This window comes from Hyperolius riggenbachi, chromosome 4 (assembly GCF_040937935.1).
Source record: "Hyperolius riggenbachi isolate aHypRig1 chromosome 4, aHypRig1.pri, whole genome shotgun sequence".
Taxonomy (NCBI): domain Eukaryota; kingdom Metazoa; phylum Chordata; class Amphibia; order Anura; family Hyperoliidae; genus Hyperolius; species Hyperolius riggenbachi.
The window spans coordinates 266,105,616-266,249,794 of NC_090649.1; the positions used below are offsets into that span (position 1 = coordinate 266,105,616).

Here is a 144,179-nt window from a genome sequence, read left to right on the forward strand (position 1 = left end):
CATTAATTGTAATACACTTTTTTTGAAACATACCAGGATTGTCCAGTTTTTTGTTAATGGGTGATGTAGGTAGCCAAGTGCTAGCTACACCCCCTCTGAAAATTTGGTGGCAAAAGACCCTCCAGGGGCTATGCAAACCACCGTGGTGGTAATGTATGAACTAAGCTCGTCCTTACCGCTAAGGTGGTTAACTGCTAAACTTGGCAGCCATTGAGATCCCTTTAAAAACCTTTCAAAAAGAGTTTGCGTAAATAGGTGAATATTTCACTATTGATCCTCCTCTACCATGCCACTGTCTGGGTTTTTATCGATACTTTGTACACCTTTTTTAAATATGTTTTTAAAGATTTTAAAGAAATTGTGGCTGCAGAGATGCCCTGAAGGTTTTAGATGTTTGCCTGCCATTAAAGTCATCTGAACTTGCCACAATCAATTGGCTCACAAGTTTTCTTGGTAAAAGTTGCAAATGCATTGGGAACATTATGGTCATGTTTGACTACCTGGCAGTTGTGGCTGAAAACTTGGTTGGCCTACAGGACCCATTTTTCTCGTACTGAGCATGCTCAGGATGGCAATAGGAGTGTGATTGAGGAAATGTGAGGCTAAGGTCGTGCAGATGCAGTGACCACCAACTGGCCATTTGCCAGAAACGAAACTGTCTCGCTGCGGGGGGGACCATAGGATTGGTTTGTCCTAGTGCGGGCACAGGACTTCTGCAGTGGGCCGGTAGAAGCCCCAGGTACGTTAAACTCTTTTTTTTTTACATCAGTTAAGTGTGTACTCTCTCACTCAATTTTAACTTGCATGTAAACTTCTGTGTATGTTATCAGCTCCAACACTTACGGGTAAGTAAACTTCTTCTAGTCAGCCCCATTTATTTTACTAATTTTACTTATGAACATTTAATTATGACCATACTTCCTAATGAAATGGAAGCATTCAGCATTATTTACTTATGTAAGTAGCCAATATTTCACAAATGCAGGAGAGTATGTATATGTTTACTGTAAGTATTTGTTGCACTCTTGTAATTTTTTTTGTTTTTGTTTCTTGAACAAAGGAGGTGGTATTCAAGTAGCTTTTTTGTCAGCTGTGTGGTATCCTGCCTTGTTTAGTGACCGTGGTGATATTTTAAGTCAATGCAGTTACTATTTTGAAGGTATTATTTATGTATATAGATGTAATTTACATTTCAATGTTCAATATATTTTAGTATTTCTATGAACGGATTGTATTAATTTATGTCTACATGACAACAAGCACAATCCCCTTATATTCAATAAAGTATCATCTAAAACATATTTTTTTTTTTCCAGGTGATAGTATATATCATAAGTATAAAGTGCATTGCTTAGTACTAAAATACAATCCTCTATGAGAGAGATAAGGAAAACAAAAGAGCATCCATAGTATGGTTCATGTATCCAGTAAAAACACATGTCTTGATGCTTTTTTCATGGTTTACCATCTGCACTCAGAGGCAAAGACTTGAAAATTCAATGCCTTGCCATAGCATTTTATTCCACGTTGGAAATATTTATGTGTAGCGCCAGATTTCAGGATGCCAAAATATAAGGTGGAGAAGAAGACTGTAAATGAATGCTGGATCAGGTTAAATGTATGAGATGGCTTGAACCTCCGATTTTAAGTTTGCAAACCTGGAACTCGAACTTCAGAAAATGTTTGCGAACCTGCAAACTTTTCGGACCGCAATAGACTTCAATGGGCAGGCGAACTTGAAAAACTACAAACACTGTTTCTGGCCACAAAAGTGATGGAAAATATATTTCAAGGAGTCTAACACCTAGAGAGGGAAACATGGTGGAATGGGATACATGCCAAAAGTCCTGGGAAAAATTACAGATTTGTCGCATAGCAGGGTTATAATTCCTAAAAGGCAGAAATCCCATTGCATTGCTAAATTGGAGGCCTAAAGTGCTTGAAAACATCTTGCGTGTGTAGACATGGATCAGCAGTTAGTGTAATTAGTGTACTGCTTCACATTGACAGACCAAACTCACTGTGTAATGCACCAGCTGTTTGTGTAGTGATGGCCATGCTGGACTGGTGCACACAATGGCGAGAGTGCAGGCGATGGCGGTTTTAAAGCCCATATGGTCGGGATAAGCTAGCTCAATGACAGAACAACAGTGACTGTCCAGCTGATCGAATTTAGTCTGTCTACAATGAAGCAATGACCTTAATATCTTGGGTGTGCCCCCCCAACACATTCATATAGGTCATTGCTTCATTGTGATATGCAAGACCCTTTACCGCGGCAAGCTAACAATCACAAAGGGGAATTGACACATGCACACATGCCTTTTGTTTTTTTGTTGCAGCCACAGTGCAGCCAAAAAAATTAGGCATCTACACGCACCAGAAAAATTATTATTATGTCTGGTAGCAGCAGTTGCTAGCAGCAGCGGCCATAAAAATTCAGGAATCCACCTGGAGTCCTGGACCCTGTTGGTTGTGGCGGGGAAGGCAGTCAAGTGGCCTGCAGGCAGAGATGATGTGTGGGGACTGACTTAGTCTTGAAGCAGGCAGCAGCGGCCGGCAGGCAGAGATGCTGTGTGGGGATTGACTTAGTCTTGGGGCAGGCAGTCACACAGCGTGCAGGCAGAGATGCTGTGTGCGGGGACTGACTTAGTCTTTGGGCAGGCAGTAGCCCTCCGGGATCCATGCCTCATTCATTTTGATAAAGGTGAGGTACTGAACACTTTTTTTACCTGAATGCTGGGGTATAACACAATGTGCATTTACACAGGTGCAGTGAAAAGGTATGCACTGACTGCCACTATAATACAATTGTTCAGTCACACAGGTGCAGTGAAAAGGTATGCACTGACTGCTGGTATACAATGTGCAGTCACACAGGTGCAGTGAAAAGGTATGCAGCGACTGCTGGTGGTATAATACAATGTGCAGTTACACAGGTCCAGTGAAAAGGTATGAATTGACTGCTGCTATAATACAATTGTGCAGTCACACAGGTGCAGTGAAAAGGTATGCAGTGACTGCTGCTATAATACAATTGTGCAGTCACACAGGTGCAGGGAAAAGGTATGCACTGACTGCTGCTATAATACAATTGTGCAGTCACACAGGTGCAGGGAAAAGGTATGCAGTGACTGCTGCTATAATACAATTGTGCAGTTACACAGGTGCAGGGAAAAGGTATGCACTGACTGTTCGTGGTTCACCGCAAACTCGTACCAACTAAGTTTGCGTGAACAAGTTCTCCGGCGATCCATTCAGGCCATCTCTATGTGTGTAAATAGTTCCAAAAACCTGATTTCTGGGCATCGTGATAAAGAGTGGGATAGAAGAAGGAGATGCAAGGTAGATGATTTGAAAGGCCATTTATTGAGTAAGCAAACATTAATCCATGCCATGCACTGATGAGGATCAAGCAATCCGAAACTGTCTGTATGCATGTTGGATTATTGTGGCTCTGTAAAATTAACAAGTTGACACATGTTTGCATTCCAGCAGTTCTGGAGGTGTGTTTAGCTTACAGGGTCAACAAAGGATGATTTGTATATACAGCAGGGGGAGGCATCATATGCTCACTTCAATCTGAATAAGCACAAATACTTCGTTTTTAAGAAGGCAAACTTTTGTTTTGCATAAACTTTTAGTAAGAGGGCTTTTTGGTTCTTAGTAGCCCCTTACACACTGCTTGGAGTTCTGGTTCACCATGAGCTTGCTGGGTAATCTGCACCACTTAAGTCACAAAATAGGGAATTTGCATCCTTGTCTTTTCATCCTCTTATTGCCTTGGTGTCAGCAATCAGATTGTCTGCAACCCTTTCTATACAAGTTGTAAAAGGGAAGTTTTGTACTGTTAAGAAAAAAATAATAATTTTAGTCATGTCAGCTTTGTTGTGGGGCAGCAGTTCTTTGGATTTGATTTTCTAATTGGATTGCTCAGATCTTCAGGTTATATCTGTGACCGTCTGTTCTGGGACATGTATGTTTATCATGAATAACTGCTATAATGGGGCATGGTGCCTTACAGTTTCTTTATACTGTGTGTTTTAAATGTATTATTATCATGATGACACTGAGGCATCCAGTGCCTTTTGCCTGTGGTCTGTGGTCCACCTTATTCTTACATTTACAAAGTCCATCCCCAGTGTCTTCTGCCTCTAATCTGTGGCATGCCTTAATTTTATATGATTTATTTTTAAGTGCTCAAACAAACAGGGGCCTTCATTCTCATTTCTCAGACCAGTACAAATTCTTAATAGAAATATATAAGTACATTCTACCTCTAAGCATAAGAATTTTTAAGTAAGACCACTTCAATAATATTTTGTTGCTGCTCTACCTAATTTTTGGAAAAGAGAAATCTATCAAGGGGTTTCAACCTCTGCTCTAAGGCCTCTCTCTATATATATTTTATTTAAATAGCTTTTACCTTTTTCCTTTAGATTGTAAGCCTCTGGCAGGGTCCTCCATTCCCTAGTGTAAACTACAGGATCATGTGCTCCTGTCCAATGACAGCCTGTACTTGTATTACTGGGCCTACCTAACCAGCCCATATTGCATGATCATGTATTGTGTACAATTTGCATGTATAACTTTGTTCTATGTTGTATAACCTTGTTATGTCTGTCATCCTTGTATCATTGTATATATTTATTGTCCAGCACTGAGTAATATGTTGGCGCTTTATAAATACAATAAATAATAATAATAATACCTCTGCTCTGAGTCCAAGTCAAATTTTTGTTAGAAAGTAGACAACTACAAGGACCTTAATTATTACTTGGCTATTTGTAATTACTAAAAAAATGTTTTTCTTTTTTTGGACATACAGCTACGCACTCTTAGTTCCATTTGTTGAAGTCTAATCATAAAAGAAGCGTGAAAAGTTAAAGATATTTAAAAAAGAAAGTGAGGGGAGGTTTAAAAGAGCAGAGTATGTACTACCAACAGACAGTGTTGCTACTAAGACAGTCCCATGAATGAACCACAGTGACTCCCTAACAATCTCCGCAAGAATATGGGACCTCGCTAAGCTATAATTTGAACTATTGCCATTCTAAATGAAAGACATATTAAATGCCCTTCCTAGTGGATAAAAATATTCCCCCCACTCACTTTTTATTGTACAGTACAATGTTTGTCATATATGTAGGGGTCTTCCCATGTTTTTTGTATTTAGCTGCTGTCAGGGACACTAACTGTCTAAGTTATAGTGAATTGTAATAGCCGCCATTCTATTTACTCACCCACTCCACCCATGCTATGCCATATTAGACGAAGGCCCCACCCCCATTACAGAAAAACGCCATGACATTTTTTTCTGGAGGCTGCGTTAGTGCCTCCTGAGCCTAGCCTCCAGCTCTGTAGACCTCTACCAACTCAGTGACCACAGTTTAATCACGCAAGATTTCCTCTCTCCTCAAGGGGGAACATTGTACGATTATACTTAAGCCACAGAGCTGGGGGTGAGCTGCAGAGCTGGACTGTGGTGGAGGAGGTAAGCCAGCCTCCAGAAAAACACCATGGTGTTTTTCTCTATAATGGGGTGGGATCTTCATCTTATACGGCGTAGCTTTGACAGAGCAGGTGAGTAAAGAGAAATGCGGCTATAGTAATTCATTACAACTAGGTGAGTTAGTGTCCTTGACACTAACTTTAAATTGCACTGGATTTCCACTTTAACCACTCTGTAACCACCTAACACTGATTAGCGGCTGCAGAGTGGCTCCCCCAGGACCGCCTAATGCTAATTCGGCGTCAAGACCTGGAGGAGGAGATTAACGGGGATTGCGCGCATGAATGCACGCGCATCCCCGCTTGAGTGATGGAGCTCTGCTCTGTCAACAGTCTGCCAGCTGCAATCATTGCTGGCAGTGATGTGACCTGGCAAAGCTGACAGTGATGCGACCTTGCTAAGCTATAAGTCTTCCAGCGGCGATCATTGCTGGCAAAATGTATTTAAAAAAACTGACTTTTTTTGTTTTACTTGTACAGTGCTGCAATCTAGTGCAGCGATGTACTGGGGACAGCCCTGCCACTTGGCTGTCCCCTAGATCGGCTCACCATGCGATCCCCTCTCATAGGCTCATCCTATGAGAAAGGATTGCCCTGATTTGTTCTCGGGGAGAGGGAAAAATAAAAAAAATTTGACATTTTCATTTCAAATAAAATAACAAATAAAATTAATAAAAAAAAAACCTGCAGCAGCAATCAGAGCCTACCAACAGAAAGCTCTGTTGGTGGGCAGAAAAGGGGGGCAGATTGATTTGTGTGCTAAGTTGTATGGCCTTGCAGCACACTGTTAAAGCTGCAGTGTGCTGAATTGTAAAAAAAATAGCCTGTCACTAGGGAGGTGTAAGCCTGTGGTCCTTAAATGGTTAATAATACGTTTTCCCTACGAAAGGTATCAGGCAATGTAATCACAGTTTTTCAAAGATTAAAAATGTCTATTATGATTAGTTTGTTAAATCAAGGATAGCAAGTTAGTAACTGTTTTGTTTCGCATTGTTTATTGAAGTCACTTTCTGAACAAGTTCAATGTGCATTAATTCTGCTCACCAGATGGATGGTAAAGTTTGCATTTAACCTGTTGCTATAAATATCTTCAAATAGCAAAACCCGTTTTGAACACAAGGCCATTTCAAGAAAATATGTTTGGTAAAAATTACATTTATTGGTTTCATGTTATAATAACATTTCACAGTGTTCAGATATCTTTGTCCATCTGGTCCAAAAAATTACATATGTCAGTATGACCTGATCTTTCCTTCAGCTGTGAAGTCAGCTAAAGAGAAAATCTGCTGTAATAGCTATATAGTCTAATGATGGACCAATTAAGTGGTTTCTAAAAATAAAAAGATGCCATAGTTTAGCCTTTTATTCTTAATACATATGATATGATACTAAGTTGCATGAATTTAACCATGCATAATATTGTGTGCATTGTACATGTATACTTATGCAATAAATATATTGGAAAATACCTGCCTTTTGTAGCCTTTCTTTCTGTTTTTACAGTATTGCATTTTTACTAGACAAAACATGATCAAGTTTTTACTGAAAATTAATCAAAACTATCAATTGGACCGAATGGAAAATATCTAGTGGTCGGAATCCTCCCCTTTTTGATCAGATTTAGATCAGAGGGGGATCGATTGGTTTGCCACATTGAGTGTCAATCTATGTGTGTATGTCCACCTTTAATGTTTCAACAGGAGATGGAGATGCAAGACAGTGAGAGTTATTCACGACTTATATTTCTAATTAATCATTAGCACCCCATATTCAAAATCATGTAATCATCCAGTTGTTACGTATGACTCCAGAAGCGGCTCTGCATACAAACAGGAAACCTCCATTGACCACGTAGAAACACACACTGCCAATGCACTGGCAAGACTGTTAGAAATCACAAATGTATGGATTACAAGGAAGAGCTGAGAGCTATGCCAGGTAACCTGGGGGAGAACCTGCAACCATTTGTAGACAGAGGCATGTAAATTCTCTGCCTTGAGTATCGATTTTGTCATGTGAGAGTTAGGTTGGCTGGACACACCCACTTGTACCCACACAGTGTTACACCTATGTACTCTATAGATAACCGATAAGATGCTCGTGTTTTTAACTTGATAAAAATTGTGTTGCAGAAAAAAAATGAAGTCCTTAGAGCCTTACTTTTACTATAGAAAGACTGAAAGGCACTGTAATGATCCGTTCAGCTGGCTGCACAGGCAGACAGCTGTTTGACCATTCCTCTAGTCTGTGGGCTGCAGGTCTTTGGAAGAGAAACCTGTCTTTTCTTTGCAAGTTTTAGACTTGCTCTGCTGCTGAGGAATTTGCATACATTTGTTATGCAAATCACCCAGCTGCCTCCTTTGAAGGCTGGCAGTATAAAAGCCATGTTCTCCCAGAATCCTTTGCTGGTCATCCTTCATGGTTTGTTACTGATGAACTCTCCTAGAGTATCAGCCCTGTTTGTTTGCTAAAGTTTATCTTAGAGTAAATCTTGGGACTGCACTAGGCAGCTTCTCTAGTGCAGTCAGGTTGCTTTATCTGTTTTGTCTGTGTTGCCTCTTTGCTGCGATTGTCCTGTCGCCAGCGGTGGTCGACAGGAAATCGTTCTGTCTGTCTGGGGGTGCTAACCAGAGCAGCGGTTGCTACTGGTAGCCCCTTCTGTTCACCTGTTTGGATCACACTAGCCTCTAGCCGTAGCGGCTGTGGATCTTTCTGATCTGTATTCTTGGAGGGTAAGCTGGAGCAGCGGTTGCTACTGGCTACCTCATCTGTCTGTCTTGTTTGGATCGCACTAGCCTCTAGCGGTAGCGGCTGTGGATCCTTCTGATGTGTGTTCCTGGAGTGTAAGCTGGAGCAGCGGTTGCTACTGGCTACCTCACCTGTCTGTCTTGCAGTGGATCCTGCTAAACCTATTCTGTACTTGGTTCACACTCGCTCTGGCGGAAAGAGCAGTGGATCTTTCTTGTCCTGTCCCTGAACCCGGATCGCACTTGCTCTGGTGTAAGAGCGGTGGATCTTATCTGTCCTATTCCTGTTTTCCGTTCGTCTGTCTGTCTTGTCCTGTGTTTACGCCTGCTGTTGCCTGGTGTGAGGCAACCGATTAGCAAGCGTCTACGCCACCTGTTTGTCTGTGTTGATCGCTTGCTTTCGCAAGCGTTCATTCTGTCTGTCTCAGTCTATTTGTGTTCATTTGTATTACTTGTGGTTAGTTAGGGTGGCGTGCTTGTCTCTGTTGCGCTTATCGTGCGGAGGTCGCACCGTAAACGCATTCGCTGTTGCGAATGAGTGTGGTGTTCGCGTTTAGTTAGCGTTTGTTATTTTCTTTATCTTCTTATTGTTGTTTGCTGTGCCTTTGCTACTCTCGTGCTCTGTCCTGCTCAGTCTGGTGTCACTATTTGGCAATCGCCATTCTTGCAATTGCGTTCCCACTTCGTTTCCACTGTTGTGTGTTCACCGTCGCTGGGTGGTGACTAGTTTGGTGGACACACATTGATTCTGTCTCTGTGCTCTCTCTCTCTTTAGGAGCTATCTTGCCCTGTGTTGCTTTAAATCTGTACAATTCCCATCTGGCATCTGTGGCCGTGCAGAGGCTGTGCTCATCTGCACTCCACAGCGCCATCTGCCGGTGGGAATTTCCCTCTGCTGGTGCATTGCACCTAACCTGGGTTCTCTCTATTATACGCTTGTGGAGGATTTCCGCCGTGTCAGCGCGCATCTTGTGCGCTGACCACGGAAATGACTCCGCAAACGTTACAGGCACATTACATCAATTCTGGTCTTCTTCTATCCAAATTACCTATAGCATTTCCATTTTGATTATTTAACAACTGTGTTGTTTAGTAATACCACTTGAGACTTTCATTGATGTAACATAGAAAAATGATGTTATATGCAACCGAAATCACACAACTGTAATGTATATACTTCCCACTAGCCCAGACTGATCTCATATGATCTAAATGAATGTGACCAGTCCTAAGGATTTAACAATGGACAGTTTTGTAGGATCACTTATGATATTACCATTGCATATATGTGTATAGCAAGATAAGATTTACCCCCCGAAAGATGGTTACACACCATTAAGAGTAGACGTAACCAGTTAATGAAAGGGAACCTGATCCTGTGTCTCTAATACTTTTAGTCACAGCCCCTGAACAAGCATGCAGATCAGGTGCACTGACTGAAATCAGACTGGATTAGCTGCATGCTTGTTTCAGGTATGTGATTCAGCCACTACTGCAGCCAAAGAGATCAGCAGGACTGCCAGGCAACTGGCATTTTTTAAAAGGAAGCATCCATATCCCTCTCATTTAAGGTTTCCTCTAAGCATTGAAGAGTGTGTTTCAAGGGTATTCTCCCCACTTTCTTGGGTCCCTATTAAGACAATATATTGCCAACAGTCAGCACAATAATCTCATAGGATTTTGCTCATATATTGGCATATTAGAGACCTGAGGAAGTGGGAAGAATACCCATGAAAGGCATTTCTTATAGTGCCTAATAAACTAGTTCCATTTACCCTTGGTAGTGTATGGCCTTCTATTAGAAGGTAAATCTTATCTTGCAAATCCCAGTTGTTCTGGTTCTCCAGGACAACGCTGTACCTTGCACTGGTTTAACCACCCTGGCGTTCTATTAAGATCGCCAGGGTGGCTGCGGGAAGGTTTTTTTTCAATAAAAAAAAAACAATTTCATGCAGCCAACTAGCCCACTAAAGGGGGATCCGGAGGCGTTCTTCTGATCGCCTCCGGCGGCCAAAAGTGACACGGAAGGCCGCAATGAGCGGCCTTCCGTGTTTTGTTTACTTCGTCGCCATGGCGACGAGCGGAGTGACGTCATGGACGTCAGCCGACGTCCTGACGTCAGCCGCCTCCGATCCAGCCCTTAGCGCTGGCCGGAACTATTTGTTCCGGCTGCGCAGGGCTCAGGCGGCTGGGGGGACCCTCTTTCGCCGCTGCTCGCGGCGGATCGCCGCAGAGCGGCGACGATCAGGCAGCACACGCGGCTGGCAAAGTGCCGGCTGCGTGTGCTGCTTTTTATTTGATGAAACTCGGCCCAGCAGGGCCTGAGCGGCAGCCTCCGGCGGTGATGGACGAGCTGAGCTCGTCCATACCGCCCGGCTGGTTAAAGGAAATCTGAAGTGAAAATACATTTATGAGATAATTAATTGGATGTGTAGTACAGCTAAGAAATAAAAAATGTGTACAAGATACAAGTCTCATATTGTTTCCAGTACAGGAAGAGTTAAGAAATGTCTGTAGTTATCTTTGCAAAAGATTGTCTCTGAGCTCCCTGACCAAACTTGAAGCACTTATACATCAAACAAACAGTGAGAAATAACTTCAGATACGGTTTTACTGCAGGGAAGTTGAAAAGGTCATTAGCTCTTGTAACGATCCGCTCAGCTGCCTGCGCAGGCAGGCAGCCTTTTGATCATTATTCAGGTCTGCATGCTGCAGGACTCTGGAAAGAAGACCTTCTGTCAGTTTTGCAGCTTGTGCTTGCTGAGGAATTTGCATACGTTGTCATGCAAATTGCCTGGCCACATTCATTGGAGGCGTGTACTATAAGTACTATGTGTGTCCCACAATGCTTCGCTGCTCATAGAGGTTTGTTCCTGCTGGACTCACCTGGAGTGTCAGCCACTGCTATCTTAGTATAGTTAATTCTTGGGGAGTGCTCCTTGCATTCCTAGTTAGTGCAGTCAGTTTGTGTATAATTTGTACTGCCTATTCTGTCCTGTCTTGTCTGTCGCGATTGCGCTGTCACCAGCGGCGGTTGATAGCGAATCGCTCTGTCTTGTTTGGATCGCACTAGCCTCTAGCGGTAGCGGCTGTGGATCCTTCTGATCTAGTTCCTGGAGTGTAAGCTGGAGCAGCGGTTGCTACCAGCTACCTCATCTGATCTGTCTTGTTTAGATCGCACTAGCCGCTAGCGTTAGCGGCTGTGGATCTTTCTGATCTGTGTTCCTGCTTGGATCACACTTGCTCTGGCGAAAGAGCGGTGGATCCTTTCTGCCTAGGTTCTGTCTCTCGTTTGTCTGTCTTGTCTGATACGGGCGCTTGCTGTAGGCTCGATGAGGTAACCGTTAAGCAAGTGTTCACGTTCTTTGTTTCGTGTTTGTCTGTTGATGGTTAGTTAGGCGTGCTTGTCTCTATTGTGCTTATCACGTGGAGACCGCGCATAACCGCGTGCACTGTTGCGAATGAGTGCGGTGTTCGCGGTTAGCTAGCGTTTATTATTTTCCGTATCTTCTCATTGTATGATTTGCTGTGCCTTTGCTATCCTCGTATTCTGTTCTGATCTGCCTTGTGTCACTTCTGGCAATCGCCATTCTTGGCGGTTGCGTTTCTGTTTCGCACCTGCTGTTGTGTGTGCGCGGTCGCGGGGTGGCGACTAGATTGGCGCACACACATACAACCTGTCCCTTTGCTCGTTCTCATTCGCAATCGCTTCTCTTGCGATTGCGTTCTGCGCTTCGTGCAATTCCTGTCTGGCATTTGTGGAGGTGCAGGGGATTGGTTCCTCTGCGCTCCCCAGCGCCCTCTGCCGACAGGAATTTCCCTCTACTGGTGCTTGCACCAAAAGCTGGGTTCTAGTATCTTGACACGCTTGTGGAGGACCTCCGCAGTGTCAGCGCACATCTTTGTGCGCTGAACACGGAGATATCCCACAATCGTTACAGCTCTGCTCTGTTTCATAGTTTAAAATACAGAGTGTAGTGTGTAAACTGCAAATATTAGAGAATAATGCAATGTCTTTTCTTTGCTATTAATGTTTTATCAATTATCAGTACTACACATGCAATTCATTATATCATAAGGTTTTTTTTTTTTGCTTTTGTTTCAATTTAATAAACCACTACTGTACTTTGCATTACCACCCCTAAAAATGTCTGTATCCTTTACTCCAGGGGCCAGGAACCCTTTTGGCTGAGCCACATATTTTAAAATGTAATTCTGTGAGAGCCATACAATAAGTTTCAAGCTGGGACAGTAGGGCTCACGTCCCTGTTGCCATGGTGATGTGTATACAGTTGATCCGCCGGGCAGCAGAAGTGTCAGACACATCTTCAGCTTCTCTTGGGTTTCAGCAACATCAGCAATTTCCCTGAGAGCCAGACAGGAGATATACCGACTAACAGCTTGATTCACTTTGTAGGACGAGGTCCCCACACTCAAGCGACAGGCAGCCTATTGGGCCAATCAAAGTGCAGGGATCTCGTTCTACAAAGTCACTGGACCTGACAGGGTCCAGAGTGGAACAATTGAAGCTGCCATTCGTTTTGGGGTAGCACGAGTAAGTTAGTAGTGCATGCTACAGCAGTAGCATGCCTACTTTGAAAATTTTATTTGCGCTGCCACAGTAAGCTGCACTGCTTGAGCAGTGTAGCTTAGTGAATCAACCCCTACTGATTTGTCTGTGAGCCAGATGTAGCCATCAAAAGAGCCACATCTGGCTCCCGAGCCATAGGTTCCCTACCCCTGCTTTACTCCTTGCAGATATAAATTGAACATTCTAATTTCTTAATCATTTGCTTGGCCACTTTCAGCCTCCAGTCCCTGTACTTTTCCTACAGTATTAAAGAGAATCTGTATTGTTAAAATCGCACAAAAGTAAACATACCAGTGCGTTAGGGGACATCTCCTATTCCCCTCTGTCACAATTTCGCAGCTCCTCGCCACATTAAAAGTAGTCAAAAACTGTTTTACATTTTTTTTTAACAAACAAAATGGCCACCAAAACAGGAAGTAGGTTGATGTACAGTATGTCCACACATAGAAAATACATCCATACACAAGCAGGCTGTATACAGCCTTCCTTTTGAATCTCAAGAGATCATTTGTGTGTTTACCTTCTTCCCCCTGCAGCTCTCATCCACTGAATACTAGTGACAGGCTGTTTGTTCCTGCAGACAGCTCTGCCCTGTCTGTAATTCTTCAGTATGTGTCAGCCAGCTCCTTTCACAGCCTAACAGATGAGGATTTTTATCCAGCTCTCTTCTCTCACTGATATCAGAGAGCAGAGACGCTGCTGGCTTATGTAAATAACACACACACAGGAGTGTGCATAGAGGGGGCCTGGATTGGGTGTGCATAGCAGATCAGCACGGAATAGTTGGCAGCCTTCCAGACACAGGGTGACAAGTCCGACAGGGGAAAGATACATTGATTTATTACAGACACGGTGATCGTAGAAAGTGCTGCAGTAAGCCAGAGCACATTAGAATAGGTTTAGGAACTTGTAGGATGGTAGAAAAATGTTGACATATTTGTTACAAAGTTTCTTTAAGTTCTCCCAGGATTTTTTCAATAATGTTGTTAAATGAGAAGTAGTGCTTCTTACATTTGGCATTATATTGTATCAGGGTCTGATTTTGAAATGCCAGTGCAGTACTTTACCTCAATGGAAATTAAATGTGTGAAATAAAGAGTATAATGAAAGTAAAATCAAATGCAGCCCCACTTTTTTTACATTTTTCTTTTTACAAACTCTGAGAAAAGTGATCAGTATCAAATGACAAGGGAGATTAGGAAATGTCATTAATTTTAATTAAATAAATGCAATTCCAATGCAGGAGTGAAATTACTCTTGTAAAAAAGGTACCTGATGTGTGGATAATGATTACAAATTTGAAATGTAAATTGGTATAAGTAAATTCAAGCAAAGGCAAAGCCCGGTACTTTTGCGTAAGTAACCTAAATCTGAAATGACGGGGCAGCTCATCTGTAAAACTGACAGATCAACATTAGTTTATTCTGACAGCACAAGATGCTACATATTGTGATGAATGTTAGTAGAGCTACCAACAGGATGATGCACCACAGAAACAGAATCATGTACTGTACTCATATATGAGTTCGCAGAATTAACTCACCACAATTTCATATGACAAAAGTCAGATGTATGACTGCCCCAAATATACTGCAACCAGGGACACCTACTTTAAGAAATTGTCGGAACTATTCCCAGACTTTCTTACACTAGAAGATGAGAGAAAAACATATATCCTACTGGGAGAAGAGGAATCCACAGTGACAATCGCTGCACGCTATGTCACAGCATGCCACAGACTGAGAGGAGCATAACGGAACTGTAAACCTAAAAATGTCCACAGACTGCTTAGCCATTGTCCCCCTACCCCACCCCCTCCCATGTCCCCCTTTTTCCCCTTGCTTTGGCAATACCTGTATGAATCTTGGTCATGCCAATAAAGCTATCTTTGATTTGATTTGATTTGATTTGATTTGATGTGTAGAAATTAAGGGAATGGCACACTGATTCTTAAAGAGGAACTTTAGCGAAAAGGAGGAACAAATATATCAATACATTGCAAAGTGAGAAGTTAAAAAATAGAAGTAATTTGTTCATGTTTTGATCCACAATTAGCCTGCATGTAATCATCTTTACTACTGGCAGCCATTAACTGCCATTATTTATAACCACACCCACTATCATTGCGATAAGCTAAAAGGTTGTTGTTTTTTAAATAGATATAATGCACAGAGGGAGATTCTGGTTGCTTGGCAGTTGGAAAAAGCTGTTATTTCCCACAACGCAACAAGGCTCACAGACAGGAAACAGTCAGGACCTAGGTGCTGACATCACACTGTGGGAGGGGCTTCACCACAATATAATAATAATACAAACATCCCTGATGATCTATTCGAGAAAAGGTAAAGATTTCTCATGGGAAAAGGGGTACTGATTGGGATGAAGTTCAATCTTTAGTTACAGTTCCTCTGTAAGTCATTGATGTTAGCTAAAACCAAACAACTGTTGGTCTCCCCAATTTAGTATCATATGGCTTCTGAGTACCTACCCCATAGAGGAGGCTGCTCAGAGCCCTATGATACTGCAGAATTAGCACTTTACTGACCCAAGGAAGTGGTCCAGAGCCGTGAAACATGTTGTCTGTTTTTTCATGCACTTATTGAATAGAAGTCTGAAAAACTGACCACTTGATTTTCACAAAGGAAAGCCAACACTTACCTTCTTTGTAAGCTGTTCATAATTGTTTTATACACCTTGGGTGCCCTCAGCAGTTTCTTTCTTTTTTTTTTTACTATGTTTCCACCCTTGTGGATCCATTTGACTTTTATGCTTTTACCATAGGATTCTATTTTCTGGAGCAGTAACTACCTGTACCAAGGTCAAGTGAGGACAGTATTTCCCCACATGCTATCTTGTGAGGTTGCTTGTCTTGGCAGCCTAGACTTGTGAGTATACTTTTAGTGATAAATGTACCTTCTATACCCTTCAAGAGATATACAACCCCAGATCAGGCTCCCGGTATCCCTGTGTTCTTTTTAGTATTTTATACCATATGTTAATGTTTTAGTAAACATGTATAAGGCCTGGCAGATCTCCTGCCTTCTAACCAGCCCCAATAACCCGATCTCCACTGCAGTTTCCACTTTATGGAGCATGTCAGCTGAGGCAGACTATGCATTGTTCCAGCACTGTTACATCCAGGTCTTAAGTGTGCAAGTGGAGTTGGGAGGGCAAAAGTGCCACCAGAACCCCACTAAGCTGGTTACTGGCAAGAGGGGGAGTGAAGAAGCCCAGGTTGCAATGAGAATCTAGAGATGGGCAGTACCAAATTGTTGAATCAAAATAATAAAAAAAAATGGTAATATATCAAAGGTCAGAGGTTTCTAGCATCCTATGGGCTAAAGAAGAGCAGGCCAGGGTACGAAAGCAGGTGTTGGTCCAAATAGTAATCAAACTCACACTTTAAGGTTAAAGAGACACTCAAGCGAGACTAAATCTCGCTTCAGCTCTCATATATAGCAGGGGCATGTGTGCCCCTGCTAAAACGCCGCTATCCCGCGTCTGCACGAGGGTCCCTGACCCCCCAACCCACCCCCCGCAAACCTTGGTCGTCTTCTTGGTCGCAGATTCTGCTTACTGGAGGCAAGGGCTAACGGCTGCAGCCCTGCCTCCCAGCGCGTCTATTAGACGCGCATCGCCGCCTCTCCCCCACCCCTCTCAGTGAAGGAAGACTGAGAGGGGCGGAGGAGAGGCGGAGATACGCGCTGGCAGACGCGCGTGGGGCAGGGCTGCGGCGGTTAGCCCTGCCCCAATGCGGAAGCGCTCCCCCGCATTACGGAGGGGATTTGGGGGGACAGGGACCCCCGTTAAGCCGCGGGATAGCGGCGTTTTAGCAGGGGCACATGTGCCCCTGCTATATATGAGGTCTGAAGCGAGATCTATTCTCACTTCAGACTCTCTTTAAGCAAGGCCATAATACAAAGCAGTTTCTTTTTTTTAATGATATATTTTAATGTTGTATTCAATATTTTGAGTAATGCAATGCTTCACTTCAGTCTTAATCCATACTGTATGACAAAAGAATGATAGCCAGAACTGTTACATCATCTGCATGATGCAGCTGGTACCTGCTCCCTACTGCCTGTGTGACCCTACTCAGGTACTTTGCCTCCACCTTCAGCATGCTGTTGTACAACTCCCTGTCTTCTCTTCTTCACATCATTCTGTTGGATCCTGCTTTAAAGAAGCAGTTGACAAAACATTTAAGTATACTTCAAGTTATTGCAATTCACTTTCAAACACCTTTTTACTTTGATTAAAATTCTCTTTGAAAGATAACTTAGATCTGCATTTTCTGCCCTGAAAAGTATGCGTATCTTGCCCTCACTTTAAATGACTTGTTAGAAGGTGCTTCTACCTCTTTCTATGCTAACAAACAGTAGATTCTCCAAGGGAAAGTCTGTGAAAGTTACCCTGATGTCTTTCTATCTGTCAGTCAAGATATTTGTCTGTCAAGACTAAAGCTAGCCATAAACTAATAGAATGCTGCCAGATGTGGCAAACTTGGCTGAATCTCAACAGAGAGGCTAGGTGCACATTTAACAGAGATGGAAGAGTTGTGAAAAATGCTGCGTTTGTGCCACTAGCGGAAGTCCATGTACTGTATGAAAAACCGCATATGCATGCATTTTTAAAATCGCTGGTTTTGTTGCATGATATTCAAAAATGCACATACTGAAAGTCAATGTGAATGCAATGTATTGCGTTTTTCATGCGTTTTATAAAAAAAATTGTGATGTATTTCCGCTTCCTGTTGTCTTCCTAGTGATTTGCATAAAACGCAATATAAAAACGCATTAACAAAGCATATAAAACGCACATGCGTTTTATACCTGCGAACCGCAAATGCATAAAAATGCATGCAAAACGCTAAAAAAAGCATATGTGGAAAAGCATGAACGCACTAAAAATGCACACACAAAAAACCCCGCCCATGACAGAAAACCTGACCTCTCACGCTGTGTTATGTGTGCACCCCGCCAGAGAGATCAGTTTCTTCCACGCACTGCATATAGATTTCATCAGAAAATCTACTGTAAACTGATCATCAAGTGGATGTTCGATGCAGTGCAACACTATAGGCCATTGATCAACCATGCCTCATTCCTAAATGACAGTGATTTTCGTCTTGTCCAGTGAATAGTTTTGATCAATTTTAAGTCAAAATTAATCAAAATGTTATCAATTGGATATGTTGTAGCAATAGATTTTTGGCAGAGTGATCAAATACACCAGGAATCAAACAGTGGATGGCTATTTTAAAACACTATTTTAAAGTTTTGTTGCTGATAACTTTTGAAATAATAAATTAGAATACCACATTTTTGCACTAGTGGAAAGGCAATGATCTAACTCACTAGGGAAGTTTTTTTCCACATTGGTGAAGGCTGTGATTGAAGGAATAACTTGAATTGAAGGCTTCTTCATTTAAATTTGGCATGTTTTTGTCATGTGAAGTGGGTGAAAAGGTAAGGCTCAATTTTTGCCCAGTAGTGCAAGAGGTTGCTAGATTCCTGGCCAAGACAGTGCTACATTAAGAGTTGTTGCTGAATAAAACCTGCACACAGCAGATGTTCAGTGATAACTCACAGCAGAGCTGTGCTTTATGTTATTTACAATAAATGCTCCTGCAGCTCAGATATGAATATATAGATGAAAAAAGACAACATAGCTCAATTTTCAGAGCTTCATTCCCACCACTGGTAGGCAGGCACTACTAGACTCTTCATGTAAATCCCTGTGGCCTTTTGGGTGATCAAATAAGGACTCTCACTTTGGCTAATGTATATAGAGCTCTCTTTGAAACCCTATAAATGCTGGTCAACTGTATAACAGATGGAGTAATACTGATGTCTCTAGTATATTTTTCTGGGACCATTGTATTCATTAGCAGCCATGACTGCAAGTTCCTTTCTTTCTGGTGGAAGGCTTCTCCCTTTATTGATAGCAGCCTGGCTGTGATCTGTTAAAGTGGTAACAGCCTACTGTCTACATGTAGAAACAGATCTCTATATACCATTTTAAGTCATTAAAAGTGTAATCACATGACCTGAAGCAGCCCATTATAAAAATTGTAACTAAAACTTCTCTATTGATGGGTCAGTAATTGATCATTTTTTTACATAGCTACACAAGCCATACTCCCCTGTTTCTGTTCATACCAATTTCAAAGGCATTACACTCATGGGCGTCCGCAGAAAATTTTATAGGGGGGGGGGGGCAAAAAAAGGGTAGCAAAAAGTGGGGGGCCGCAAATCCGGGGTGGTGATGGGGCTATGTCATGCGGCCGTGCCGGAAAATGGGTGTGGTCATGAACCAGAATGTGGGTGTGGTTGTGGGTGGAGACAAGTTTACATGAACTAAGCAATGGTGGGACATTAGATTAGGACAGTGGTGGTGAACCTTTTGGAGGTCGAGTGTCCAACCTGCAAAGTCACTTTACTATCACAAAGTGCCAACAGCAATTTAAACTAAATACAAACGTTTTAACTCATACATGAACATTATGGAAAATCCAAGTTGAAAATAAACTGTGAAGATAAACAATTTCATCCATCCTACTCCTGAAAAATGTATTCATTTTTTTTAGAACCTCCCAGTTTCATTTTCATTTTTAAAAAGCGGAAAAAGTAGGTTTAATGCTATTGTCTCATATGATGATGATTCAGCTTTTTCCATAGTCTCGCAGTTAGCAATCATGTGATGCCCAACAAGACAAATTCAGCAATCATGAGGCCCCCCCATCAAGACAAATTCAGCAATCATGAGGCCCACAACATGACCAACTCAGCAATCATGAGGCCCCCAACAAGACAAATTCAGCAATCATGAGGCCCCCAACAAGACAAATTCAGCTATCATGAGGCCCCCAACAAGACAAATTCAGCAATCTTGAGGCCCCCAACAAATCATGAGGCCCCCAACAAGACAAAGTCAGTAACAATGAGGCCCGCAACAAGACAAATTCAGCAGTCATGAGGCACATAAATAGACAGCATTTCACATAAATAGGCAGAATGCCCCTTAATATGTAGACACCTCTCACCTGGCAGCAGTTCCCCAAAATACACTCAATCTGACAGCAGTGGTTCCCCAAAAATAGGTAGCCCCAGGTCTAAAGGTGTCCTCCGAATAGGTGGCCAGCGGTATAGATGTCCCCAGAACTGGTAGCCAGGGGTAGAAATGTCCCCAGAACAGGTAGCCAGCGGTATATGTGCCCAGTATATGTAGTCAGGGGTATATGTGCCCAGTATATGTAGGCAGCGGTATATGTGCCCAGTATATGTAGTCAGGGGTATATGTGCTCAGTATATGTAGGCAGGGGTATATGTGCCCAGTATATATAGCCAGGGGTATATGTGCCCAGTATATATAGCCAGGGGTATATGTGCCCAATACATGTAGTCAGGGGTATATGTGCCCAGTATATGTAGGCAGCGGTATATGTGCCCAGTATATGTAGGCAGGGGTATATGTGCCCAGTATATACTGTATAGCCAGGGGTATATGTGCCCAGTATATATAGCCAGGGGTATATGTGCCCAGTATATGTAGCCAGGGGTATATGTGCCCAGTATATGTAGGCAGGGGTATATGTGCCCAGTATATGTAGGCAGCGGTATATGTGCCCAGTATATGTAGGCAGGGGTATATGTGCCCAGTATATGTAGGCAGGGGTATATGTGCCCAGTATATAAAGCCAGGGGTATATGTGCCCAGTATATATAGCCAGGGGTATATGTGCCCAGTATATGTATGCAGGTATTATATGTCCCCAGAAAAAGTAGCCAGGGGATATGTCCCAGTATATGTAGGCAGGGGTATATGTCCCAGTATATGTAGCCAGAGGTATATGTCCCAGTATATGTAGGCAGGGGTATATGTCCCAGTATATGTAGGCAGGGGTATATGTCCCAGTATATGTAGCCAGGGGGATATGTCCCAGTATATGTAGGCAGGAGTATATGTCCCAGTATATGTAGCCAGGGGTATATGTCCCAGTCTATGTAGACAGGGGTGTATGTCCCAGTAATATGTAGGCAGGGGTATATGTCCCAGTGTATGTAGCCAGGGGGATATGTCCCAGTATATGTAGGTAGGGGTATATGTGCCCAGTATATGTAGGCAGGGGTATATGTGCCCAGTATATATAGCCAGGGGTATATGTGCCCAGTATATATAGCCAGGGGTATATGTGCCCACTGCCCAGTATATGTAGGCAGGGTATATGTCCCCAGAAAAAGTGACCAGGTGTGCCCCAGCAGGAGGGGAGCAGTGCAGAGAACAGGGAGAGCTATAGGCACTTACCTTAGGGGGCTCTCCCTCCCTCGCTCTCCCCTCCAGAATGAAGTGTGCAGCGGCTGGGCAGCGGGCGGAACTTACCTCATCTCATCGCACGCGCCGGATGGATTAGCCGCTACTCTGGTGTGATCCAGACCAGAGTGCGGCACCAGAACTTCCGGCGCAGGAGCGAGATGAGGTAAGTTCCGCCCGCTGCCCAGCCGCTGCACACTTCATTCCAGAGGGGATAGCGAGGGAGAGAGAGCCCCCTAAGGTGAGGGAAGGGGGGGGGGGAGATGTCCGCCGTTCCCCACTGTGCCCATAGCTCTCTCTCTTCTCTGCGCTGCCCCCCTCATGCTGGCCGCACGGGCACGCGGCTGGGGGGGGGGCAGCGGGCGGCCAGGGTCAGGCAGATGCCCAGTTTTGCCGTATGTGCACACGCCCATGATTACACTACAATCCATCCAGCTAACCAGACTGTCCACTGTAATCCATGGGTCCTCTCCTATCCCTCTCCTTCTGTGCAGAGTCTTCTGTGCAGAGTCCATTTAGAAGGGTGCCATAACGTTCATTCAACTGCAGACCATGCAGAAGAGCAAAACAGAAGAAATGTAGTTACCTGCTTGGGCCACTTTAGAATAACTGTTATTTTTTTGCAAGGTCTCTAAAATTACATGAGAAGTGGGAATCTGAATATAAGCTGATCCAGTGTGCATTCAGCACTGGAGGAGACAGGATAGTTGAGCATGACATACAGGAAGCTGTATATACCAAGGCACTATGCAGGAAGAAATGTGGATGCTAGGGACTATACAGAAGAAAACATTTCTACAGAGTACATCACAGAAACACCAAATGAAAAGGGCTGGAGAAAGCGGACACTAAAAGTGATGGACAAACCTCTTGCAGTGTGGTTTACTGGATGAACTTGATGGGAAATCTTCTTGCATTGTGACTCACTGACCAAAAACAAATCCCAATACAAACGCAAATTCACCCACTGAACCACATCGCAAGTGTGTCCCCATTGCTTGAGTTGCCTAAGACTCCCCTTCCCTACCTGATGATGCTTGTGCACTCACTAGCCACCCTGTGGCCAACATCATGCCAGGGCTGAGGAAAAAGCATAGAGGGCTAGATGGGTGGGCCGAAAGATCAGTGTAAAGGAAAGCAACTCTGTGATTGGCTTTAGCTCAGTCAAACAAAAGGCTACTTTCTTACACATTGCCCATCCAGCTGTCCATCTATCTTTCTAGGCTTCCTCCGCCCGGCATGGTGTCAGGCCTATTTCCCTGTAAAGTGTGAATCAGCACACCAGCCAGGGGGCAGAAAGGTGTCAACAAGAAAATGTTTGAATGTTGCATGGTGTGGCGGTTAAAGAGGAGGCACTATAGAGGGATATTGCATAGAGGTCAGTATACATGATCATCACTGACACCTGGGCACCCCAGACCCTGTTGTTCTCCTTCCTTTCATCACTGTTGGTAGGTGCTAACCACTGTATAGAAGGAATGCCCTATAAGGCTTGTTGTTTTGAAGGACTTCCAATGCAGTTAAAGGGAACCTAAAAGGATATGGATTTTTCTTTTTAAAATACCAGTTGCCTGACTCTCCTGCTGATCCTGTGTCTCAAATACTTTTAGCCACAGCCCCTCAATAAGCATGCAGATCAGGTGCTCTGACTGAAGTCAGACTGGATTAGCTGCATGCTTGTTTCAGGTGTGTGATTCCGCCACTACTGCAGCCATAGAGATCAGCATGACTGACAAGCAACTGGTATTGTTTAAAAGGAAACATCCATAACTCTCTCTGTTAAGGTTCCCTTTAACTAGCGTATCACAATTCAGCCATTGTCAAATTTCTCAGATGCTTATGCCTGCACATTTTTTTCTGCTTCCAACACATCACCTTAAACAACTGGCTGTGTTCACTTGTTGTCAGGGGCGTAAAATTTCAGAGCGGGCCCCCCCCTCTCCCTGGAGCCCGCTTGGGGCCGTTTTGTGGGGGCTGGAGGGGTGGCAGCATGAGGGGAACGCCTTGGCCACAGTCGGCGGGGAGAGGGGAAGTTCCCCCCCCCCCTCTCCCCCCTCTCCCTCACCTCGGGGCTCTCCCCTCCAGCTAAAGTTATAGTGTGGGCAGCGGGCAGATACATACCTTCCTTGCGTTCCACCGCATAATCTTCGCATTGGTGTCTGACGTCACTTCCGGAAGTGACGTCACTTCCGGAAGTGATGTCAGACGCCAGAGCGAAGATTATGCGGTGGAACGCAAGGAAGGTATGTATCTGCCCGCCGCTGCCCGCTGCCCACACTATAACTTTAGCTGGAGGGGAGCGCGGAGGGGAGCGCAGAGGGGAGGGAGAGGGTGGGAACTTCCCCTCTCCCCGCCGACTGTGGCCAAGGCTTTCCCCTCATGCTGCCACCCCATCCAGCTCCCACAAAACGGCCTCAAGTGGGCCCCAGGGGGGGCCACTGGCCCCCCCACAGGCGCAGGGGCTGCAGGGCCTATTGGTACGCCAGTGCTTGTTGTCATTGTTTCCCCCATTGATAGTTGTTTTACTTCCACTGTTGTGTTACCTTCACTCTGCCCTGCTGTTTGCAAATCCAGTACCGGGCAGGACCCAGTCGTGCTTGGTGAATAAAACTGATTCTAACAGTTATTTTAATAATGAGATAACCAAAATTATTCACTTTACCTATCAGTAGCTTTAATGATATGGATCAGTGCTGTCCAACTGGCGGCCCGCGGGCTGCTGCCGCCGCCTCACGTCTCAGATCGGCGGCGGGCAGGAGATAGGAAGGAACCAGCCACACTGGCTCACGACAGCCGCATCGGGGACTTTAAATGCTGGACGTGACCGATGATGTCACTTCCTGCATTTAAATTTGCCGCGCGGCTGCCGTGCGCTGGTGTGGCTGGTTCCTTCCTATCTCCTGCCCGGTCCGATCTAAGAGGTGAGGCGGCGGCAGCAGCACGGGGAAACGAAGGGGAGCGGAGATCAAAGAGGTAAGACGGCGGCAGCAGCACGGGGGAACGAAGGGTAGCGGAGGGGGTCTGGAAATATTACATTACAGCAGCCAATCTGAAGGCGTTTTGTGGGTAAATCTGTTTCCGATCTGAGTGCATTTTGTGGAGACATCTGCAGCCGATGTGAGTGCATTTTGTGGAGACATCTGCAGCCGATCTGAGTGCATTTTGTTTAGACATCTGCAGCCAATCTGACAGCATTTTGTGGGTACATCTGCAGCCAATCTGGCAGCATTTTGTGGGTACATCTGCAGCCAATCTGACAGCATTTTGTGGGTACATCTGCAGCCAATCTGACAGCATTTTGTGGGTACATCTGTAGCCAATCTGACAGCATTTTGTGGGGACATCTGCAGCCAATCTAAGTGCATTTTGTGGGTACATCTGCAGCCAATCTGACAGCATTTTGTGGGTACATCTGCAGCCAATCTGACAGCATTTTGTGGGTACATCTGCAGCCAATCTGACAGCATTTTGTGGGTACATCTGTAGCCAATCTGACAGCATTTTGTGGGGACATCTGCAGCCAATCTAAGTGCATTTTGTGGGTACATCTGTAGCCAATCTGACAGCATTTTGTGGGTACATCTGCAGCCAATCTGACAGCATTTTGTGGGTACATCTGCAGCCAATCTGACAGCATTTTGTGGGTACATCTGTAGCCAATCTGACAGCATTTTGTGGGGACATCTGCAGCCAATCTAAGTGCATTTTGTGGGTAAATCTGCAGCCAATCTGAGAGCATTTTGTGGGTACATCTGCAGCCAATCTGACAGCATTTTGTGGGTACATCTGCAGCCAATCTGACAGCATTTTGTGGGTACATCTGTAGCCAATCTGACAACATTTTGTGGGGACATCTGCAGCCAATCTGACAGCATTTTGTGGGTACATCTGCAGCCAATCTGACAGCATTTTGTGGGTACATCTGTAGCCAATCTGACAGCATTTTGTGGGGACATCTGCAGCCAATCTAAGTGCATTTTGTGGGTACATCTGCAGCCAATCTGACAACATTTTGTGGGGACATCTGCAGCCAATCTGACAGCATTTTGTGGGGACATCTGCAGCCAATCTGACGGCGGTTTGTGGGGACATCTGCAGCCAATCTGAGTGCATTTTGTGGGGACATCTGCAGCCAATCTGACAGCATTTTGTGGGGACATCTGCAGCCAATCTGACAGCATTTTGTGGGGACATCTGCAGCCAATCTGAGTGCATTTTGTGGGGACATCTGAAGCCAATCTGACAGCAATTTGTGGGGACATCTGAAGCCAATCTGACAGCATTTTGTGGAGACATCTGCAGCCTGACAGCATTTTGTGGGGACATCTGCAGCCAATCTGACAGCATTTTGTGGGGACATCTGCAGCCAATCTGACAGCATTTTGTGGGGACATCTGCAGCCAATCTGAGTGCATTTTGTGGGGACATCTGCAGCCAATCTGACAGCATTTTGTGGGTACATCTGCAGCCAAGCTGGCGGCGGTTTGTGGGGACATCTGCAGCCAATCTGACAGCATTTTGTGGGGACATCTGCAGCCAATCTGACAGCATTTTGTGGGGACATCTGCAGCCAATCTGAGTGCATTTTGTGAGGACATCTGCAGCCAATCTGAGAGCATTTTGTGGGTTCATCTGCAGCCAATCTGGCGGCGGTTTGTGGGGACATCTGCAGCCAATCTGACAGCATTTTGTGGGGGCATCTGCAGCCAATCTGAGTGCATTTTGTGGGGACATCTGCAGCCAATCTGACGGCGGTTTTTGGGGACATCTGCAGCCAATCTGAGGGCATTTTGTGGGGACATCTGCAGCCAATCTGACAGCATTTTGTGGGGACATCTGCAGCCAATCTGACAGGATTTTGTGGAGACATCTGCAGCCAATCTGAGTGCATTTTGTGGGGACATCTGCAGCCAATCTGAGTGCATTTTGTGGGGAAATCTCCCAATGTGAGTGCATTTTGTGGGGAAATCTGTTGCCAATCTGAGTGCATTTTGTGGGGACATCTGCAGCCAATCTGAGTGCATTTTGTGGGGAAATCTCCCAATGTGAGTGCATTTTGTGGGGAAACTGCAAAACTGCTGCTAGTTTTTTTTCTTCTTCTTCTTCCTGGGGGGGCCACCATGTGGCCTGGAAAAAAATCGGCCCTCCATGCCCACGAAGTTGGACAGCACTGATATGGATGATCAGTGTGTTTGTTCAATTTATTTTCAAGTTTTGATTTGAGATTGTGATCTATTTCAAAGTGATATCTGTATTTTTTGTTTTATTATTTGCATTTTTACTTTTCAATGTCTTCAGGGATACTGAGATGTCACTAGGGACTGTCACATTCTAAACTCACATCTTTTCTAAAGCATTTACCATATACTGTATTTAACTGTATTACATCAAACATTATATTTGTAGGTTTACTGCATTTTGTGGGTACATCTGCAGCCAATCTGACAGCATTTTGTGGGTACATCTGCAGCCAATCTGACAGCATTTTGTGGGTACATCTGCAGCCAATCTGACAGCATTTTGTGGGTACATCTGTAGCCAATCTGACAGCATTTTGTGGGGACATCTGCAGCCAATCTAAGTGCATTTTGTGGGTACATCTGTAGCCAATCTGACAGCATTTTGTGGGTACATCTGCAGCCAATCTGACAGCATTTTGTGGGTACATCTGCAGCCAATCTGACAGCATTTTGTGGGTACATCTGTAGCCAATCTGACAGCATTTTGTGGGGACATCTGCAGCCAATCTAAGTGCATTTTGTGGGTACATCTGCAGCCAATCTGAGAGCATTTTGTGGGTACATCTGCAGCCAATCTGACAGCATTTTGTGGGTACATCTGCAGCCAATCTGACAGCATTTTGTGGGTACATCTGTAGCCAATCTGACAGCATTTTGTGGGGACATCTGCAGCCAATCTAAGTGCATTTTGTGGGTACATCTGCAGCCAATCTGACAACATTTTGTGGGGACATCTGCAGCCAATCTGACAGCATTTTGTGGGGACATCTGCAGCCAATCTGACGGCGGTTTGTGGGGACATCTGCAGCCAATCTGAGTGCATTTTGTGGGGACATCTGCAGCCAATCTGACAGCATTTTGTGGGGACATCTGCAGCCAATCTGACAGCATTTTGTGGGGACATCTGCAGCCAATCTGAGTGCATTTTGTGGGGACATCTGAAGCCAATCTGACAGCAATTTGTGGGGACATCTGAAGCCAATCTGACAGCATTTTGTGGAGACATCTGCAGCCTGACAGCATTTTGTGGGGACATCTGCAGCCAATCTGACAGCATTTTGTGGGGACATCTGCAGCCAATCTGACAGCATTTTGTGGGGACATCTGCAGCCAATCTGAGTGCATTTTGTGGGGACATCTGCAGCCAATCTGACAGCATTTTGTGGGTACATCTGCAGCCAAGCTGGCGGCGGTTTGTGGGGACATCTGCAGCCAATCTGACAGCATTTTGTGGGGACATCTGCAGCCAATCTGACAGCATTTTGTGGGGACATCTGCAGCCAATCTGAGTGCATTTTGTGAGGACATCTGCAGCCAATCTGAGAGCATTTTGTGGGTTCATCTGCAGCCAATCTGGCGGCGGTTTGTGGGGACATCTGCAGCCAATCTGACAGCATTTTGTGGGGGCATCTGCAGCCAATCTGAGTGCATTTTGTGGGGACATCTGCAGCCAATCTGACGGCGGTTTTTTGGGACATCTGCAGCCAATCTGAGTGCATTTTGTGGGGACATCTGCAGCCAATCTGACAGCATTTTGTGGGGACATCTGCAGCCAATCTGACAGGATTTTGTGGAGACATCTGCAGCCAATCTGAGTGCATTTTGTGGGGACATCTGCAGCCAATCTGAGTGCATTTTGTGGGGAAATCTCCCAATGTGAGTGCATTTTGTGGGGAAATCTGTTGCCAATCTGAGTGCATTTTGTGGGGACATCTGCAGCCAATCTGAGTGCATTTTGTGGGGAAATCTCCCAATGTGAGTGCATTTTGTGGGGAAACTGCAAAACTGCTGCTAGTTTTTTTTCTTCTTCTTCCTGGGGGGGCCACCATGTGGCCTGGAAAAAAATCGGCCCTCCATGCCCACGAAGTTGGACAGCACTGATATGGATGATCAGTGTGTTTGTTCAATCTATTTTCAAGTTTTGATTTGAGATTGTGATCTATTTCAAAGTGATATCTGTATTTTTTGTTTTATTATTTGCATTTTTACTTTTCAATGTCTTCAGGGATACTGAGATGTCACTAGGGACTGTCACATTCTAAACTCACATCTTTTCTAAAGCATTTACCATATACTGTATTTAACTGTATTACATCAAACATTATATTTGTAGGTTTACTGCATTTTGTGGGTACATCTGCAGCCAATCTGACAGCATTTTGTGGGTACATCTGCAGCCAATCTGACAGCATTTTGTGGGTACATCTGCAGCCAATCTGACAGCATTTTGTGGGTACATCTGTAGCCAATCTGACAGCATTTTGTGGGGACATCTGCAGCCAATCTAAGTGCATTTTGTGGGTACATCTGTAGCCAATCTGACAGCATTTTGTGGGTACATCTGCAGCCAATCTGACAGCATTTTGTGGGTACATCTGCAGCCAATCTGACAGCATTTTGTGGGTACATCTGTAGCCAATCTGACAGCATTTTGTGGGGACATCTGCAGCCAATCTAAGTGCATTTTGTGGGTACATCTGCAGCCAATCTGAGAGCATTTTGTGGGTACATCTGCAGCCAATCTGACAGCATTTTGTGGGTACATCTGCAGCCAATCTGACAGCATTTTGTGGGTACATCTGTAGCCAATCTGACAGCATTTTGTGGGGACATCTGCAGCCAATCTAAGTGCATTTTGTGGGTACATCTGCAGCCAATCTGACAACATTTTGTGGGGACATCTGCAGCCAATCTGACAGCATTTTGTGGGGACATCTGCAGCCAATCTGACGGCGGTTTGTGGGGACATCTGCAGCCAATCTGAGTGCATTTTGTGGGGACATCTGCAGCCAATCTGACAGCATTTTGTGGGGACATCTGCAGCCAATCTGACAGCATTTTGTGGGGACATCTGCAGCCAATCTGAGTGCATTTTGTGGGGACATCTGAAGCCAATCTGACAGCAATTTGTGGGGACATCTGAAGCCAATCTGACAGCATTTTGTGGAGACATCTGCAGCCTGACAGCATTTTGTGGGGACATCTGCAGCCAATCTGACAGCATTTTGTGGGGACATCTGCAGCCAATCTGACAGCATTTTGTGGGGACATCTGCAGCCAATCTGAGTGCATTTTGTGGGGACATCTGCAGCCAATCTGACAGCATTTTGTGGGTACATCTGCAGCCAAGCTGGCGGCGGTTTGTGGGGACATCTGCAGCCAATCTGACAGCATTTTGTGGGGACATCTGCAGCCAATCTGACAGCATTTTGTGGGGACATCTGCAGCCAATCTGAGTGCATTTTGTGAGGACATCTGCAGCCAATCTGAGAGCATTTTGTGGGTTCATCTGCAGCCAATCTGGCGGCGGTTTGTGGGGACATCTGCAGCCAATCTGACAGCATTTTGTGGGGGCATCTGCAGCCAATCTGAGTGCATTTTGTGGGGACATCTGCAGCCAATCTGACGGCGGTTTTTTGGGACATCTGCAGCCAATCTGAGTGCATTTTGTGGGGACATCTGCAGCCAATCTGACAGCATTTTGTGGGGACATCTGCAGCCAATCTGACAGGATTTTGTGGAGACATCTGCAGCCAATCTGAGTGCATTTTGTGGGGACATCTGCAGCCAATCTGAGTGCATTTTGTGGGGAAATCTCCCAATGTGAGTGCATTTTGTGGGGAAATCTGTTGCCAATCTGAGTGCATTTTGTGGGGACATCTGCAGCCAATCTGAGTGCATTTTGTGGGGAAATCTCCCAATGTGAGTGCATTTTGTGGGGAAACTGCAAAACTGCTGCTAGTTTTTTTTCTTCTTCTTCCTGGGGGGGCCACCATGTGGCCTGGAAAAAAATCGGCCCTCCATGCCCACGAAGTTGGACAGCACTGATATGGATGATCAGTGTGTTTGTTCAATCTATTTTCAAGTTTTGATTTGAGATTGTGATCTATTTCAAAGTGATATCTGTATTTTTTGTTTTATTATTTGCATTTTTACTTTTCAATGTCTTCAGGGATACTGAGATGTCACTAGGGACTGTCACATTCTAAACTCACATCTTTTCTAAAGCATTTACCATATACTGTATTTAACTGTATTACATCAAACATTATATTTGTAGGTTTACTGGACTTTTGTTGTAATTCTGCAGGTGTCTGAGAACACATCATACTAAATTTATAGCTATGGACCATGACCAAGTGATTTTGCACAGCCCATTAAACATTTCTTTTGCCACATAATCAGAACAAATTTCAACTCTGCCACTTTTGTTAAACAAGTTTAAAGCAATTTTCTGAAACTGCTCTTTAATAGCATCATGTCTGGCAACTGAGCAGATAAAGACAAGACAGATGTCACGAAGAAAGAAAGCCTGTCACCTAATGGTCATCTTTCTAAATGTATATACAAAAAAAAAACTTTTTCTAAAGCATGTGGGCCTTCTCTTTTTTATTAGAGCAAAGCATGAAAAGCCAGAAACTTTTCTATAATTTTTTTTAACCTACTTTAACTTGGTTTTCTTTACATTAAACATTAAACAGTATAAATTACTCTACCATAAAACATTAAAAGGTACATTTATAAAAGGTACAAACTCAAAACTTTGAATAACTTTTCTCAAGTTTTTTCAGGCTATACATTTAACCCATTAGCAGCTTCAATAGAGTTAAGAAATAAGTGCAGTTGGCAGAACTCGTGCTGTAAATTCTTGGAACTTACCTCTCTCTACTAGCAGAAAATATAGAGACTGAAGACAGAAGTCCTCTGTTATTGTTTCAAACTGCACCCTAGTGACAAGTGGCCATAAATACACATTACAACAGTACTAAGTAGAAGCAGGCAAATGTAACGAATACAAATTTTTAAAAAATTGTGTGGAGCACTTGCAAACCTCTAAATAAATTGGCTGCTAAGGGGTTACGGGTTGGTTTACAGTAAGTGTGTTGCATTACAGTGGGCCTTAATGTAAACCTGTGGAAATGAAAGCACAAACAATTGGATACTTACTGCAATAGATGGAAGCCTCTGGATCCTTCAGAGGCTCCCTCCATCCTCCCCACCAGGCTGTTCCAGCACTGGGATCCCCAAAGTTCCTGGGTGCATGGTGAAGATGGCACATGCATGTGCAATAGCACTGACCCATTCGGATTTGGCTTTTTCCACCAAAGACTGATCTATTGACAAGTGCTTTTAAACAGAGGGGACACACTGGAATGGCCTGGTGGAGAAGACAGGGGAAACCTCTGGAAAATCCCTACAATTACTTACTCTTCTGGCCAATTTCAATAAAGTGAACTGCACTGAACTGGCCAATATTCCAGGGGAATAAAAAATACACATCTTGGCCTTTATCTAATTATTTTTTTTCTCCTGAGTTTTCTCATCGGAGATAATTTTTCTTCATATCTAAAAAATAACTTTTAAGCACTTTACAATTTAAAAGTACTAAAAAAAGAAACAAAAGTCATATCAAACCTATTTTAAGTAATTCCTTGTTTGGTGGGAGCTTTATGGTACCCATTCACGGTACAATTTTTTTTTTTGCATTTTTTTTAATTAGACAATTTCTTTAGATAATTCCATTAGATTGAATATAAAGATGTTTACAACATGTCCAATCACATTTTTATTGAAAAAACAGGATAATCATTACTTTTTCTTGATAAAAAAAGATTATTTTTGACTTTCATTCGATTCAATCATTTTGGTGGAATAAATGGGAAATGTTTTTTTTGTACCGCGTATGGGCACAATTAAAGTTATTTTTGGGTAGATTTAAAAATATTTGATTAGAGAAAACTCAGGAGAAAAGCTAACAGGACATGGACATTAGTGTCACACTTTAGATAACATGCCTGAAAATACTAAACCGCAAAAAAAAAAAAATATAACTCTTTTATGGCATACTCATCTTCCTTTCAGTTTATATTTTTTCTCAAAGAATTGGGGCCAAAACACTCAACATTCTAGTATGGAACCATTTAGCCTTTGGCTTGCTGCACATCTGTAGCTGTAACCCTTCCAACAAATAATTACATGTCCTCTGCACTGAAGAAGATTTATTATAAAGCTCACATACTTACAAGTCAAATCATTTAGTCCTGGCTTTTGCAAAGGTTTGTGAATTCTTAACACCGATTTCAATATTTGAAAATTTCTTCTAAAGCCGAGAATTACAGATAAGATGGAAAATCTTATCTAGTTATTGAGCTGAAACAAATTAATAAAATGATATGTAGACTCCTAAAGCAAAGGATAATTAAGGCTGTTTAATGCATTAAATCATTTTCTCAGGCTAATATGATTTCATTTATGTGAGTAGCTAAATTATCTTCTTTTGTCATTATTGGTAATTATAGTGATAAGCAGTTATTCATTCTGTAATATTGAGATAAAACACTTCATTACTTCAGAAAATTTAAGCACATCCCACAGCCACCCACAATCTACTCATTATAATTATTGTGTTGTATATGCATGTCTATCCCACTATCAGTCTATATGTTGCAATTTGATGGTCAGAGTATTTACAAGCTAAATTTATTTCTTCTCCTTATGTGGAACGTACTTCTTAGAAAAGTGTTGGGATATGCAGCAGTTTACGAATAATGTGAAATAACTTTGTTCTCTTACTTCTGACAGTGTCTGAACGCCTGATAAATGGATGGCAGTGTAACATAAAGTTCACGTTGGACAAAACTATACTGGAATAATTATTGGCGGAGTCCAGCCACGGAACAATGGAGAGCTCTCAGATGTACGCAGCTTCTATGCAAAAGTATCTCACATTTCAATAAGTTGTGCCAAAAGATGACATTTCTACTGCAGTGGCAGGCTTAAGTTAAAGCCCATTTGCAGGTATAGCTTTATATGCAGTTTATGCAACATTATTTCAAATAAATTAATTCAGATAAAAATAGGAAAATACTGGATACACCAGTTAATGTTTTTCTCAGTATCCTCTAACTGCCTGCTTCTTTTCATTAGCATGAAATCATGCTTTCCTTCTAGAAACTAACATCCATAGTAGGGTAACAGCCAATAGAGAGGCATGGATTTAGATGATTTCATACTAATAATGTGCTGATCATTCAAACTCAGTGACTCACTCATTGTCCAGCAGGTAGCATGTCACTGAGTGGGGGTGGAGCTATGCAAATCACACTGACGACACACTTTCACACAGGGTGCTTTAAACATGAAATGGTGTGTGTGGTGCGATTGTCCTGTGGCAGGCTCTTCTGCCGCAGGATGATTGCACCGCTCCATGTGTGAAATTAGCCATATAGACTGCAATTGCATGTAAACCTCTCTTGCAGCTGCTGAAGAATACTGGGAGGTCTACTAATAGATATGTTTGACAAGTGTTCATTTCTAATAAAGCGGTTTGTGGTCGAGCCGTCATTCATCACTTTTCCCAATCAACATGTCATAGGAGTGTATGCCCAAGCTATCACTCAACATTCTTCCCATTTTGTTAACTGAAGGATGAAGATTTTTGTATGAAGAACATGGTTTTAAAGCTTATTTTTTAACTTCTAGGGAAGTAACAGGAAATTTTGTGTAAACCAATGTAGATGTGATGATACAAAGACAAAGTTAAAAAGGTTTCAAGTGGTGCATAGAAGATGGCAAAGCATTCCTTTAGAAGAGAAACTCTAGATTCCCAGCTTAGTTTAACCACTTGAGGACAACCGTGGGACATGTAGATCATAGCATTGTACAGGTAATTAGATGGCGTTTTGCTGTCTAACAGTCTCCTGAGCGGCGATCGCTCCGCTCCGCCCACCGAGCAGGAGATGCGTGTGCAGCCTGCGTGCGATCTCCTGCAAAATAGAGCCCCAGGACTTTACACCGATCGGCGTTAGGCGGTCCTGGGGCTGCTGCCGCTGCCACGCCCGTCGGTGTGACATGGTCGGCTAGAGGTTAAAAGGACATATTGTATAATTAAAAGTAGTAGGTGCTGTTTTTGAGTGGCAGAAAGAGAAAGCAAATTATTTTAAAAAATTATATTTACAGACTTGAAAATATTTATTCCCCAAAGTCTTCCTGTTTTAGCCAGGCCAAACTTTTTTTGTATTCTGGAACTATAACAAGACCAATCTGAGTGGTACATTTTTCTTACCATTTTTTGTGAAAATTGAACAGTGCCTACACTGTATATTTAGAGATGGCTCGAACCTCTGATTTTCGGTTCCGAAACCGAACTTCCGCAAAAAGTTTGGTTTACGCGAACGTTCGCGAACTGCAATAGATGTCAATGGGGATGTGAACTTTTAAAACTAGAAACATTTATGCTGGCCACAAAAGTGATGGAAAAGATGTTTCAAGGGGTCACCTGGAGGGGGGCATTGCAGAGTGGGATACATGCCAAAATTCCCGGGGGAAAATCTGGATTTGATGCACAACAGTGTTTAAGGGCAGAAATCACATTGCATGCTAAATTGGAGGCCTAAAGTGCTTTAAAACATCTTGCATGTGTATACATCAATCAGGTAGTGTAATTAGTGTACTGCTTCACACTGACAGACCAAACTCACTGTGTAACGCACCACAAACAGCTGTTTGTGTAGTGACAGTCATGCTGGACTGGTGCGCACCATGGCCAAAGTGCAGGCAACCCCATATGGTCGAGCTGAGGTAGCTGAATGACAGAACAATAGTGACTGAGTGTCCAGCTGATCGAATTTGGTCTGTCCACAATGAAGCAATGACCTTATTAACTTGGGTGTGCCCCCCGCCCTCACAAACTCATATAGCCGGCGGTCATTGCTTTATTGTGATACGCAAGCCCCTTCACCACTGCAAGGTAACGATCACGAAGGGGAATTGACACATGTACATGCTTTTTGTTTTGTTGTTGCAGCTGCAGTGCAGAGCAGCCAGAAAAATTAGGCAGGCATGCACACACACCAGAAACAAATTGTTATTGGTTTTATTAGCGGCCGCTGCTAGCAGCGGCCTTAAAAATTTAGGATCCGCTTAGAGTCCTGGACCCTATTGGTGGTGGCGGAGAAGGCAGTCAAGCGGCCTCCAGGCAAAGATGTTGTGTGGGGACCGACTTAGTCTTGGGGCAGGCAGTCACACGCACGCCGTGCAGGCAGAGATGCTGTGTGTGGGGACTGACTTAGTCTTCGGGCAGTCCTGACCGTGCTTTGCAGACCACGTGGTCAGATGGACCCTTGACCCAACGCTGTGTGCCAGAGATGAAACCACTTGCCTTTTAACAACACAGTACAGTTTGGGTATCACCTTTTCTGAGAAATAATTGCGGCCTGGTATCTTCCACTGCGGTGTGTGGCTTTGCTTTTGTGTGCTGCTTTTCCTCAGGTGGTCATCCCATTGCAGTTTGTGCTTTGTCATCATGTCCCTTTGTAAGGAAGTTGTCCCTATGCGGGTCTTGGTCTTTCCACAGCTCAATTTTTGGTGGCAGAGAGTACAGATGGCATTGCTCTCATCTGAGGCAGACACACAAAAAAATTCCACCCCGCTGAGCCCTGGGATGATGGCACTTTGGTGGTGGTGGCCGACTGGGGCTCCAGGAGGGAGTGTGGCCTGATTGGCTACCATGTGTCTGCTGACTATGATGTAGAGGGTCAAAGTTGACTCTAATGATGTAGTATAGGGGGCGGGTCGAACTTGCATATAGTTCGTGTTCAATCGTGATCGCGAACCACCGAAGTTTGCGTTCGCATGCAAACCGTTCGGGCCATCTCTAGGTATATTGTCAATTTTGTGCTCTATAGACCTAAACAATGTTCTCAGAGATTTCAATCTTTTTTTCAAATTTGGGAAAGAATTGAACATGTGTGATACATTAGGCATATTTTTTAAATGGTACAATTGATGTATCGTGATTCTGGAATTAAAAAGAAATATAAAAAAATGTATGGTTTGTGGCCACCTTAAAAATAAACCGTAACCAAGAATTGAACTTCATACCAATCAGTAGCTGATACCCCCTTTCCCATGGGAAATCTATTCTTTTTCTCAAACGGATCATCAGGGGACTCGGTATGGCTGATATTCTGGTGAAACCCCTCTCACAATGTGATGTCAGGACCATAGTCCCGACAGTTTCCTTTCTGTGAGCCTTGTTGCATTGTGGGTCAACAGCTGTTTACAGCTGTTTCCATCTGCCAAAAAAGCAAAAAGCATCTCCTTCCACCTGCCAGCAGTAAAAATGTCACCATGTGACAAATTTCAGACTGTAAATCAGGGAGAGGAAAGATTTTACAATGGGCAAACACTGACTAAATCATTTATACATAATTATTGTAAAAATGAAGCACTTTTTAACAACATTATTTTCACTGGAGTTCCTCTTTAAAGAGGAACTGTAGTGAAAATAACATAATTTATAAATGAGCTTATTTTTTACAATATTCATTTATGTATTATTTAGTTTGTGTTTGCCAAATGTAAAATCTTTCCATTTCCTGGTCTACATTCTGAAATGTATTAAAGGTAGCAACATCTTTAGGAAAACAGTAAAAGAGAAAAGAGCACTCCTTTGGTGTATTAACTTCTTTACTTTCAATGAACACACTTAAAATTTACACTTACAGTGTATTCCAGAACAAATGCGCATCTCAGGCCTGCCAGCAGTCCACTCCACCCCTGTGCTTGGCCAAAGCAACAGGAGCAATGTCTCTCGGCGTGGAGCGGGTTGCAGTGGGTGGGGCCAGGTCACACTGGAGCCGTATGATGTCACAGCGCATTTCAGCACTAACTATGCCTTTGTCAGGTCCATCCTACTGTGGGGGTAGCGCAGGATTTGTTCTACTTCTACTAGCAACATCTTTAGTCATGACATCACACTGGGGGAGGGGTTTCATCGCAATATCAGCCACACAGAGCTAGTCGAGAAAAGGGAAACATTTCCTGCGGGAAAGGGGATATTGGCTACTGATTTGGATAAAGTTCAATCTTGGGTGAAAATTCCTCTTTAAAGTTTACTTCTTTGCAGCCAGTAACCGAACATTTAACTTTCAATAGTAATCTGTCTAACAGGCAGTTAGTCAATCATACCCAGTGTTTAATACGGTAGCCCAGGCTACTACCAAACAGGGCCTTGTTTCTCAATGTTATAACATGCTACTCGACGATTTTCAGAGAAAATTTCCTCTGAGGTGTAGGGAGTGTAGGGAGATATGGGGACAAGATATTCTGAATCTCTCAGATCAGGATTGGCTGGAGGCACTACAGGCCATAACCTCTGCAATCGGTCAATGCTACTCAAAAATGTACACAGCTCCAGATAATTCACAGGACACATTACACACCCAGACATTTATATAGATTTGGACTACTTCCTTCACCTGCTTATCCCAGATGTGCTAGAGACCATGGAGACCTGCTTCACATGCTTTGGAACTGTCCCAAACTTAGAAGATATTGGGATGGTATTCTGAACCTTATAGACCAAGTATATAATATAAAGATTCCACGTACTGCTCTAGTCTGTGTATTAGGTTCTTTTGAGGAGGGTACTATATCCGATCATATTAGAATTGCAATATTAGGATCTCTTTTTGTGGCTAGAAAATTAATTCTACAAATGTGGAAAAACCCCAACCCCACATCTTTAAATATGTGGATTCTGCAGTTAAATGCCTCTCTAAAACTAGGAAAAAATATTTTTTATGCATCGTGGTTCAATTGGAAAGTTTGAAAAAATTTGGTGCAACTGGCTAGCTGTGCATGATTATGTTGATCCTGATCTTAGCCGGGGTCAGATTTTGGCAAATCTAGAAACTCTAATGTCAATATTGGATGATTGATATCTGTTTGTACCTGATACTCTGTACCATATACCTCTGTACAGAAGCCTTGATTTTTTTATTGCTGTATTTTATCTTTTGTTGATCAAAATAAAAATAGTAATCTGTCCATTCCTATGAAAAAAAAATACTATGGCTTAGTGACTACAGAATCAATAGTAATAATTATAACAAGAATCTTAAAGTATTCTAGTGAAAAATGTTAAGACTTTTATTAGCTGTCGTGTGTGTGTGTGTGTGTGTGCGTGCGTGCGTGCGTGTGTGTGTGTGTGAGTGAATTAATCTCGTAACAAAACTCAGTTCATGACAGACAAAATGAAAAATCTTTACTATTAAGGAATTAGGATTTTTAGGGAATTAAGCACTGGAGAAGCCAAATTGCTTTTGTCAAAAATTAGAAGTGCTGGATACATCAATTTCAAATGATAAAACTGACTAACAGTACCTTTTGCTGTAGTACAGACATCTAAATTCTAACGTGTTTACTCATGAGCCTAAATTAAACTACAGTTGCACCTTAGGGTAACATTATACTCCAGAAAGAAAATGCCAATATCCAGTTGAATCTGCACTCTGCAGCTGTCCACTATGCCCTTAAGTGTTAAATGAATACTGGTGTGTAAAATTGGAAGTGTAGAAAACTGTTCAGTTTAGAACAAAATTAATAGATAAAGATAGCCTTAGCAAATTCCCACATTATAGTAAAGATAGCTTTGGGCTTTCATGTAAAAACTTAAAGCTTTAAACAGCTGTACTTTGAAAAGTGCTGCATGGCATGTGAAATTAACTTTGTAGTGTACTTCCAAGCCCATAAAGCAATTCTGTTATTTTGCATAGGACAGCATTACAATAATAAAACTTTACTCAGAACAATACAAAATAAGTTTGTTCATTAAAAAGGTAAACAATTTATTTATGTATTCCATATTTCAAGAAAAAGTGATAACTCTGTTCAGATTAATCATAGCAACATTAGAAAATGTTGAGGTTTTTTCTACATTCTAAGTAAAGTTGAGATTGAATCTATAGTTACACCATTGCTTATCTCATGTAAGTACCAGTAGTTGTGGCAATCACAGGAAACTGGTAGGGATGGTCAATGACATGCTAATAATTGATGGGGGATTATGCAAAACAAATTTACAGAATAGAATTTGATTTGGTTTGTTTTTAAATAAACTGCATAAACTTGTATGCAAAATTTGCATAATTCTGCATCAACTCAAAATTAATTGCATCTCATTGACTATCCTTAGAAACTGGTGATCCCTTATAAAAGTGGTGATTATTTAAGTTGATTTCCACTTGTATCACTTTTATAAAAAAATGTTTGAAACCAGCAATAATTTATTCACAAACAACAGCACTTTTTTGTCAACCTGTGGATCATAGGCTGTCGAATCTACATCTTTAAATTCTAAATAGGTTGGGTGATTTTTTTCATCAATATGAAAATTAAAAGGGTGTGTGTGCCAAGCTCTAGTACTGATAAAAAATACTTGTTATTCAGAAAACAATGTCCAGCTCAAGTAGTACAACACAGTTTTTACCAAGGTAAAGCAAGTTCATGTAGCAACATAACAAACAATAATGTGCATGTGTTTATTTAAAATTATGAAAGGGTTTAATTTATTAAGGAAATATGATTGCATGAATAGAAGTAATAGTTTATAATAAATTGTCAACATTCGCCCCTATGTACCCTAAGGATTTGATGTTAAATATGTACCAAGAAATACCCACTCTCTCTTTTGGGATAAGAATGTTTAATATTTTTGTAATACATGTTGATAAATAAAGAATCTATAAAAAAAAATGATGACAGCAACTTAAAGAGAAACTCCAACCAAGAATTGAACTTTATCCCAATCAGTAGCTGATACCCCCTTTTACATGAGAAATCTATTCCTTTTCACAAGCAGACCATCAGGGGGCGATGTATGGCTGATATTGTGAGTATGTACTCTTGGCAGTTTCCTGTCTGTGAACCCTGTTGCATTATGGGAAATAGCTGTTAACAGCTGTTTCCAACTGCCAAAACAGCAAGCAGCAGCTGCATCACTTGACAGCAGTAAAAATGTCACCATTTATGATGATGATAAATGTCAGAATATAAATCAGGGATTTAAAATATTTTACAATGGGCAAACACTGACTAAATCCTTTATAAATAATTATTGTAAAAATGAAGCACTTTTTTATTACATTATTTTCACTGGAGTTCCTCTTTAAAAATGAGATGCCAAGGTAATAACGTACTCTTCCAGAATATTTGACTTAAGTATTTTTTTCATGTAGTGGCTCTTTAAAAGCAAAACTTCCCTCTTCTCCACTAGTAAAAGTTAAATTGTATTAAAGGATAAATATTTTTTTCTGTGAACAGAAAACTAAGAATCTGTGTTCTACTTTTTAATCTCTATACTTCTTTCTCCTTCCATAATTTTCATTTGTATAATGCTTTCTTCTTCTTTACTTTTCTCTTCTTCTATTTTCTGTTCTGATGTTCTTCTGCATTTTGCCTTTTTACTTGTCTAAACAGTTCCTGCTGCACTTCCACAGAACCAGAGTTGACACACCAGCTACTTACCACGCTGCTGCTGCCCCACCCCTGATATCTGCCACACCACTGCTGAGCACCTGCTGCAACACATGACATGATTTGTACTTTTACGGGAACAACGAGAATCCTCCCTGTTCTACAGCATTGTAGCAGAATAAGGAACTCTGATTAAAGCATTTTTTGCAGCTGGGGTTTTCTATTCACCATTATTCTGACCAATGGGATTCCTTAAAATGGAGGACCAATAGGAAACCCCAGCACTAAATTCAAAGATGATTAGAAGGGGGGTTCCGTATACTGCTGCAATACTGTAGTATAGGAAGCTAAGGCATAAAGCATGTTTTAATCAAGTGCCACAGCTCCCCATTGGTCATTTGAATAAACTAAGGGGAATCCTTCCTGAGAAAGATTCTTATTGGTCCATTCAAACAGAGGCGTATCTAGAGGGGTGCAGGCATGGCTCGTGCCATGGGCGCCACAGCACCCATGGGCACCATGCCTGCGACTGTACTGCACCACCATGCCTGCCCTTGTGCAGCGCCCCATGCCTCCCCATCACTTAGACCTCAGATCGGATTAATTCTGTTATCCGAGGAACATGGCTACTTAACTTACATATGGCACACTTGGCTTAGTGTTAGCAAAGAGAACAGCGAGGGAATAAGAGAATAAGATGACATATTTCCAGAAAAGTACCTTCATCAACATTCCAAGCCCAAAAAACACGGGCAACCATTACACATGTACGTGAGAAAGGATGCTGTTTTTAGAGAGGAAGAGGGCTCCGACCAGAGGAGGGTGCAATTTCAGTGCTTGCCATAGGCGCTATATTACCAAGATACGCCCCTGCTCAAAGGACCAACAACAGTACACCTGTATGGAAGCGTGCATGAAATAGAGGCACCATGAAAAAAGGGTGCAGGATAAAGCCAAAATCATTTTTATTCTGCAATGATAAGGAAACCATTACTATACACTTCTTAAAAGAGAAAGATAATGTGGCACTCTCCTTTTAATGCAATCATTCGGCAGGTATAAGTGTATAAGAGGCAAACATGAAACTCACCGCAGTCAAATCAGATCTCTTCACCTTATGCTGAACGTGTGCTCTGCTGAATTTCTTAGAAGAAAATATAAACACGTGTAGATGAAGAGACAAAAGCACATGCACCTTCTGTCCTTAAAGAGGAACTCCAGCCTAAACAAACATACTGTCATTAAGTAACATTAGTTATGTTAATTAAAATAGATAGGTAATATAATCTCTTACCCACCCTGTTTTAAGAGAACAGGCAAATGTTTGATTTCATGAGGACAGCCATCTTTTTGGTTGAAAGGAAGTGACAGGGACCATGAGACACAGTTCCAACTGTCCTGTGTGCTGATCACTCCTCTCAGTTTCTAGGCAATGTGAATAACAACATAGGCAATCCCATCATGCTTTGCACAGCATCAGGGAAAAACCGCCCGGCAGTTTTCGTTGATGGGTGGAGCTTAGCTAAAAATGCAGCTAAAAATGATGCTTTGGTAAGAAAAACAAAGTTCTGATGCTGTGAAACTGTTAAAGAAACACCAAGCCTTTCAGTTCTGCTGAGTAGATTTTTAGTCCGGAGGTTCACTTTAAACCAAACTGGTTTATTGCATATGTGGTAACATCCTGGTAATCACAGAAATTGTCAAAACTTATGAATTACCTCAAGAGTTGCGCTTTAGGCTGAAAGCAGAATCCGTAGCGGAAATCGTGGAAAGAGGATTTTCCACGGAAGCGGAAATTGGCATTTCTGAGTCTGACCATCACTACAACTTATGAATTACCTCAAGAGTTTCGCTGTAGGCTGCCGGTGAAGGAGGTGGGAGGTGTGGGAGAATGGTGGGTCAAGCAACGGCCATTTTGCGTCCCACTGGATGCTTGGTCCCACTGGACTGGAACGCAGAGTGACTAAGCGTCCAGTGGGATGCGAAACGACTGTCGCTTGACCCACCATTCTTCCACACCTCCCACCTCCTTCACCGGCAGCCTACAGCGAAACTCTTGAGGTAATTCATAAGTTGTAGTGATGGTCAGACTCAGAAATGTCAATTTCCGCTTCCGTGGAAAATCCTCTTTCCACGATTTCCACTACGGATTCTGCTTTCCGCTACTGATTACCGCATTCCGATGCAGATTTTCACGGAAATTTCCGCCGACTTTAACATTGATTTTCTCAAAAACTAGAAGGTCTTTTTGAAAGTTTTTTTTCCCTCTTGTTTTCACTCTAGGCAGAAAATGTGGTGTTTCTAGAATCACCCCACCTATGGGAGCTTTGCTATTAACCTCTAAAGTTGGCGGCATACAGCATATCTGTAATGCCGATTTTCTGCATTTTACATTGCAGTCAATGGCCGCCGAATTTAGTGGTTAATAGCAAAGCCCCCATAGGTGCTAGAAACATCACATTTTCAGGGTATGTTAAACAGAGGAGTGGGAACAAGAGAAAAAACAATCTTTAAAAAATACCCTGTCGTTTTTGAGAAAATTAATGTTAAAGTCAGCAGAAATTTCCGCCTAACGCACTTGCATTACCGATTTCTGAATTCCGATGCAGAAATGCAATTTCCAATTGGAAATGCGGAAATTGCATTCCCGTGGAATCCGAACGAGCATCCCTAATAAGTTTTAACAATCTCTGTGATCACCAGGATGTTACCACATATTTGGTTAAAATTTGGTTTACGGACGTAGCAATTGTTTCAAAGTCATTTTTAACGATTCTAAGTATTGCAAAGAAAAATATTTAGGTTATTTTTCTTGTTTTTTTAAATCTTTATATGAAATTAATAATAAATATAATAAATATATTAACATGAGGGTAATATAAAGTGTGCCGGGTGAAACTGATATCGCAAATGTAGTATATAACAATGAAAAAGAAAATATATTTACAGTCATAATAAGCATATTAAAACATTGGTAAATATTATCATTATTTTACTACTACTAAACCTAACCCTACTCTCATATAGAACCCTCCATCTACTTATGCCTGATCCTAAGAAACCCCTGGTGGTGCCTAACCCTTAGACCCCCCCCCCCCTGGTGGTGCCCCCAACCCTAATACTCCAATGGTGGTGCCTAACCCTAAAACCCCCCTTACTGACACCTTACCCTAAAATCCCTTTTTTGATGCCTAACCCTAAAACTCCTTTTCTCTGCTGCAAATAATGTAAATACAAAAAGTAGTACATTTGTAAGATAATAGATTTCTAGGCGATAATTTACAAAATTATAATTCTCTAAACAAATTTCAAAATGTTAAACAGGGAATGTTATAATTTACATTTCAAAACAAATTTTAAAATGTTAAAACAGTTAAAACAATAATTTACATTTTAAAATGAGTAGATCCACAGGGAGCAGGCACCAACGATGTAAATAATCATCTCTTTTATTGATCACATCGATAAAATCAGCAGTAGTATAACAACGACAGACCGCTGTTTCGAGCCATGGGGCTCTTTATCAAGTTGTCAAAACTGCAACTGTATTGCAGTTTTGACAACTTGATAAAGAGCCCCATGGCTCGAAACAGCGGTCTGTCGTTGTTATACTACTGCTGATTTTATCGATGTGATCAATAAAAGAGATGATTATTTACATCGTTGGTGCCTGCTCCCTGTGGATCTACTGAATTAACGGCTCCGGTGGTGTGGAACGCCATAAGCTTGGGCACACGCTTTTCCCTATGTTTGATGGGTGCAGATTTTTAGTCTTTCTTGTGTTTACATTTTAAAATGATAATTTACAAAATTATAAGTCTCTAAAATAATTTCAAAATGTTAAAACGATGGAAAAAAAATGATAATTGTCAAAACGAATTTGAAAATTATATTTTACAAACTACTAATTCTCAAAACAAAAAATGTACCACTATTTAACGGTCCCCCAAATTGTCCAGTTTTGCACCCGATAGCTGGTATTTAACACAGTTTAAAAGGTCTGCATGCAGTGCTTTATGTGTTATTTTACAATCTAGAGTTGTTCACCCTTCAGTACTAAGCTTTCTTTTCTGGTTGCAATGTATTAGCTTTTTGGTCGATGACAATGAACCTTTCTTGCTGATCCTAGTATTGATTGGCAGTTTATAGTATTATTCTTTGACTTTTGTCTCTTCATTTACTTAAAATTAGCAATTGTTTTTAAAGTCATTTTTAATGATTCTAAGTATTGCAAAGCAAAATATTTAGGTTATTTTTTATTGCTTTTTAAATCTTTATCTGAAATCGATAATAAATATATTAACATGAGGGTTATAAAAAGTGTGCCGGGTGAGAACGAAATTGCAAAATACAGTATATAACAATGAAAAAGAAAATATATTTACAGTCATAATAAGCATATTAAAACATTGGTAAATATTACCATTATTTTACTACTACGAAACCTAACCCTATTTTTACATAGAACCCTTCATCTACTGATGCCTGATCCTAAGAACCCCCTGGTGGTGTTTAATTCCAATACTCTCCTGGTGGTGCCTAACCCTAAGACCCCCCTGGTGGTGTCTAACCGTAAGACCTCCCCTGGTGGTGTCTAACCTCCACACCCCCCTTGATGGTGCCTAACCCTTAGACCCCCTCTGGTGGTGCCTAACCCTAAGACCCCCCTGGTGGTGCCTAACCCTTAGACCCCCCCCCCCTGGTGGTGCCCAACCCTAATACTCCAATGGTGGTGCCTAACCCTTAGACCCCCCTTACTAACACCTTACCCTAACATCCCCTTTTTGATGCCTAACCCTAAAACCCCTTTTCTCTGCTGCAAATAATGTAAATACAAAAAGTAGTACATTTGTAAGATAATAGATTTTAGGCGATAATTTACAAAATTATAATTCTCTAAACATATTTCAAAATGTCAAATAGGGAAAGTTGCAATTTACATTTCAAAACAAATTTCAAAATGTTAAAACAGTTAAAATGATGGAAAAAAATGATAATTGTCAAAACAAATTTGAAAATTATATTTTACACACTACAAATTCACAAAACAAAAAATTTACCACTATTTAACGGCCCACCAAATTGTTCAGTTTTGCACCCAATAGCCGGTATTTAACACAGTTTAAAATGTCTGCATGCAGTGCTTTATGTGATATATTACAATCTAGAGTTGTTCACCCTTCAGTACTAAGCTTTCTTTTCTGGTTGCATTGTTAGCTTTTTGGTCGATGACAATGATTATTATTATTATTATTATTTAGTATTTATATAGCGCTGACATATTACGCAGCACTGTACAGTGTATATATATATCTTGTCACTAACTGTCCCTCAAAGGAGCTCACAATCTAATCCCTACCATTGCCATATGTCTATATTATGTAGTGTAAGTACTGTAGTCTAGGGCCAATTTTTTAGGGGGAGCCAATTAACTTATCTGTATGTTTTTGGAATGTGGGAGGAAACCGGAGTGCCCGGAGGAAACCCACGCAGACACGGAGAGAACATACAAACTCTTTGCAGATAGTGCCCTGGCTGGGATTCGAACCAGGGACCCAGCGCTGCAAGGCGAGAGAGCTAACCGCTACGCCACCGTGCTGCCCAAATGATCCTTTTTTGCTGATCCTAGTATTGATTGGCAGTTTATAGTGTTATTCTTTGACTCACAAAATACAATATCAGCTGCATAGTATATCATATCATGTCTATATTCTGGATTTTTCATAAATTATGGTTCAGGATCTTAAAACAAAGTTCAGAATTAATGACAAAAATGTGGTTATTGTGTGTTAATTATACACAGTTAATTGTTGTCAATTTTTTGGGCAATTTTTAGCTTCTTGTATTACTTTGTTAAAGGAGAACTCCTTAGAGTTTCAAAAGAATGTGCACTTAGTAGAAATAACATTTGGTATGTTTTTTGGTTTTGTTTTTTTACCTTTTTATATTTGTAATTTTCAAAAAGGATTTGCTTGAAATGGTTTGATATTGCTCAAAGGAATTTCTAGTCAATTGCTTGAGAAGCTTTTAGAAGCTGATCCTTTTCTTTCTGATAGAACCTGGCCATTCTCTTTTCTGAAATTAGTAGGCAAACATGAACCTATTCATTTCATTGTCTCTAAAGCTTGTTACCAATCATCTGAAGACATCTGGTTACCTCCTGGGGAGTCAGTCAAACAACTGAGACACTTTGTAGAATATTAAAAGAAAAATTTCTACTGATCACATTTAAAGATCAAGCTTTCAAAAGGTATACATTAAAAAATATTACTTAATGACAGACTTCACACAGTTTTACTTTTCCCCCATTAAAAAATAAAACTAAAAATTGTTAAAAGCATATGATGTTCTCTTAATGGTTATGTGCATGTGCCTCATAATCAGTTTGTATGTCTTAATTAATGCTTTTGTTATAAACTGTTCTAATCACCTTGCTTCGACACCATCGTCTCCCAGACTGTGAGATCACTTGACTCTCCACACCGCAAACAGGATATAGACTTTCTCAGGCTTCTTCAATGTTTACGTTATTTATTCAGGAAACAGGAATACAGATAGATACATTCATCATATCCTAGCTATGCCAATCTTCATGTTGCGTTACAAGCTCGTGATTAGACTCCCTGCTGGAGTCTATCAGGTACCTTCTTCCTAACTACGTTACACTAAACTACCTATGTACAGCATACATTATATCAGATTACAGAAAGGAAGAACATGCTTAGAAGTCGTCCCAGTCAGCCTTGCTAGCTAGTGCAGAAGGAAGAAGCAGAAGTGAGCTCTCGTAGCTCCCTCAGCCTTTTATACCGACTAGGAAAGAGTTAAATATGACATCATCTTCGCCACCCCCTAGACCAGATTATTGGTGGACCCACTCGTGGTGTCATCATACACACCTACTTGATTAATAATCAATGAGGCATTTGACCCATATGCAGGAACGTGGATGATAAGTAAATATGGCCAATGTTTTCTGTTCCTGTGGTGTAGTGTTAAGGTCAGAGTAGTCCGATGGCCTTCTTTTAGGAACATGTTCTCAGTATCTGCGTGTATCCTCTGCTACACGCAGACCCTGAGATGCCTCTGCCTGCATCACAAAACCTCTATTTATTTTAAAGGCATACACTGCGGACAAGCCTTTTACCTAAAACTCAGGCCAAGTAACTGAGGCCTACTTAAATTATAACAGCTTTGTTGAAATTGTTTACACTACTAGAAATGTACCATAATCTCAGCGGGCCCTCCAGCAAAACTCTGCAGGCTGGGCTGCACTGCTTAATCCCCCTCCTACTAACCCCCCCCCCCGATCCCCCAAATCACAGTGCATTAGTGGATTCCCCTGTCACCACGTGGAAGGGCTGGGAGGGGCTGAGGTGGCCAAGTCCCGTGGCAAGGAGAGCAGAGCAGCAGCAGAGTCATACATTCCGTCATCCAGTGGGATGACCTGTTCTCATTCCTCTCTTTACTGTAGCCGCTATACACTCCCAGTGGCTTCTGTCTCTGCATGTGCCCAGGAACAGTGATTTATTTCAGAGACAGAAAGCGGGGAGTTGTCTTTGTATGATTATTGAAAGAGATACAAGGATTGACTGACTGTGTCCTTCAAACTTTAAAACACAGAGTTCTGTCTCTGTGAATTGGTTTGTTTTGATCTCCATTCCCAGGGCCGGTTCTTTTATGAAGCAAGCTGACACACTTGTATCAGGCACAGAGACTACAGAGGCGGCATGTTTGTACTGCGTGTTTACACGTACAGCATGCAGTCAGAGTAGGAGGAGAAGCGAGAGGAGAGAAGCCGATGTGAAGAGGTCGTCACTGGGGAAAACCAACAAACCTTGCAAATGCTGCACCAGTTTAGCCTGCTGCTTTGGTGTCCTTGCTCCTGTGGTGCCCTAGGCCATGGCCTAGGTGGCCTTGGCTTAAATCCAGCCCTGACTGTTCCCCTGTGCCCCCCTCTGCATTAATTATGCCATCACTGTGTCTTCCTATGTCACTCTTTGTGCTGAATACACCATTGTAGCCCGGGAACCACTTGTAGTCTGTTTTCCATTAAGGTTATTACCTGTCTTCTTTTTTTTTCTTTTTTTTCTCATGTAGACTGGGGATTTTGTGCCTTGGGCTAGCCTGCGCCACATGCGAAGTTAATTTCTTGACATCTAGGTGGAACATGCTGCAGTCATGCCTTTCCCTAGAACAAACCTAACCATTATGTTCCCCCAATTTAAAGTGGAGGCATTATGAACCTCCCCATAATACTAAGTTATTCTTCTTATGTGCAACTATTATAGCCATATATGTCTATGATAAATGACCCCAGTACACCTTCTCTGTCCCCCTTAGCATTTTCAAATATTATGCTCCCCACAACAAATAAAAACAATAATTTTACCATGACAGCATGTGCCTTTTTAATGCTCCTATCCTTATCTACAGAGATTCAGAAAATGGTATATTTACTTGATCTGTCTTTGTGGTTTTCTTGATGAGTAAAATAGTACAGAGGCGCCAGTAGGATAAAATGCACTAAAAAGTTTAAAAATTTCGGGAAGCGGTAGTGGACCAGCAAATCCCCAGAAACAGACAATGGTACTGTCAATTATGGTCAAAAATAATTTAATCACATACTCCTAGTACAGGTTGCAACGCGTTTCGCGGGCAAAATCCCGCTTCATCAGGCAATAAATCACTGGAGCAAACAACTAAAAACGACAGAGATACAAAGCGATAATCAGAACAACGTGTGTGGCAATAAATCATTGTCTTACACATGGGGCCTGATTCACAAAGCGGTGCTAACAGTTAGCACGCTGGTGAAAAGCCCTTTATCACGCCTAAACTCAGTTTAGGCATGATAAGTTTAGGTGTGATAAGTTTAGGTGTGATAAGTTTAGGCATGATAAGTTTAGGTGTGATAAGTTTAGGCATGATAAGTTTAAGCACCAACTGCGTTAGCACCGCAGTGCACAGCTGATCAAAAGTTTTGCGCTAGCAAAGTCTGGTGCACTTCGCATAGAGTTTAATGGCGCTGCTTTGCGTGCGGGACTTTGCACGCTATCTACACTTATCTAAACTTAGCATGCCTAAACTTATCACACCTAAACTTATCACACCTAAACTTATCACGCCTAAACTGGCTTTTCACCAGCATGGTGCAATGGTTATCATGCCTAAAGTCTCTAACTGGGTTAGCACCGTTTTGTGAATCGAGCCCATGGTATTTTCAAAATGATCTTAAACATATATATAGAAACTGTCATAGTTGTGATCCATAAGGTATAAATAAGGAATATCCTGTTTAGAATCAAATGGTGCTTCTTCTATATCTATGTTAGTTTTATGTGGTCTCGTAGTGTTAAACCAGCGTAATTGGGTCTTTTAGTGTATGGGCATTAATAAGGGATGGTGCTAATGCACTGTTCTTCCTTAACAATGAGAACAGGTGGCCTCCCAGGTGGAAATCTAAATGATTTGGAAGGAGTGGGGGAGGGGAAATGTAAGGGGAAGGAAGGGTTAAGGTAGGGGTTAATGTGGCGAGGAGATGGTGTGGGTATGCTGGATTCATTATCTCTGTGATAAGGGAGTATGAAAGGAGAGGGAGGCCAAGGGATAGGGAGGGCGGCAGAGAAAGTATCATGTATAGGTGTGCGGGATTATGTACATACTGTGGTGTAGTTTTAGGTGCAGGTACAGGTGTGCGGAGCTATGTACACATTGTAGTAAGAGCGAGCAAGACTGATGAATGGTCAATTACCAGCACGGGGTCCAAACGGAGCTTGGCACCTCTGTATTGGTCCGTGGGAAGTGACTTAATAGATATGGGGATGCCGGCGTGTGAAGCGGTGACGTGGAGGGGGCGGGGCGCAATAAGGAAGTGGAGATACGAGGTAAATGTAGTTGCCAATCGGATGTGGATAGACGGGAATGACGTAATATGGAGCTAACGGCGCATAGAGAACGTATGACCACGCTGTGAAGGGAATGGTGATGTGTCCGTGTTTATGCGCATGCGCGGTGAGGGACTCTCACGTTTCCCTCTGTAATGCTGGCGGCCATGTTTGTAGAGGGCAAAGGTGTGGTAAACCACATGAAAGTGGTGTATTGTCTTGTGACCTCCGTAACAGAAGTATCAATTCTCATTACTACTTCCACTAGCAGATATGTCTAACGAGTTTTGATTGTGTGGGGGTGGGGGGGGGAAGGGGGTAATTTTGTTTAGTTATTAGTTTAGTGTACCATTTATTAAATAAAAACATTTAGGGGGTAGAGTGATGTCGGCCCCTGCTGGTATAAAAACGGTACTGGTAGCTGAGAGTGTGGTTCCCAAGGCTGGAACCAACAATACATGTTGGTGAAAACAAAGTGGATCCATATGAATAAAAATTATTTGACATGCTAATGGAGTGTCTGATCGACTAAAGCTTGTGTATGTATGTAACAACATAAAAAACAATGAGCACAATAAAACATACAAATAAACAATCAATAAATAAGATACATAATGAGAAAAGTGTGTACATAAATAATGACATCTTCCAATTATAATACAATATGTCATTTATCAGTATGATCTCGCGTTTATTTTTTTATGTTGTTACATACATAATATGATCTGTTTCTGGTTCCCTCTGCTTTTTCTGTATTAGCAGGGGCAAATGAAAAATATATACAGACTTGACAGTGATAGGAGTGGAAAAAAACAAACAAGGTAGGTAGTGTAGAAGAGAATAAAAACATAGTACCCTACCTCCCTACTTTGTTTGCTTATGCCCATAAATGGCCCTGTGTAGTCCAATCACCTAATTTGCTGTAAAAAAAAACTGTATATTGTCTAAGTCCTGCACATGCTGTCAGTGGTTGGAGTAGACGTTTATAACACTTAATCCACATATATATGCATATGGGGCTATATGCAATTCCCTTTTTCTCTTAAGTTTTCTCCTAGTTTTCTCACAACTTGTCATAAAACTCCTTTTAAACCACTAGCAAGCAAGAAAATACTCAGAATACATTAGATAGTTATTTTTCACCAACATTTGGGTACTTTTTCAATTGTAAAATGCTGAAAAGTTAGTTTAAAGATAAGATGAAAATTATCTCCTAGGAGTAAACTCAGGTGAAAAAAAATAATTGCATATGGGCCATGGTTGCTTCCAGGACATCTCTGTCAGCAGGGCAGTTTCTAGGCTAAATTGCATCCAGGACGAGGGTGTAAAAACTGCGCCACCTTCCGCCCCAACCCCGTGGACTCGCGAACCCTTTCTCTTTAGGGACAGTCACACAGCCACAGATCATAAGTAGATCTGCCTACTTAATAGTGACCAGCCGCTCATCCAGGAGGAAGCAGGGGCAGAGAAAACACACAGGTGAAGAGAGCCCGGAAAGCTGACTACTCCATGGGCGCCACGCACTGACAGCCTGCAGTACCGCTACAGGACATCCGTTATCATCACACGGTGGTGACGTGATGATGACTTGACGTCTGACGCAGGCACCCTAAGAGTAGTCAAGGAAAGTGATTGAGCTGGTAATCTTCTTCTTCCATTTGGCTGCACCGCACGTCACCAGCTCCCTAGCGGTTATGTCCTTCTGCCTGTGCCCCCCTTCTTCTACTTGGCGGTCTGCACCTGGGGCAGTTGCCCTGCCCAAACTGCCCACAAAATGGCCCTGTCTGTCAGCTTTATATTAAGTACCTAAGAGGCATTTCTGTAATTTTCCTAATATTTAGATTAAAAAAATAACAACATTTTTTTAATTACACAAGAAAAGGATGAAAAGGTGTTAACTGCTATATAGGGGGAAAAAATTGACAGCTCATTGGCGTTTGTCTATAACTGTACAATAGCAGAATGTATTTCTTATGATCACAAGAGAAAATCATCAAAATGGAAAGAAGTAGTAATTGGCAGGCATTGGCTTGTATCTCTTGGCTTCAGTTTTGTGACATCAGAGGACAGATTTAACTATGCAATGTAATAGTGACATCTACCAACAGTAACTTACATTTCCAAGGCTCTTGATTCCTTTTTGGTCTTCATGTGTCTTTGGAGATATTGATTACAATGTTGAATGATACATATTTCTAGCAAAACTGACAGAGGCATTCACACGCATCATTTAATTCTGAGCACTGTTACTGTTACTTGTCAGACACAGGCTTTAAATGTCTGGTTTTGTGCATTTGACCACAAGGTTTCACCACCAGCAGTTATGAACTTCATGCATTTCAGAGACATCATTTTTAACATTTTTTAAATGATAAAAAAAATATATTTACATTTTGAGAAAATCTACAAAATATATAATTGAGCTTAAAGTGATATAAGGTGTGCATTTCATTAATCAGCAATTATTTGTAACATTTTTTAAATGATAAAAAGATGTATTTACGTATTTGAGAAAATCTACAAAATATACAATAAGCTGATAGTAGGTGTGTATTTTATGTTTTTTTTAGTTATTAATAAGCAATCATTTAATTACATCTACTCATTTATGTTGTGCCATACCCAGCCATCTACACAGCCACCTTCACTTAGGGGTGTACTCAATTCTGTTACCAATGTATGTATACTAAATACATACTATATATCGTTATTATGTAGTATTTAAATAGTGCCCACATCTTCCGCAGCACTTTTACAGAGTATATATAGTCCTTTCACTAATTTTCCCTCAGAGGAACGCTCAATGTAATCCCTACCATAGTTATATGTCCACCACCTAGGGCCAATTTTGAGGGTGCCAACTAACTTATCTGTATGTTTTGGGGATATATATATATATTTTTTTTTTACTTTTTTCTTTCTTTACTTTCTTTGTCCAGTCTCCTTCATAAAGGCTTAGACTATTAATTTTCAAGCTGGTCACTTAATTTTGCAATCACAGATTCTAAGTGTAATGCATGCATGACATAAAAGTCTAAAGTAAATGTATTGTTGAGAACACTGGAGGTGCTCTTTAACATTGCTTAACGTTATGTTTTTTTATTTCTTATTAGCATCTTTTGCATCAAATGACTGCATATTTTGCAGAAGATCTTTGCAATCTTTTTTTAATGACTCATTGGTACGTGATTTAACCTCCCTGGCGGTATATTAAAAACCGCCAGGGGGCAGCGCTGCCGTTTTTTTGCTATTTTTTTTTTAAATCATGTAGCGAGCCTAGGGCTCAGCGGCATCCCCACAGCCCCTCCGGTCGCCTCCGGCGATAGGCGATCAGGAAATCCCGTTCAAAGAAAATTTCCAATGCGACGGGGTGGGATGACGTCACCGACGTCATGGACGTCGTGACGTCTAAGGGAGTCCTGATCCACGCCTTAGCGCTGCCTGGCGCTGATAGGCCAGGCAGCGCAGGGGTCTGGGGGGGGGGCTCTACGACGGCGCGGATAGCGGCGATCGAGCGCGGGGTTAACGCCAAGGAGGTGAAGGAACAAAGGAAAAAAAAGATGTCAATAAGGAAAGAAGAGAATCAAAAGTTGAAAATCAGAACATAAACTTCCAAGTGTGTGGATGCATGGGCATAGCAATCACCCCTGCAACCCCTGCCATCGCAGCGGGGGCCAGAGGCTCCCCCCCCCCACACCCCAAATGCAGCCAGTTAATAAAAAATCCTCCCAGTTTGCTTGCAAAACCATGTGCAGGAGAGTGTGTATTTTTTTCCTGCTTGCAATTTGCTGTCTTCCAATCATGTGACCCGCATGGGTTTTGGGGACCAAGGGAGTCCCATTCTAACGTTTTTGCAGGGGCGCCCTATTAGGTTTAGTTACCCGTGTGTGTGTGTTTGTGTGTGTGTGTGTGTGTGCGTGCGTGTGTGTGTGTGTGTGTGTGTGTGTGTGTGTATGTGATAAAGGGATTATCTGGTGGAATTGATATTTATAGAGGAGATAAAGAGCTCTTCTCTGATGTGAACCCAACACCCTTACATTCCTGCATTGTTTTATTATTTTAAAAGGTATTTTCATTTGGTCATCTGCATTCTCCAGCAGGGGCGCCTCTGGCCATTTTGTCACTCCAGGCAAGGAAACCTGTGGCGCCCCCCCCCCCCCCCCCCCCTCCATGAAAATATTTGCAATGCGGCAGCCACTATACCACTGTGTCCAAATGTACTGCTTGATTGTATTTTTGGTACATTTTTGCGATGGATTGATGATTGATCGATGTGGTGGTTGATAATCGCCATATTCGATCATTTTGAAAGAATCTGTCTGTAAAAATGAATGCATGTATTGACAGCTATAGGCTAGGGTTACTAATTACAAGATTGGGTGATTCAATTGTGAAGGTAAGATGGGGGGGGGGGGAGTAGAGAGTAACAAGGAATATTAATAATTACTTTTCTCCTGACGAACTCAGTGCTGACTCGCTCAGTATGCAGTAGCAGTGTTAGGGAGTCTTGCCCAAGGTCTCCTACTGAATAGGTGCTGGCTTACTGAGTAGAAAGAAGCAGAGATTTGAACCCAGGTTGCCTGTGCCAGAGGCAGAGCCCTTAAAAATTACACTATCCAGAGAGAGGAAAAAAAGACAGCCAGCACTAGGGGAAGGGGGGAAACAAAGATGAATGAGGGAGAGAGGAGGAGTGGAGAGAGACTGAGAATAGCCTGACATGGAGCAGAGAACTTATCTGTATTGCAGCCACATAACACAGATGCGACTTGCCTGTAATGTAACTCCTGTCCTGCCTGTCTCTCACACAAGTCAGAAAGCAGCCCTCCTGGAGTCTAGGGACTGTCGAAAACTTTTCAACCTGTGTAATACCTTATCTAGCTGACCACATGCAGTCTTTACAATGATGAGAAAGCAGACAGAGTTTTTTTCTAAGGACACTGTAGGAGGCAAGCCTCTCTTCTGCATCATGCTGTGTACATTTACCAGCTTGCCATCAAATCCTACATTTATTTCCCTCAACCAGCCTAGTGCTTCACATTGCCTTATATATTGTACCAGCAGCCTGGGGGAAAATCTCCCTCCTTCCTCCTGGCTAGTCCTTTCTGGAATGCACACAAAGACACCATCCTCCCAGTGGCGTTGCTAAGGTTTGTGACACCTGGTGCAGTAACTCATGGTGTCACCCCCCCCCCCCATTTCCTAAATAAGACTGCATCACATAGTACCTGTGTGCTGGCATACAAATGGTTTCTGCTTCCTAAAAATGACCTTGGACTACATATGAGATATTAGATAAAGTATGGTCAATGAGTGACATGATTATGTACTCTGTAATGTGCTGCAGAAGATGTCAGTGTTATATAAATACATAATAATAATAGTAATATGGTAGGACATTAGACTATGACTATGGTAGGATTAGATTGTGAGCTCCTCTGAGGACAGTCAGTGACATGACTATGTACTCTGTAATGTGCTGCAGAATATGTTAGTGCTATATAAATACATAATAATAATAATAATAATAATAATATGGTAGGACATTAGACTATAACTATGGTAGGATTAGACTGTGAGCTCCTCTGAGGACAGTCAGTGCTATATAAATACATAATAATACTATGGTAGGACATTAGACTGACTATGGTAAGATTAGATTGTGATCTCCTCTGAGGACAGTCAGTGACATGACTATGTACTCTGTACAGTGCTGCAGAAGATGTCAGTGCTATATAAATACATAATAATATGGTAGGACATTACACTATGACTATGGTAAGATTAGATTGTGATCTCCTCTGAGGACAGTCAGTGACATGACTATGTACTCTGTACAGTGCTGCAGAAGATGTCAGTGCTATATAAATACATAATAATAATATGGTAAGACATTACACAATGACTATGGTAGGATTAGATTGTGAGCTCCTCTGATGACAGAGTGCCTGCCATTGAACTAGGGAGCAGGAAGAGCGACAGAGGACAGACAAGAGAGAAGGAGGGGGCAGGGGACAAGTAGAAAGTGAGACAAGATACAGGAAAGCATGCATTGTTGTTGTAAATGCTGTGCAGAGAATAGTCACTCCATTACAAGAGCACTTCCTCCAGCCTGTAAAAGCTTCCAGCCAGCCTGATATGGGAGAGAGGGTAGGCTGGCATATGTGCAGTGTGTGTGTGTGTGTGTGCTGAGAGAGAGGCTGTGACAGCATGGCAGGGGGACTGGATGCTTACACAGGCTTCATATCCAATCCATATATCCTGCTCTCTCTCTTCTCCATCCCCTCCAGTGGTGCATGGCTCACTCAGATCTCAGCTCCAGCTTCCCCCTCGCTCCATCAATCAGGGTTTTGACAGGAGCAGAGATAAAGCAAGCACAGGCTAGGTTCAGTTCATAGCAACGCAGACGCTCCATAGCCTCAGTCACATGCTCTGGCAGCACAGCCCAATACAGCCCAGTCTACAGGGGGGTGTGTAAACAAAGATCGGCTCCATGAGCCAGCAGCTGCAGATCCAGCTAAAGAGGGGAGGCTGTTCCTCTCCCAGCCTCAGTGAATGAATGTTTTAAGCTAAAATAACAAGTTTTTGGGTGTTAAAATTCAGCTCTGTTGAAGTGGCATCTGCTGTCACCCCCTCTAATGGCAACATGGGAACACCCTGGTTCCCATGTTGCCATCCTGGTCCTGGTCCTGGTCCACGCACCCGGTTACAATGCTAGTGCTTCCTCCTCTTCTTTTCAAGTCATAAGGAGGGGCGGGCAGGACAGGAGTCACACAGACACACTCTAGATCCCTCTAGAGATAACACTAACATTAGGGGATGCCATACAAAGTGTTGTAGACAAAAGGTTTGTAGATTCCTTATTTGGGGCTGAGCAGTAGAGGCTTTCATTAGAACTTTTTATCTCCGTTCCCTAAGTATTCAGTCTCTAAGGACAGGAAAAATAAACTTTTTTTTCCCTCAAAGCCGCCCTGCAATAAATCTGGCGCTCTAGGCAATTAGCTGGTCCGCTGGTCTCTAGAAGCGCCTCTGTTCTCCAGTATAGTAAGGAATCATTCCCACACACCACAGAAATTTGTTTTGAGTTTTTAACTCTCATTATTGTATTATTATTTATTTATAAAGTGCCAACATGTTCTGTGGTGCTGCATGAAGTAAGAAACAAACATGGAGTACAAAACAATACAAATAGGTGGGGTGATCTAGAAACACCCTGGAGGGAAACAAAAACACAGAGACAATGGGAGCCCCAATGGTACAGTACATCACAGTAGTTAGTGAGTTGATAGTGTAAAAAATGGTACTCACAAAGGAAGGTTGCAGACGGGCAACCAACCATTGTAGGAAGTGGAGATACAGAAACTCCACTCAGGAGTCCAGGTAAACTGTATGCAGTCACTCTCTTGGTACAAAAGGTTTTAGATGGTGTTCAGGGTGGTAGCACAACCCCAACCAAATAGACTACCCCTACCGTAGGAGGTGTGCGATACAGAGGGGAAAAGGGGTGCCCAGAATGTAAAATGAAAAAAAAATTAGGTGGCTTACTGCAAGTAGGATAAATTTGAGTAATAGTAACGAACTTTAATTTGTACTTGGCAACGCGCTTTGTGGGTCTCAGCCCACTTCATAAGGCTGAGGAATAGGCCCAGGCATTCCTCTGTTCCACTGTGCCTTCTTCTGTCCTTCCTTTGTGTTTCTTTGTGATCTCACCTTCCAGTCAGAGTCCAGTGATGTATCTGTAAGACCATCCTGTTCGTCTCCTGCTTCCTCTAGTGGTGGCACCTCCCTTTCCTCATCTTGGTTTGGGTGCTATAGTATAGCTAGATTTGGGTGCTTTTAGTATAGCTAGGTTTGGGTGCTTATAGTATAGTTAGGTTGGTGTGCTTGTAGTATAGCTAGGTTTGGGTGCTTGTAATATACAGGGGACAAGATACTTCCCTCTTCCCACTGTGACCCCCCTCTCCTTCTCATCCCCCCCATCCCCAGCACTTACAGGAATGTGGTTTACTCACCATCCATCTATCCAGTGACAGCCACACACCCTCCTCCACCGAGTACAGCTCCGGTCTGTTTACAGTACCGGGATGTGGCTTGATGACGTCATCAAGCCGCTTCCTAGTACAGACCGGAGCTGTACTCGGCGGAGGAGGATGTGTGACTGCTGCTGGATAGATGGATGGTGAGTAATCCACATTCCTGTTAGCGCTGGGACTGGAGGAGAAGGGGGTTGATCACTGTGGTGGGAGATCGGGGGGGTATCGTAGCAGGGAGGGTGGGAAGGGAGGGAAGGTCCCTGTGGGTGGGCAGGCAGGCAGGGGATCTCCGAGGGAGGGGGGAATAACTGCACAGAAGCCCGCAACTACTCTGCTCCGCCGGTTTCTGCTTATGGGCTTCCCAGGATGGCTGGATACGTGGTTTGCACATTGTGGGTGGCACAGATTGCCACCCACAATGTGCCGACAGGCATCCAGCCATCCTAGGGAAGCCCACAGAATTGAAAAAAGCAGAGCCGGCAGAGCAGAGAAGCTAGACATCTACCTGGTGGCATGACTCATCAATACTGCTTTCAGCATCTTTTTGCTGGACAAGCCAGGCTCTTCCATACCACTGGGGGGGGGTTAACATATACAATTTCGGTAGCAATAGCATTTATGGGGGCTTTGCTGTTCACAGCCAAAGTCATCCCGTAATTACATGTAAACTACGCATAAATTAATGTATAATTATGAATGATTATATAAAGTCAATTAGATTATGAATTTGTATCAAAGTATAGATGTAATTGCAAAAATGTAGGTGTAATTTTGCGGAATTGTAATTCGCTGATTATGATCATCATTGGGTGAGAGCTCAGCTTCAGCTGCGCTACGCTCTGAATTTACACACTGCGTAATATGTCAGCGCTGCGTAATATGTTGGTGCTTTATAAATACAATAAATGAATACATAAAGAAAATAAATACACACTGGGCTAAGGGAGTGCAGGAAGGGTGTGTACAAATGAACTTTGACAAGTTTGACAGGTTATTTGTATCTTGGGAACTACTTGTATTATGCATCCACACAGTGGCGTAGCTAAGAAGCCCCCCAACCTCTATATACATGATAATTGACATGGTGCACCCAAACCTGCCAAGGACAACCACAGTGTCAGAGGTGCAAGAAGGGGATGGGAACAGTTTATTAATGATTACTACTAATAAAATCATCTATAGAAGTGATTATTGCCAGCACAGGACCAATTAAGAGCTAATACTGCAGTTGAGGGAGGACCCCTCTGGCCCAAGGGCCCTGATGCGGTCGCAACCTTTGCACCCCCTATTGCTATGGCACTGCATCCACCTTATACGTTACATGGTTTATATTCTGAAGAGTGTGCATGACACATGACTTCTTGCCTAGGGTGACAAAAAGGATAGAAATGGTCCTGGCTCAAATTCTATGTCTACAACACTACACTACACTACTACACTCAGGACTATAGTCATAATGCCATCAAAATAAAGGTGATATACTTAATATTAGGAAATAATTGCTTCACCATTGCTGGCGAATATAATAGACAGATGTGTGGGACCTCTATGGGTGCAGGCTTTTCCACCGATGTATGCCTGTTACACCAAGGCCTCTGGGAACGACAAGTGGTATACTTAGACTCTGAGTTTCGGGCGGGGTCACACATCAATATACCTATGGAGAAGGTATATTGATGATATGCTGGTGATATGGAGGAGAGGATGAGCTGAAGCGATTTGTTGAGCAAATAAATTGTGGCAAAAGGAATATTAAATTAACCTACAATTATAGATATGATAGCATAATTTTAGGCTTCGAGGAAAATTAACATTGGTTAAAGGAATATATAACTGAAATGTATGTGGACAGAGGAGAGACTTTAGAAATTAACTTTTATGTAAGGAAAAGATGTAGCGATTTCAATTACAGCCTATGCACCCCTATGGTCTTAAAACGACTTTGACCTTAAACCCTTCTTGAGAAAAGCGGTATATAAATAAAATAGATGATATATATGGGGGATGGTCTGGATAAAAGAGTTAACAGTCAGTAGTAGGAGCCTTCATGACCATTTGCTTTGTCGCTGTGTTATGCGACTGAGTTGATGTCGATTGTATGTGTATTGAGTCAGTACAATCCTTTTTCAGACTTGGTAATTATACAAGTCTGTACATGTACCCATGCAGTTATATTAACATTACGCTAGGAGTGTGTGACCGTAGAGATGGGTAACACAGCGTGGTTAACATAAGTGACATGCAAAGAATCCTAAAAAGATTGTAAAAAGGCCAGGTAGATGTGTTATGATGATGATGTGGACTACTTTGTGTAGATTAGCCTCGGATCACAACTTACAATATGTATAATGCTACTGTGGAAATGTTGAAATGTAATCAGCAGCTACGACTTCACTGCTCCATTAGATGCCTGAATGATGCATATCGGAGGTGATCTTTCACCCCAGGAGAGGGGGAGTTAAGGAAGTTGTATGGACTTAAAAAATGGGATGTGCCAAGACTGATTGACACACTGATGATGAATCCATAGGGGGTGGGAAACATGTCAGTGGGCAGAGTATGTGTGTCTGTGTCACATGCTCACCACATGCTGTTGACAGTGGAAGCTACATCCGTGTTCCAAGCACGGCTACTGGCCTGCACCATAGTGTGTCCTGGGATTGGCTGCCAGCTCCGAGTGATGCTATCCTCGAGTGTGGTTACCCACTGAACACCTACGCTGCAGAAGATGATGAGATCTATATACGCACTTGTAGCAGGACTTATACATACTCCATTCAGGCAGGGGGATATCCATCATTGCTCTGGCATCTGATATACTTTATAACTGCTGCGCAGGGGGACTATATGCCCTTTTAGGGAAGCTTAACCCGCCGGAACCCCAGTTTAGACAAAGCTGCCACTCACAATTTGTGCTGCTCTGGGAGTGTATGGGTGCCATGTCAGCGTGCGTGTATGGAGTGTGCATGTAAGGATAAATGTGATTGTGTACACAGTATCCGATAGTGTACACTGCTTATGCTACGTGCTAAGCATGAATACAAGAGACACACAGAAACTCTGTGTTTTTAGTTGTTTTTATATTATGCTGAATTGTGCATGCAGTAAAGCTATTTGTGCAGTTGCTTAGCTCAATAATAAATAGTTGACTTATCAGTACAACAGAAATAGGCCTTCACAGCTTCCAGGAAGCCAGCAATTTTGTAGTGCATTTGTGTATTGGACAAAATATCCAGAGACCATAACATAAACCTTTTCCCCCTTTACTTCAATGTGGTTCTTCAGCTCCTAAATTAACCTAGTCTGAGTGAACTGCTGTTGAACTGAACAGAGAGAAATTCAACTAATACCTTTATCTAGTATCTGCTGAATAACTCTCCATGTGTATCTAGTGTTCTCCGAATACTTATTCATCTGTGTCTATTATCATCTCATCTCTTCACCTGCTCCTACTATCTCTTGAAGTCTTCTTCATTAGTAGCTTGCATCTTCTGAATGCTTATCTGTTTGTAGCTAGTATATACCGCAAATACAAAATATAGTTCAGTTATCTGAAATAGCTGTGGACCACTTTACTAAGCCTTACATGTTGGACAGGGCTCTCATGTTCAATTTATTTCTTTCTACCATACAAATGACTATTTCTAGCTTTAATATGCTTTATGTAACAGCAATCATTTTCTTTTAAGCTATTCAATGCTAATCTCAAAATTACCTGCTTAACTCTTGGAATGATTGGCTTTGGAAATTGGTGGAAATATGTGAGTTTCATAGTAGCAAATTACTCCCACAGTTGTGGATTACAAAATATAAAAGCATGATTAAATATCATTTTGAGAAAGATTTATGTTTCTTTGTGTTATTTTAAATGTGAAATTATGTACACTGCCCGTAAAGCTACATGGCTAATAATACATTGTGATGGCTCAAGTTAACACATCATCCTATTTCACATGGAGTTCTTCACTGTTTCAATGCCATCTTCTGAGTATTTGTGCCTGTCAATTCTTGGATTTTCATTTTTTTTTTACCTGTGCTTTTTTGCTTGGAAAAAAAAGAAAAAGAAAAAAGAAAATAAGTAATAAGCTGTCTTGCATGTTACCAATTAATATATATCTGTTGCAGTTCAGTGGTTCAAAAGAACAGTAAACTGAAAGCTTTGAAAATGCTAGCCAGGTGTTGCCATGGTATCTTATTTGAAGAAAAAAATATTTTGACAACTCATGTTTTGAAACATGAATTCTCTTTATGAAATAGATCTGCTGTATGTAAATAGCAAGAGAGCTGTCATAGAATAAAATAACAGGATTCTGAAACTGTTTTTTAAAACAAGCCACATGATTAAAATTAGGCACAGTGACAAAAGTCATCCTTTTGAGTCTTAAACTACCTTATTTCTCTACTTGTACAATTGGTTCAGCCAAATAAACCTTTTACATTTCAAACCAAAATCTTCAGCAATGCATAGGTCTGGATTTACATCTGATGACTAGTTTATAGTAATTTAAGTACCCCAGAACTGGGTTTTGAACAATATACTTCTCATACTGCTTTATGCTTTATACTCCCCCTCCAGCACCCCTTTTTCCCCATTCTGCTCAGCTGCAATTTTAGACTAACAGAACATCAATTATGGGCGAGGATGAAGTACCAGTTCGTCCTCCTCTCTGCTCACCCTTATTCCCCCCCCCCCCCCGCGCCCTTCACTCGCAGCTTATAGTTCCTGATATGAGTTACTGCACACAGCATGCAGAGGAGCTGTACTTTGTACAGGCTTGTGGTAATTGAGGTCAGAATGATAGTGTACTAATACAGCTATTAGTACATGTTCCGGCCTCAATTACCACACGCCTTCATACAGCATGGCTCCCCTGCTTGCTGTGTGCAGTAACTCATATCAGGAAATATAAGCTGTGAGTGAAGAGGGCAGAGCTAAGAATTGGCAGAGAGGAACAAGAATTGTCACTTCCTCCATGCCCATAATTGGAAATTAAGCAGAGCGGGGGACATGGAGGGGGAGGAGAATGGTGCTGTGACATATGTCACAGCACCACAAATAAAGTGGTATGAAAAGTATGTGGTTCAAAGCTCGGTTCAGGGGTACTTTAAATGCTTCATCGTAAATGCCACTCATAAATACAATTCAAGTCCAAGCCAAACCCATGTAGGTAGCAAGCAACAGATGGTCAATGAGATGCTAATAATCGTGGCTTGCACTCAGATATAATGCAATTTGCATGCAGCTTACAATTAGGCCAATACAATTTGGCTGAAAGTGCATTTTATTGGCCCAGTTCCAGGCTGCATGAAATGTATGTTCAATATGCATGCAAACCAGATTTATTAACATCTCACTGATCATCTATAGCAAGCAATGCAATCATGTTTTTGTTTACTTAACTCTAATCTGTCACTGGAACAACAAAGGACCTGTTTAGACTCCATAATATTCATTGGGGTTTATATAGGTACATGTAGCTGGACAAGACAGTGACATGTAGATAGCCCTGCAAACATGTGCACCTTCAGCCTTGCCTATAGGCGTGAGTCTATTGTGCCTAAAGGTAAATTTGGCATTCTCTGCTCTCAGGAAACTTTCACTCTTCCATGGCTCCCACACATAATACCTCTGCATAAGTCCTTTGCCTTGAAGTAGTTTGAAACTCTCTGTTTTTTTGTACAACCAATCCAAAAATGAGGCTGACAACAAACTTACAGCTGCTTTGCCCCCTTAAACAAGCCATCACTTTACCCAAGCAAGCACGTCTTCAGCCCTTCCCCATGGAGATTCATCTTATACCCTCTGGGACTAGATAAGAGTCCATACACCACAAGCAGACCAATAGTAACTCATTCATTCCATTTCAAGCAGTAGAAAAACTTAATCTCACACAGTAGTAAAACTCCATCAAATAAAATACAGCTGATCCGCACTTCAACACATTTAGCACAATTCACCCTGAACATGACTAACTTATCCATATTACAGAATTCACACAGAAGTTTCCAGAGAAGCTTAGCTCTCCCTCCCACTTTTCTTATCACAAATTATTGTTTTACAGAAGACTCTACAAAAACTTAGCTAGTCTTGGTCTTATCTGAGACCATTGATTGAATAAGTAAACAAGGCTACAGACAACATCAACAACAGAACTTAATTACAAAGCTGCCATTCAAACAGAACTTAAAACAAACATGATACATTGTATAGACATTAAACAGTACAAGAAACAGCATAATAATATTACAATTTTGCCACACCTTCCACACCCCTCCCCTGATAAATTAGCCATATTCCCCCCAAAAATGCAAACCCCATCTCCTAATGCACATGTTTCTTTGCCACCATATACCTCCAAATCAGAAATCACATTGCTTGATAAAGAAACTCCTCTACTCAACCATGAAACTCATTTTACCATGTAATACTCTGCCTGTTGTACCTTTTTTATCCATTGTGTACCTACATCTGTCTTGTGCTAATTTAATCATCTCTATTTAGGAGTTAAGCTCATTTGGCATAGTAGAGGCAGACAGTGAAGGACAGGGGCCTAGCAATAGGGGTTGCAGAGGTAGCCACCGCATTAGGGCCCTTGGGCCAGAGGGGCCTCGAAGGACCCTTCCTCAACTGCAGTATTAGCTCTCTATTGGTCCTGTGCTAATAATAATCACTTCTATAGATAGTTTGAATATTGGTAATCATTAACAAACTGTCCACCATCCCCTTCTTGCACTTCTGACACTGAAGTTGCTATTGGCAGGTTTTGGTGCGCCATATCAATTGTTATGTATAGAGTGATTGGGGGCCCCAATGTAAAACTTGCACCGGGGCCCATAGCTCCTTAGCTACACCACTGGCGAAGGACCCCTAGCAGAGCAATAAGCCAGGTTACTACAATGGGAGAGGTACTGTACTTTTCCTAATTCTGCAGTAAATCACAGAGGCCCTTATTCAATTCAGTTTTTCTCCTGAGTTTTCTCCTAGGACATAATTTTTCATCTTCTCTTTAACCTTCCTGGCGGTAAGCCCGAGCTGAGCTCAGGCTATGCCGCCGGAAGGCACCGCTCAGGCCCCGCTGGGCCGATTTGCATAATTTTTTTTTGCTAGCTGCTTGTGTAATCCGATCGCTGCCACTACCCGCCAATCCACCGCTATCCGTTGCGCCGCAGCCACCCCCCCCCCAGACCCCGTGCGCTGCCTGGCCAATCAGTGCCAGGCAGCGCTGTGGGGTGGGTCGGAGTCCCCATGGTGACGGGGGAAGCCCTCCAGGAGATCCTGTTCTTTGAACAGGATCTCCTGATCTCCGATCGCCGGAGGCGATCGGAGGGGCTGGGGGGATGCCGCTGAGCAACAGCTATCATGTAGCGAGACCTTGTCTCGCTACATGAAAAACATTTTTTTTAAATGGCTTTGCTGCCCCCTGGTGGATTTTTACAAACCGCCAGGAGGGTTAAACTAACTTTTTAGCACTCTGCAATTGAAAAAGTACCAAACAGTACAGAAAAAAGTACTGTCAAAATGATTCTGAGTATCTCCTTGCTTGCTGGTGCCTTAAAGGGCATTTAATAGGTAAGGTATAAAAATATCCCCTAGGAGGAAACTTTGGGGAAAATAAAGAAATGAATATGGGCCCCTGACTATTAGAAGAAGCCAGGTGATGTTGCTGCTCAGTTGCTTGAGTAAATGGCTTTAATCTATTCCTATTATGACTGGTGACCTGACCATTGTTCTGACACTTGTGACATCCAGGTAATAAATCCAGCAACTTTTAGGACTCTTGATAAAGTTGGGGAGGGAGTGTCCAGAAAAAACAGCTATGCTTCTAGGCGCATGCCTAGTGTATGTACCAAATAAATTACATGAGAACGGAGGAAGAAAGTTCCACACAATATCCATAGACACGGCAATCCCAACTTTATTGAATCAGATAAAAGTCATACAGCCAGGCAGCTGACATTTTTTCGGACTCACAGGTCCTTAAAGGGACTCCGAGCTCAAATGAAATAATAAAATAGTACTCACCTGGGGCTTTCTGTAGCCCAGTGTAGGTTGGGATGTCCCACGGCGGCCTCCTGGCTCTTCTCCCAATGCCTCTCCATATATGGGTGGCCGGCGGCTCCCCCGCGACACTGGGCCGAGTGTCGGGCTCCTTCTTCCGTATATGTCATTTGCTGACGTCACACGTAGTGTTGGACGAACAGTGTTCGCCACTGTTCGGGTTCTGCAGAACATCACCCTATTCGGGTGATGTTCGAGTTCGGCCGAACACCTGATGGTGTTCGGCCAAACTGTTCGGCCATATGGCCGAACTAAGAGCGCATGGCCAAACGTTCCCCGAACGTTCGGCTAGCGCTGTGATTGGCCGAACGGGTCACGTGGTTCGGACCCGAACGCGCTCTGATTGGCCGAATGGGTCATGTGGTTCGGGTAAATAAATACCCGATCCACGTCATTTCTCCGCCATTTGTCTGTGGGTTTAGCTTTGGGTAGGCAGGCAGGGTAGTTCTCTCTCCAGCCAGGCTAGCCAGGGTCCCCCCAGTCGTGTCGCTGCTGGGAACAGTAGTACACCGCTCACCCACACTATATAGCATTGTGTTTACTGCCACTCTGTGTCTCTGCTGGGAACAGTAGTACACCGCTCACCCTGTATAGCATTGTGCTCTGTGTCGCTGCTGGGAATAGTAGTACACCGCTCAGCCTCCACTGTATAGCATTGTGTTTACTGCCACTCTGTGTCTCTGCTGGGAACAGTGGTACACCGCTCAGCCACCACTGTATAGCATTGTGTTTACTGCCACTCTGTGTCTCTGCTGGGAACAGTAGTACACCGCTCACCCACCACTGTATAGCATTGTGCTCTGTGTTGCTGGGAACAGTAGTATACCGCTCAGCCACCACTGTATAGCATTGTGTTTACTGCCACTCTGTGTCTCTGCTGGGAACAGTAGTACACCGCTCACCCACCACTGTATAGCATTGTGCTCTGTGTCGCTGCTGGGAACAGTAGTACACCACTCACCCACACTATATAGCATTGTGTTTACTGCCACTCTGTGTCTCTGCTGGGAACAGTAGTACACCGCTCACCCACCACTGTATAGCATTGTGCTCTGTGTCGCTGCTGGGAACAGTAGTACACCGCTCACCCACCCACCACTGTATAGCATTGTGCTCTGTGTCGCTGCTGGGAACAGTAGTACACCGCTCAGCCACCACTGTATAGCATTGTGTTTACTGCCACTCTGTGTGTCTGCTGGGAACAGTAGTACACCGCTCACCCACCACTGTATAGCATTGTGCTCTGTCTCGCTGCTGGTAACAGTAGAACACCGCTCACCCACACTATATAGCATTGTGTTTACTGCCACTCTGTGTCTCTGCTGGGAACAGTAGTACACCGCTCACCCACCACTGTATAGCATTGTGCTCTGTATCGCTGCTGGGAACAGTAGTACACCACTCACCCACCACTGTATACCATTGTGCTCTGTGTCGCTGCTGGGAACAGTAGTACACCGCTCAGCCACCACTGTATAGCATTGTGTTTACTGCCGCTCTGTGTCTCTGCTGGGAACAGTAGTACACCGCTCACCCACCACTGTATAGCATTGTGCTCTGTGTCGCTGCTGGGAACAGTAGTACACCACTCACCCACCACTGTATAGCATTGTGCTCTGTGTCGCTGCTGGGAACAGTAGTACACCGCTCAGCCATCACTGTATAGCATTGTGTTTACTGCCACTCGGTGTCTCTGCTGGGAACAGTAGTATACCGCTCACCCACCACTGTATAGCATTGTGCTCTGTGTCGCTGCTGGGAACAGTAGTACACCACTCACCCACCACTGTATACCATTGTGCTCTGTGTCGCTGCTGGGAACAGTAGTACACCGCTCAGCCACCACTGTATAGCATTGTGTTTACTGCCACTCTGTGTCTCTGCTGGGAACAGTAGTACACCGCTCACCCACCACTGTATAGCATTGTGCTCTGTATCGCTGCTGGGAACAGTAGTACACCACTCACCCACCACTGTATACCATTGTGCTCTGTGTCGCTGCTGGGAATAGTAGTACACCGCTCACCCACCACTGTATAGCATTGTGCTCTGTGTCGCTGCTGGGAATAGTAGTACACCGCTCACCCGCCACTGTATAGCATTTCTGTACTGCCACTGTACTGCTGCCAGTCAGCGTGTACTTTAAGGATAAGTGAAATGAAGAAAAAATCCTGTGAAAGAGGGAGGGGCAAGGGAAGAGGTGTTTCCCCTGACGGTTCACGTACAGGCCACAGTGGAGCACCGAAGAAAACTCACTCAATACCGCCCATGTTGTCCAGGAAATCAACCCTCACAAATCCAAAAGAACAGGACCAGATAATTAATTGGATGACCTCTCAAGCGTCAAGCAGTGGGTTAAGCAGCACCAGCAAATCACGCACGAGGTCCGAGTCCTCAGCCAGTTACAAGGAGCCAGTGGGCACAAAGCTGACACAACCGGCAGCGGCACCACGCACACAACTGCCAAATAACCAGTCCGAAGAATTTCCTCAGGACACAATGGGGTATTCGCAGGAGCTATTCCCAGCCCAACAAACTTCCACCTTTCAAAGGTCAATGGAACAGCCAGAAATTTTGTGCCCGGATTCACAACCATTTAGTGTGGGAAATGCACCGCGCACTGAAATGCAAGGCGAGTCCGAGGACTTTGAAGCCCAAATCCCAGAGCAAGTTGGGCAGGAGGGGTGTCAATTGCAGGAGGTCGGCCGAGAAGATCTGAAAGACGACGTTGGAGTGAGCTGCGCAGAGGTTGTTCTGGGGAGCTCTACTCCACGGCGGCGGCCCACAATCACATATGACAAGTTTGAGGAGATGGAAGAGGAGGAGGGTATAGACAATGTTGACAGAGACCCAGATTTTGTATGTGAAGGAGAACATTGCCGTCGTAGCAGCAGCACAGATGAGTCTGTTGAAGAACCCACTGCTGCACGAGTTCGCCTTGTGCCACAAGGTAGGCGGTGCGAAATTTCAGGCACCACAAGCGTGAAAGTTCAAGTGAGACGCAAAAGAGGCGCAAACAGAAATCGCCAGCAAGGCAGGTGCTCCAAAGTCTGGCCTTTCTTTGAAGACTGCAGTGAGGATGGTACCATGGTGATTTGCAAGCTGTGCAAGACCCGCCTGAGCAGGGGGAAAAATATTAACAACCTCTCCACCACCAGCATGACCCACCACATGGTATCCAAACATCCCACTCTGTGGGCGCCAGGACAGGGTACCAGCAACACTGCCTCCCTTGGGGTCACCAGACTCACCACCAGACCCTCCTCAGCAGCAGCAGTAGCCCAGCCATTGCGTGGTTCACAACAACATTCACAAACATCAGACGACGCTGACACTGTCACTTTCCGGAATAGTGCTCTTGAGGTCTCCCAGTCTTCATCAAACACAACAACAAACAGCCGTTCAGTGTGCAGCCCTACGGTTCAGTTGTCTGTCTCGGAGATGCTTGAGCGCAAGAGGAAATTGCCAGCAAATGACCCCCGGGCCGTGGCACTAACAGCCAGCATAGCCAAGCTCCTGGCCTGCGAAATGCTGTCATATCGAGTGGTGGAGACAAACAGCTTCAAGGGCATGATGTCAGTGGCCATCCCATGTTACGTGGTTCCCAGCCGCTACCACTTTGCGCGCTCTGCAGTGCCTGAGTTGCATGAGCACGTGGTCAGCAAAATAACCCGAAGCTTGAAGAATGCCATTGCCTGCAAGGTTCACCTCACCACTGACACCTGGACGAGTGCGTTCGGCCAGGGTCGATACATCTCCCTTACCGCGCACTGGGTGAACCTTGTGGAGCCTGGCAGCAATTCCTCACCTGCTATGGCGCGGGTGTTGCCCACGCCGCAAACAGCTGCACCACCATCCCTCCCACTGGATAACAACAGCAGCACCTACCTCTCTGACTCCTTCTCCTCCAACGCATCTCAAAGCTGTACCTCATCCGGAAACGCTAACCCAGAAGCAGTAGGATCGTGGAAGCAGTGCAGCACAGCTGTTGGCATGCGTCAGCAAGCGTTGCTGAAGCTGATCTGCCTTGGGGATAAGCAGCACACAGGGGAGGAAATTTGGAGGGGAATAAAGGAAAAGACAGATTTGTGGCTGGCACCGCTGGACCTGAAACCGGGCATGGTTGTGTGTGATAATGGGAGTAATCTCATTCGCGCTTTAAGGTTGGCTAAGCTGACACACATCCCTTGCCTGGCGCACGTGATGAACCTAGTAGTTCAGCGGTTCCTGAGGACATACCCAGGCGTGGCCGATCTTCTGTTGAAGGTGCGACGAGTGGCCAAACACTGTAGAAATTCCAGTACTGCTTCGGGGGCACTCGCCAAGATGCAGGATCGCTTCAATCTCCCCCACCATCGCTTGCTGTGTGATGTCCCTACGCGCTGGAATTCTACGCTGCACATGCTAGCCCGCTTTTGCGAGCAGAAGAGTGCAGTGGTCCAGTACATGACGGCGCAGTACCGAGGCGCATCCGGACAGCTGCCAAGCTTCTGTGGATCCGATTGGGCCAACATGTTGGACCTCTGCCAAGTCCTCCAAAATTTTGAGCAATCCACGTTGCTTGTGAGCAGTGACAACTCTTCAGTCAGCATTACCATACCACTGCTGTGTTTACTGAAGAAGTCAATGTTGAAAATCAAGGAAACAGCTGTCATGATGCAACTGGGGGAATCTGAAGGAGAAAATGATCAGCGTGATCAACATCAGGCCATCTGCCTCAGGAAACGCTGGCCCAGCAGCTATGACGAAGAAGAGGAGGAGGAACAGCTGGAGTTGGAGCAGAATTTTCATGCCACCACTGACGAGGGCCAGAGCGGTGCACGTTGGACTTCCACAATTCAGCGCGAATGGTCAGCAGAAGCAGACCAGGAAGAAGGTGACGACTATGATGCATTACAACAACTATCACAACGCTCACAAGAGGATGATGAGGATTCTGGCAGGACTCTGGCACACATGGCTCAATTCATGCTAGACTGCATTGAACGCGACCCATGCATTGTGCGCATTCTGGACAACACCAATTACTGGGTTTATACCCTTCTGGATCCACGGTACAAACACAATGTTCCAAAACTGCTTGAAGAAAGAGTCAGACAGGTCAAAATGGAAGAATACCAGCAGGCCCTTGTGGAGACTTTAGAGAGGAGATTGACATCCTCCCCCTCCTCTAGCCAGTTGTACACCGACAGACTGACTTCCGCAAACCCAGGACGACCAGGAGGGCAGCAAACAACACAAGCCGCAGCTAGTGCCCAAAAGGGAATGGTATCGGCAGTGTCTTTGGAGTGGGAACATTTTCTGACACCCATGCAGCAGCCCACAGAACAGCAAGCGTGCAGATCCACCTCCAACACCGATCGCCTGGAGAAGATGGTCAAGGACTACATGTCAGATGGCGTAGCTGTGTTGAACAATCCATCTGCACCCTTCAACTATTGGGTATCGAAGCTAGACACCTGGCATGAACTGGCAATGTACGCAATAGAGGTGCTGGCTTGCCCGGCAGCCAGCGTTATGTCGGACTGCTGTTTCAGTGCTGCCGGAGGCATCGTCACAGATCGGCGTATCCGCCTCTCCACAGAAAATGCAGACCGTCTGACTCAAATTAAAATGAATCAATCCTGGATTGGAAACGACTACGCAACACTCCCGGACCCCAACCAAGTAACATGAACAATGAACATCTGTGATGGGTTAGCGTTACCGGTCCCTTTTCCTGGAACTTCTCATCTGTATTACATTTATGACTGCATGCCGACAAAAAGCCAATTGCTATGCGCACGCTTCTTGTCCTCATGCAAGGCCTGGGTTGTTGTGTCTCAAAGCGTGGAATTCTCCTCCTGCGCCACCCTCCTCCTGTTCCATCACGTGTGCTGCTGCTGGGTTAGCGTTACTGGTCCCTTTTCCTGGAACCTCTCATCTGTATTACATTTATGACTGCATGCCGACAAAAAGCAAATTGCTATCTGCACGCTTCTTGTCCTCATGCAAGGCCTGGGTTGTTGTGTCTCAAAGCGTGGCCTTCTCCTCCTGCGCCGCCCTCCTCCTGTTCCATAACGTGTGCTGCTGCTGGGTTAGCGTTACCGGTCCCTTTTCTTGGAACCTCTCATCTGTATTACATTTATGACTGCATGCCGACAAAAAGCAAATTGCTATCCGAGTGCTTTTTGTCCTCATGCAAGGCCTGGGTTGTTGTGTCTCAAAGCGTGGCCTTCTCCTCCTGCGCCGCCCTCCTCCTGTTCCATCACGTGTGCTGCTGCTGGGTTAGCGTTGCCGGTCCCTTTTCCTGGAACCTCTCATCTATATTACATTTATGACTGCATGCCGACAAAAAGCAAATTGCTATCCGCACGCTTCTTGTCCTCATGCAAGGCCTGGGTTGTTGTGTCTCAAAGCGTGGCCTTCTCCTCCTGCGCCGCCCTCCTCCTGTTCCATCACGTGTGCTGCTGCTGGGTTAGCGTTACCGGTCCCTTTTCCTGGAACCTCTCATCTGTATTACATTTATGACTGCATGCCGACAAAAAGCAAATTGCTATCCGCACGCTTCTTGTCCTCATGCAAGGCCTGGGTTGTTGTGTCTCAAAGCATGGCCTTCTCCTCCTGCGCCGCCCTCCTCCTGTTCCATCACGTGTGCTGCTGCTGGGTTAGCGTTACCGGTCCCTTTTCCTGGAACCTCTCATCTGTATTACATTTATGACTGCATGCCGACAAAAAGCAAATTGCTATCCGCATGCTTCTTGTCCGCATGCAAGGCCTGGGTTGTTGTGTCTCAAAGCGTGGCCTTCTCCTCCTGCGCCGCCCTCCTCCTGTTCCATCACGTGTGCTGCTGCTGGGTTAGCGTTACCGGTCCCTTTTCCTGGAACCTCTCATCTGTATTACATTTATGACTGCATGCCGACAAAAAGCAAATTGCTATCCGCACGCTTCTTGTCCGCATGCAAGGCCTGGGTTGTTGTGTCTCAAAGCGTGGCCTTCTCCTCCTGCGCCGCCCTCCTCCTGTTCCATCACGTGTGCTGCTGCTGGGTTAGCGTTAACGGTCCCTTTTCCTGGAACCTCTCATCTGTATTACATTTATGACTGCATGCCGACAAAAAGCATGTTACCTGTGCAAAGAAAACAGACATTTCCCGCATTTAAAAGACAGTTTTCCCTTTGTAAAATCGATTTTCTCAAAAACTATAAGCTCTTTTTGCTAATTTTTTTTCCTCTTGTACCCACTCCCAAAGTGCACCTACCCTGTAAATGTGGGGTATGTAGCATGTAAGGAGGCTTTAAAAAACACAAAAGTTCGGGTCCCCATTGACTTCCACTATGTTCGGAGTTCGGCGCGAACACCCAAACATCGTGGCCATGTTCGGCGAACGTTCGCGAACCCGAACATCCAGGTGTTCGCCCAACACTAGTCACACGCCGGCTGCCCGGCGTCATCACGGCAGCCGGCGTGACAGTACGGCGCATGCGCGATTAAACCGCGCTTGCGCCGTACTGTCACGCCGATCGCCGTGATGATGCGAGGCGGTCGGCATGTGACGTCAGCAAATGACATATATGGAAGAAGGAGCCTGACACTCGGCCCAGTGTAGCGGGGGAGCCGCCGGCCAGCCATATAGGAAGAGGCATTTGGAGAAGAGCCAGGAGGCCGCCGTGGGACGTCCAGGGTTGCTCTCCAGGACTCCCGAATGCGAATTTACCCGAATTATTCAGGTAAATTTCAGCATTCCCGAAGTTGAAGCCGAAGCCGAATGCGCCGGACCCGAATCCGAAGACGGGCGATTGTGCGCATTTGAATTCGGCCGGATGACGCGTTGGGTTTGGCTTCGGGATTCGGGAGTGACGCGGGCCAATCAGATTTCCTCCTGCCGAGTCCCTGGCAACGGTAGCAACCAGTCAGAGGAGGGGAGCCTGGCCCTCCCCTCCTCTATATAAGGCGGCTGCCATTTTGCGGAGCTACGCACTTGTGTGACTGAGCTGGTACTGAGAGCATCTCCAGTGCTGTGCTGCGTGTCTGATCAAGTGTATTCTGGGCTAAACCTAGCGTTTTGCTTCCTAAACACCTCCTAAACACATTCATTGTACTGTTATATAGATAGATAGTAATTTGATTGTTTGTAGTCAGCTAGTGTGTACTGTATACTGTGCTAGGCTAGTGTTAGTCTGTGTGCAGGCTAGGCCTGCTAGCCAGGCCCGGCCCTAGACTTTTTGCTGCCTGAGGCAAGCTTTAAGCAAACCCCCCCCCCCCAAGCCGTGGGGGTGAGGGGCCACCGGAGCTGGAGGGGATAGCGGGCAGGAAGGGGGTATTGGGCCTAGAGGCGGGGAGGGGGATCGGACCCCCCCCTCCCTCGCCTGGGTCCCCCATCCTCCGCTCCCCTCCAGCTTTAAAAAGTTGCGTGGCTGGCTGGCTGGCTGCAGCTGTACGAGGCAATGGGCGGGGATCACTCACCTCTTCCTCGTTCCAGCCTAGCCTGCGCTCCACTGACGTCACTTCCTGCTACGCCGCAGGAAGTGACGTCAGTGGAGCGCAGGCTGGAACGAGGAAGAGGTGAGTGATCCCCGCCCATTGCCTCTTACATCTGCAGCCAGCCAGCCACGGAACTTTTTAAAGCTGGAGGGGAGCGGAGGACGGGGGACCCTGGCGAGGGAGGGGGGGTCTGGCCCCCCTCCCCGCCGCTAGGCCCAATACCCCTTTCCTGCCTGCTATCCCCTCCAGCTCCGGCGGCCCCTCACACCCACGGACAGGCGGGTGCCGCCCCCCCAGAAGTGCCGCCTGAGGCAAAAGTTTCACCCTGCCTCATGGGCGGGCCGGCCCTGCTGCTAGCCTAGGGCAGCCTTAGCCTACTACTAGCTTAGGTAGGTTAGGGATTCTAGTTAGTTGTGTACTATAGTAGTTTAGTTAAATTGTACTGGTGCTGTTTGCTGTAGTCTGTTAGTTTATAGCTTCAGTACTGTTAGTTAATACTAGTTAGTTACTGATTGACTGTGTACAGGCCAGCATCCCTTGTTGTCACCTGCTATGTGACTGTCATTTGCCGGCCCACCCTATTGATTGCGTCTGACCGTGTGTGACCGACCGACTTTAATTGGTCAACCACTGTCTAGCCGTTAGTTATATTGTTTACTGTTTAGTACAGCAGGCGTTTCATAGTTACTACCTGCGCGTACAACCATACTACTACTAGGTAGGTGGTAGTCTTCCACTACTACCACCACCCACCCCTTCATTTAATTTTTTCCATTTGTTACTGTGTGATTTATTACCTTTCTGTAGTAAATTGTTAGATTCGCAGGCCAGCATCCCTTCTTGTCACCTGCTGTGACTGTCATTTGTCGGCGCACCCTATTGATTGGATCTGACCGTGTGTGACTGACCGACTGTAATTGGTCACCCACTGTCTGGCCATTAGTTATATTGTTTACTGTTTAGTACAGCAGGCGTTTCATAGTTACTACCTGCGCGTACAACCGTACTACTACTAGGTAGGTGGTAGTCTTCCACTACTACCACCACCCACCCCTTCATTTAATTTTTTCCATTTGTTACTGTGTGATCTATTACCTTTCTGTAGTAAATTGTTACATTCGCAGGCCAGCATCCCTTGTTGTCACCTGCTGTGACTGTCATTTGCCGGCGCACCCTATTGATTGCGTTTGACCGTGTGTGATCGACCGTAATTGTCACCCACTGTCACACGAGTTAGTACTGTAGAGACTCACTGTTATTAGTACTACTACTACTACTACTACTACTACTACTACTACTACTACTACTACTACTACTACTACTACTACTACTACTACTACTACTACTACTACTACTACTACTACTACTACTTCTACTACTACTTAAAAAAAATCATTTTTTGTTGACACTTACCAGCACCACCACCAGACTTTATTAAAGTTTAGACCCTTTTCCGCCGTTTTCTACACATTTGGTTTTTTTTACTGTATTCGTATATAAGTGCAAAATGACTGGCAGAGGTAGAGGACGAGGCACCACCAGGAGAGGCAGCGCCATTGCAGCAGCCACTGCCAGCAACAGCAGCAGCAGGTCTGTGACTGGTCCGCCGCCAGCCACTGACCGCAGAGTTGTGGAGGAGGGAGCAGAGGCGCAACAGCAGCGCATTGCGCTCATCTTTGAGACGGGTCATCGCCCCCGGCCCATTCTCGAGAGTCAAGCACAGGGTGTGGTGGAAATGATGGCAGAGCAGGAAGCCACCGTTTCCAGCCAGGCCTCCAGCACCAGCGAGACCAGTGCCACCACCACCAGCACTCCGGTCCACAGCAGGCCTCCACCACCACTTGAGGTCACGGTGACCTCATTGACCAGCCTGCCCTCACTGAGCTCAGTCTTCACCCCAGTGACTGCAGCCATGTACAGGGATGTTGTGGAGAATTTTGAGCAGGAGATAATGGGGACATCATCATGCAAGGAGGAGGAGGAGGAGGAGTTGGAGGTGGAGCAGTTTATTGTTGGCGCTGATAAGAAGGGGCGTAATGCAGGGGATTTTGGGCTACTGGATGTGGTTGAGGCGGGCTCAGGACATGTTTGGGGATGATGATGACGTGCTGGATCCTCCATATGTGCCACCACCAGTACCACCAGCACACTTGCTTGAAGGCAGCTCGTCATCGGAGGAGGAGGTGTCTCTGGCGCAGCGGCATGGCAGCAGCAAGGCGGCAAGCACAGGGCGTGGAAGGCAGGAGCCACAGCCTGCTGCTTCAGCCACTACCACCACCCGCAGCAAACCTCCAACCAAACCAAAAAAGGCACAAGCCTCCAAGGGCACCAAAAAACCCCAGCCCTCAAGCTCAAAGGGCAGGTTAAAGTCCCCAGTCTGGCGGTTCTTCACTAAGTGCACAGAGGACCCGACCCATGCAATTTGCAACAGTTGCAAGGTCAGTCTCAGAAGAGGTCGCAATCCCCTCAAGCTGAGTACCTCATGCCTGTCGACCCACTTACAGACCAGGCATTTTGAGTTGACTTTTGTGAGTATGAGAAGCTGATGCAAAGTGGCGCAGGCAGTGGTCAGAGCTAGTGTTGGGCGAACAGTGTTCGCCACTGTTCGGGGTTCTGCAGAACATCACCCTGTTCGGGTGATGTTCGCGTTCGGCCGAACACCTGATGGTGTTCGGCCTTTTAAGTTCGGGTTCGCCCCGAACTTCTAATGGCCGCCGAACAGGGCCGAACAGGGCCCCTGTTCGGCCGAATACTGCCCCCCTATGGGGTCGCAGGCATAAGGGGGGAGCATGCCCCGATCGCGGGGGGGGGGGGTCGGAAATTCCCCCCACCCCCTCCGCTAGCGCTCCCCCCTCTGCCCGCTTCCCCATTCAAAAGTTTAAGCAAAGTACCTGTAGTGGATGGCCTGGCAGTGGGCGGCACTGTGGAGTGAGGAGGAGGAGTCCGGAGAGTGACAAGTTGAGGGAGGCCGGGCAGCGGGCGTGAGGTCAGAGAAAGGGCGGAAGTACCACAAGGGTACTTCCGCTGAACCGCCCGCTGCCCGGCCTCCCTCAACTCGTCACTCTCCGGACTCCTCCTCCTCACTCCACAGTGCCGCCCACTGCCAGGCCATCCACTACAGGTACTTTGCTTAAACTTTTGAATGGGGAAGCGGGCAGAGGGGGGAGCGCTAGCGGAGGGGGTGGGGGGAATTTCCGACCCCCCCCGCGATCGGGGCATGCTCCCCCCTTATGCCTGCGACCCCATATGGCCCCCAAAAGCTGGATGTTCGGAAAGTTCGGGGTTCGGCCCGAACATGCCGAACATCTCGGCCATGTTCGGCGAACTTTTCCGAACCCGAACATCCAGGTGTTCGCCCATCACTAGTCAGAGCCAGAGAGCCACTGCACAGATGTCAGCAACAGCAGCAGCATCCCACCCAGCAGCACAGCAGCAACTCACTCCCCCCCCCCCCCCGGGCAGCCAGTCCTCAGTTGCCTCATCAGCTCCCTCCACAGTGGCCTCCTCATCCTTCCGCACAGGCAAACGCCGCCAGATCCTGCTCAGCGAGTCCTTTCCCGGTGTGACCAAGGTGTTGCCTCCCGCTCACAGGCGCATCCGGGTGCTGAACGGGTTGCTTGCCCGGGCCATGTGCTCCCAGCTCCTGCCATATTCCTTCATGCAGGAGGGGAGTGACATGAGAGCGCTGCTGCATTTTGGGATCCCGGAGTTGCAAGTCCCCAGCCGCCACTACTTCTCCCGCACTGCGATCCCAGCACTGCACCGTTTTGCCATGGCGAACGTGGGCCGCGCACTCGATCACGCTGTGAGTGCGCGGATCCACATAACCATGGATTCATGGAGCAGCTGTTTTGGGACAGAACGCTATCTGTCCTTTACGGCACACTGAGTCAGCCTGGTGGAAAGCCAGAGCGAGGAAGCAGCAGGTCCACCCTCGGGCGCATCAGCAGCAGCAGCGGCACCAGTCGCCCACTGTGGTGCCACCACGCGGGGTCAGGGGAGAAGCAGCAGCTCCCGCCGCCAAGCGACAATGCAACAGCAGCGTGAAGGCCCACCACTGCCAAGCGCTGCTGGAAATGGTCAGCCTGGGGAAGAACAGTCTGACATCAGTCAACGTGCTCCGCTACCTGAGGGAGCAGGAGAAGACGTGGCTGACCCCCAGAGGCCTCCGAGTCAGATTGGTGGTGTCCGACAACCTGCTGGCTGCCATCAGCAGGGGACACTTATCCCACATCCCCTGCTTGGCCCACGTCCTGAACCTGGTGGTGCAGAAGTTCCTGCACACCTACCAGGGGATGAGGAGCTGTTGGAAGCGGGCGGAAAATTGTGCGCACTTTCCACCGCTCAGCTGGTGCTGCATCAAAGCTGGCAGAGATCCAGCAGCACGAGGGCCTGCCACCACACCGCCTTGTCATCGATGTGCCGACTCACTGGAACTCCACCCTGGCGATGTTGGAGTGGCTGGTTGAGCAGAGGAGGGCAGTCAACCAGTACATTGTGGAGGCCACTCTGGAAGGCAACCCCAAACTCCGTCTCCAACTCCTCCCCAACGCACAGTGGGGGCAGATGCAGCAGGTCTGCTTGGTGTTGGCTCCCTTCCTGCAGGGAACCAACCTGGTGAGCCAGTGGGTGCCCTTTGTTTGTCTGCTGGACAGGGCACTTGGCGATTTGGTGGATTTGAGGGAGGAGGCCCGGAAGCAGCTGGAACAGCAGCCGCCTGCGCAGTCCACTGCTGTGCAGGAATTTGAATCCCTGGAGGAGGATGAGGAGGAGTTGGAGGTGCTGGACGTCGCTGCTGAGGGGGAACAGCGGAGCGCAGCAGCAGTGGTGTGAGGGGTGCGAGGGTGGAGAGAGGAGGAAGAGGCTCAGGAGCCAGATGAGGACACTGACCCTGATGTCTCTGTGTCATGGACCACCCTGTTCCCCATGGCAGCGCACATGCTGCGTTGCCTGCGCACAGATCCCAGGGTGAAGCAGATGCAAGCGAGGAAGGACTCCTGCATCAGCATGATCCTGGATCCACGGCTAAGGGGGAAGTGGGCTCAGTTTCTGCCTGCTAGAGGACGTGAGCAGCGCACAAGCGAGTTGCAGCAGCTCCTTGTTCGGCGACTGCAGGAAGCCTTCCCCCAGGCTTCCACCCCCTCTGTCCCTGTCCAGCCAGCACAGCAGCCAGTGCCTGCTGCCAGCAGCAGCAGCGTCAGGCACCCAGGAGACCTGCTGTCATTGACGCAGGCACTCTACATGACGGTAGAGCAGCCGAGAGAGGAGGTGCATGCAGCAGCCACCTCCTCTGAAAGCCACAGCCAACACATGACCCAGATGGTGGCTGAGTACATGGGGTACTTCAGTGGGCTTGACACCGGCAGTGTGGACCCCATGGAGTACTGGGTGGAGCGGTTGCACATCAGGGGCTTGATTCACAAAAGAGTGCTAACTGTTAGCACGGCCGTTTTCGCGCGAATTTTTGCATTGCGCGTGATCGGGTTTTTTTGCGCGAAACGATAATGGTTTCGTGTGCAAACGCAAATTTTACCGTGAAATCGATAACGTTTTCGCGCGAAAATTCGCATTTGCGAGCGAAAACGTTATCGTTTCGCGTGAAAATTCACGCGAAAACGACCGTGCTAACAGTTAGCACTCTTTTGTGAATCAAGCCCCTGGAGTGAGCTGGCGCAGTACGCCCTGGAAGTCCTGTCTTGCCCCCCTTCCAGCCTGCTGTCCGAGAGGTGCTTCAGTGCAGCCGGTGGCATGGTCACCGAGAAGCGCTCTCGTCTGTCCACAGAGGGAGTGGACAGACTGACATTTTTGAAGATAAACCAGGCCTGGATTGAAGGCACGTTCCTGGCACCTACTGTCGGCGAGGGGAGGACATGAGGTGCCTGGGAATCATTCTTTGACAACATAAACCTGCATTCTCGGGGTCCTGATAATTTGGCCTGGTGTTTCTTCACTTGCTGTGGTAGTAACGCTAGCTACCATGGCCCGTGACATGCCTGCTGCTGCCACACGTCCCTCCTCTTCCTGCTGCTGTTGCTGATGTATTTATATATTTATGAATTTACTGATTTATTTATGAATTTATTTATTTGTTTATTTATTTATTTATTGTATTTATACAGCGCCAACATATTACGAAGTGCTGATTTTCATCCTCCTGCTGTTCCCCACACAATGCATGCCTGCTGCTGCCACACGTCACTCCTCTTCCTGCTGCTGTAGTTATCCTGTTGTCTGTGCTCCCACCGCCAGGGTCCACAGAATACATTGCCTGCTGCCATTCGCCACTCCTCCTCCTGCTGAGTTTATCCTCCTGCTTGTCTGTGTTCCCACCGCCAGGGTTCACAGAATTATGAACTGCTGCCATGCGCCACCACTAGCTATTACGCCACTACAATAGCTATACTGTTGTATAAAAAAAAAATTCTGAGGTGTCTGGGTTGAAAACTGTGCTGTCCCAGTTTTGCATTGGGCACAATGTGGGCTGCACGACTGCTGTCCGAAACCTCCTCCTGCTCTTTGCTGTTTATTTTCAGCCATGGTACCAACGCTAGGTACCATTGGCCTGTGACTAGAGTTGGGCCGAACGGTTCGCCTGCGAACGGTTCCATGCGAACTTCCGTGGTTCGCGTTCGCATCCTTTGCGGAAGTTCGGTTCACCCCATAATGCGCATGGAGGGTCAACTTTGACCCTCTACATCACAGTCAGCAGGCCCAGTGTAGCCAATTAGGCTACACTAGCCCGTGGAGCCCCACCCCCCTTATATAAGGCAGGCAGCGGCGACCATTACGGTCACTCGTGTGCCTGCATTAGTGAGAGTAGGGCGAGCTGCTGCAGACTGTCTCTCATAGGGAAATATTAGTTAGGCTTAGCTTGTTCCTGGCTGCATACCTGTTCTGTGAACCCACCACTGCATACCTGTACTGTGAACCCACCACTGCATACCTGTTAAGTGAACCCACCACTGCATACCTGTTCTGTGAACCCACCACTGCATACCTGTACTGTGAACCCACCACTGCATACCTGTACTGTGAACCCACCACTGCATACCTGTTCAGTGAACCCACCACTGCATACCTGTTCAGTGAACCCACCACTGCATACCTGTTCAGTGAACCTGCCACTGCATACCTGTTCTGTGAACCCACCACTGCAAACCTGTTCTGTGAACCCACCACTGCATACCTGTTCAGTGAACCCACCACTGCATACCTGTTGTGTTCAGTGAACCTGCCACTGCATACCTGTTCTGTTCAGTGGACCCGCCACTGTATACCTGTTCAGTGAACCCGCCACTGCATACCTGTTGTGTTCAGTGAACCTGCCACTGCATACCTGTTCTGTGAACCCGCCACTGCATACCTGTTCTGTTCAGTGGACCCGCCACTGTATACCTGTTCTGTTCAGTGAACTCGCCACTGTATACCTGTTCAGTGAACCCGCCACTGCATACCTGTTCTGTTCAGTAAACCTGCCACTGTATACCTGTACTGTTCAGTGAACCCGCCACTGCATACCTGTTCTGTTCAGTGAACCTGCCACTGCATACCTGTTCTGTGAACCCACCACTGTATACCTGTACTGTTCAGTGGACCCGCTACTGTATACCTGTTCTGTTCAGTAAACCCGCCACTGCATACCTGTTGTGTTCAGTGAACCTGCCACTGTATATACCTGTACTGTTCAGTGAACCCGCCACTGCATACCTGTTGTGTTCAGTGAACCTGCCACTGCATACCTGTTCTGTGAACCCGCCACTGCATACCTGTTCTGTTCAGTGGACCCGCCACTGTATACCTGTTCTGTTCAGTGAACCCGCCACTGTATACCTGTTCAGTGAACCCGCCACTGCATACCTGTTCTGTTCAGTGAACCTGCCACTGCATACCTGTTCTGTGAACCCGCCACTGTATACCTGTACTGTTCAGTGAACCCGCCACTGCATACCTGTTCTGTTCAGTGGACCCGCTACTGTATACCTGTTCTGTTCAGTGAACCCGCCACTGTATACCTGTACTGTTCAGTGAACCCGCCACTGCATACCTGTTCTGTTCAGTGGACCCGCTACTGTATACCTGTTCTGTTCAGTGAACCCGCCACTGCATACCTGTTCTGTTCAGTGAACCTGCCACTGTATACCTGTTCTGTTCAGTGAACCCGCCACTGTATACCTGTTCAGTGAACCCGCCACTGCATACCTGTTGTGTTCAGTGAACCCGCCACTGTATACCTGTTCTGTTCAGTGAACCCGCCACTGCATACCTGTTGTGTTCAGTGAACCCGCCACTGTATACCTGTACTGTTCTGTGAACCCGCCACTGCATACCTGTTCTGGTCAGTGGACCCGCCACTGTATACCTGTTCTGTTCAGTGAACCCGCCACTGTATACCTTTTCAGTGAACCCGCCACTGCATACCTGTTCTTTTCAGTGAACCTGCCACTGCATACCTGTTCTGTGAACCCGCCACTGTATACCTGTACTGTTCAGTGAACCCGCCACTGCATACCTGTTCTGTTCAGTGGACCCGCTACTGAACAGCTACACAGCCCCAGCTCCGCAGGGCCTATGCTGCATGCCAGGTACGACGGTGTCACGCCATCTTAGACATGTCTTGTCTCAAAGCGGAGAGTCACACTGGAGCAGCTCTCCTGGCTGCTCTTAAGAAACAGGTGGATGAGTGGCTGACCCCGCACCACCTGGAGATAGGCAACGTGGTGTGCGACAACGGCAGCAATCTGCTTGCCACTTTGCATATGGGGAAGCTGACACACATACCCTGCATGGCACATGTCATGAATCTAGTTGTTCAAAGATTTTTGGCAAAGTACCCTGGCTTAGCGGATGTCCTGAAGCAGGCCAGGAAGTTCTGTGGGCATTTGAGGCGGTCTTACACAGCCATGGCACGCTTTGCGGAAATTCAGCGGAAAAACAACATGCCGGTGAGACGCCTGATTTGCGATAGCCCGACTCGCTGGAATTCGACCCTGCTCATGTTCTCCCGCCTGCTAAAACAGAAGAAAGCCGTCACCAAGTACCTCTACAACTACAGTAGAATGAAACCGTCTGGGAAGATGGGGATGTTCTGGCCCGACAACTGGACACTGATGAAAAATGCATGCAGGCTCATGCGGCCGTTTGAGGAGGTGACCAACCTGGTGAGCCGCAGTGAGGGCACCATCAGCGACTTAATTCCCTACGCTTACTTCTTGGAGCGTGCTGTGCGTAGAGTGGCGGATGAAGCTGCGAATGAGCGTGACCAGGAACCGTTACGGCAGGAACAGGCATGGGACCAATTTTCATCAGACCCAGCTGTTTCCTCAACACCTGCGGCAGCACAGAGGGGGGAGGAGGAGGAAGAAGAGAAGTCGTGTGCAGAAGATGAGTCAGACTCAGAGGATGATGAGCAAGGTGTTTCTTTGGGGGAGGAGGAGGAGGAGGGGACGGCGGCAGGAGAACACCCGCAGCAGGCGTCGCAGGGGGCTTGTGCTGCTCAACCTTCCCGTGGTATTGTTCGCGGCTGGGGGGAGGAGGTTGACTTACGTGACGTCACTGAGGAAGAGCAAGAGGAGATGGAGGGTACTGGATCTGACTTTGTGCAGATGTCGTCTTTTATGCTGTCCTGCCTGTTGAGGGACCCCCATATAAAAAACCTCAAGGGGAATAAGCTGTACTGGGTGGCCACACTACTAGACCCTCGGTACAGGCACAAAGTGCCGGACCTGTTACCAACTCACCTGAAGGTGGAAAGGATGCAACACATGCAGAACCAGCTGTCAACTATCCTTTACAATGCCTTTAAGGGTGATGTGACAGCACAACGCCAGCAAGGTGCCACTGCCACTAATCCTACTCCCGTGTCCACGCAGTCAAAGACAGGACGCTCCAGCGATCTCATGGTGATGTCGGACATGCGGACGTTCTTTAGTCCAACGCCTCGCCGTAGCCCTTCCGGATCCACCCTCCACCAACGTCTGGAACGGCAGGTAGCCGACTACCTGGCCTTAAGTGTGGATGTAGACACTGCTGTGAACAGCGATGAGGAACCCTTGAACTACTGGGTGCGCAGGCTTGACCTGTGGCCAGAGCTATCCCAATTTGCCATCCAACTTCTCTCCTGCCCTGCCACAAGCGTCCTGTCAGAAAGGACCTTCAGCGCAGCTGGAGGCATTGTCACTGAGAAGAGAAGTCGCCTAAGTCACAAAAGTGTTAAGTACCTCACCTTTATCAAAATGAATGAGGCATGGATCCCGGAGGGCTGCTGCTCGCCCCAAGACTAAGTCAGTCCCCGCACACACAGCATCTCTGCCTGCACGCCGTGTGACTGGCTGCCTGGCCCGCCCCAAGAAGACTAAGTCGCTCCCAGTCCTTCCACACAGCATGTCTGCCTGCAGGCCCCTTGACTACCTTCTCCGCCACCACCAACAGGGTCCGTGACTCCAGGCGGATTGCTGAATTTTTTAGGCCGCTGCTAGCAGCGGCCGCTGTAATAATTTTTCTGGTGCGTGTACATGACTGCCTAATTTTTCTGGCTGCACTGCGGGTAGCTGCAACAACAAAAGAAAAGGCATGTACATGCGCCCATTCCCCTTCGGGATCATTACCTTGCCGTGGTGAAGGGGCTTGCGTATCACAATGAAGCAATGACCGGCGCCTAGATGAGTGTCTCGGGGGGCACACAAAAGATAATAAGGTCGTTGCTTCATTGTGGTCAGACCAAATTTGATCAGCTGGACAGTCACTGCTCTGTCATTCAGCTACATCAGCCAGGCGACCATATGGGCTGTAAAGCCACCAAAACCTGCACTCTCGCCATGGTGCGCACCAGTCCAGCACGGCCGTCACTACACAAACAGCTGTTTGCGGTGCGTTACACGGTGAGTTTGGTGTGTCAGTGTGAAGCAGTACCTTAATTACACTACCTGATTGATGTATACACGTGCAAGATGTTTTAAAGCACTTAAGGCCTGTCATTTAGCATTCAATGTGATTTCTGCCCTTAAAACGCTGCTTTGCGTCAAATCCAGATTTTTCCCGGGGACTTTTGGCGTGTATCCCACTCCGCCATGCCCCCTCCAGGTGTTAGACCCCTTGAAACATCTTTTCCATCACTTTTGTGGCCAGCATAATTTTTTTTTCTTCAAAGTTCGCATCCCCATTGAAGTCTATTGCGGTTCGCGAACTTTAACGTGAACCGAACGTTACGCGAAAGTTCGGAACCCGGTTCGCGAACCTAAAATCGGAGGTTCGGCCCAACTCTACCTGTGACATTGCCTGCTGCCATAAGTCACTACTCCTCCTCCTCCTGCTGCTGCTGCTACTACAGTTATTATCCTGCCTGTCTGTGTTCCCACCGCCAGGGTCCACAGAATTATGCGCTGCTGCCATGCGCCACCACTAGCTATTACGCCACTACAATAGCTATACTGTTGTATAAAAATAAAAAAATTCTGAGGTGTCTGGGTTGAAAACTGTGCTGTCCCAGTTGTGCATTGCGCACAATGTGGGCTGCACAACTGCTGTCCGGAACCTCCTCCTGCTCTTTGCTGTTTATTTTCAGCCATGGTACCAACGCTAGGTACCATTGGCCTGTGACATTGCCTGCTGCCATACGTCACTACTCCTCCTCCTCCTCCTGCTGCTGCTATAGTTATCCTCCTGCCTGTCTGTGTTCCCACCGCCAGGGTCCACAGAATTATGCGCTGCTGCCATGCGCCACCACTAGCTATTACGCCACTACAATAGCTATACTGTTGTATAAAAAAAAAATTCTGAGGTGTCTGGGTTGAAAACTGTGCTGTCCCAGTTGTGCATTGGGCACAATGTGGGCTGCACGACTGCTGTCCGGAACCTCCTCCTGCTCATTGCTGTTTATTTTCAGCCATGGTACCAACGCTAGGTACCATTGGCCTGTGACATTGCCTGCTGCAATACATCACTCCTCCTCCTCCTCCTCCTGATGCTGCTGCTACTACAGTTATCCTCCTGCCTGTCTGTGTTCCCACCGCCAGGGTCCACAGAATTATGCGCTGCTGCCATGCGTCACTAGCTATTACGCCACTACAATAGCTATGCTGGTGTTGAAGATAACATTTTACAACAGTACAGTTCTGTAAGGGAAAAAACAAAGAATGTTGGTGGTGGACGGTGAAGAAGAAGAAGAATAACCATGTGAAGAAGAAGAAGAACCAGGTGAAGAAGAAGAACCAGGTGACAAAGAAAAGAACCAGGTGAAGAAGAACCAGATGATGTTGACGAAGAATAAGAAGATGAAGAAGAACCAGGTGAAGAAGAAGAAGAGAAGAACCAGGTGAAGAAGAAGAAGAAGAGATAAACCTGGTGATGAAGAAGAAGAATAGAAGAACCAGGTGAAGAAGAAGAAGGAGAGAAGAACCAGGTGAAGAAGAAGAAGAGAAAAACCAGGTGAAGATGAAGAAGAGAAGAACCAGGTGAAGATGAAGAATGAGAAGAACCAGGTGAAGAAGAGAAGAACCAGGTGAAGAAGAAGAAGAGAAGAACCAGGTGAAGCAGAACCAGATGATGATGATGAAGAAGGAGAATAAGAAGACGAAGAAGAACCAGGTGAAGAAGAAGATGAAAAAAAAAAACAATTGAAGATGAACCAGGTGAAGAAGAAGAAGAACTTAAAGAACCAGATGCCAGTGAAGAAGAAGATGATGAAGATGATAGTAATGAATGATTGATGACGAGAAACAAAAAGAGGCTAAAACAGAAAAAGAAGATGGTGAAGAAAAAGATGGAGAGAAACAAAAAGAAGACGGTGACGATGAATAAACAAGAAATGCTGAAAAAAAAGTTTTCTATCACATTTTTTTTTTTATATTAGACCTACTTACATGTGATTTCCCTTTAAAAAGAAAAAACCCATCCAAATTCGCGAACACGAATTTTTCCCGAATTTTTTTATGCAACCCGAACCGAATTCGAATCCGAACCAAATTCGGCGATCGCATCCGAATCCGAATTTTCTGCGGGCCCGAATTCTAATGTACCCAAATCGAATTTTGGTACATTCGAGCAACCCTGCGTCCCAACCTACACTGGGCTACAGAAAGCCCCAGGTGAGTATTATTTTATTATTTAATTTGAGCTCGGAGTCCCTTTAAAGGGACACTTAAGTCAAACAAAAAATGAGTTTTACTCACCTAGGGCTTCCAATAGCCCCCTGCAGCTGTCCGGTACCCTCGCCATCTCCCTCCGATCCTCCTGGCCCCGCCAGCAGCCACTTCCTGTTTCGGTGACAGGAGCTGACAGGCTGGGGACGCAAGTGATTTTTCGCGTTCCCAGACACATTAGCACCCTCTATGCTGCTATATGGTATATGATATATGCTAAAGCAGCATAGATGGCGCTATTGTGGCCAGGAACGCGAAGAATGACTCACGTCCCCAGCCTGTCAGCTCCTGTCACCGAAACAGGAAGTGGCTGCCGGCGGGGCCAGGAGGATCGGAGGGAGATGGCGAGGGCACCGGACAGCTGCAGCGGGCTATTGGAAGCCCCAGGTGAGTAAAACTCATTTTTTTTGTTTGACGTAAGTGTCTCTTTAATCATAACACTAGTTATGAGGTGTAGTGGTATTCACTTTGCTTGCTAAATAAATTTGACCCTGGAAGTAAATGTTACAGTTATGTGGACAGAGACAAAGAGAAAGAACTGCTTTAGTATTTTTTTTTTACTCGTTTTTCTAAAATGGACTGCTTTTTAAATAGTTTTGGCATAAGTTCTCATTTTTGTATATGATAAGCCATACCATATTTTTTCTTTCTTACTCAACATGTCCATTTATTCTTTTGGGAATTCTTGCTGCTAGTCAGTCTTACTAATCAACTCTTCAGACCCTTCAGTGGTTCATCATCAATTTAGCCATCTGTTACTCTTGGCACAAAAATCCCTGAGTGGCTAATCTTCGAAAATTATCATTGTGCTGAAAAAAAGATATTGTACATGTCCCTCTGTTCTTCATTTTATATATTACAATTTCTATGCAGTGACTTTGACATTTTTGGTGCCTTAGGAAATTATTTTAACTATTTCCCATCTCATTGTATCTATTTACAGTTCTTGTAATGCAGATGTTTAAAGGGAATGTGTTCAAGCAGAAATATAGACACAGCCTTTCATACATACCTGTACCAATGTTTTCCAAAACCGACTGTGGCAGAAATGCCTGAAAAGTGTAATGCAGGTTCAGTGATACATGTGTATTATAGTCATAGGATATATATGGCTACCAAGGAATGAGCGCTTTTATAGAAAATAAGTCAACAAAAGGATCCCCATAAAAGTCATTTATTTTTCTGTCCAGAAAAGTTGGCATTAATCAAAATCTGGAATTTAAATTAATTAAATCCATAAAAAAGTAAGGTTAAGAAGTATTTGAAAAGATAGGTAATCCAATAAACTAGATTTAAAAAAAGTGTGTGCTAATAGGAGGAAAATCTTTAACATGAACCAGAGGTAAAAAGAAAACAGATGATATAAACAATAGTATTTATCCTACTCCTAAAAATGACTTTATAAAATATCCCATGGTTTTATCTTATGGCTGCCACTGAGTAGAGACAACAAAACATTCAATCTAATTTGTTAATATTTAAATATAAGATACATAATAATAAATAAATAATAATATTTAAATATAAGATTAATAGGCTGCCTATTAAGTGTCCCTATAAGTACAAATACATGAACTATTGACCTTTCTCTAGCTCTCCCATGCCCTCAGAAGTTGTATTCTGCCAGGAACACTGTTATGGCTGTAATTTGCTTAGTTATCAGTGATATTCCTGATAAGGTACCAACAAGACAAAAGCTGTTGCTTGCATGCCTAAAAAATTAACTCTTTCAGGCAACAAAATAAAACAAGTAAAACAGTCTGGTTATTTATATGTTTTGCACTGTACCTACACATGTCTATCTCATCATGCCACCTCGGGTACACTTTAACCTTTACTTGGGTTGTATCAGCATAGTGGGGTTTCTGAAAGCTTAGTAGATTAGGATCTATGTGGTTTAGAAGTTCAGATCAATTGCCATGCTGATCACTTCTTGAGGAGAATCTTGCAGTATTCTGTCAAGATGGTTTCCTGGTACATCCAGTCTGGGAATTTGAAGCCATGATTCCCACTGACATTGGAGATGGGTCTTAAGACACATGAACAATACTAACCCTTAGTACCTGGAAATATTTGCCATGGGAAGTAAGACAAATAGACAAGACAAATAACATTTATATTGCGCTTTTCTCCTTGCGGACTCAAAGCGCCAGAGCAGAGCAGCAGCCACTAGGGCGCGCTCTATTGGCAGTAGCAGTGTAAGGGAGACTTGCCAAAGGTCTCCTACTGAATTAGTGCTGGCTTACTGAACAGGCAGAGCCGAGATTCGAACCCTGGTCTCCTGTGTCAGAGGCAGAGCCCTTAACCATTACACCATCAGCCAACTGCTGATGGTGTAAGGCCTCGTCCACCCACGATGACACCAACAATGACTCAACTCCTGCTGCCTTAGGTGATACCTAAACACAAATTAGAAACCCAACCCTCTGTCCTTCCTTAATCACTTAAGTACCAGCGATCTCTGCCCCCTTAAGGACCAGAGACCGCTGGTACCAGAAACGGTGGAACACCAACGGTTAACAACGAATCATTAACTCTCAGGAAGATAGTGTCATATTGCAACAGGATCTGGATAGGATGGCTATATGGGCACATACATGGCAGATGAAATTCAATGTTGACAAATGTAAGGTCATGCATTTTGGACGTACTAATGGTCTAGCACCATACAAAATAAATGGGATACAGTTGGGGACATCAAACTTGGAGAAGGACTTAGGAGTACTCATTGACAACAAGTTAAATAATCGTACTCAATGCCAAGCAGCTGCAGCTAAAGCTAACAAAATTTTGGGATGCATTAAAAGGGAAATAAAAACTCGAGATGCTAGCATAATATTGCCCCTGTTTAACTCTCTAGTAAGGCCACATCTGGAATATGGAATTCAGTTCTGGGCACCACATTACAAAAAAGATATTGCAGTTTTAGAGCAGGTGCAGAGACGAGCAACAAAATTGATGCGTGGGATGGAAGGTCTCACTTATCGAGAAAGGTTAGATAAACTGGGTTTATTTAGTCTAGAGAAAAGACGCCTTAGAGGGGATCTAATTAACATGTATAAATACATCAGAGGGCAATATAATACCTTGGCGGATGAGCTTTTTGTCCCTAGGCCTTCTCAAAGGACTAGAGGACATGATCTGCGCATGGAGGAAAAACGTTTTAGCCATTTATTTAGGAAAGGGTTCTTTACAGTAAGAGTGATTAAGATGTGGAATGCATTGCCACAGGAAGTCGTTATGGCAAACTCTATACCTGCATTTAAAGGGGGCTTAGATGCTTTCCTTGCGTTGAAAGACATCCATGGCTACAATTACTAGGTAATGCCTAATGATGTTGATCCAGGGATTTTATCTGATTGCCATCTGGAGTCGGGAAGGAATTTTTCCCTTTAGGGGCTAATTGGACCATGCCTTGTAAGGGTTTTTTCGCCTTCCTCTGGATCAACAGGGATATGTGAGGGAGCAGGCTGGTGTTGTACTTTATACTGGTTGAACTCGATGGACGTATGTCTTTTTTCAACCAAAATAACTATGTAACTATGTAACTATGAATCGCCGCACATACCTGCCGCAATCGCAGTCACCAAGCACATCTGGAAACTGGACCACCCACTCTGCCATCTCTATCATGGCAGAGTTTTTGTGAGTCGGTCAAGGGCCACTTTCATTGACTTTCATTGACTCCTGACCCTATCTTTCAATGTAAACCAATGGAAGTTGCTTACATTGAAAGACAGGGCCAGGAGCCCTGAAATTGGCTCCTGACCCACTCACAGGGCTCTGCCATCATAGAGACAGGCAGAGAAAGTGACTAGAGATGGCCCAAACCTCCGATTTTTGGTTTGCGAACTGGTTAGTGAACTGCCATAAAAAGTTTGGTTCGCAGGAACGTTTGCGAACCGCAATAGACTTCCATGGGGAGGCGAACTTTGAAAACTAGAAACATTTATGCTGGCCACAAAAGTGATGGAAAAGATGTTTCAAGGTATCTAACACCTGAGTTTTTTCAGTGACTAAAAGAGGGGGAAAAATTCAAAAAGACCTTATAGTTTTTGCGAAAATTGATTTTAAAGATCTCCTTCTGACTGTGGGAAAATTAAACGCCCGCCGAATTTAGCGGTTAATAGCAAAGCCCCTTTAAAAGCTAGAAACACCAACATTGCTGGGAATGTTCAGTGGAACAGCAGGAACAAGGGGAAAACGTTTTTTTTTTTCAAAAAGACCTTACAGTTTTTGAGAAAATCGATTTTAAAGTTTCAATGTAAATTCTCCTTCTGACCGTGGGAAAATAAACCCCCGCCGACTTTAGCGGTAAATAGCAAAGTCCCTTTAAAAGCTAGAAACAGCAAAATTGCTGGGATTGTTAAATAGAGGCCTTATACTTTTTGATAAAATCGATTTTAAAGTTTCAAAGAAAAAAGAGCAGATTCATTAAAAAAAGAACTGATTCATTAAAAAGAACCGGATGATTCCTGAACCGTTAGTGTAGCTTAGAATGCGTGCTGTGCAGGAGGTATAGCTGCCGTCTCCCGCTGTCTCTCCCCACCTACCTTCACCTGTCACCCTCACTTAGGCTGGCAGCATAGGTGAGGGTGACAGGTGAAGGCAGGTGGGGAGAGACAGTGGGAGCCGGCAGCTATGCGTCCCAAAGGACACATTCTCTGCTATGTGGGGGGTGTCGGAGATCTTCAATCAACTTAATTGAAGATCGCAAGATAAGAGGATACTGTATTTGTTGGATCGTTCACCGAGGATATTGGCGTGGGGATTTTTTTTTAAAGGTACAGGTAAGTACTTATGGTTAATTTAGAATAATAAAATACTTTTCTCGTGGTTGTGTTTTTATTTCATTTAATCCTTTGTGGAAATCGGTAAGGGGTACTTTGTACCCCTATACCAGTGCTGGTCGTAATGGAAAAATCTACGCTTACGGATCATTACGCGTAATTTTACGCTATTACATTACGCATTACGCAATTACGGTTATGGCGTAGGAAATTATCTACGGTTTATCACTGTAATTACGCGTTAACTTACGCAGTTACGCGTAAGGATACCGTAATGTAGGCGCTTACGCTACGATGTTACGCGTAGTGCCGTAATACCCATTAATGCATAATTTTTGACGCATACGGATGATGTGTACGCAATAGCCGTCAATGTGACAGCTATTGCGTACACATCATTCGTATGCGTCAAAACGTACGCTTATATACTGAAGGGCGGAAGAAGATACTATTGGTTGCTTAGGATGTTGACTGATTGGCTACTCTTAGAAAAAGGGAGTTTTTACGTTAGTAATTACACGTAAAATTACACGTAAGTCTTCGTAAAATTACGCATACCTAGCAATTACGGTAGACAGCGTAATTATGATACCACTAAATAATTACGTGTAAGACCGTAAGTTACACGTAGCGCTTACGCGTAAATTTGCATTGAATTACGATGCGTAATTACGCTCATGCGTAATTTCGGCCCAGCACTGCCCTATACTCATTTCTCCTGGGAGGGGGCTGGGCATCTGGGGTCCCCTTCTTGAAGGGGACTCCCAGATGCCACCATGACCATGCCCCAGGGAGTCGTCGCCCCACCTCCTCCTAGGGCTCTGGAGGTGTGGAAGAGCCCCTTGTCCATGGATTGGACAAGGGCTCCGGGGGGAGGGGAAGGCTTGGCCGCCCCTCCCCCCCAGAGCCCCCCCCATACCATGGACCATGCAGGCTGGTATAGCTCAGGGTGCAAAGCCCAGTTGGCCTGGGCTCCGCATTCTGGCTATCCCAGCCTGCAAGGGGGTTACAGAGGCTTGGGAGGGGGGAACCCACGCCAATTTTTTTTTCAGATTTCCCATACTCAGCACATAAAAATAATTTAAAAATTTTTTTTTAAAGGACTTCAGAGGCCACAAATGTGAAAAAAGTTAAATACCTTTTCATAATCCAGATCCATGGAGAACGCCATCCGCGCTCTACTATTCATTCCACCATGGCTCCCGCAGTAATACCGGCCCCAGTCGGGTCCTGACCCCTCCGAACGGGTTGGGTTCACATTCCCCCCTCAATATGGCCACCACAGATTGCCGCGGCTGCGCAGTCTGCATAGACGCGATTGCAGCTGCGCAACTCTAGGGCCTCCTCCCGCCGCGTCATCAATATGTGTGCATACATCGGGCGCATCGGGAGGAGGTCCTAGAGCTGCGCAGCCGCAATTGCGTCTATGTGGACTGCACAGCCACTGCAATCTGTGGCGGCCATATTGAAGGGGGAATAAGGACCCGACCCATTTGGAGGGGTCGGGATCCGACCGGGGCTGGTATTACTGCTGGAGCCATGGTGATATGAACAGGAGGGCGATCTGGATTATGAAAGGTATGAAAAGGTATTTAGCTTTTTTCCCATTTGTGGCCTCAGAAGTCCTTTAAATATTGTTTCCTGCTATATTTTTTACATATCCTGCAAATTTGGTGTTGCTAGGATGTAAGGGGCCTTTGCTATTAACTGCTAAAGTTGGCAGGTGATAACCGACCAGAGCTACAGGGGTGCAAAAATGCTGAATTCTGCCATTGGCTTTTATTGGGCTCCCTATTTCACTTTCAAAAATCCCAAATCTTTTCAAAGGACAATGGCTCAGCAGTGGCAAATGTTCTAGCATTGTAAGGACTCTTAGGGGGCTCATGACGGTGAGTTTTGGTCCCCTAGGCCAAAGAGGTCATAGCCTAGGGTCACAAAAACCTGTTTATTTTGGCAGTGTTAATGGTGGCAATTCTGACGAACATAAATCGCAGCCATGGCCATTAGCAAAGTCTGAACCTCACGACATGTCTCATGCAGGTAGAAGGCATATTGTTGTACTTGCACTCTAATTTTGGGTTTCCTACATCTCTGCAAACCAGAGTTACGGGGGTGCAAAAGTGCTAAAATCCCCCATAGGCTTTTATTGGGCCTCCTATTTCACTTTCCAAAATCTCACATTTTTTCAAAGGGCGATGGCTCAGCAGTGGCAAATTTTCTGCTGCGATTTATGTTCGTCAGAATCGCCACCAGTACCTTTACAGAAATACACAGATTTTTGTGACCCTAGGCTATGACCTCTTTGGCCTAGGGGCCCAAAACTCACCAGTCATGATCCCCCTAAGAGTCCCTACAATGCTAGAAAATGTGCCACTGCTGAGCAATCGCCCTTTGAAAAAATGTGAGATTTTGGAAAGTGAAATAGGAGACCCAATGAAAGCCTATGGGAGATTTTAGCACTTTTGCACCCCCGTAACTCTGGTTTGCAGAGATGTAGGGAACCCAACATTGGAGTGCAAGTACAACAATATGCCTTCTACCTGCATGAGACATGTCGTGAGATTCAGACTTTGCTAATGGCCATGGCCGCGATTTATGTTCGACAAAATCGCCACCAGTACCTTTGCAAAAATAAACAGGTTTTTGTAACCCTAGGCTATGACCTCTAAGGCCTAGGGGCCCAAAACTCACCATCTTGATCCCCTAAGAGTCCCTACAATGGTAGAAAATGTGCCACTGCTGAGCCATCACCCTTTAAAAAAATGTGAGATTTTGGAACGTGAAATAGGAGGCCCAATGAAAGCCTATGGGGGATTAACACTTTTGCACCCCCGTAACTCTGGTTTGCAGAGATGTAGGGAACCCAACATTGGAGTGCAAGTACAACAATATGCCTTCTACCTGCATGAGACATGTTGTGAGATTGGTCCTTTTAATTTTTTTAACAGTGTGTAGTAATTTGAAATCGCTAGCAAAATCGCTCTGTGTAGGTTTTGACGAGTGATTACGCCAGTGTTTATATATTTTACATTGCAGAAACGCTCACTCCCTAAATGCTCACAAACTCGTTCTAGTGGGTTTGAGCCCTGAAGTTTTGTTTTAGCATACAAATACTGCTGTGAAATAGTCATTTAAAATCCACTACTCCAGTTTTATTCAAAATTTCTATCCACTTGGGTTTATTTATATCATCATAACGGTACTGGGAACACCTATGACTGTTAATATATATTTGATATTGTCAGGTCCCCCTTAATAATATATAATATCAATCCTATGGAGACTGCTGGGATCAGAAAGATAGACAGAAGCCCTCCCATGTCTGTATTGAAGGCAGTAATAATGAAGAAGTTTAAAAGGTGGGAGTGAGTCTCTAAAAGAAAACAGAATCTCTGATTGGTTGCTTTAAGCAGAGCTAGATTAATGAATGACCAGAGTGCCCTATGAATGAACTATCCAATTAGAGACTTTGCTTTAATTTAAAAGTCCACCCTTTAGGCTAGAAATGTACTAAAAGGACAAAATAGCACCATTTTAGCAAATAGCACCAACATGACATCTGCTGAATTTGTCCATGAACATTGGTGATTGCTTTTGTTTAGTTCAATATTCCACAAACCAGATACATAATATTTACGTAAAATGTGCCTTTCATCTGAATACAAAGGTCATTATTGTTGATGGAATGCAAAGTAAAAAAAAAAATCTGTAACTAAATAAGTAAGAGAAAGTTTAAAGTGCATTATGGGCATCAACAAATATACATTTAAACTTGAAACATGTAAAAATGTATGTGTGTAGACATTGGATTTGTATTTAGTATCTGAGTATGGTGATGTCGCGAACACAAAATTTTCATGAACGTGAATTTGCCGCAAACATTCGTGAACCGCCGAACCGTTAGACCGCCATAGACTTCAATGGGCAGGTGAATTCTAGAACCTGGCCACAAAAGTGATGGAAAAGTTGTTTCAAGTGGTCTAACACCTGGGGGTCTAACACCTGGACCACGGCATGCCGGATAGGGGATCAACGGCATAAGTCCCACCAATAATTACGTAGTTGACATAGAGTCATGTTTTAATTTCTGTTGGGCAAAAATCACAGTACATTCCTAAATTTGTGGAATTAAGCGCTTTAAAACATCAGACGTGCATACAAGGTGATAAGGTAGTGTAAGGGCTAGGCCCAGTTCCCACTGAGAGACGAAGCACCGCATTTAATGCGCTGCAAACAACCGCAAAGAGCTTTAGTGATAACCTCAGGTGAGCAAATCATTGTTTTTGCTAGTTGACACCTTGAGGACATAAATGTTTGTCATCTCAGTGGTAATCTTTGTGTAGTGGTGTGTAGTGGCCGCTGTGATTGTGTGCACGTTTGCGTGAGTACAGGCGATCGCGGTTTTCCAGCCCCTATGGTCGGGCTGAGTTAGTTTAATGACAGTTAAGTGACCAAAAAAAAATTATTTCTGCACTGAGGTCTTATACAGGGAGCAGTAGTGGATACTAGATGCCAGCAGTGGTATTGAAGGATTATTTGGTTATGGTCGGTGCATTACTATGACCAGAAGACCTGTCTCTAACAGCTAACGTGTGCACTGGACACACAGAACTGCAGTATAACAATAGCAAGAAAAAGAAACATTACTTTTATTATTTAAAAAATGCTTTCATAGTATGTTATGAACATTCTCATTATTCATTAATATTCTTCATATTGCATGCTTGTATTATGCTAAAGGTTGTTTGAGTGACATACACTATTGGACTGTTCAGCCGACTATTCTACAGTTTCAAGACTTTAATTAGTGTGTGATCTGACAGAAGTACTATTTAAGTGCCTAATAGTAAGATATTATCAATGATTCTACTTTACTTAACACAACAAGATCATTTTTTTCCATTAGAGAAACCCAAATGTATTATTGTGTTGTGTGTTTGGATGAATTAGAAAGTCCCTTTGAAGTTGTTCAAATTATTTTGCACAATTATTCCTTATATCTTAAATGTTTTACTAACTACAACCTCTGTGTCATTTCTTCCCCCATCCTTCTTTTTTTAGGGGTTATAAACAGGTTTAAATTGTGAAGTATGTATAATTTGATTAGCTAATGGTCTTTACCTTAAGGTACCCAACAGAGTAACCAAGAGACAAATCGCTCCCTGATTGAATCTGATCAGAGAGATCTGTTGACTGCCCATATACCACCTGCTTATTCACGATCAATTTCAGCATGAAAACTTTTGGGAATTGGCCTTGTGATGCTGCCTTGCTGTGTCCACCAGTGTCGCCCCAAATGGAATTGTGCCCCCTGTTTCCATGCCCGTGCATTAAAGTGTCTCACCCCTGTGGGTGCCTGCGGCTAGTGTCCAGCTATACCTCAGAAGCATGTGGTTTGTGAATGGGGAAGCAGCTAGACACTAGTGGCGGGGGGCCAGACATGTAAGATATTTTAATGCATGGGCAGGAGGGACATATTAATATTTTGGGGGACAGCGACAAGGGTTCTGTTGCGTCTGCTTTTTATCCCAATATCACAGGCCATTATTGCCATGCACACAATCAACCACATTGGTGAGATTTCCCAGCATGTTCAATCAATCCATTCAACCAATTCCAGCCCAAAATCGGTTGAATCTTGATCGAGCATGCTTATTGTGGCACCGATTTTCTTTCAATTTAATAATGATCATTGAATCAGATGGTCATTTTGCCACAAAACCACCAGGTGTATGACCACCTTTAAATGTCAAGATTTAACCATTTAAAATTGTTTTTAATATGTTTTGTTTTCTAGTTTTACAGCTAACTAGCCTGGAAATAAAGACCTCTACATCATGTAAAAAAACAACAATATGTTTTCACTCACAGCACAAAGCCATTATTTTGCAAAAACAAGTAGAATGACAGAACACAAAACCAATGCCTGTTTGATTTAAGCATAAGAGCAGCCCTAGGGGAAGCATTTTATTGGTGAACTAAGACTGTTTGGAGTGATGAATAAGTATGCTTCACTATTTGCAATTGTGATTATTCTATGTGTTCTCTACTTTTGTTATCTATTGTGAGTACAAATGAGTGTCTGAAAAGATGTGCAAATTTGTTTAGCTCTGTGAATAGGATGTCATTCAATAGAGTCCTACATAACTTCTCCTGTACATGAAATCTTGCAGGGTGAAAAGGACATAAAAGTGATACACAGATAAACTGATTTCCACAATTAAGGAAACAGGCACTGCCAGTGTTGCAAATCTAATATTCAAACATCAATGCGGACAGATGTTCAAAATCCATCCAAAGTGCTCCAAATGCCAAGGGCTCTGTCCCTAGTAACTCCATCTAGATTTCAATACATGATGGAATTGCCAGTGATAGCAACTAGCTTCTATGATAGGTGACAAGTTATTTTGACTAGTCTGACAGGGCCGTATGAATAGGTGACTGACACCTCTCTGTTGGATCCATAATCATGTTTGCTTCCTGATATGTCCAGTGCCGTTTCCTACTTACAAATTTCATGGAAATCCTAATGTTAATATGGATTGTGTTATTGTTAAACTCTTTTTAAAATTTGACTTTTATTATTGTATTATCATTATTGTACCTGCACTGTTAATATTTTCTGAATCAATGACCCACAACGAGGATGCAGATCAGGTTTTCTGACACAGGTTTCATGCATGTTGCAGGTTTGCAACTCCAAAACCTCAGAAACTGCTACATCCAGAGGGTACGAATGCTAGGCAGGTAACTGGCCTTTCTGAAAAAGATAAGAGACGCATTGGCAGCCATCACAAGCCTGTCATTTTATTATCATTTTATTATTTTACTAAGTGTACCTGAGCTGAGGGGTTCCTTTTTTAACCACTTGCTGTCCCTATGACGGAATTCAACGGCTGGGCTAATTAGTAAACAAGACTGAAATAAACATTTCAGGAGCAGACAGTAGCAAATTGTATACATTACTTAATTGTTACATCTAATACATTATCAACTGTTTAAATAAACAGGAGGGATAGACAAATACAATGTGTAGGTTTAATGTACAATATAACTGTGTACATTAAAGCTATAATGTATAAAGTGGATAAATTGTGTATTTGTTAACTTTTTTCCCTTATTTTCCTTTTAAAATGCATACAAAATAAGGTAATTACTAATAACACATACCAGCCACAAAAAGCCTAATTTGTTCTAATATATATATATATATATATATATATATATATATATATATATATATATATATATATATATATATATGATAAAGTTATTGGCAAAGTAATCAGAGCTGAGCTGAATGGGGAAAATGACCAGGGTAGTGAAGTGGTTAAATACAGGTATTTGTATATTTTCCTTGCATGCTGGATTACATAAATACTTTTTCTATTTGTCTGTTCTAGAGTGTGTGGATGATTTTCAGAGATGGCTTGGTTAATTAGGGTGAGCACTCTTTGATATAGGCCATTTGTGTTTTAATGTATTTTAGATCTTTTTTTTGTATTAAAAATTTGTAATATATAGTTTATGTGCACGATCCATAATTAGGGTTTACTGTATAGACTGCGGTGTAGCAGGAAGTGACGTCAGTGGAGCGCAGGCTGGAACGAGGAAGAGGTGAGTGATCCCTGCCCGTTGCCTCTTATAGCTGCAGCCAGCGACGTAACAAGCTGGAGGGGAGCGGAGGACAGGGGACCCAGGCGAGGCCCAATACCCCCTTCCTGCCCACTATCACCTCCAGCTCGGGCGGCCCCCCCACACCCACGGCTTGGGGGGGGCGGCGATTTCTTTAAAGCTTGCCTCAGGCGGCAAATGGTCTAGGGCCGGGCCTGGGTGGGGGATGTTAGCATTAGGCATAGATGTAGGGAAGGTTAGTGTGAGAATAGGATAAGATAGGCCGATAGTAGAATATTGGTAAAGTTACTGATTTTCTACTATCACTAATAGGTGATAGTGGAGCATTAGTAAAATTATCAATACTCTACTATCAGCAATAGTGATGAGCTTCGAAAATCTCCTATTGGAAATCAGCTTTCTGTGGTGGAAATTAGAGTGTGGAAAACAAAGTTCTGAAGAATACTGCATTACCAAGACTTGAAAATTTTAGGCCAATCATAAGTCTTGGTAGTATTGGACCAATCAGAGAATCATCATTGTACTGCGGAACTTCTAGGCCAAGACTCAGAAGACTCAGAAGTATAAGGCCAATCAGAGAATTCGGAAATGTTTCAAGGTTGCCAATCAGAAATGTGGATCATGCATAATAGAATACATCCGCAAAAATCCAGGATTCCACAAAAACTGTTTTTAAAAAGAGATTAACTAACTTTATTGACAAAAAAAACATTCCGAGAAAATCAAAGGGAAATCAATCGGAAATCGGATCATCAGAAATGCCAATATCCATGGAATTCCACAGAAATTGTAAAGTCACTTCTCGGAATGCGGAATTCCATTGGAATTAGAAATCTGCATTTCTTATCATTACTAATCAGCAATGTCATGCATCCATTTTTACTTGAAGTGCATTGAAACATAGGCAACACCTCTGCAACTGGAGACCAGCTTTACTCTAAAAGAAGTTCTGACTACTCCTGGAATGTAGAGCTTCTCTTTAATGTGACACCACAAAAAGAAGCTTAATGTTTCTCCGATTTCTACCATCATATCTAAGTAAGGGCTTGTTTCCATTTGCAATGCAGAGCCACGTGGTTCTGCATTGCACGTGACTCTTACAGTGCAATACGAAAGTTTGAGCAACCTTTTTAATCATCATAATTTTCTTGTATAAACCGTTGGTTGTTAAAATAAAAAAATGTCAGTTTAATATATCATATAGGAGACACACACAGTGATATTTGAGAAGTGAAATGAAGTTTATTGGATTTACAGAAAGTGTGCAATAATTGTTTAAATAAAATTAGGAAGGTGCATAAATGTGGGTACTGTTCCAAAAACATTTAGAACAATTATTGGAGCTCAAATTGGCTTGGTGAGCTCAGCAACCCCTGACCTACATACACAGGTGAATCCAATTATGAGAAAGAGTATTTAAAGGAGTCAATTATAAGTTTTCCTCCTCTTTTAATTTTCTCTGAAGAGTAGAAATATGGGAGTCTAAAAACAACTCTCAAATGACCTGAATACAAAGATTGTTCACCTTCATGGTTTAGGGGAAAGATACAGAAAGCTGTCTCAGAGATTTCAGCTGTCTGTCTCCACAGTTAAGAACATATTAAGGAAATAGAAGAACACAGGCTCAGTTCAAGTAAAGACTGGAAGTGGCAGACCAAGAAAAATCTTGATTAGACAGGAGCAATGAATAGTGAGAACAGTCAGAGTCAACCCACAGACCAGCACCAAAGACCTACAACATCATCTTGCTGCAGATGGAGTCATTGTGGAGACTTCAACCTTTCGGTGCACTTTACACAAGGAGCTGCTGTATGCGAGAGTAATGCAGAGGAAGCCTTTTGTCTGCCCACAGCACAAACAGAGCCGCTTGAGGTATGCTAAAGGACATTTGGATAAGCCAGCTTCATTTTGGAATAAGGTGCTGTGGACTGATGAAACTAAAATCGAGTTATTTGAGCATAACAAGGGGCGTTATGCATGGAGGAAAAAGACACAACATTCCAAGAAAAACACATGCTACCTACAGTAAAATATGGTGGTGGTTCCATCATGCTGTGGGGCTGTGTGGCCAGTGCAGGGACCGGGAATCTTGTCAAAGTTAAGGGACGCATGGATTCCACTCAATATCAGCAGATTCTGGAGACCAATGTCCAGGAATCAGTGAAAAAGCTAAAGCTGCGCCAGGGCTGGATCTTTCAACAAGACAACATCCCTAACATTGCTCAAAATATAATTGGAAATCTGTGGTGTGAGTTAAAGAGAGATGTCCATGCTCGGAAACTATCAAACCTGAATGAACTAGAGATATTTTGTAAAGAGGAAGTCTAAATTACCTTCAACCAGAACCCAGACTCTCATTGGAAGCTACAGGAAGCATTTAGAGGCTGTAATTTCAGCAAAAGGAGGATCTACTAAATATTTATTTCATTTTTTCTTTTTTTTTTTGGTGCCCAAATTTAGGCACCTGCCTAATTATTTTTAAACAATTATTGCACACTTTCTGTAAATCCGATAAACTTCATTTCACTTCTCAAATATTACTGTGTGTGTCTCCTAGATGATATATTTAACTGACATTTTTTATCGTAACAACCACCAATTTATACAGGAAAATCATGATGATTAACAAGGTTGCCCAAACATTCGCATCCCACTGTATGTCCCTGCGATCGCATTTCCATAAGCCAGATAGGCTAAAAGTGTGCATATGGAAACAAACCCTTAATGGCCTCATAAGTAAATGTAGAGTGGTAAAAAAAAAGGTTTACTTTTTTAGAGGAACCTTTGTGCTATCTTTTTTTTTTTTTTTTTTTTAGTATATATTCAAATTAATGTTACATAATCATTCTCCCAGATTAAATTATGATGAAGCAGTTATGGGTTGATGCACATTAAAAAGTAAAAGCTTTGCTATAGACAGATGTTTTTCTTCAATGTTTTTTGACAGATGTTCAATATACTTTCAATTTGTCAGAAATTTAGGCTTGGTGTTGCCTGTAATAAGCATATGCTGCATTCAAACATTACTTTTTGTGGATCATTAGTTAGATGTCATTATTTTATTATAATTAGTGGGAAAAGTAATCATAAACTGTGATATAAATAAAATAGGTTGTTGTAAAAGAATGTAATCGCTTCTTAAATGCAGTATACTATTTTACATGATGTTAATTAATAGAAATGAGAACATTGCAGCAAATACAATTCAAATGTATATATGCTAAGCCTCAAACTACATATTGTTATCACTTAATATTTGATACGTAAATAGAGATGAATAGACAGAGAATAAATGATATCCTTTTTAACCCTTAATAGCAAACAGATAAGTGGCTTTAAATGACTCATTTTACCTATTTACCTGGCTGGGGGTAGGTTTATGGGGCCCCAATATTATTAAAGGACCACTATATCCCCTAAAAAATAATAAAATAAAATACTACATAGCTGTCACTTACAGTAGGTAGCAGACAGGTTTTGGATAGAGATGTCCCGAACGGTTCACCGGCGAAAGGTTCCAGGCGAACTTCGGGTGTTTTGCATTCGCCTGCAAAGGTGAACTTTCCCGGAAGTTCGATTCGCCCCATAATGCTCTATTGAGCAGAACTTTGACCCTCTACATCACAGTCAGCAGGCACATTGTTGCCAATCAGACTGCACTCATTCCTAGAGCCCCATCCCCCCTTATAAAAGGCAAGGTCCTTGTGCCATTTTACTCACTAGTCTGCCTACACTAATTAGTTAAGGGATAGCTGCTGACAGACTCTGCTAGGGAGAGTTTAGTTAGGCTTGTTCCTTATATTACTCACTCCCTCCGGGTCTCATCTTCCAGGGAATTGTAGAATATCAAAAGCCAGCTTATATACCTTGGCCGGGAATTGAACCCAGGTCTGAGTGCATGGTAGATAGCTCTCTTAACCGCTATACCACCACTAATACTACATTCTGAAACCAGCCTAGCATGTACCATTATGATATATCCTAGAGAAAAATGAGCTTGCTTAAAGATTTGTAGGCTTTCAAAAGCCAGCTTACATTGGCCAGGAATAGAACCCAGGTGTACCACTCTGTAGGCTGCTATACTAACCATAATACCACCAACACTACATGCTGAAACTTCTTGGAGCAGACTTACTTCCTCCCGCCAAAAGACATACATACATCCCCATAAAATCATTCAACAGCAACTGCGTGCACAGTCTTTGTGGCACACAGTCTCTGTGGCACAATTGGTTAGCGTGTTTGGCTGTTAACTAAAAGGTTGGTGGTTCAACCCCACTCAGGCATGGCCTCACCTTTTGTGTTCAACAGTTGTCCAAAGAGAACCCCAGATAACCATTTAGATTCATCTCTCTCTCTCTCCCTAGTAGGGATGGTCACCGCTTTCCGCGGAATTGTATTTTCCACAATTTTGGGCGGACATTGGTCATTCCATTCCATTTGGTCGGAACAGAATTGCTTTTTCAATCCGGCAGAATTCCAAAATTGCCTGTGAAATTCTTCTGGTATCCGTTGATGCCATTGAAGTGAATTTTCAGCTTAAAACCATCAAGTCCTAGAGAGAGATAGAGAGCAAGCTCATTTTTCTCTTGGGTATATCACAATGGTACATGCTAGGCTGGCTTCAGCATGTAGTGTTGGTGGTGGTATAGCGGTTAAGAGAGCTATCTACCATGCACTCAGACCTGGGTTCAATTCCCGGCCAAAGTATGTGTAAGCTGGCTTTTGAAAGCCTACAAATCTTTAAGCAAGCTCATTTTTCTCTAGGATATATCATAATGGTACATACTGGGCTGGTTTTAGAATGTAGTGTTGGTGGTGGTATAGCGGTTAAGAGAGCTATCTACCATGCACTCAGACCTGGGTTCAATTCCCAGTCAAGGTATGTAAGCTGGCTTTTGAAAGCCTACAAATCTTTAAGCAAGCTCATTTTTCTCTAGGATATATCATAATGGTACATACTGGGCTGGTTTCAGAATGTAGTGTTGGTGGTGGTATAGTGGTTAAGAGAGCTATCTACCACGCACTCAGACCTGTGTTCAATTCCCAGCCAAGGGATGTAAGCTGGCTTTTGAAAGCCTACAAATCTTTAAGCAAGCTCATTTTTCTCTAGGATATATCATAATGGTACATGCTAGACTGGTTTCATAATGTAGTGTTGGTGGTGGTATAGCAGTTAAGAGAGCTATCTACCATGCACTCAGACCTGGGTTCAATTCCCGGCCAAGGTATATAAGCTGGCTTTTGAAAGCCTACAAATCTTTAAGAAAGCTCATTTTTCTCTAGGATATACCATAATGGTACATGCTAGGCTGCCTTCAGCATGTAGTGGTGGTATAGCGGTTAAGAGAGCTATCTACCAAGCATTCAGACCTGTGTTCAATTCCCAGCCAAGGGATGAAAGCTGGCTTTTGAAAGCCTACAAATCTTTAAGCAAGCTCATTTTTCTCTAGGATATACCATAATGGTACATGCTTGGCTGCATTCAGCTTGTAGTGTTGGTGGTGGTATAGCGGTTAAGAGAGCTATCTACCAAGCACTCAGACCTGGGTTCAATTCCCAGCCAAGGTATGTAAGCTGGCTTTTGATTGCCTACAAATCTTTAAGCAAGCTCATTTTTCTCTAGGATATATCATAATGGTACATGCTAGGCTTCCTTTAGCATGTAGTGTTGGTGGTGGTATAGTGGTTAAGAGAGCTATCTACCAAGCACTCAGACCTGGGTTCAATTCCCGGCCAAGACCTGGCTTCAATTCCTGGCCAAGGTATATAAGCTGGCTTTTGAAATTCTACAATTCCCTGGAAGATGAGACCCTCCTCCCTCCGTGAGGAGGGAGGAGGAAGGAAGGAAGGGATACACTGCCTGATGTTGTAAAGCAGTGTAGGCCTGTAATTGAACATTGAATGAGATTTGTGACCCTAAAATAGGGGTTTATGTGAAATCTAGATTTTTGCCTGGGACTTTTGATGTGTATATCACTCAATCATGTCTGCCTCCAGGTATTAGATCCCTTGAAACATGTTTCCTATAATTTTTCCAGCCGGTAGAAATTTTTCTAAATTTTGAAGTTCGCCTCCCCATTGAAGTCTGTTGCGGTTCGTGAAAGTTTGCGCGAACTGAACCTTCCGTAAAAAACGGAGGTTCGCGACATCACTAGTTTTGGATTAGTCCATATCCTCATAAGGGATTCTCAGAAATGGCTCTATTTTCAAAAGCACTCTTTAAAGGGACCCTGAGCAGTCATTAAAAATGAAATTGTGACTCACCTGGGGCTTCCTCCAGCCCACCATTGGCCGTGAGGTCCCCCCGCATCCTCCAGGCTCCTCTCCCGGTCCCTGCTGATGGCTCCGTTATTGTACGACTTCGGCCTGCATGAGAGTCCTACGCATGCGTGGTTCAATATCAGAGAGCCGTGCATTTGCAGGACTCTCATGCTGGCCCAACATAATGATGAGTATAGACAAAATGGGAAGCAGCTCTGACGACTTCAGGCCGAAGTCATACGATAATGGAGCCACCAGCCGGGCCTGGGAGAGGAGCCAGGGGACCTTGCAGCCTATAGTGGGCTGTAGGAAGCACTAGGTAAATTACAATTTTATTTCTAATGACTGCTAAGGGTCCCTTTAAATGGCAGTGGTACAGTCCAACTGCCAAAGTAGTGTGTACCTTAGGACAAAGTTCATCAACCGTGTTCTCAAGGCCCACCAACTGTACATGTTTTGCAGAAAACCACACACATGTACAGGTGAGGTAATTAGTATCTCAGCAGAGCTTATTAACTACCTCTGTGGATTTCCACAAAACATGCACTATTGGCGGGCCTTGAGGACAGGGTTAGGGAACACTGCCCTAGGACACAAGCGTGTCAGCATTTTTGTATAATTTCTATCCAGGGAGTGCTTTTGGAAAGAATACAGGAAATACTGATATTTTACCATGGGAAGATGGGTTAATCCAAATCCTAACAGCATTGTCAAATATGGACTACATGATGTGGCTGAAAGCTACAGCACATAGTAATGCAAAAGGAATTTATAACGCCTTTTACTTTGGGACGAATGTACATTTGATGTGTATGCAATGCATACACATGTATTTTACATTTTAATAGTTTTCCTGATAGTAGTATTCTCCTCACCTCTTTCTTGAGGCAAATTAAACTGGAGAAAAGCCATTTATCTTTAAAGGACCACTGTCACAAAAAATTGTAAAATGTACAATACATGAAAACACATATAAATAAGAAGTATATTTCTTTCAAGAGTAAAATTAGCCATAAATTACCTCTCTCCTATGTTTCTGTCATTTACAGTAGTTAGTAGTAGTGAAAATGTTTCTGTACTGTGTTAGCCAAACAAATTATGTAGGTAGAAAAAAACAAAGTCTTGTAAAAGTAATACCTTTTAATGGCTAACTGATAAAGTGAAATAATGCAAGCTTTCTGGGATCTAGTCCACTTCTTCAGGCATATTTCCAGATGTAAGCTGAAGTAAAACACTGATGTACGTAAATAGTAAACACAAAGATGACAGTTGTGCTGGTTACTGTTTAGCAGTTAGATGTCAGCTGATCAGCAGGCTGGAGGCAGTGAGCTCATGCAAGCACGCATGAAACCTGCTAGATTTCATGTGTGCTAAAGAGCTTGCATTATTTCACTTTATCAGTTAGCCATTAAAAGGTGTTACTGTTACAAGACTTTGTTTTTTTCTACCTACAGTAGTTAGTAGAAATTTAATGGAACCAACAGGTTTTTTACCAGCCCATCTGTTTGTGGGGAATTCTTAGTATTTCATTTATTTACAAAAGTGCTCCCTAAAAAGGATACATACAAAGATACAGCTCCCCCTTCCCCACCACCTGCTTGTAAACTATTCTGGCAGTTGAACTGAGCAATTGCCATTCACTTAGTGCTTTTGAAAATCCCCATCAGGTTATGGGTTAGTTCAAAACCTGTCAGATCTGTGTCTACTACATACTGAGAGCAACATAGTAAACAGGTAATTTATAGCACATTTTACTCTGGAAGAAATTTACTTTTTATGTGTTTTCATGTATTTTACATTTTACAATTTTTCACAACAGTCGTTGAGGGAAGAGAGAGAGTAGTATTTCTCCCTCAAAAGTACTGTCTAATATTAAGAGCCTTGTGTGCTGGTATTGCTCAGTGTGGTACCCCCATTCTGAATGTTCAACCTTCCCAGCCAATACCAGCCTGCATGGTGAAAAAGGGAATGATAGGGTTTGGGAGAGGAGAAACACTGTTATTATTTTGTTGTTGTTGTTTTGTTTTGTATTTTGCTTTTTTGCTTTAGCACTTTTTGTTATTATTTTATTTTGGGTGAAGACAAACTTTTCGCAAACTATGCATGCTCTGCACACAGTGCTTGAAAGAATGAGATTTGATATGTCCATGCATGTATGTACACTGTTTAGCTACTGTATATATCTGAGTTTGGAACAAATGCAGTTGCTAATGCAGCCAGGCGTGACTTCTAATGTTCAGGAGACTGTGGTAGAGGCAGTTTCTGTGCATCACTAAAGTTCCAGATTGCATCTGATCATTTGCACCTGCACATGAAGCCATCATAGGCCACTGTGGAAATTGGGGTTATGCCAGTGCCAACCAGGCAATGTGGCCACCAGAGTTCGGCTATAGTATAGTTGAACTCCAGCTTTGATAATTAGTGGCAGTAGTGGTGGCTGTGGCAGTGAGTTATTACAGATTAGGGCTACAATGTAGACAAATTCCGTTTAGTGGTGGGAGTGGTGGTCATTTGTTGGGGAGTGCTAGGTGTTGGCAGGGGGGTTAGAGTTAGGTCCAGGTAGGAGAGGAGTAATGTGAGAATTAGGTTAGGGTAAGTGATAGTAGAATATCGGAAAAGTTACTGATATTCTTCTAACGGTAAGAGGAGATAGCAGAACATTGGAAACTGTACCAATATTTTTCTACCAGGTACATCTCGGCCCCATTTTAACATGTAGCACTTTTTAACATACTCCTAAAACTCACCTGCTGGCCAGGATCTACTACAACCTGCAAGGGGATCATGGTTTCACAAAGCTACGGGTTTAAATCATTGAAATCCCTCAGCCTTGTAAATCAGCCTCTCAGTTTCCTATACTGAAAAGAAACATAATTAAATAAGCAAGCAGACATTAAATAAAACATGTTGAATAAAATGTTAGACACTACAGAAAATGTAAGTCTTATGAAAAAAAAATTCTAAGGAAAAAAAATAGGCATTCATGTTGCTTTTCTTCTAAAAATAAGCCATCATGGCTAACAGGAAAGCTTTAGTTTTTACTTTTTCTCAATCTATTTTTCTCTCTCCCTCCTTCTCTCTTTCTTTCTTTCTTGCTCTCAAGATCAGCCATATGTTCCTTCTATGACTCTGACACAGCAGTCAAACAATATTATCACAACTCAGTTAAACGACTTATGAACTTTTGCCTCTTTTAACAATATTGCCTACATTATTGTGTCTAGTCACAACTCTGGCAGAACGTGAACCACTCAGCTTCTAAAGATATTATCTAGAATGGATAAATAACATAAGAGAAAATGCAAGGAGGATACAGTTATATACTATCTCCTCTGCTACTTATTTCATCCATCTCTTTTCTCACTCCTTTGCCAGACTAAGGTCATGAGCCTGGGTTTACCACTCTACCTTGGGTGATTGCTGTGCAGTGGCAGCACTACACTGGGGTAAGCTGAGGCACTGCCCCTTTGGGAATCCCTGTGCCCCCTGAGTGCCCCACCTGCTCAGCAACATGCAGTTAACTGTTTCAGGCTCCAGCAGTGTACAATGAACAGGATAGGCAGTGGTGTAGCTAAGGAGTTGTGGGCCATGATGCAAGTTTTTCATTGAGGCCCCCAAGCGATCTATACATAAGTGTTATGGCACACCAAAACCTGCCAATGGCAACTACAGTGTCAGAGGTACAAGAAGGGAATAGGGAGCAGTTTGTTAATGATTACCACTATTCAAAGTATCTATAGAAGTGATTATTATGAGCACAGGACCAATAAATAGCTAATACTGAAGTTCAAGGAAGGCCCTACGGGGCTCCTCTGGCCCAAGGGCCCCGATGCGGTCGCAACCTCTGCACCCCCTATTGCTAGTGCTACGCCCCAGAGGATAGGGTCTGTGAAAAAACTCTCCATGTCAGCCCGAGTCTATGTAGTGGGTAAAAGGAACCCGAGGTGTGAGACTGATGGAGGCTGCCATATTTATTTCCTTTTAATCAATACCAGTTGCCTGGCAGTCATGTTGATCTTTCTTGTCAGTAAGGTCTAAATCACACACCTGAAACAGGCATGCAGCTAATCTTGTCAGATTTGTCATAGACATCTGGGCTGCATGCTTGTTCAGGGTCTGTGGCTTACAGTATTGGAGGCAGAGGATCAGCAGGAGAGCCAGGCAATGTGAATTATTTAACCACTTAAGGACTGCAGTCTTAAAACCCCTTCAGGACCAGACACTTTTTTCCATTCAGACCACTGCAGCTTTAATGTTTATTGCTCGGCCATACAACCTACCACCTAAATGAATTTTACCTTCTTTTCTTGTCACTAATACAGCTTTTTTTGGTGCTATTTGGTTACTGCTGTGACTTTTAGTTTTTATTATATTCATCAAAAAAGACATGAATTTTGTCAAAAAAATGTTTTTCTTTACTTTCTGTGCTGACATTTTTCAAATAAAGTAAAATTTCTATATACATTTTTGTCCAGATTTATTGTGCTACATGTCTTTGATAAAAAAAATAAAAACATTCAGTGTATATTTATTGGTTTGGATAAAAGTTATAGCGTTTACAAACTATGGTGCAAAAAGTGAATTTTCCCATTTTGAAGCATCTCTGACCTTTCTGAGCACCTGCCATGTTTCATGAGGTGCTAGAATTCCAGGATAGTATACAGTGGCTTGCAAAAGTATTCGGCCCCCTTGAAGTTTTCTACATTTTGTCACATTACTGCCACAAACCTGAATCAATTTTAATGGAATTCCACATGAAAGACCAAACAAAGTGGTGTACATGTGAAAAGTGGAACGAAAATCATACATTATTCCAAACATTTTTTACAAATCAAATACTGCAAAGTGGGGTGTGTGCGTAATTATTCAGCCCCCTGAGTCAATACTTTGTAGAACCACCTTTTGCTGCAATTACAGCTGCCAGTCTTTTCGGGTATGTCTCTACCAGCTTTACACATCTAGAGACTGAAATCCTTGCCCATTCTTCTTTGCAAAACAGCTCCAGATCAGTCAGATTAGATGGACAGCGTTTGTGAACAGCAGTTTTCAGATCTTGCCACAGATTCTCGATTGGATTTAGATCTGGACTTTGACTAGGCCATTCTAACACATGGATATGTTTTGTTTTAAACCATTCCATTGTTGCCCTGGCTTTATGTTTAGGGTCATTGTCCTGCTTGAAGGTGAACCTCCGCCCCAGTCTCAAGTCTTTTGCAGACTCCAAGAGGTTTTCTTCCAAGATTGCCCTGTATTTGGCTTCATCCATTGTCCTATCAACTTTGACCAGCTTCCCTGTCCCTGCTGAAGAGAAGCACCCCCAGAGCATGATGCTGCCACCACCATATTTGACAGTGGGGATGGTGTGTTCTGAGTGATGTGCAGAGTTAGTTTTCTGCCACACATAGCGTTTTGCATTTTGGCCAAAAAGTTCCATTTTGGTCTCATCCGACCAGAGCACCTTCTTCCACATGTTTGCTGTGTCCCCCACATGGCTTGTGGCAAACTGCAAACGGGACTTCTTATGCTTTTCTGTTAACAATGGCTTTCTTCTTGTCACTCTTCCATAAGAGCCAACTTTGTGCAGTGCACGACTAGTAGTTGTCCTATGGACAGATTCCCCTACCTGAGCTGTAGATCTCTGCAGCTCGTCCAGAGTCACCAAGGGCCTCTTGACTGCATTTCTGATCAGCGCTCTCCTTGTTCGGCCTGTGAGTTTAGGTGGACGGCCTTGTCTTGGTAGGTTTACAATTGTGCCATACTCCTTCCATTTCTCAATGATTGCTTGAATAGTGCTCCGTGGGATGTTCAAGGCTTTGGAAATCTTTTTGTAGCCTAAGCCTGCTTTAAATTTCTCAATAACTTTATCCCTGACCTGTCTGGGGTGTTCTTTGGACTTCATGGTGTTGTTGCTCCCAAGATTCTCTTAGACAACCTCTGAGGCCATCACAGAGCATATGTATTTGTACCGACATTAGATTACACACAGGTGTACTCTCTTTAGTCATTAGCACTCATCAGGCAATGTCTATGGGCAACTGACTGCACTCAGACCAAAGGGGCTGAATAATTACGCACACCCCACTTTGCAGTTATTGATTTGTAAAAAATGTTTGGAATCATGTATGATTTTCGTTCCACTTCTCACGTGTACTGTACACCACTTTATATTAGTCTTTGATGTGAAATTCCAATAAAATTAATTCATGTTTGTGGCAGTAATGTGACATTTTGGGGGGTGCTAAATTGTAAGCACCCCTGTAAAGCCTAAAGGTGCTCATAGGACTTTGGGCCCCTTAGCGCACCTAGGCTGCAAAAAAAGTGTTACACATGTGGTATCGCCGTACTCAGGAGAAATAGTATAATGTTTTTTGGGGTGTATTTTTACACATACCCATGCTGGGTAGGAGAATATCTCTGTAAATGACATTTTTTTTATTTTTTTGCACACAATTGTCCATTTACAGAGATATTTATCCCACCCAGCATGGGTATGTGTAAAAATACACCCCAGAATACATTATACTACTTTTCCTGAGTACGACGATACCACATGTGTGACAGTTTTTTCAGCTTTAGGATTTCACAGGTCATTTTGAGGCATTTGATTTCCAGACTCCTCCTCACAGTTTAGGGCTCCTAAAATGCCAGGGCAGTATAGGAACCCCACAAGTGACCCCATTTTAGAAAGGCGACACCCCAAGGTATTCCGTTAGGAGTATAGTGAGTTCATAGAAGATTTTATTTTTTGTCACAAGTTAGCGGAAATTGATTTTTATTGTTTTTTTTCACAAAGTGTCATTTTCCACTAACTTGTGACAAAAAAATAAAATCTTCTATGAACTCATCATACTCCTAACGGAATACCTTGGGGTGTCTTCTTTCTAAAATGGGGTCACTTGTGGGGTTCCTATACTGCCCTGGAATTTTAGGGGCCCAAAACCGTGAGGAGTAGTCTGGAAACCAAAGGCCTCAAAATGACTATTCAGGGGTATAAGCACTTGCAAATTTTGATGACAGGTGGTCTATGAGGGGCCGAATTTTGTGGAACTGGTAATAAGCAGCGTGGCCTCTTAGATGGCAGGTTGTATTGGCACTGAAGTGCAGGAAGCGCAGGATTTTCTCAAATCGTGACCTGGAAATGGCAGCAGAGAACATGGGCATGTGATGTATTGGGTGCGTAGACAAATAAGACCGCAATACATTCTTTTTGACTAGGCCCATGTTAAGGAGAAGGCCCCAAAAAATGTTATGTTCGGAAACTTGGAGTGGTTTCCACTGAAAAGGCTGGGCAAGGTAGCTTCTTAGATTGGCGGTTGTGTATTTTGTGGCATAACGGTTGGTCTCAGCCACAATTAAGTCTTAGAGACCATCAGTGATGAGAAAAAAAAATTCTGTCACTGCGGTGGGGCGGGTGAGGGTTTGACCGGGTGATCAGAAGCCCGCAGGGGGCGGATTAGGGCCTGATCTGATGGATAGGATTGTTAGGGGGTGGCAGGTGGTGACAGGAGGTGATTGATGGGTGTCTCAGTTGTTGATCAGACAGGAGAATAGATGCAATGATCGGAAGGGGGTTTGAGGGGAATCTGAGGGTTCGGCCGAGTGATCAGGAGCCCACACGGGGCAAATTAGGGCCTGATCTGATGGGTAGGTGTGCTAGGGGTGACAGGTGGGAACAGGAGGTGATTGATGGATGTCTCAGGGTGTGATTAGAGGAGGGAATAGATGCAAGCAATGCACTGGGGAGGTGATCAGGGGGGATCTGAGAGCGATCTGATTGTGTGGGCGGGTAATTGGGTACCCGCAAGGGGCAGATTAGGGTCTGATCTGATGGGTAGCAGTGACAGGTGGTGACAGGGGATGATTGATGGGTGATAATTGGGTGATTAGAGGGGAGAACAGATGTAAATAATGCACTGGGGAGGTGATCATGAGGGTTCTGAGGGCGATCTGAGGATGTGGGCGGATGTTTGGGTGCCCGCAAAGGGGCAGATTAGGGTCTAATCTGATGGGTATGATGGGTAGCAGTGACAGGTGGTGACAGGGGGTGATTGATGGATGATTGATGGGTGACCAGTGGGTGATTAGAGGGGAGAACAGATGTAAATAATGCACTGGGGAGGTGATCAGGGGGGGGGGGTTTGAGGGCGATCTGAGGGTTTGAGCGGGTGATCAGGTGCCCACAAGGGGCAGGTAAGGGTCTGATGTGATGGGTAGCAGTGACAGGTGGTGACAGGGGGTGACGGGGTGATTGGTAGGTGATCAGGGTGTGATTAGAGGGGAGAATAGATGCAAGCAATGCACTGGCGAGATGATCAGGGGGGTCTGAGGGCGATCTGAAGGTGTGGGCGGGTGATTGAGTGCCCACAAGGGGCTAATGAGGGTCTGATCTGATGGGTATGATGGGTAGAACTGACAGGTGGTGACAGGGGGTGATTGATGGGTAATTGATGGGTGATCAGTGGGTGATTAGCGGGGAGAACAGATGTAAACAATGCACTTGGAAAGGGGATCTGAGGGCGGGTCTGCGGGTGATCTGAGGGTGTGAGGGTGTGGGCGGGTGATCAGGTGCCCACAAGGGGCAGGTTAGAGACTGACCTGATGGGTGGCAGTGACAGGTGGTGACAGGGGGTGATTGATGGGTGATTGACAGGTGATTGACATGTGATCAGTGGGTGATTACAGGGGAGAATAGATGTATACAGTACACAGGGGTGGGGTCTGGGGGGGGGGGGTCTGGGGAGGATCTGAGGGTGTGGGGGGTGCTAAGGAGGCCCAAGGGGGCAGTTTAGGACCTAATCTAAAATATAGCATTGACAGATAGTGACAGGGGGTGATTGATGGATGATGAGGGGGTGATTGGGTGCAAACAGTGGTCTGAAGGGGGTGATCAGGGGGGGGGGGGGCTGAGGGGTGCTGTGGGCGATCCGGGGCAGGGGGGGCAGAATCAGTGTGTGTGTGTGTTACTAGGGGGGCTGCCTCCTGCCTTGGTGGTCCCTCGATCACTGGGACCACCAGGGCAGGAGGCAGCCTGTATAATACACGTTGTACACATTACAAAGTTTATTATACACTTTGTAGTGGCAGATCGGGGGTTTACAACCCACTGGCACTTCTAAATAGCCAGCGGCATGACGTCGCGGGTGGGCAGAGCCTATTGCCGGTGGATGCGCGCGATTCCCGGCTAATTAATCCCCCAGGTGCCGCCGCCGATCGGCGTTACGCGGTCCTGGGGGTGCATCCATATGTCTCTCACCTTGGATTGCCTTTAAGTAAACCAAGGGTCTTATCTATTTGCAATAAATACCCCATTATTTGCAATAAATACCCCACAATCCATTGCAAGATCTCTTGTAATTAATGTATCTGGGTGACACTTATATTTAAAAAAACATCTCTCTACCTCCTTGGATGTTGAATGTTCCAACATTGTCAGTCAACAGGAATAGAGTCTGAATAAGGCTTACTAGCTGAAAGCTTACTGTTTTTCTTTTAAATTAGCCAATAAACTAGAGCTTGCATTTTACAGACAGGAAGTTTTGAATCAGGATAATAATCTAATATCAAAAGCTCACCAATTAAACATCGATTTTAATCACCCAAATGGGTCCCACCAGCTAGCCATCGTGCCCCCCAAAAAATGTAAAGGTGGAGCCGCCACTCAGTGCTGCTCGTAATGGAAAAATTTACGCTTACGAATCATTACGCGTAATTTTACGCTATTACGCATTACGGAATTACGCTTATGGCGTAGACATTTATCTACGGTTCATGTATGTAATTACGCATGGCCCTTACGCAATTACGCGTAAGAAAACCGTAATGCAGGTTGCTACGTTATTGCCTTACGCATAATTTCCTACTAGCAAATGCGTAAGGCAATGCTCCCAAGCGGAAAAATTGACGCATGGATCAATGTTAGGTAGCTGCCGACTTTAAGGGTTAATAGCAAAGCCCCCTTAATTGCTGAGAGCTTCAAATTTGGAGAATATATTAAGGAGATCAAAAGGAATAAGAGGAAAAATTTTTTTTTTCAAAAAGACCTTTGTCTAGAGTTTTTGAGAAAATCGATGTTAAAGTTTCAAAGGAAAAATATATACATTTAAAAACCCGCCGACTTTAACGGTTAATAGCAAAGCCTGCTTAAAACTTAGGAACACCAAATTCCCAGGGTATATTAAGGGGATCAGTGGGAATAAGAGGAAACATTTTTTTTTCAAAAAGACCTTATAGTTTTTGAGAAAATCGATTTTTAAGTTTCAAGGGCAAAAATGTCTTTTAAATGCGGAAAATGTCAGTTTTTTTTGCACAGGTAACAATAGTGTATTATTTTCATAGATTCCCCCAAGTGGGAAGAGTTTTACTTCCCTTCCTCTTATTCCTTCTGATCTCCTTAATATATTCTCCAAATTTGAGGCCCTTAGCACTTAAGGGGGCTTTGCTATTAACCCTTAAAGTCGGCGGCTTTTTTATATTATACGGGAGCGTAATATTACGCGATTACGGCAGACTGTGTAATTTCAATAGGAGTTTACTGTCTTACGCGTAATTTGTTACGCGTAATAACGTAACCTACGGTCTACGCGTAATTAACTACGTGTAATACCGTAACCTTACACGTAATGCTTACGGTGCATTTGTAGTGAATTACGATGCGTAATTACGCTAATGCGTAATTTCGGCCCAGCACTGCCGCCACTAGTGCTGAGGTCCAGTAATCTCAGGTCACTATGACATTGACATGAAACACTAGATAATCTCCATTGCACAGTTATAAAAGCATACCTCCCAACTTTTTGAGATGACAAAAAGGGACACTTAAGGGACGCCCCTGCCACACCCCTGATCACGCCCGCATCATACCCCTAGTCATGCATATCAAAAAGATTTCATTAGACAAATATGTTGTTTTATAATTCAAACCACACTGGCCCTACCTCTCCTGGCTCATTTTCCTTCATATTAACACTTTAAAATTAGTAATATATCAATTTAAAGGATGGAAATAAAGTTTACAGTCAATCAAACACATTTTTTAGTAGAGAAATATATATATTTACGTAGAAAGAGGGACAAATGCGGAGGAAAGAGGGACAAATGCGGAGGAAAGAGGGACAGGGCTCCCAAAGAGGGACTGTCCCTCCCAAAGAGGGACAGTTGGGAGCTATGTAAAAGTAATTAAGTGAGATGTACTGTAGGTAGAAGCAATAGAAACAACATCTACACCTGCATTCATTTTATAGTCTTGACATACACAGCCATATTTCGACACTTATATTTTGCCCACATGTTCATATGCAGAGGTCCACGACCATGCAGACTATGAATACCTGCTGCTTATATACAGTATAGGATTTGTATTTAATATAGAGGTAAAACTAGATTAATATGAATGTGAGTGTTTTCTCTATGAGGACAGGCAATTAGGCAAACCACTGAGTCTAAAGCCTTGTACACATGCTAGTCTAACAGATATCTTACTACCCCGGTTTAGTGATTCTACCTCTTTTTGGCTTTGTCAGAGTATGCAGTGATAACATCAAAGGGAATGTCAGCATTATTGTTAAGTACAACTGAAGGCTCCTTCCTCTTTCTGTGCTGCCATTTCCCTACTTCAGGTGTCAATTCTAGTTAAGAGACTGACAAGCTAGCATGCATGACGCTGCAAGGTGATCTGCCCCAGAACTAGCACTGCTAGTGGGAATGTGAAATGGCATGAGGACTTTGGCTGTGACAGATAACAGAGCAGATAATAGCCATCCTGACAGGTTCGCTTTAAGTGATGTGTGACTGAGTGATTTGGTTCAAGCAAGACACAGTAAATTTACCAAGAGATTTACCTTGAAGAGGCAGTAGTGTATAATTAAAGAAAGCCAAGGCAGATGTTTCCTCCTGCACAAACCCCAGGTGTGAAAGACAGGTTTGACAAATACAATTAAAAATCAAATTGTAGGCACTCAGCTGTTAAGCTGTCAGAATAAAATCACATGAACACCACATACCATGTGTCATTGCAAATAATGATGACAATGTATTCAGATATCAGCAATATATGAATAAAGAAGTACTACATAAATTGAATGTATTTACTTTGCATCAAAAAAGTTTTCATGACAAACTACACATGAAATATGGTGCTAATGTTGGCGTGCATAAATAAACAGTGTGTGTGTGTGTGCGCGTGCGTACGTGTGTGCGTGCGTGTGTGTGTGTATGTGTGTGTGTGCGTGCGTGTGTGCGTGCGTGCGTACGTGCATGTGCGTATGTGTGTGCATGAGTGTAATCAGCTTACAAATTACTTACAATTCTTCCTGGAGTATGCCAGTTTTTTCATGACATATTATTTAAGAATCAGACTTTAAAAGAAAAATATTCCTGAAGTTTCTTCACATAACCTTTCCTGATAGATAAATTAATACATTATTGTGGAACTCTGCACTTTAGGAACTGTGACTGGCTCCAATAAAATGATTAGGGGATAGAGAACATGTGTTAAAGGGGCTCCCAGATTCCATCATACAGTATGTAGACTTAGGATGTACCTCTACATGTGTGAGAATACTTACCCCACCTCTCCAGCATAAAGGTGAAAATGAGCTCGTGATCTTTGACACAATCGGGGGCTTTGAACTAGAGCGGAATGATTTTCGCCCATCTAGAGTCACCGCATGCATGTCATGGACTAGCTCAGCCATCAAGAAAATCAATTCAAGCAAAAAGAAGGCAAAAGAAAATAATATTTCATACTAGATGCAGAATATGATATGGTATTTTAGCACTTATATTTTTTATTTACATTTTTTAAATAAATTGTTTAATCCTGATAGTAAATAGGTAAGGGTAAGAAATTAGCCCATTTACTGGTTTACCTAAGAAATGGGTGGAAATTTGGTGGACCTCTTTATTAAGGCCCAGTGCACACCAAAAACTAGAGATGGCCCGAACCTCCGATTTTAGGTTTGCGAACCTCCCGCGAAAGTTCGGTTCGCGCGAACTTTCGCGAACCGCAATAGACTTCAATGGGGAGTCGAAAAATTCATAAATCCGCCTGAAGTTCTGGACCCTGTTGGTGGTGGCGGAGAAGGCAGTCAAGCGGCCTGTGGGCAGAGGTGCTGTGTGGGAAGTGACTTAGTCTTGGGGTAGGCAGCCAGTCACACGGCGTGCAAGCAGAGATGCTGTGTGTGGTTACTGACTTAGTCTTGGGGCGGGCAGTAGCCCTCCGGGATCCATGCCTCATTCATTTTGATAAAGGTGAGGTACTGAACACTTTTGTGACTTAGGCGACTTCTCTTCTCAGTGACAATGCCTCCAGCTGCGTTGAAGGTCCTTTCTGACAGGACACTTGAGGCAGGGCAAGACAGAAGTTGGATGGCAAATTGGGACAGCTCTGGCCACAGGTCAAGCCTCCGCACCTAGTAGTCCAAGGGTTCATCGCTGCTCACATGGTCTACATCCACACTTAAGGCCAGGTAGTCAGCTACCTGCCGGTCCAGGCATTGGTGGAGGGTGGATCCGGAAGCACTAAGTCGAGGTGTTGGATTAAAGAATGTCCGCATGTCTGACATCACCATGAGATTGCTGGAGTGTCCTGTCCTTGCCTGCGTGGACATGGGAGGAGGATTACTGGCAGTGGTACCTTTATTGCGTTGTGCTGTGACATCACCCTTAAACGCATTGTAAAGAATAGTTGCCAGCTTGTTCTGCATGTGCTGCATCCTTTCTGCCTTCTGGTGAGTTGGTAACATGTCGGCCACTTTGTGCCTATACCGAGGGTCTAGTAGCATGGCCACCCAGTACAGCTCATTCCCCTTGAGTTTTTTTTATACGGGGGTACCTAAACAGGCTGGACAGCATGAAAGACGACATCTGCACAAAGTTGGATGCAGAAGTACTATCCATCCCTTCTTGCTCTTCCTCAGTGACGTCAGGTAAATCCTCCTCCTCCTCCCCCCAGCCATGAAGAATACCACTGGAATTTCGAGCAGCAAAAGCCCCCTGCGATGCCTGCTGCGGTTGTTCTTCTGCCGCCACCTCCTCCTCTTCCTCCTCCAAAGAAACACCTTCCTTATCATCCGAGTCTGACTCCTCTTCCCCACACGGCTCTTCCTCCTCCTCCCCCCTCTGTGCTGCCGCAGGTGTTGAGGAAACATCTGATTCTGATATAAATTGCTCCCACAACTGTTCCTGCCATAACTGTTCCTCTTCATGCTCCTCCACAGCTTGATCCACCACTCTACGCATGGCACGCTCCAGGAAGTAAACGTACGGGATCAAGTCGTTGATGGTGCCTTCACTGCGACTCACCAGGTTGGTCACCTCCTCAAACGGCCGCATGAGCCTGCATGCATTTCACATCAGTGTCCAGTTCAGGGGCCAGAACATTCCCATCTCCCCAGATTGTGTCCTTCTACTGATTTGTAGAGGTACTGGGTGACGGCTTTCTCCTGTTCTAACAGGCGAGAGAACATGACCAGGGTCGAATTCCAGCGAGTCGGGCTATCACATATCAAGCGTCTCACCAGCAAGTTGTTCCTTCGCTGAATGTCCGCAAAGTGTGCCATGGCCGTCTAAGACCGCCTGAAATGCCCACACAATTTCCTGGCCTGCTTCAGGACGTCCTCTAAGCCTGGGTACTTTGACACAAATCTTTGAATGACTAGATTTAGCACATGTGCCATGCAGGGTACATGTGTCAGCTTTCCCAAATTCAATGCAGAAAGGAGATTGCTGCCCTTGTCACACACCACATTGCCGATCTCCAGCTGGTGCGGGGTCAGACACTTATCCACCTGTTTGTTAAGAGCAGCCAGGAGAGTCTAAGATGGCATGACACCGTTGTACCTGGCATGCAGCACAGGCCCTGGTGAGCTGGGTCTGTGTAGCTGGAGAGGAGATCGCAGCACCAGTAGGTAGGTATTAGTAGTAGTAGGTATTACAATGTGCACCTGTCACACACAGACAGGAAGCGGACAGGCACAATGACACTGCGTGCACTCAACTCACGTACGTAGGTGGGTGCACAGTGAACAACATGTAGGTATTTATATGCAGTAATGAGTATTACAATGTGCACCTGTCACACACAGACAGGTAGTGGACAGGCACAGTGACACTGTATGTGCTCAAGTAGGTAGGTGGGTGCACTGTGAACAACAGGTAGGTAGGTATATGCAGTAATGAGTATTACAATGTGCACCTGTCACAAACACAGGTAGTCACTGAATGTGCTGAGCTTGGCAGTGGCACACACACAGGTATGAATTATCAAGGCTGTCTATGCAACACAAGTGTCAGTGGGACACACAGAAAAAAAAATAGATCACAAGAACAAGATTAGCTCTTAAAAGAGCTGTTGTGGGTGCTATTTTAGCAATAAGAATCAGCAAGGAGCAAGCTAAGAAGCCTACAAGAGCCTAACTAATCTTTCTCTATGAGAGAGTCTGCAGCAGCTGTCCCTTCTCTATTTACTGCAGGCACACGAGTGAGTATAATGGCCAGCGGTGCCTGCCTTTTATACGGGGGGGGGGGAGTGGCTCCAGGAGGGAGTGTAGCCTGATTGGCTACAATGTGCCTGCTAACTGTGATGTAGAGGGTCAAAGTTGACCCTAATGGTGCATTATGGGGGCGAACTGAACTTCCAGAAAAGTTTGCGGTTCTCCACGATCGCGAACTACCGGAAGTTCGCCGGGAACCGTTCGCCGGCGAACTGTTCGGGCGATCTCTACCAAAAACCTCTAGCAGATTTGCAAAAAGCTAGAGGTTTTTGAAGCAGATTTTCAGAGCGATTTTAGGCATGTTTAGAGAGGTATTCTAAACATACCTAGCGTTTTTTGGAGCGTTTTTGTGTAGCAGATTTCATATATTGTTACAGTAAAGCTGTTACTGAACAGCTAAAGTTACAAAAACGCCTGGAAAACCGCTCTGATCTAGCGTTTTTCAGAGCGTTTTTCTACTTTTTTATACTTAACATTGAGGCAGTAACGCCTCAGAAATCTAAAAAATGCTGCAGCTCCTGAGTTTGCGTTTGTGGAAAAAACTAACTGCTCTGAAATACATTACCTAAGCAGTTTTCCCCCTGCAAGCGTTTTAAAAAACGCTTCAGAACCGCTCTGGTGTGCACCAGCCCTTAGAGTTGACCAGATAGCACTATAAGCCCCTTTTGTTCTACTACTGCTGCTTGCTCTTGGGAACCAGAAGGTGCACAATACTACCCCTTGTCATTAATTAAAATGGGAACTTCAGCCTAAACAAAAATACTGTCATCAAGTTACATTAGTTATGTTAATTAGAATAGATAGCTAATATAATCTCTTACCCACCCTGTTTTAAAAAAAACTGCCAAATGTTTGTGATTCATGGGGGCTGCCATCTTTGTCATGGGGGCAGCCATCTTTTTGGTTGAAAGGAGGTGACAAGGAGCAGAAGACACAGTTCCAACTATCCTGTGTCCTGATTACCCCTCCCAGCTGCATGTGCTAGGATTCAAATGTCAAATTCAAAATGTAAAAAACAAAACAAAATGGCACCAAAACAGCAGAAAGAGGACAACAAAATCAGAAATCCCATCATGCTTTGCACAGCATCAGGGGAATAAAGCCCGGGCAGTTTTCTTCTGTGCAGCTAAAAATGAGGCTTGTATAAAAGAAACAAAGTTCTGATGCTGTGAAACTGTTAAAGAAACACAAAGCCTTTTCAGTGCTGCTGAGTCGATTTTTAGTCCGGAGGTTCACTTTAAGGCTGTTATCACACTTCTAGCAATGTGATTGTCCTGCGGCAGGAGAGCCCAGGGCATGATGACCACACCGCACCCCATTTCTTAATGCATATTACCCTGTGACTAAGTGTGCCAACAGGGTAATATGCAGAGCCCCCCCCCCACTCAATGACATACTTCCTGCTAGACAGGAAGTACTTCACTGGCTTACTGTCGCTCTGCGAATGAGCATGGTACCGCTACCACAATTGCTCGTTTTCACTTACCATGTCAGCATGCATCACCATAAACGTGCATTGCTGCGTAATCCATGCAGTAGACATGGATAATGCGGCAATGTACTGCATAGTTTGCAGTAATTGTGCTACTTCTTTTGCTACGATACATGGCAACTCTGTTAGTGTGAAATAAACAATTGTTCAAAGTGGAGGCGCCAGATAAGGATAAAATAGTTAAAAACCATTTAAAAAGGGGGAGGAAGTGGGGCACTTACCTCCCACAAGTAGACACGTGATCAGTTATTCACTGAAAAATAGCTTTATTCAAGTAGACTCCAGCAACGCATTTCACGGGTTACATCCCACTTCATAGGCAATATGTGGAGCTTGTAAAGATCCAGACCAGGTATGAGGTCAAGTAGACTCCAGAATGATAGTAACGCATTTCAAGGGTTACATCCCGCTCAAGTCGACTCCAGAATGATAGCAACACATTTCACGGGTTACAACTTGCTTCAAGTAGACTCTAGAATGATAGCAATGCGTTTGACAGGTTACATCCCGCTGAAACACATTGCTATCACTCTGGAGTCTACTTGAATATAGATATTTTTCAGTGAATAACTGATCGTGTGTTTACTGACGGAGGTAAGTCCATCACTATTGGGGCTCTCGATCAGCTTTGTTTTTCAAGTAACTGTAAGCTCTCTCCTCCCCCCCCCCCCCCCCAACAGACAAACCTCTAGGTTCATTTTGAGTGGACCATTTTTATATCCTGTTTCTGTACAGAACACAAATGCAAGATGAGGGAAACTACTTTTTGTGGCATTTTGTATTGTCATTAGCAATTCTATACTCTATATATAGTCCGTATGGATCATTAAATAGGATAAAGTATATGCAATGATAAAAGTATTGAGTACATTCATTTGTTCTGTTTTTTTCCCCACAATTACATTAATGTTAAATGTATATTTTAATGGTGACTTTGGAAATGATTTCCTTGTTTCCATGGAAACAGCTGCTTCAAAAGACTTGAAAACATGCCTGTTAATACTTTAGCATCGTATTTGTGTCCAGCTTTTTTTATTTGTTGTTGATGTTTTTTTAGTCATATTTGTCAAAAATCTGGGCACATAGAGTGAAATGTATCCTTTGTAAAAAAAAAAATTACTTTATTTGGCACTTAAAGAGAAACTCCGACCAAGAATTGAACTTTATCCCAATCAGTAGCTGATACCCCCTTTTACATGAGCAATCTATTCCTTTTCACAAACAGACCATCAGGGGGTGCTGTATGACTGATATTGTGGTGAAACCCCTCCCACAAGAAACTCTTGAGTACGTACTCCTGGCAGTTTCCAGTCTGTGAACCTTGCTGCATTGTGGGAAATAGCTGTTTTCAGCTGTTTCCAACTGCCAAAAAAGCATGCAGCAGCTACATCACCTGCCAACAGTAAAAATGTCACCATGTACTAAATGTCAGAATGTAAATCAGGGATTTAAAAGTTTTTACAATGGGCAAACACTGACTAAATCATTTATACATAATTATTGTAAAAATGAAGCACTTTTTTTATTACATTATTTTCACTGGAGTTCCTCTTTAGGTAAAAAAATATAGCAGCTTCCGACTGAAATTGAATGATAATATCAATGCTCAGTTCAAACCAGTGTTACATTCTGGCATTTCCCCATTGTACCAAAGGTAGTTGGATTTGGCACACCATTCAGTATAATGCCTAGATGTTGGGGTGCTTCAAAACGGAGTTTGTGTCACTCATAAATCATCAGAGAACAGTATCAGCAAACAGTCTGTGTAGTTTAAGTGGTTAGTGGGAAAGTTTACGTTAAACATTTCAAGTACTAGTAATACCTGGTTTAAAGTAACAGATGCTAGTTCCAGAAAGCACTCACATCTTAGGCGATATGCTCACACAAATTGTGCTTTTTTTTTTCCTCTCGTTTTTCTCAGGTTACTATGTAAATAATTGTAAATAGTATATTTCCTCAACTGTGGAGAAATAAAGGGGGCAGGGCTAAAGCTGTAGATTGGTTTCTTAAAGATAAAAAATACCCTTTTACATGTAAACATTACTGATTTTTGTATCATGATTTTTTGTATCAATAAACTCACTTTAGTTCCACTGTATTAAATAAGCTAAGACGTTTGCTAATAAATGACGAGGTTTATTATTATTATTTATACAGCGCTAATATCTTCCGCAGCGCTGTACAGAGTATATACAGTCTTGTCAATTAACTGTCCATCAGAGGGGCTGACAATCTAATCCTTAGGCCCTGTTCACATTAGCAAACGCGGACGGCCCTGCGTTTGGAACGCAACGTACATGAATGCACGCCATCCGCATTTGTATGCGTTGCGGGGCTGGGGGTCAGCCGCGCGTTTTTGTAAAAAATGCGTGCAGCATGCGTTCTCGGACAGCACTGGTCCGGAACGCATGCAGTGTGAACATCAGACAGTGCAGTCTATGCACTGTCTGATGTTGTGCGTGTCGGCCTCCTGCATGCGTTCCCGAAACGCGGATGGGAACACGTGTAGTGTAAACGGGGCCTCACTATAGTCATATTTCTATGTACTGTATGTATTGTGTAGTCTATGTATCATAGGGCCAATTTAGGGGGAAGCCAATTAACTTATCTGTATGTGTTTGGCATTTGAGAGAAAAACGGAGTGCCTGAAGGAAACCCGCATAGGCATGGGGAGAACATACAAACTCTGTGCAGATAGTGCCCTGGCTGGGATTTAAAGCGGGACCCGAGGCTGTAAGGCGACAGTGCTAATGACTATGCCACCATGCTACCCACATTATTTAAAATAAATAATCTGCAAATAAATATTTTCAATATCCATCATATTTTTCAATATCCATCATACACTAATTGGCTTCTTCCATGTAGTATTTTATAGTAAAGACAACTAACAATAGTCTAGCATGTGATCTAATTAGATGGTTTTGGTGCATATGGTTTGTTTCATATATTCAGTCATCTTACAGCCTTGACATATTAAGGGAACATTCATTCAGATATCTGAGTCAGAGTGTGTTACTCTCTTCATGTCAAGTTTCAAATTAATGAACTCCTGATGCCTTATCAAATGATATTGACAACGCTCATCAGGTTTCATTTTCACTGTGTGTGCTAGGTCTAATTCAAACTCAACTTCTATATAAATGGTTCACTTACAAAATAAGGGAACTAATCAAAAAAGAAAGTTGTTGGCTGATGCATTCCTTTCATATTTCAAAGCAGAACAAGCATGAGCTTGAAGTGATGTATTCTGGTGACAAATTACGTTTTCCCTAGAGATGCAGCTGACAGATGCCAATCAGTTCTGCAAAGTGTTGTTTATGCCACATTTTGCAGAAAATGTTCCTTTGGGAATTCTCAATCAGGTTAGAAAACAACTTGATAATTTATTAATTGGCATTTGCTAAGAAATATTTAAATATGCTTGATTAGAACAGGATTATTTGTCTAATTTTAAAAATCTATTAGTAAAAAGAAAAGCACAACCAGTACATGGAAATTGCTTTCAATATTTCTCCCACCCAGCATGGGTTTGTGTAAAAATACACTGCAAAACACATTATACAACTTCTCCTGAGTACGGAGATACCACATGTGTGGCACTTTTTTGCACCCTAACTGCGCTAAGGGGCCCAAAGTCCAATGAGTACCTTAAGGATTTCACAGGTCATTTTGAGACATTTGGTTTCAAGACTACTCCTTACGGTTTAGGGCCCCTAAAATGCCAGGGCAGTATAGGAACCCCACAAATGACCCATTATAGAAAGAAGACACCCCAAGGTACTCTGTTAGGAGTATGGTGAGTTCATAGAAGATTTTGTTTTTTGTCACAAGTAAGCGGAAATTGATTTTTATTGTTTTTTTTTTTCACAAAGTGTCATTTTCCGCTAACTTGTGACAAAAAATAAAATCTTAAAATAAAAAATAAAAACACACTACTACTCCTGAGTACAGCAATACCACATGTGTGGCATTTTTTTTGCAGCCTAACTGCACTAAGGGGCCCAACGTCCAGTGAGCACCTTTAGGCTTTACAGGGGTGCTTACAATTTAGCACCCCCCCCCCCATTTGCCAGGACAGTTAACAAACCCCACAAATGACCCCATTTTGGAAAGAATACATGCCAAGGTATTCCATGAGGGGCATGGCGAGTTCATAGAAAATTTTATTTTTTGTCACAAGTTAGCGGAAAATGACACTTTGTGAAAAAAACCCATATTTCTGCTAACTTGGGACAAAAAATAAAATCTTCTATGAACTCACCGTGCACCTCACAAAATACTTTGGGGTGTCCTCTTTCTAAAATGGCATCATTTGTGGGGTCTTTCCTGGCATTTTAGGGTCTCTGCAATCATTACATATATGGCCAGTATAAGGAGTTTCTGCTATACTCCTTATATTGGGTATATGGGTAATGCACTCTGGGCAGAAAGGAAAAATGAACGTCAAACAATCAATCAATCAATGTGGATGAAAAATTATCTGCCAAAAAATGTGAAAAAAAAGAGGGGAAGGCATCTGCCAGGGCATAGGAGCTGCCACCCAAAAACGTCCAAACCCACTCATCTTGTATGCCCTGGCAAACTCGATTTCTCCATTGACTCCGAACGATGTGGATGAACAAATCATTGCCAGAGTTATGTTTTGATACAAAGTGCTTGCCAAAGCATAGGAACTCCAACACTGCCCCTCAGCTCATATGCCTTGGCAAACGCATCTTTTTTACTGCGGAGGTGAAATCTCGTCCTGCAGCGCTGCATGCACCGACTTATGTGTAATCTGACAGATGCACAATGCTTCTGTCAGGATGCACCATCAGTGCTGCAGCTGGTTGGTCGGTCGCTCGGTCCACCTGGAAGGGTTATGGATGGAAAGAAAGAGAAAAAAGAAAAACAAGCAAGCAGCAAAGCAAAAACTTCATTACCATTTATAAACTATTTCAAACAAAACCTTAACATTGTGAACCAAACATTAACTTTTTTGCTCACCTTTTTTTTTTTGTTTTTTTTTGTTGTTTTTTTTTTACTTACCTTCTGAGGACAATACTCTCCTCCCCATGGGACAATGTGCGAAGTGCAAATCACACAGAGTTGTGGCAAAGTACATTACGCATTCTGTCCCAAGTGAAAGGAGAGGTTTCTGGCAGCCCTGTGCATTAGGGTCTCTCGAAACCAGATGTTTGGTGTCACACTGCATATTGGCATATCCAGTGGGTCGAGCCCGCCGCACCGTATCACCCAAAACAGACCTTCAGGGAATACCACGAGAGTAGCATTTGGCCTAGAAATTAACTGCGTCACCATAGACTAACATGACTTCCAGGCTGACCTAAATTGCCGCAGAAGCCACACAGTAACGTAGGCATGCACTAGCGTTAAGTCAAGCACTTCCGGCGTAGGGGGGGACCGCAAAGTGTGACTTTTGCTAGGCAATTTGCCCTAACGCATCGCACCAGTGTGAAATAGCACTGAGAGGCCCTTGTGTGCCTACTGCTGTGTCTGGAGTTCCCTACTTTCTAATAGTGTACCTGCTCGTGGTACCTCTCAAAACACTCCCCTAGGCATAGGCCAGGCTGGTCAGAACAGGTGGGACAGTAAACAGAGGTGTCACACCTTATTCCAGCCCTGCTGCAGACACGACAACGTTTTCTTCGGATGCGGTGTCCTGGGGTACTCGGAATCGGATAGCTGTAATGTCTTCCATGCAGCCGGCTAGTTGCATCTGGAGGTTGGGCCACAGCACCTCCTGGATACAGGAGTTCCATATCTGAATTCCGATCTGTTTCTGAAATTAAAGAAACGATCCAGTTCTCCCAGCCTTACTGTAGAGAACAAAGCTGTTGTAAACTGCCAATTGAATGAGATAAAAAGACACTTTTTTATACCAGCGTCTTGTTTTCCGGGAAATTAAACAGGGCGCTAACCTCTGGTCATTGAAGTCCACCCCTCCCATGTTAGTATTATAGTCGTGGATGACAAGGTTTTTTTTTAATGACCTCAGTTCGCCGTTGAATTTCGACTGTCATGTCTGTGTGAATGGTGGACAGAAAGTAAACGTCCCTCTTGTCCTTCCATTTCACCACGAGCAGGTTGTCAGTACACAAGGCGGCCCTCTGCCCCGTTGAAGTCTGGTGGTAAAGAGCCATTGGGGGAAGCCCCGGCGACTAGGCTGCACGGTGCAACAGCATCGGATTCCTTCTATCTTTAAGTGCTGATAGAGGGCCACACTTGAGTAATAATTGTCCACATAAAGATGGTACCCCTTCTGGAACAAGGGTGACACCAAGTCCCACACAACCTTTCCACTGCTCGCCAGGTAGTCAGGGCATCCGACCGGCTCCAATTTTGAGTCTTTTCCCTCATAGACCCTAAAATAAGATGTATAGTCTGTGGCCCTTTCACAGAGCTTCTACAGATTCACCCCATACTGAGCGCGCTTGCTTGGGATGTACTGTTTGATGTGAAGGCACCCGGTAAAACGTATGAGGGGCTGGTCTACGCAGATGTCCTGTTCAGGGGTATAAGCATCTGCAAATCTGCATGACAGGTGGTCTATGAGGGGCCGAATTTTGTGGAGCCGGTCATAAGCAGGGTGGTCACGTTGATGACAGGTTTCGTTGTCATTGAAGTGCAGGAAGCGCAGGATGTTCTCAAATCATGTCCTGGACATGGCAGCAGAGTACAAGGGAACGTGATGTGCTGGGTCCGTTGACCAATAAGACCGCAACACATTCTGTATGACTAGTCCCATGTGAAGGAGAAGGCCCAAAAAAATTTTGAGTTCGGAAACTTGGACTGGTTTCCACCGAAAAGGCTGGGCAAGGAAGTTATTCGGATTGGCGGTTATATATTGTGTGGCCTTATGGTTGGTCTCTGCCACCACTAAGTCTAAGAGATCCTGGGTGATGAACAGATAGAAAAAGTCTAGGGCCGATAATAGATTATCTGTCTCCACCTGGACTCCAGACTGGGTGGTGAAAGGGGGCAGTACGGGTGCGGCGGAATCGGGGGAATGCCGATCAGGATTTACCAGCACCTCTAGGAAACTAGGGGTAGTACGGGCCCGTCTTCTTGGTGGCTGCGACCGGGATCTTACTGCACGTGCCACCGAACCAGTTTCAACTTCCATGCTGGTGCTCGCCACTTCACTAGGGTATAAGGAAGCACTGGTGCTAAGTCCAGGAGATGCTGTGCTGCTGGTGCCTGCCCCACCATGAATTCACAGACCAGCACTAGCACCACTCTGCTGCCCTTGAGGCTGATCCTGTGCCACCTGCGGTCCAACGACATGGGGTGTGGTACGCCTGGCTCTAGCCGCAAACTCAACCTCATCATCACTATCGCTCAGTGATCCACTGCTCTCTACAGGTTCAAACTCTGACCCACAAGATTCGTCGAATGAGGCGTCCCAATCGTCCTCATCCGACTGGGCCATGTACCTGTACCCCTTATCATCAGAATACTTCTTGCCATGGTGGACTGCTAAATTTAGGGGGTATTCCTCTGAGACTACCCAGAAAAAAGAGCACCTACCTAGCAAAAGGGAGTACTTGAGGAGCAGAAAGCTGTGGTCACTGAGTTTTGATAAAAAAAAAAAAAAAAAACTGATCTTTACAGTGCCACAGCTATTGTACAGTGTTTTTTGCAGTGATCAGGAAAAAAAAATTCTGTCACTGCGGAGGGGCGGGCTGAAAACAAGTGCAGGCGAACGATCAGGCCTGATTAGGCAAACACTGCGCTTTTAGGTGGATCCTAGTGACCCTAATATAGATCTGACTGCGATCAGTAATGATCACTTACAGATACTATATAGTACCAATGTTGATTAACGACAGTGATGACGCTAATTAGTGACTGTGGTGCAGTGGGCTGAGCACTAACTGACACTAACAGAGGACAGTGTAGGGTCGGCTCTGATGGGTGGTGGTGACAAGGGGCGATAGACAGGTGATAGACAGGTGATAGACAGGTGATCAGTGGGTAATCAGTGGGTAAGTCAAATGTATACAAATGTATACAGTATACAGGGGGGTGGTGTGGGGGGGATCTGAGAGTAGGGGGGTGATCAGGGGACCCTAGGGGGAAGTTAGGGACCTAATCTAAGTTGGCAGTTAGTGACAGGGAGTGATTGATGGGTTTTTAGGGGAGTGCTTGGGTGCAAACTGTGGTGTGCTGGGGTGATCAGGGGAGGTTCTGAGGGCTGGGGTTGGGCGATCGGGGGGTTTGTATGTCTAAAAATGTGTTTGTGTGTGTGTGTGTGTGTGTGTGTGTGTGTGTGTGTGTGTGTGTGTGTGTGTGTGTATACTCACTGGGCTGCCATCCTCTCTGATGGTCGCACGACGAAGAGACCATCAGAGGAGGAGACAGCCTGTATAATACACTTTGTTACATAAACAAAGTGTATTATACATTTCCATTGTCCAGATCTCGCAGTTTAAAACCTGCCGGCACTGCTAATTGGCCGGCGGGTTACTGCGCCAGGTGGGTGGAGCCTGTTGCCGGCGGCAGATCGCGTCACGCATGACGCTATCGCCGCATAACCACGCCTGCTTAAGGCGGTCGGCAAGTGGTTAAACGCAAACAACACAGTCCGGGTGATCCTATAGCAGTGGCTGGAAAGTGTAATGGTTAAGGGCTCTGCCTCTGACATAGGAGAACTGGGTTCAAATCTCAGTTCTTCCTATTCAGTAAGCCATGAACTATTCAGTAAGGAGTTCTTGGGCAAATCTCCCTAACACTGATACTGAGCAGGGCCGGATTTAGAGGCAAGGCCTGGGACTACTGCGCCAGAATTTAACTTATACCTAATTTCTATTTTTTGCCAGACAAAAATGCCCAAAAAAGCAGGACAACCCACATTTTGGACGGACAGGAGGTGGAGTTAGGGGCAGAGTCAGTAGTGCGCTTTTAAGTACAGTTGTGGGTGGGGCTAAGGACTGAGCATTATTTACAGTATATACAGTATTTATTTTTTGTTATTAACGGCTGTATTGAACAGATTATCAAATACAACCGCATCAGAAGCAAGTCAAATAGCACGTTAATTAAACAAATGATTTACATTTATAGTCCAATTATCATAAACTATGAAAAATAACAAAACAAACACAAAAGGAAAATAAAAAAAGGCGGCTGGGGAGCCTGGCCCATAATAGTGGACCATTCGACCTGGGAAATGGGGCACAAAGTACCTCCAGCTGAGATCCCAGGGATCAGTCCTTCTCAAAAGTCTCCAAACACAAATTAAATTGCTCTCCGGACACTGCACATAGAGAAAGAACAAAAACAAAAACCACAGCTAAACGGTATACAAACTATATACAACTTCTAGAAACAGGAGTCCTGAAGTATATATAACCTGCATGACTAATTAAATACTGTATACGCACATGTCCTGGGGAGACTATAAGTGTCTGTAAGCCCTCCAAAGTTCCCAAATAAGATCAAATCTGGTCATGTTCTCAGTACTATAATAATACACTCGATCCATCATCATCATCATAAGGTCCAGACGTTGGGTAACCAATACTAGCTCAAGATCAGTGGATTTCCATTTATAAGCAATGGACCATTGAGCGGCCAGTAATATATATTTATATAATGGCCTAAATTTACCTGGGACGTCATCATTCTGTGTATACAAAAGGGCCTGGGACGGAGTTAAGGAAACCGGAAAACCAAACACATCTTTAGTCATAGATTTCCATGCGTCCCAGAACTGCTGTGCACCGGGGCAATCCCAAAAAACATGCAACAATGTGCCTTCCATGCCACAGGCCCGAAAACAGGCCGATGGGACTGAAGGGTAGATTTTATGCAATTTAGCCGGTGTGTAATACCAACGAAACAAGATCTTATAAGCCGTGTCTTTCACCATGCTTGATTTGATCACCCCAGAGACAGCAGTCCAAACAGAAGACCAATCAGTGCGATCATATTGGATACCTAAATCCTGCTCCCAAGCTCTCATATATGACATTTTATCATCATGATCACGTCCCAGCAATAGACCATAAAGTGATGAAGTTAACCCTTTTCTACGAGAAAAACCAAAATAAAGTGATTCAAACATAGTAGGGTCATGTACTGGAGATGAGAAAAAAATTGAAGAGAAATAGTGTTTAATTTGGCAAAATCAATATGCTTCTTCGATAGGGGCGTCTCTACTAAATCTGAGCATATTTAAGGTAATAGGAACATCACTAATCCAGAACCTATTAGCTGTATAGAGACCTTTATCCCTCCACCAGGAAAAAACCTGCGGGTTCCTAAAAGCAGGAACAAACCGAGGGTTACCGAAGATAGAGATCCTGGAAAAGTCATAAGTTTATATGCAGAGACAATAGAAATCCAAAGTTTAGCCAGTGACGATACAATCCTATTCCCACCAGCAAGAACTGTCAAATCCCTCTTAGAGACTATCGTGACTAATGAATTTAGGTGGAAAGGAAAGACTGAGGTAGATTCCAGCTGATACCAGGCTGGAGGTTTTGAATCTATGTTCCAATCTAACATTTGACTAAGCTTGGAGGCTAGATAGTAATGCCATAAACTCGGTAAGCCAATACCTCCTTGCATGGGGAGTCTATAAAGAATTTGTGCACGGACTCTGGCTGGTTTACCGTCCCAAATAAATTTGTTGATTTGTGTTTGAATTTTAGATAAAGACTTTTTGGTTATAGTTATAGGAAGCATACGAAACAGATATAATAATTTGGGAAGGATAATCATCTTACAGGCAACATTTCTACCCAGCCATGAAACCTTCTATGTAGACCAGATTTTCAAAAGTTGCATAATTTTAGTAACTGTGTGTGAAAAATTAGTTCCATACAGGTCCCCAAAGCAAGGTGTAAGAAAAATTCCCAAATATTTAAATTTAGTGTAACTCCATTGAAAGCCGTAAGTGGAATCTAACCATCTAATCATGTGTGGATATAGATTAATCGGGAGGGATGTAGATTTAGATGAATTAACCTTAAGCCCCGAAAAATTTGCAAAAATCTCTAGTAATTGGAAAAGATTAGGTAAAGAGGTTAATAGTCTAGTCAAGAATGGGAGAGCATTGTCAGCATACAAAGACAACTTAATATTATTACCACCATATCCATAAATATCGGGATGTCGTCTAATTGCCACCGCCAAGGGCTCTAAAGCAAGAGCGAACAGCAATGTAGAGAGGGGGCACCCCTGTCGAGTGCCTCGCTTAAGCAAAATGGGAGCAGAAGTTGCCCCAGGAATGCGAATCACAGTAGATGGGGAATCATGTAAAGCTAAAACTGCTGTAATGATGGGACTGGTTAGGCCAAAGCTTTCCAGGGCAGTAGTCAAATATTGCCAACCCACTGAATCAAATGCCTTGCTGATATCAAGACCCAACATCAAAAACCTTGATTTCTTTATCTCTGCATCTTGTAAAATGTTAACTGCCAATCTCACATTATCAGAGCCTTGCCTACCAGGGATGAATCCAGTCTGGGAAGGAGCAACCAGATCACCCACCATGGTACCTAATCGCAATGCCAAAATTTTAGCAAAGAGTTTGATATCATTATTCAAAATCGAAATTGGTCGAAAACCCGCAGGGGAGGAGTGATTGGCATCTGGTTTGGGTAATAGGATCATATTTGCCAAAAGCATTTCCGAAGGAAGTTTCTCACCCTGAAGAATAGCATTAAACATAGAGGTCAAGTGGAGTGACAAAGTGTCAGCAAATTTTTTGTAGTATAGAGGAGAAAACCCATCTGGGCCCGGGGCAGTGGAAGATTTAAGAGATTTTATTGTCGCTAATACTTCTGTAGAGGAAATTGGAGTGTTAAGAGATTGTAGCTGTTCAGGAGTCAAGGTGGGCAGCTGGAGGGAATCCAACCATGACTCAAGCTCAGCAGTATTAGATGTTATCTCGGTCCCTAGAAGATTTTGATAATATTCTTCAAAAATTTTTAAAACTTTGGGAGGTAGCACTTCCTCAATGCCTCTAGTACTTTTCAATTTATAAACGTGCGGGGGCTTATAATATTGATTAAGTTTGCGAGAAAACTGAGTAGAAGGATTATTTCCACGTAATAGAAATCTAGCTTTAGAAAACTTCAATGCCTTAGCATGTGAATTATCAAGAATAGAATTCAGTTCAGTTCGTTTCAAGTTAATCTCATGCAAAATCTCTCTAGATGTGGTCCCAAAGTGGCGCCTATACAGCGAATCCAGCTCAGCAGATAATGCAAAAATTTTTTGCAATCTTAGTTTCTTAGCCCTAGCTGCCTTTGCAATAAAAACACCTCTCAGGACTGGCTTATGAGCCGCCCATCTTAGGATAGGGGATGTATTATCCTCACTATTAAAAAAAAGTATTCCTCCATCTCACCCCTTACCGAAATTCTATCTGATTCTTCCGCTAGGAGAGAATCATTAAGCCTCCAGTTACTAGGACTAAAAGGTAAGCCGAAGCCCACCAAGGATTATTGAACCATATGATGGTCTGACCAACTACAGGTGATGATGTCTGAAGTGGAAGAGTTGGAGGCAATTATAGAAGATAAATAAATATAGTCTAAGCGGGCATAAGATTGACGGGGATGAGAAAAGAAGGTGCACTGTCTACAGCCGATATTGTATGATCTCCATATTTCGATAACCTTAAGTCTTGAAAGGAGACTAGTGAGTCTCCTCGGGAAGGTCTGAGCAAAGGGAGACTGAACTGACCTATCTAAGCTGGGATTAGCTACTGCATTGAAGTCGCCTGCTATAATCAAATGAGAAGTAGATAATCTTTCCAATTGAAAGGCCAATAATTGCAGAAAGACAGTCTTAGACGCATTGGGTGCGTAACAATTAACCAGCTTAACAGATTTACCCTCTAGGATACCTTTAAGAATTAAAATCCTACCTTCAGGGTCTTCGTAAGAATCTATAAGTGAGAATGAGATAGAGTTATGAAACACTATGGCCACTCCCCTGGATTTTTTAGTGTATGAGGCATAATAGGACCTGCTATACGATCTGTGCAGAAAGGTGGGTGATTTGGAGTGTATAAAATGGGTTTCTTGCAAAAACAGAACTGAGGCTTTTAAGCTCTAATAATGTTGGAAGGCTTTTCTTCATTTGACTGGTTCATTCAACCCCTGGACATTGTGCGTAATCAAGTTAAACTGTCTAGGCATGATCCAAATATAAACTTAATCAACAAAACCTCAAGATGTACTAGTGAATTACGATCTTGACCAGTCAGGACTCCTGAAAATAAAAAAAAAACAAATAACACAGACAAACAAAACTCTGCATATTACCAACAGAAATAGAAAAAAAAGACATCAGTTTCAACATTCTGCCTGGGCAAAAAACTCCTCACTGTCCCACAACCAAAAGGGCCCAGAAACTCTCAGTGGCTTAAATAGGACCGCACTGAGAGGGGGGGGGGGGGGGGTAGTATCCGTAAAATTAAATTCACTATGGATAAGAAACAGAAAGAAAACTCCAAGGCAGGGAGCTATGTCCCAGCCTCTGGTGCCGGCGCCATCTTGCTCACCACGTGGCCCGGGCCTTCATCTTTTAAAAATGTCAGGGATCCTCTGTGGGCGTTGGATGTCGGCTCGCTGGGTCCCCGATGTTTCCATGTCCTCTCCCAAGGCTGTTGGGATGGTCTCCTCCGGTCCTGGCATGCTTTAATGTCGCTTTTTGGAAGGCTGGGATCAGGAGCTCTCCTCTATACAGCCATCCACACTGCCGGCCAGCCACGCCCCCCCATATACAGTATTTATATAGCACTGACATCTTCTGCAGCATTTTTCAGACTACATACTGTATTTTCTGGACTATAAGACTCACTTTTTCTCCCCCAAAAATGGGGGAAAAAAAGCCACTGCATCTTATAGTCCAAATGCAGGGAGTTCCTGACTTGTGAACGCCTGCTAATATGAAACTCCAACCCGCCGCAATGTCTGGGACTTCCCCTGTACTGTACCCATGCCGAGGACGACACAGGGGGACAAATGGGAGGACAGGGGGACACAAAGGGGCATAGAGGAGGACACAAGGAGGTCAGAGATGGACACATGGGGACACAGGACACAAGGGGGACAGAGGAGGACACATGGGGACACAAGGGAGACAGAGTAGAACACAAAGAGACACAAGAGGTACAAAGGGGGCACAATCCACAAAATGCCCCTTCACCATGGATGCATCAGGTTTAGTATAGATTTTTTATTCATTGCGTTTTGTCCTCTAAACCTAGGTGTTATGGTCAGGGGCGTCTTATAGTCCGAAAAATACGGTAGTCATGTAACTGACTGTCCTCAGAGTAGCTCACAATCTAATCCTACCACAGTCATAGTGCAATGACTGCCAGCCATAAAGAGGAAAGCAACCAAGCCGCCTGGATTCTGTATCATGTCAAATAGCGGATCAATGAAGAGGAGCAGAAAGACAGTGAGGGACCAACAAACCTTTGGGGCTGGAAGAAGCCCCAGGTAAGTGAAAAAAACACTATTTATATTCACCTCTGGTATCTTAGAAAAAAATATATACTCACTTATGTAGAGGGAAGGCTCTGGATTCTATAGAACCTTCCCTGTCTTCTCTTGGTGGAACTGTTCCAGCGCTGTACCTAATTCAAATTTGCCACCTCTGGAAACCCACCTGTCACCGAGTGCTTCCAAAGACGAGCGGCTTCATACTGCACATGCACAAGTGTGCGTTCACACAGTACAGAACTGCCTGTCTTCTGAAGCACTTGTGGACAGGAGGGCTTCCGGAGGTGGCAAATTTGTATTAGGTACAGCACTGGAACAACTCCACCGAAAGAGGACAGGGAAGGTTCTATAGGAGAGCATTCCCTCTCTTTATGAAAGTATATTACTTTTTTCACTACAAATTTGACATTCTTTATACAGACATTCTAAGTGCTGGAGATTCCATGTGACATATTCCACTCACTGTCACACAGACTGTGACAATCTGAGTCACTTGCTGGCTTCTGCAGCTGCTGACTGTGGCTTGCTAGTGTACACTGTGTCTGAGTGTGGTCTCCATAGCAGTCTTCTCCCAGCATTTCTCCTGTGTGGGAGACTCTGCCTGACAGCACTGTGGGACATGTGTTGCCGATGCCTGGGATATGTGAGAAAACGCGGAAAAGCCGCCGCATATGCCAAGAACGAGGCGGCTGATTCCGCGTCCAAAGCGGCGGTTTGCACGCATGGACACGCGTCTGGTAGTATGGTGGAATGCGGAAAAGCCGCTGCATGTCCTGACAGCAAAGCGGCTGCTTGCATGCGGCGGCGTGTGCTTGGTGTGGCTGGGTCTGTTAGTGCACCTAGACAGATGGAGAGCTATGCACGCGCGGGCCTGAATGCAGGACCTTTATACCAGCAGGGGAAGTGTCAGCTGATCAGGAAGGTCAGCTGACTCCTGTAGGACTCATGATTGGCTGAATGGTTCGGGCGGGGCAGCAGAGTCCAGCAGCTATATATTCTGCTGCTTGTCAGTTGCTGGTTGTCTGCCATTGCTAACACTTGCGTGAAGGCACTCAGACCTTAGCTAGACCCGACAGTGTGCCAGAACCGGCTGGAGCTGGGAATCCACACTGAGTCAGATTCTTGATAGCTTAAAGTACTAATTGTATGGTATTATTTGTTAGACCAGTTCCAGGGTGTTGAGATCAAGGCCCTCACACCCCAGACTAGGAATACTGTGTATCCTCTGTGTATTCTCTAGACTAGTTCCAGGGTGTTGTGAATACGGACCTCACACCCAAGACTAGGAAACTGTATTATCTTTTATGTTATGCTCCAGACTAGTTCCAGGGTGTTGTGAATACGGACCTCACACCCAAGACTAGGGAACTGTATTATTATTTATGTTATACTCCAGACTAGTTCCAGGGTGTTGTGAATACGGACCTCACACCCAGACTAGGTTGTGTTATTACTGTGTTACGTTAGCCCAGTTCAGGGCAAAGCCTTACATATTAGCAGCAGGGCTTCCTGCGCCCCAGCCTTGGTCCCTCGCTCAGGGGTCCACAGGCTACAGGAATCTCACCCACCGCTCAGGGGTGAATTCCTCGGGAGTATAGGCCACCAGCTCCTCTGGTGATCTTTACTCAGAGTTGTTACTGTTGCACCAAACACTTACACTCTCCCTGGTGTCTAGTAGTGTTGGGCGAACAGTGTTCGCCACTGTTCGGGTTCTGCAGAACATCACCCTGTTCGGGTGATGTTCGAGTTCGGCCGAACACCTGACGGTGCTCGGCCAAACCATTCGGCCATATGGCCGAACTAAGAGCGCATGGCCGAACGTTCCCCGAACGTTCGGCTAGCGCTGTGATTGGCCGAACGGGTCACGTGGTTCGGACCCGAACGCGCTCTGATTGGCCGAACGGTCACGTGGTTCGGGTAAATAAATACCCGAACCACGTCATATCTCCGCCATTTGTCTGTGGGTTTAGCTTTGGGTAGGCAGGCAGGGTAGTTCGCGCTCCAGCCACGCTAGCCAGGGTCCCCCCTGTCATTGTGTCACTGCTGGGAACAGTAGTACACCGCTTGCTCAGCCACACTATATAGCATTCTGTTTACTGCCACTCTGTGTACCTCGCTCAGCCACACTATATAGCATTCTGTTTACTGCCACTCTGTGTCTGCTGGGAATAGTAGTACACCGCTTGCTCAGCCACACTATATAGCATTCTGTTTACTGCCACTCTGTGTACCTCGCTCAGCCACACTATATAGCATTCTGTTTACTGCCACTCTGTGTCTGCTGGGAATAGTGGTACACCGCTCGCTCAGCCACACTATATAGCATTCTGTTCACTGTTCTGTGTCTGCTTGGAATAGTGGTACACCGCTCGCTCAGCCACACTATATAGCATTCTGTTTACTGTTCTGTGTCTGCTGGGAATAGTGGTACACCGCTCGCTCAGCCACACTATATAGCATTCTGTTTACTGTTCTGTGTCTGCTGGGAATAGTGGTACACCGCTCGCTCAGCCACACTATATAGCATTCTGTTTACTGTTCTGTGTCTGCTGGGAATAGTGGTACACCGCTCGCTCAGCCACACTATATAGCATTCTGTTCACTGTTCTGTGTCTGCTGGGAATAGTGGTACACCGCTCGCTCAGCCACACTATATAGCATTCTGTTTACTGTTCTGTGTCTGCTGGGAATAGTGGTACACCGCTCGCTCATCCACACTATATAGCATTCTGTTCACTGTTCTGTGTCTGCTGGGAATAGTGGTACACCGCTCGCTCAGCCACACTATATAGCATTCTGTTCACTGTTCTGTGTCTGCTGGGAATAGTGGTACACCGCTCGCTCAGCCACACTATATAGCATTCTGTTCACTGTTCTGTGTCTGCTGGGAATAGTGGTACACCGCTCGCTCAGCCACACTATATAGCATTCTGTTTACTGTTCTGTGTCTGCTGGGAATAGTGGTACACCGCTCGCTCAGCCACACTATATAGCATTCTGTTTACTGTTCTGTGTCTGCTGGGAATAGTGGTACACCGCTCGCTCAGCCACACTATATAGCATTCTGTTTACTGTTCTGTGTCTGCTGGGAACAGTAGTACACCGCTCGCTCAGCCAGAGTATATAGCATTGTGTTTACTGCCACTCTGTGTACACCGCTCAGCCAGACTATATACCATTGTTTACTGACACTCTGTGTACACCGCTCAGCCAGACTATATACCATTGTTTACTGACACTCTGTGTACACCGCTCAGCCAGACTATATACCATTGTTTACTGCCACTCTGATTCTGCTGGGAACAGTAGTACACCGCTCGCTCAGCCAGACTATATAGCATTGTGTTTACTGCCACTCTGTGTACACCGCTCAGCCAGACTATATACCATTGTTTACTGACACTCTGTGTACACCGCTCAGCCAGACTATATACCATTGTTTACTGCCACTCTGATTCTGCTGGGAACAGTAGTACACCGCTCGCTCAGCCAGACTATATACCATTGTGTTTACTGACACTCTGTGTACACCGCTCAGCCAGACTATATACCATTGTTTACTGCCACTCTGATTCTGCTGGGAACAGTAGTACACCGCTCGCTCAGCCAGACTATATAGCATTGTGTTTACTGCCACTCTGTGTACACCGCTCAGCCACACTATATAGCATTGCGTACTCTGCCAGTCAGTGTGTATATTGCTGGGATCAGTAATACTCCACTCACCGTCAACCACTATATGAGCTCAACATGAGTTCCCCAGAGACCTCCGCTGTGAGCAGCACTCCCAACAACAGCAACAGCCAACGCCCCACGCAAGCTATAACATCCACCCCAGCAGCCAGTGGTCAGCAGCAGCCCTCCCCGGAGGAGAACGTTGTGTCCATCAGTCCGTCGCCAGAGCGATTAATGAGGGCTGCCATTGAGGAGATGATGGGGCCTGATGTGGAGGAGGAGGTCTGGCTCAGGCCAGCATCCCAAGTTAATGTTGAGGACGATGAGGGGTCTGTGTCTGGGGATGTTGGGGTGGCAGAGGTGGTGGGTGGGTCAGACTCAGGAGAAGAGTTGTATGATGAGGATGATGATCGGGACCATCTGTATGTGCCTCAGAGTCCGACCCCGGAAAACATGTTGTATCGTGTGTTTAGGTACTAAAATCTGCGTTCCCTCCCAGTAGTGTTGGGCGAACAGTGTTTGCCACTGTTCGGGTTCTGCAGAACATCACCCTGTTCGGGGTGACTATATAGCAGACTATATAGCATTGTGTTTAATGCCACTCTGTGTACACGGCTCAGCCACACTATATAGCATTGTGTTTACTTCCACTCTGTGTCTGCTGGGAACAGTAGTACACCGCTCACCCGCCACTGTATAGCATTGTGCTCTGTGTCACTGCTGACAATAGTGGTACACCGCTCACCCACCACTGTATAGCATTTCTGTACTGCCACTGTACTGCTGCCAGTCAGCGTGTACTTTAAGGATAAGTGAAATGAGGAAGAAATCCGGTGAAAGAGGGAGGGGCAAGGGAAGAGGTGTTTCCCCTGACGGTTCACGTACAGGCCACAGGGGAGCACCCAAGAAAACCCACTCAATACTGCCCATGTTGTCCAGGACAACAACCCTCACAGATCCAAAAGAACAGGACCAGATAATTACTTGGATGACCTCTCAAGCGTCCAGCAGTGGGTTAAGCAGCACCAGCACATCACGCACGAGGTCCGAGTCCTCAGCCAGTTAAAGTCTGGGCTTTCTTTGAAGACTGCACTGAGGATGTTACCATGGCGATTTGCAAGGTGTGCAAGACCCGCCTGAGCAGGGGGAAAAGTATTAACAACCTCTCCACCACCAGCATGAGCCGCCACATTCTATCCAAACATCCCACTCTGTGGGCAAACGCGGCAGGACAGGGTACCACCAGCAACACTGCCTCCCTTGGGTTCACCAGACTCACCACCAGCAGGGCCGGATTTGTACTCTTTGCCGCCCAAGGCCCACTATCTTCAGCCGCCCCTTGACCGACCGCATCATAACCAACCTCACACGCACAATTTATACACACTATTCAAGCAAGCGCAGCTGGATTCCCCAGAATACAGAATATAAGTAGTCAGTATAGCCCCTGGAATACAAAAATTAAGAAGCTATAGCCTCCATAGATACAAGAATTAAGTAGCCGTGTGCCACAAAATCACAGAATTAAGTAGTCACAGATTTCCAGATAAAACAATTACACCTTTAGATACAAGAATGTAGTAGTCACATGCCTCTGCATAAAAGATTCAAGAAGTCGCATGCCTTCAGATAAAAAAAAAAAGTAGCGATATTTCCCTAGATAAAAGAATTAAGTAGCCACATGCCTCCAGATATTTTTTTTTTTTAAAGGAAACCTGAGACATTACTACTAGCAGCATTCATACTTATCTGGGGCTTACTCCAGCCTCATGCAGGATGAGGGCCCCCGAGCCACTCCGCTATCCTGTGGTAATTTGGCCAGCCACACTCCACTGCGCATGCGTGCCTCCCATCACGCTCCCAGCCTACGTATATGCAACTGGTCAATTTTCAGCTTACCATGGGACAATGGAGCAGTCTGGGAGGATGGCAAGGGAGTACCAGGTAAGTATGAATGCTGCTTGTAATAACATCTCAGGTACAATTTAAATAGTCACAAGCATCCAGATAAAATTGAACAGTCACATGCCTCTAGAGTCTAGACAAAACAATTAATAGTCAGTTGCCTCAAGACAAATTAAGAAAAAGTATCTTCGAAATAAAATAATAAAGTAGCCACGTGGCCCTAAA

The 144,179-nt window shown here is 44.2% G+C and overlaps 1 long non-coding RNA gene across 1 annotated transcript; it reads right to left on the reverse strand.

Annotated features, from left to right (window-relative positions):
• Positions 1 to 62,403: 62,403 nt before the first annotated feature.
• Positions 62,404 to 108,182, reverse strand: LOC137570715 (uncharacterized). Its single transcript, XR_011031152.1, has 3 exons — positions 108,058 to 108,182; positions 99,626 to 99,781; positions 62,404 to 62,619 (listed from the first exon to the last, which is right to left on the reverse strand). It is a non-coding gene; the product is annotated as an uncharacterized lncRNA (long non-coding RNA).
• Positions 108,183 to 144,179: the final 35,997 nt, after the last annotated feature.